The following is a 111,946-nucleotide window of genomic DNA, read 5'->3' as shown; positions in this document are numbered from 1 at the left end:
GGCCAGATCCGGCCCATGGGGTGCTTAGATCTGGCCCGCGGGGGCCAGCCTGGAAACTGTAAAGGACTGGCCCACGGTGCCTCTGCCAGTGAAAATGGAGCTCAAGGGGGGCCGCATGCCAGTGGTGGGTTGCTACCGATTCACCCCGGTTTGGGCAAACTGGTAGCGGCGGCAGTGGGAGGCTCCGCCCACCCACCCGGACATTTCTGCACAGAAACAGTGCATGTATGCCCACGCCCATGAGTGAACCGATAGCGACGGGATTTGCAACCCACTACTGCCATACGTGCCCCCCTCAGCTCCATTTTTGCTGGCAGAGGGCTATCCAAACAAACTAAAAACAAAACAAAAGGAGAAATGTTTTGCATTTGAGCATGCAAAGAGGGACAGGAAAGGAGAAAGGGAAAGAGGAAAGACAAAGAAGGAGAGGGAGGGAGGAAGCAAGGAAGGAAAGAGATTATAATGAGAGTAAGAGAGGGTCTCAGGAAAGTCCTGCCTTAGCACTTGGCCATCATAGGTGCCCCTGACACGAGTGACGTCGAGTTGGCCACGCCCAACATGCCCTCCCAGCCACGCCCCCCCCCAGCTCTCCAAGGTCAAACACAACCCTGATGTGGCCCACAGTGAAATCGAGTTTGACACCTCTGGTCTATTCTGTGCACAGTAATTGTAGCAGGAAAGTTGTCATTTTTTGTTGCTGTCGCCAAATGTGCTTCAATCTGTTTTGTTTTGTTTTGATGTGATGTGCCCTGACATGTCTTTAGTTTGTAGTTAAGCTGTTGTCCCACCTGCTTTTATTATCCTCAGTTCGGGTGCTGAACTGGCTGAGAAAAGAGGATTAGAAGTGATGGTGTCTATCACATGACCCCTTCAGCTTAGCTAAGACTTGTACAATTTCATTAATTTACAACATAGGAAATGTTCCAGGAAACCATTAGGACATGCTTTGTTTACCCGCCACTGGTTATAGTTACACATACCACTAAATTATTATCTATGACTTATTAACAAGAGTTGTTAGGTTCACACAATCCCCAAAGTGGAAAAAGGTGGCATATAATAATCTGAATAAAATCAGTCAATTATCAAATTAAGCTCATCATATTGTGGTTCACACACACTGGATGAATCCAGTGTCCAGACTTATGAGCAAAATTGTTTTGGCTTGTTTGGTCAATTTCTGGTGTGTTTCCTCCATCTCTTTTGCAAGTACATTAGATAATGGTAGTCCTTTATCTGAACTCCTGTTAGCTTGAAGGACACACCCATGTAGTCTTCTTAGAGACAATACAGAAGTGGTTGACCTTTAGGATATTTATCCAACTTCTAGTCTTATCTACAGCCCTGGAATTTCCTGGCAGTCTTGAAGGGCAACTTAAATATCCGAGAATTTCTTTTCCAACCCGGCACAGATTATTAGACTACAGCTCCCATCATCCTCTAGTCAATGTGACCAAAGAGGAACTCTGGCTGAGATGGGAACGGTGAAGGAAATTGGATTAGGAAACAACCTTTTAAGTAATAGAGCTCTGAATCAGTGGTGGGTTTCAAAAATTTTTACTACCGGTTCTGTGGGTGTGGCTTGGTGGGTGTAGCATGGCTTGGTGGGCGTGGCAGGGGAAGGATACTGAAAAATCTCCATTCCCACCCCATTCCAGGGGAAGGATACTGTAAAATCTCCATTCCCTCCCCACTCCAGGGGAAGGTTACTGCAAAATCCCCATTTCCTCCTGATCAGCTGGGACTTGGGAGGCAGAGAATAGATGGGGGCGGGGCCAGTCAGAATTTTTACTACCGGTTCTCTGAACTACTCAAAATTTCCGCTACCAGTTCTCCAGAACTGGTCAGAACTTGCTGAAACCCACCTCTGCTCTGAATGGAGATACGATGAGATATAACATTGGCAGAGAGATTGTCCGTTTAGCAAATCTTAGTATAAATGTTTCCTGTCAATTTTGTTGTTGTTAGTCGCGAAGTCGTGTCCGACCCATCGTGACCCCATGGACAACGTTCCTCCAGGCCTTCTTGTCCTCAACCATCCTCTGGAGTCCATTTAAGCTCATGCCTACTGCTTCAGTGACTCCATCCAGCCACCTCATTCTCTGTCGTCCCGTTCTTCTTTTGCCCTCAATCTTTCCCAGCATTAGGCTCTTCTCCAATGAGTCCTTCCTTCTCATTAGGTGGACAAAGTATTTGAATTTCATCTTCAGGATCTGGCCTTCTAAAGAGCAGCCTGGGTTGATCTCCTCTAGGACTAATCAGTTTGATCGCCTTGCAGTCCAAGGGACTCACACGAGTCTTCTCCAGCACCATAGTTCAAAGGCCTCAATTCTTTGACGCTCAGCCTTCTTTATGGTCCAACTTTCACAGTCATACATTGCAGCTGGGAAAACCATAGCCTTGACTATATGCACTTTTGTTGGCAGGGTGATGTCTCTGCTTTTTAGTATGCTGTCTAGATCAGTGGTAGGTTCCTCCCGGTTCCACCGAGCCGGTAGCAGTGACGATATGACTTCACCGAACCGGTTCTGCTCCCCCATCCCCACCGCCCCCCTGCCCCCCGCCATGTTATTCTTACCTTTTATTTGGCTCCACCTCCAATCTATTGCTGCCTCCTGAGTCCCAGCTGATGGGCTATAAGGAAAAAACCTGTTTAAACTCTTGCCACAGGGCTTCAAAGGGCCGCCCTACAGCTGATCAGTGGTAAAAGGCAGTTTGGTGGTAGACCAGTGCCTGCAAAAATACATGAGTAGACCAGAGCCTGCAAAAATAAATGGGTAGACCGGTATAGCTCTGCAAGTAGTTAAAAGCCTGGTAGACCAGTACCTCTGCTAAAACTTAAAGAATTGTCACATGACCATCAAACCATGCCCACAAAATAAGCCACTCCCACAGAACCTGTAGTAAAAATTTTTAGAACGCACCCCTGGTCTAGATTTGCCATAGCTTTCCTCCCCAGAAGCAAATGTCTTTTAATTTCTTGGCTGTAGTCCCCATCTGCGGTGATCTTGGAGCCCAGGAAAATAAAATCTGTCACTACCTTCATTTCTTCCTCATCTATTTGCAAAGAATTGAGAGGGCTGGTTGCCATGATCTTAGCATCTTGAACATTTTCTTGATGTTGAATTTCAAGCCAACTTTTGCACTCTCCTCCTTCACCCACGTCAAGAAGCTCTTTAGTTCCTGTCAATAGAGGGTAGCAAAGCTCTAATTTACCTCCTTTTGGTTGATTTGCAGACAGAAGAGAAAAGATAGTCAAAAATTACGCTCTAATCTCATTTTAGCTAAAAGAACTATATTTGTGTTTTAATTTGAAGGTAGAGAGTAATAAAACTAATACTATTAATAATAATATCTATGGATAAATTCAGAAAATGTGCTACATTGTTGATCCAACAAACCACAATTAACTAGGTTCACACAAGACAGTAAACCATAAATCACACTTTGCCATCTAGAGTGGCTGGCTTCACATAACATGCTGAGGCAAAACCAAAGAAACCATGTTTTGTCTAGTTGGGGCTGTATGCACCAGATCTAAATGATGATTGCTTATTTTGAGACAAGGCTATATGACAAACTGTGTTTTCCAGTAAAAGCCAGACTGTATTTGAAGTTCCTGAGAGAGGCTTTTCTCCCAACATCACTTTAGTACAAGGGTATACAACCTTGGCAACTTTAAAACTTTAACTTTAAAACTTTAAAACCTTCCAACTATATTCTGCCTGCAATTTCTGCAGGTTCAAATCTTACCAGGCTCAAGGTTGACTCAGCCTTCCATCCTTTCTAAGGTAGGTTAAATGAGGACCCAGTTTGTGGGGGCAATAAGCTGACTTTGTATAAATATACAAAAGTATGAAGGCTATTGCTTAACGCATTGTAAGCCGCCCTGAGTCTCCAGAGAAGGGCGGCATATAAATCAAATTAAAAAAAAAAAAAAACTTGTAGACTTCAAGTCCCAGAATTCCCCAGACTATTTGGGGGATTCTGGGATTTGAAGTCCACAAGTCTTAAAGCTGTTAAGTTTGGACATCCTTGCTTTAGTAGGAATGCAAGAGAAGATCTTCATGGCAGTTTCTCCTAAAATTAAGGCCTTTCTTTATTCGTTAACACATTCTCCACGTGCCCTTGAATCAACCAGAAAACTATAGTGGTTTTAAAATGTTAGTGTGCTCCCTGCCAGTCTTATTCAGATTCCATGTTCTGACTTAGCTGATGGATGTAATGTTCTGGTTTTAGAGGCCAGGGTAGGGTGGGGTCCATTTTAGGTGTTAAAAATTGAAGTGGGGTCACATAACTGTGCAATCAGTCATAATATAATGCATCCAGAATGGTATGGGGTCTCCTCCTTGAGCAGGGGTTAGACTAGAAGACCTCCAAGGTCCCTTCCAACTATATTCTGTATTCTGACAGTCATGACTCCATCTTCATGTTTTTAAAAACTCTATAGTACCCTCTGTGAATGCCATGTGGGCGGTGCATGTTAAACCAAAGCCCTTGTAAAACCCTGGGATTTCACTGCTCTCTCACTTTCTCAATATTACCAGTTAGTGGGAGATTCTCTGCCAATCTTTGACTGGTTTCATAGATAAGCTAGATGGCCCTGCTCCTTCCCCTGCTAGAAACAAAATGGGGCCTGAGAAAAGTGCCTTGAACCAGATCTAAATGACTAACAGATGACATGGTTATCCTGTCCCGATGAGTCATGAGTCTGTGGAGAGGCCATCAGCTGTCATCTTAAGAAAAAAGTGCTACTTTAAAACTTTAACAGAAAAGGACGATTTAAGTCTCTTTCAATCATGGATGGAGCAGAAGATGAAGATCTAGTGCAGTGTTTCTCAACCTTGGAAGCTTGGAGATGGGTGGACTTCAACTCCCAGAATCCCCTAGCCAGCAGCGCTGGCTGGGGGATTCTGGGAGTTGAAGTCCACCCATCTCCAAGCTTCCAAGGTTGAGAAACACTGATCTAGTGGTTAAGGAACTAGGTTAGAAACCAGAAGACTGTGATTAGACATGAAAGTTGACTGGGTGATTTGGGGCCAATCCCCAGGAGTCTGAGCGTTCTAGTCCCGCCTTAGGCATGAAAGCTGATTGGGTGACTTTGGGCCAATCACTCTTTCTTGGTCCAACTCACCTCACAGGGTTGTTGTTGTTGTGGGGAAAATAGGAAGAGGAAGGAGTACAGTATTAGGTATGTTAGCTACATGAAGTTATCTATAAAAATAATAAAGGTAGGGAAACAAACAGAGACATGGAAGAATAGAGAGGTTGCCTGAGTGCATATATACCATGGTTAAATGCAGTGGGGAAAATACACTTAAACTGTGAATTCCCTACCTAGAGAACACCCCCTCCTCCCAACAGCTTTATTCTTGTTTTTACGTTAGCAAGCAAAGGCCGTTTGTTTGTTTATTACATTTAAAGGTTGCACAACTCCAAATTTAATCTGTTTAATTTCAGAGTTTACTTGGAGCAAGCATTTTATTTTTAATTAGTTATGTGATTTAGATCCTTGCTTTCTTGCTCAAGTTTGTGTTGCTTTGTTTTGTAATGGATGGCTTTTTCATTAATTGGCTTTTATGATTAACAAACCATTTACATTTGTGCATTATCCATTTATCTCATGAATAGGATTAGGTTGGCCTCCCTGACTATCATTTGTTTTGGAAAAACAAGATTATGTTGATATATATATATATCAATAAAATAAAATATAAAGTAGCTTTCCCTGAGTTATAAGGCTGTTGTCGGAATAAGTCTCATTCATTCTGATTTAAGTTTCTTCCATTCTGAATAATGATGCTCAATCAGACATGACAGAAGTCTGTTAAGCAATGATCACATTAGAAATTTCTCTCTGCCTTATAACTTTGAAACACATAGCTACGGAATCTCACTTGTAGCCTGTCCAGGGTGTTGACTGAGAATTACGTCTGTCTTTCAATTTAAAAATTAACATAAAGAATTCCTGGCCACAAGAGGTGCCCAAATAATAGGGCAGATGAGAAAAAAAAAAGTACTCCTAAAATAGCTTCAGATGGTTTTGCACTTTAAAGAGAAAAAGGGGTTTGAATAACAGCAAAGAGGAATTTAACAAGCCATGGCTTCCTCTTAATTTTCAACTACAGTGGTCACACACACACACACACCAGCTTTTTCCTGTGCAGTGTGTGTGTGTGTGTGTGTGTGTGTGTGTGTGTGTGTGTGTGTGTGTGTGTTTCAGGCAAACCCAGCCAGGAAATAAGTTTGTAATCATGTGCTTTGAGCCCAGGCAGTTTACACGCAGAGGCGGCTGTCTATCGCGACTCAGAAGCTCTTCCTTGCTGAGTATATAACGCACCCAAAACACTTTAGCAAAACCAAGTATTAGGAAGCCACATCCAAGAACTCGAAAAGAAAAGATGCACCTTGGACAATTCGGGCCCTGAGCTGGGGGACTAACATTGATCTGGATCCATCGTCCTTTCACCGAGCACCATGTTTTCGAGGAAGAAGCGTGAACTGATGAAAACACCCTCCATCTCCAAGAAATGCCGAGCGGGAAGCCCTGTGCCCCCAGCCTCCTTGGTAAGTAGGGGTGAGACCTTTTGGTACCTGGACAGGCGAAAATATGGATGCTCTTGTTTTACACCTGCAGTTTCACCGAAGTAATTTTTGGGGAGCTGAAAGCTGGGTAGGACTGTATTAGTTCAGGCTGCATTTATTCATTTGCCCTGAACTGAATGTCCGAATTGGAGATCAAAAGGGACGGTTGTCTTTTCCTTGAAAGGGCATGCACTTCAATATAGAAAGTCTCAGTTTATACATTGCGCTGAGCTATGGTTCGTTTAACCACAGGTTTATTAAAGAACAGTTGGCTGGATTGTATTGTTTAGACAGCCTGCCAAACTTATAAATCATGATTTCTACATTGCAAATGGCACTTTATAAATCCGAGGTTGTGCAAAACAGTTGGCTGAACTCCAAGCCATAATTTGGTGTTTCAGCACATGTATTTATGTGCATGCGCATTGGAGACAAATAACAAAAACATTGGGAATAAGGTATGGTGAGCCCTGCAGAGTGGCAAACAACTCCAGTCGCGAAAATGTCAGAGATATTTTGCAAAAGCAAAATCAGGGTAGGGATTTACCATAAAATGAAAAAGAGAGAGGGAGAGACTAAAATTAACTATATTTTCTATCTATTTTATTTATTTATTTACTTGCCTTAGCTTGTCCTTACGAACTTCTGCAGCAGCAGGGGGGTTAGGGGTCACAGGGCATATCCAAAAGGAGGAAAAGGTAATAGAGGTAATCCTCGATTTATGACCACAAAGGAGCCCCAGATTTTTGTTGCTAAGTGAAACGTTTGCTAAGTGAATTTTGCCTCATTTTACAACTTTTTGTGCCGCAATTGTTAAGTGAATCACTGCACTTCTTAAACTAGTAACACGGTTGTTAAATAAATCTGGATTCCCCATTGACTTTGCTTGTTCGAAGGTCGCAAAAGGGGATCACATGACCCCAGGACACTGCAACTGTCATAAATGTGAGTCCGTTGCAAAACATCTGAATTTTGATCACGTGACCAAGGGGACGCTGTAACGGTTTTAAGTGTGAAAAATGGTCATAAGTTTCTTTTTTTCAGTGCTGTTCATACTTCGAATAGTCACTAAAGGAACTGTTGTAAGTTGAGGAATACCTATAATTAAGATTACTGAAGTTTGTAAAAGCTGGAAATGAATCTAGTGGTAATTCTGAATGTATTTTTTCCCATTGAACTGAAATTGGTTTCAGAAGAATTTCGTTTCCTGTGGTACATTCAAAATCACTTTGGGGGTTTTTTTTGGCCAAAGATCTAGCAGACTTTTGAGACAATAGCCCAACCTGTTGTACTTGTGTTAGCTGAAGCCACAAAAGAGAAGAAGACATACAGGGCAGACAGTGGGGCCCTGTTCAAGCAACTCTCTGTTTCTAGATGAAGTAACAGCTTCGCTCCATTGACAGCCCTCAACAAATGCAATTAGAATGAATGCACCAAATGTATTTAGCTAGTCCCCAATTTACAACCACAATTGGGACCAGAATTTCTATTGCTAAACAAGGTTAAATGAGTCATGCCTGATTTTACTACCCGTTGTGCCACATTTGTTAAGCAAGTCACTGTAGTCGTTAAGTGAGTCATGCGGTCATTAAGCAAATCTGGCTTCCTCCATTGACTTGAAGCCGGTGGAAAGGTCACAAATGGTGATTGCATGGATACCAAGCTGCTACAACCATTGTAAGTATAGCTGGTTGCCAAGCGCCCAAATTTTTATCACGTGATCCTGGGGATGTTGCAACAGTCATAAGTGCAAGGACTGGTCGTAAGTCACTTTTTTCAGTCTGTTGTAATTTTGAACGGTTACTAAACAAATGAGTGTAAGTCAAGGCCTACCTATAAATTGGATAGGAATATGTGAGTGTGAACGAAAATAAAGGGATGTACCCTGTTTGCCCAAAAATAAGACCTCCCCTGATAATAAGCCCAATCGGGCTTTTGAGCTCATGTGCTAAAATAACCCCCCCAAAAAAATAACCCCTCCCCAAAAAATATTTAACTGGATGCTCAGCCTGTCCCCGCCATTTCCTCTGGTTAGGGTTAGGGAGACAGAGCTGGAAATCTGGTAAGACGGCAAGAGGAGCCCCGTCTTGCTCCACACGCCCCAAAATAATAAGATCTCCCCAAAAATAAGGCCAAGCGCTTATTTTGGGGTTCAAAAGAATATAAGACAAGGTCTTATTTTCGGGAAAATACGGTATTTTGTGTGTACAACTTGGGACCAGCCTGGCTGCCCCATCCATCATAGTTAGCCAAGTATTCTCTTCTGTTTTCATACTCTGTAGCAAAGAGAAACTCGCGGCCCACCAGATTCTTTGCACGTGGTGAAAATCAGGCAGTTTTTAACTACATATCTGAACTCTAAAGTCAAAGTAAAAATGTTAAGACTTGCAATAGATTGGATAAAAGGCCTCTCCAGCATCCTGTTTTCCATAGAGGCCAACCCGATGCTCCAATGGAAAAATTCTTGTCAATGAAGGAAATGGTAGTCAGTGATAGATTTATTGGGTTCTTGATGTTCTCTGAGCTTGTTCCTCTTCCTGCAGATACTTTATTATCAGGCTAGGTAACAACATCCGTGTAGAAGTAAAGCAAATTAAAAGAACACCAAGAACTCAACGATTCCACTCTGAGCCACCTATATTCTCCATTACCGAGAGGTAGAAGTTTGGTGAATAGAGAAATTATATCCGTGATCAATAACAGTTTATATTCTCTCTCTCATAATTTCACTGATTTATCTAATCCTTCCTTCAAAACAATCGTGACAGTCAGCAGCAAACAACTTTAATTACATCCCTTTTTTGGTTTTTCTGCAATCTCGCCCCATTCAGTTTCTCTGGATGACTCCTGAATTCTAATATTGTATTAGCAAGTGAGGAAAACCTATCTTAGATCAATCAATCAATTTGTTTATTGCTTTGACTATTGATCATAACAAATAAGACAAAAAGTACATAAAAGTGATCGAAGACTAATAACGTTCATTAAAATATGCGGAAATCAGTAAGAATATTAAAACATTAATATTGCAGCAGATAAAACAATAGGAAAAGATGAGGAACTGTTGATAAAATCATATCTCTGTTTAGCAGAAGCCCTTGTAAAGCTTGCTAATCTACATAGTGATGTTTCCTTGTCTAAATTCATTAAATATTCAACCTTATGTGAATCAGGGCAAAAGGAAGAAGGGGTCCAAATTTTTTCCACATGCTAAAGTGTAAATAGGGCAGTACAATAAATAACATATAAAATCTTCTATAATTTCCTTGGAAAATGGGCAGATGTGCATACAGATAGTCCTTGATTTACAACCACAATTCAGCCCAAAATTTCTGTTGGTAAGTGAGACATTTGTTAAGCGAATTTTGCCCCATATTAGGACCTTTCTTGCCACAGTTGTTAAGTGAATCACTAAAGTTGTTAAGTTAGTAACACGGTTAAGTGAATCTGATTTCCCCATTGACTTTCCTTGTCAGGAGGTTGCAAAAGGGGCTCATATGAACCCAGTACCTGCAACTGTCATAAATATGAGTCAGTTGCTAAGCAGCTGAATTTTGATTACATGACCACACAGTGAACATAAGTGCGAAAAATGGTCGTAAGTTACTTTTTTTTAGTGCTGTTGTAATTTAGAATAGTCTCTAAATGAACTGTTGTAAATTGAAGACTACCTAAATGTGATATTAAGAAACTGTCCTTCTCTGAAGATGGCATTTGGTTTCATTGTACGAGGTGCAATGACAATAAAGTAAACTACGCTAGTTGCCGATGCCATTTGCTATAAACTTGTGAGTGTTTCTTGGAGAGATGGCACTGTAATACACATCAGATATGGTTCGGCTCACCATAGCCTTTTCTCTAAAGGAATTGTATCAATTTTTAAACTACTGGGTAACCTAACCTATTTGTGTTATTGTGTGTCCTGACTTCATTCATTGTACAACAATGATGACGATGATACCCGTATTGCAGTGGTATTTTTTAAAAAAATCTTGGGCTTTTAAGCTAATATTAATTTTTTTGTGGTGTCTGAGCTAAAGACTCTTTTAATTTCTGGTTTTTTGTTTTTCCTCTGCGGCTTCAAAAAAATATTTGACTTGGGAAAAAAGTAGATGAGATTAAACAAAGTAGAATTGCATAAATCATATTCTTCTCAGAATTGCCCAGATACAAAGAGTGGCACCTTTAATAATTGGAAAGAAGAGGATTTTCCACAGGTTTTAAAAGCTACGTATGCAAAAACGTCATATTTTACTTGCTATTAAAAATGAAGATGGGTTACTGTATTTTCTCTCTGGCCATCTTCAACTGTTAGATTTTAGAGGATCCTATTTAAAAAAAATAAGTTGATACGGTCTGGAAGAAGCAAAGCATCGTAAATATACAGTATACCACAATTTACCATGAAAATTCACTATCCTTGGATCTGAATTCAGTTAATGGGTAATTATTACCTTACAGATATTAATTAGTGTTTTCAGTGCCAGAATGTTTTGTGTTTTATGCTTTGCAATTAGCCACTGTATTTTACATAGGTCTTACTTCTGACTAGGTTGACCCACATTGGTCTTTCTTAAACTGTGCCTTAGGAGCTCTGGTGGCTCAGCAGACTAATTAACATCCACTTACATCTGCTGCCTGCAATTACTGCAAGTTCAAATCTCACCAGGCTCAAGGTTGACTCAGCCTTCCATCCTTCCTAAGGTAGGTAAAATGAGGACCCAAATTATCGGGGCAATAAGCTGACTTTGTATAAATATACAAAAGTATGAAGGCTATTGCTTAACGCATTGTAAGCCGCCCTGAGTCTCCAGAGAAGGGCGGCATATAAATCAACATTTAAAAAAAAATTAAAAAAAAAGTGTTGGATTTCAATTCCCACAATGCCTAGCAATATAGTCATTATCTGTGCTGCCTTAGGATTATGGCAGTTGAAGAACAAAAAAATTCCAGAGGACTCCAAATTGAGCAGAATGTGTCTAAACAAAATGTTAGCAGTCATTGTGGTCTCCTCCCATTCTTTATTTTTCCATTTACAATTCCCCCATGTGTTTGTGAGTGTGTGTGTTTGTGTGTGCATGTAAACTCACTTACGCTTCTGTCAATGCAAGATAACCCTTGGTGTATCTGCTGAATCAGACTGGCATCTATATAGTGACTGGAATTATTGGTTTCCACTGTGCTACAAAACGTATTGTTCGTATTATGTTACTTTGAAAATGGAGTGTCCTATCTTTGGCTGTTGCAAGAGTGGATGGGTGAGTTAAGAGTTGCACATGCTTCCTTTTACGAGAGGGTGTCTCAGTTTGAAAATGTTAATTCTGTCAGTGGTTGGGGTATAGCCACAAAAATGTTGAAATGCACAATACGGAGCAGCTTGGAAATCTACATTCTGAAGTAACTGCTTGAAGATAAACTCAGACAGTGTGGTCTGACTATTTTTCTTATCCTGCAAATATTGTAAAATGTTACCTTTTATATATATAAAACGGAGAAATAAGGCAGGGTAGAGAACACAAAATAAAACACTAGCAGCTTGTAGTCAAGCCGTGTTCTTAAACATACAGTATATAATGTGGACATTGCACCTTTCAGCACAGGGGTGAGCTATACACATATGGAACAGGGAAGACCTCTTCTAAAGGGGTAAATTTCTGAAGGAATGTCTCTTTTGTGACCAGTAAATACATTATCCCAAAGCTTTTTCATTATCTTGAAAGCTTTTTCAAGAGGCAACTGGACTTTCTGGTTTTTCTTTGAAGATATTTCACTTCTCATCCAAGAAGCTTCTTCAGCTCTGACTGGATGGTGGGGAATGGAAGGATTTATACTCCTTGCAGACAGCTGGTCATTTGCATTCTTTTAGCGGGAATAAGAATGCAAATGACTAGCTATCTGCAAGGAGTATAAATCCTTTGATTCCCCACCATCCAGTCAGAGCTGAAGAAGCTTCTTGGATGAGAAACAAAATGTCTTCAAAGAAAAACCAGAAAGTCCAGTTGCTTCTTGAAAAAAAGCACCTTTGGGACAACCATGACTTGGATGACTGAGAATCTCCATAGACAGTAAATAGATTAAAACTTTATTTTTGCTTCGGAACCACCGTTCTGTTGACACACTTAACATTTCATGCAGGAATCTTGGAATCTTGATGGAATATCGAGTAAGTATTAATTCATCAAATGATTATAAGTTTCAACAGGGGAAAACAAATATGGTTTATAAAGAAATATTATTGATGTTTCAATGCATTCAGGAAGATATGACAAGGAATCATGGAGAGATAACAGTAACAGAGTTGGAAGGTACCTTGGAGGTCATCTAGTCCGATCCCCTGCTCATGCAGGAGACCTGTACTAGGGATTCGAACCGCCGAACTGCCGACTTTTCTGATCAATAAGCTCAGTGTCTTAGCCACTGAGTCACCTAGGAATTGATGCAGGATAAAGGTGTGAGACTAGGAAAACCCCAGAAAATGAAAATAAAAGATGAACAAAAAATTCAGAAAATAGGGAAGAAACCAGAAGGAACTGAGGAAAGAATAGAGAACACAAATCCAAAAATGATACAAGTAGACAAAGATATGGTAGAGATAATAATAATTCTTAAAAAGGAACAGACAGATTATCCTCCAAATTAAAAATATAGAAGAAAATCAAAAGAAAATTCTCTTTAAAATGTTGAAAAAACTATGGATGGGTTCTCTAGAGATCCAACAACAAGAGATAGATGTTGTGACAGATGAAACACTTATTTAAATAAATGTAATGTAAGGAGTTACAAGATCCCAAGGGAGAAGCATGAAAGATTTACCAAAAAGTCTATAAGAGTTGAAATTCTAAAAAGGGCAAGAGATGATGGATAGAGATAGAATACTTCTTATTATGGTGGCTATTTCATTAAGAATTAGAAAAAAGAGAGAGAAGTCAGAACATGGGAAAATAGTATTATCTATACTGATATAGAATAGAATATATTATAATTACTATGTATACACAAATGTTAAAAATTGAAAGATTATGATTATGTATATTTAAATAACATTACTATTATTACTGTGTTTAAAATATATTGACCCAGACAATACTCTGTTCACCAAGCACCTATGGTTCTTAAAGAAAAAACCATAAAACTACAGGAATCTACTTATTCAAAACTAGACTGAGTAAACCACAAAGAGAACACTTTGTTCAGACTTTAATGCAGAGTATTTCAAATATGGTAATTTTAAGACGTGTGACTTCAACTCCCAGAATTCCCCAGCCAGCACTGGCCCCGGAATTCTGGGAGTCAAAGTCCACACGTCTTAAAGTTACCAAGGTTGAAAAATATTGCTCTGACTGAGGCCAATATTGGATTATTTGTTTTTTGCACTTTGCAGAAAAGAGGAAGTTGTCAGATCTAACATACTTTGAAACAATTTGTGGTTTCTTTTCTCCGCCTTTTTAGAGCAAGGAAACTGGTAGTAGGCGGGTTTTTTTTTCTTTTCTATTTCTTTTATTATTATTTTTTTAAAAAAACAATCCTCCTGCAGGTTTTTCAGAACTAAGATGGGCAAGAAAAAACTGCAGTTCCCATGTCAGAGATGGAGATATTTTCTTTTAATTTAATACCTTTGTGGAATATACTTCATAGCAGCGTTTTCAAAACCGCTGTGTTGTCTCCTTTGCAAAAGTTGGGTGGGGGTGGGGGGGTTGCCGATTCGGCCCCTCCTGATACTATGCAATCAGAGGAATGCTTGGCAAGCGGATGAATAGTAAGTCCGCATACAGCCCGTATTCTGCTGAACTACGGAAGAAGGGCTCCAAAGCCGGAGGAAACGTTCTAGACTCTGTCTCTTTTCGAGCTAGTGTCTGGCTTAAGGTAGGATGATTTTCAAACAGTCCTGCATGTTTAAGGCAAAGAGGAAGCAAAACTGAGTCCTGTGTGGTGATTCGGCATAGTTCAGCTCCCATGCTGACATTTGGGTGGATGTGATTCTTCACATTTCTGCTCCACAGATCTAGACTGCAAAAATCCAGATGAGTGCTAGAAGTCAGCCAAGGGGCAGTTGTCTGTCTCGTTGCTGCCATCTAGAGGTTGCTTGAGTTGTCACAGTCCATATCTGATAGCCTAACTTCCAATAGGAGTCCAGTCCTAAGGGGTCTCACATGGATTCTTGGTTGCTCTCTTGAAACCAGAGGAACCTAACTAATTTATTTGATTTATATACTGTATGCAATGATGATACATCCTTTATTAACTGTACAGAAAGCTGTCCTTTAAATTTATTTCATTTAATGATTTATTTTTTTGGTTTTACTCTTGAATTTTCCTTTGTAAAGCAAACTTATAAATAATCAATTTATTTTTAATCCCTATGAATCACTTTTAGATTTGCCCCCTTCTCAGGTTTTCCTTTCCCCCCCCAAGAAAATATGAAACTCTGGTGAGCATTTATGGCAACTGACAAAACAGAGTATAAGAAATGAAGTATAGGAATTAATCCTGAATTGTTTTGAAAAAGCCCCTAAAAATCCTCTAACAGTTTAAGATGTGAGGAAAGGGATGTGTCTGTACAGATTTTGTAGATACTGAGAGAGTGGGTGACAAATGAATTTCTTGAGGAGTTAGGAAAAGGGAAATCTTTGGCAGATTAATTGGCTGCCAACATCAGAGGAATATCAAAGGAATAAAGTTATTAATTTATTTACTAAATTTATGTCATCCATCTCGCTGTCAAGCAAATCTATCAGGATCCGTTTTGATAAAATGCATCTTTCTAAGACGGGGGTCTCCAGAGTTGACAATTTTAAGACTTATGGAGTTCAATTCCCAGAATTCCTCAGTTCGCCATGCTATCTGGAGAATTCTGGGAGTTGAAGTCCACAAGTTTGGAGATCTCTATTCTAAGAGATAATGTTCCCCTATGTTGCCAAGTTAAAAAGTTCTATTTTCTTCGACATTAACAATTGCCTTAGGTTTAATTTATGCATTTGATGAAGGAAAGGACCCATCATGACCCCTAAAAAGTGGCGCAGAAATCAAGCAAATAAAATAAAAAGTATCGGAAAGGACATGTTTCAGGCAAAGCATTAATCCTGCAATGAGCTTCCAGGCTGGTCCCTCCAATTCTTATTAAAAAGCTTATAAGCTGCATGAGCTGGAAAACTGTCCCGAAGGCCTTTGCCTCAGTGTTACCAGCTTGTGCGGTTGCAGGGCAGATATCAAAAAAAGTGGACAGTAGGAAAGATGCCCCGGTCACTTAAAATTTATAAAAGTTATTAAATGGTCCTTATATTTGCAACATTAGATATTCACTCCATCGACAGTAATGAATCTGACTTGTGTTCCTCAACCTCAGCAGTTTTAAGATGAATTAGACTTCAACTCCCAGAATTCCCCAGCCAGAGTTGAAGTCCACTCATCTTGAAATTGCTGAATATTTTGCCAAGATTTCTGTTTTTGTTCCAAATGATTCCGGTGCTTAAAAGTGATAAACAACTGAAAGTCTGGCAGTCTGGTGTGAATAAGTTTGTCTGGAACGAGAAAAAGCCGAGAGTGAAATTGAAAATTATGCAAGATGTTCCAGAAAGAGGAGGCCTTAAACTCCCAAACCTACAGTTATATTATGATGCAGCAGCTTTAACTTTAACAAGTGACTGGTTTGGAAATAAAAAGGCTGGAATATTGAATGCAGAAAGTTTTGATCTTGAATTTGGATGGCATGCTTACTTATTCTATGAAAATAAAGTGGATAAAGTATTTAAAAGTCATATACTTAGAGACTCCCTGATGAAAGTTTGGAAGAAGCACCGACTCAAATGGGATTATAAAATACCGCTATGGCTGGATCTTGGTCATACCTTGTGGAATACAAATATAATGTCACTCGGGGGGTTTTTATATAAAGAGGTTCTTTTTACAGATGCGGGCAGATGGCAGCTGAAGAGATTGCAGACACTGTTGGACGAAGGGATTAATTTAACCTGGTTACAATATAATCAATTACAAATGAGATGGAAAGAGGACCAAAAAACTGGTATTATGTTGCATGAGGAAGAATTGGTTAGACATATAAGAGAGAAAGGTCCAATGCATATTAAAAGGCTTTATAATGTTTTGTTAGAAAGAGATTCAGAAACGGAATTAGTTAAAGATTGTATGATTAAGTGGGCACAGAATTTTGAAGAACCAGTGATGCTGGAAACTTGGGAAAAAATTTGGGTTCAGAATGTTAAATTTACACAGTCGCAAAACCTGAGAGAAAATTTTTATAAAATGTTTTATAGATGGCATTTAGATCCTAAAAAGTTGTCATGTATGTACCCTAATGTTCAGCCAAAATGTTGGAGATGCGAATGTTTGGATGCTACGTATTATCATGTATGGTGGACCTGTAGGAAAGTTAAGGCTTTTTGGATAAAAATTTGGTGGGTCATGCAGAATGTTTTGAAGAAAAAAATTCAATTTTCTCCACAATTGTTTTTATTGGGTATAGTTAAGGGTTTTACACGGGGTGAAATAAAACTAATATTGTATATGATAACAGCAGCAAGATTGTTGATAGGTAAATACTGGAAGAATGAAGCTTTGCCTACTATCGAGGAATGGACTTTGAAGATGGCCAGTTTTGCAGAGATGGCGAAGATTTCAGCGTATTTAAAAGATTGTTCACAAGAGACTTATGAATGGGAATGGAAAAGGTGGATAGAATATGTTCAGAACAAATACCAAACTAGAAAGTATCAAATAGCTTTTATTTGAAAATAATGTATTAGAAATATTTTAATGTAAAGAGACAAAGAGGAAAAATTATATAGGGGGAGGGATGGGTTCAGGTTTATTTATTAGTGTTATTAGTTATGAGTATGTAATAGGGAAGTCTGGGGGGGGAGGGTTAGGGAGGGTTAGGGAGGATGGGAAGTTTGGGGAGGGTGGTGGGGGGGGTGAAAAAAGGGGTGAAAATGTAATTGTAAAACTTTTGCAATAAAAAAAAAAAAAAAAAAAAAAAGTGGACAGTAGGAAAGATGCCCCGGTCACTTAAAATTTATAAAAGTTATTAAATGGTCCTTATATTTGCAACATTAGATATTCACTCCATCGACAGTAATGAATCTGACTTGTGTTCCTCAACCTCAGCAGTTTTAAGATGAATTAGACTTCAACTCCCAGAATTCCCCAGCCAGAGTTGAAGTCCACTCATCTTGAAATTGCTGGGTTTGAGAAACACTGTTCTGTACTGTGGCTACGCAGGTAGTTAGTTCATCGACATGACACATAAAGGGGGTGTTTTCCAGGGGTGAAATCCAGCAGGTTCTGACAGGTTCTGGAGAACCGGTAGTGGAAATTTTGAGTAGTTTGGAGAATTGGCAAATACCACCTCTGGCTGGTCTCAGAGTGGGGTGGGAATGGAGATTTTGCAGTATCCTTCCACTGCCACGCCCACCAAGCCACACCGCTCACACCACACCACGCCCACCAAGCCCTCAGAACCAGTAGTAAAAAAAATTGAATTTCACCACTGGTGTTTTCGTTTATATTCATGGTCCCTCATCCTTTGTTTTGCCTTCAGCCCAGGAATTGCTTAGTTTAGGCATCAGCAAAGGAAGGTGAGAGATTAATGAGGATTAAATGTCTAGCTGGTAGCTAAGACAAACGAGGGAAACAATGACCTAACTGAGATTAGAGCCAGAAGCTTATTATCTCACAGCTTGCCAGGATAAATAGGAAGAGCTAGCTTGTTTAAGCAGCCACTCTCTCAGGTGTTAATTGAAAAATGAGGGTCAACCACAGGACATCCAATGTAAGAAGCAAACTGGAATTTGATGGGTTTGGAGGTAAAGGCACTGAGATATTCTGCAGTTGCTCAGAGGCAATCTTGGCCCACAACATGTTCACTACCAAAAGTACTGTTGGACGAAATGTCCATCTGGGTTCAGTTCCAAGTGGGGAGAAAGACACTGGAAACATGGAGACTGTTTGGAAAGATGGTTTAATGGTGGACAGGACCACATGGTTTGAGGTCCTGGGCAATTGAGCACATGGGTGAGAGAGAGAGAGATTTATACCCTCTCTTGGGCTTTGAACTTGCTTCCTGTTCCTGTGAAAGAAATTTTATTTTATTTTATTTTATTTTGAATTTGTATACCGCCCTTCTCCCTGAGGACTCAGGGCGGTGAACAGCCAAGTAAAAACATCAAGTACAAATATTATGTCTGATGACAACCCATCAGAAATGTATTCTGATGGGTTGTCAGACTCCCATGGGGCCATGCAGGTGTAACTTTGTAGGTTGTCTTGAGTCCCAGGCTTGGTTGAATCTTGCTGGGTGATGTAATGAAGGGGCTTTGGGCAATTCCTATTATGGCTCAATGGCTTTGTCCTGGTTTGGATCTTGAGTGAGGGCTAATCCTATCACAGAGGTCTTCAAACTTGGCAGCTTTAAGAGTTGTAGACGTCAACTCCCAGAATTCTCCAGCCAGCTATACCATCTAAAGCCATTAAGCCATAATAGGAATTGCTCAAAGCCCCTTCATTACATCATCCAGATTCAACCAAGTCTTAAAGCTGCCAAGTTTGAAGACCTCTGTCCTATCATGCCCTGAGGTGTGAAGGTCTTTTGTGTTGTGGATAAACTGGCCCAGCCTTTTGTCTTGTAGATAAGCTGGCCCAGCCTTTCTGAGGCTATTAACAAAGGTGGGGACTGCTTTTCAAGAGCATGTTTCTCCTTTTCTCATCCAGGGAAATATAATATTCTGCCTTTTTAATATTTCCTAGAATATTTCATTCTTCTAGGAGAGGGGTGGGTGCTAACTTTGTACAGTACATTGGAGTGTGTCTTAATTAAGCTATTTTGTAGATAAGAGGGAATATCTGAATGCATTTGGTTTTGCAGAAATACCAAGTGTTATTCCCTAAGATTTGCTGTTAAGAGAGACAAAAAAAAACCTCCTCAAAAATATTAGAAAACAGCAATTTTTTTGAGATTTGCTGCCAGTCAATAGTCTGGATTTTTGCAATCCAGACATGGTAGCTTTAGGCAAAGGGGACTGTATGGAAACAAATGTTTGGGGAAGTATGTCTCCCGTGAGATGGGATGGGAGAGCAGAAGATTCACCTCCCCGACATGGTGGCCCCAGTTGGGTTCATACCTTATGCTAAACCCTTACCTTTTCCCAACCTCACAATGTTAAGATGGATGGACTTCAATCCCCAGAATCCACCAACTGATTCCACACATGTTAAAGTAGCTGAGGTTGGGAAACACTGCTTTATATGAAGTGTTTGTTTTTGTCTGTATGTATGTGTCAGCCTACCCAAGTAAATCAGACAGGAAACACAACAAGATGAACTAATTCTATTTTATTGAAAGGCTACATTAAGAGAATCTAAAAATCTAGAGGCAAAAAATCTCACTGTCGCTTTTAAATGTTTGACCTGTTAAGGTGAACCTTAACAGGTCAAACAGTTAAAATTAAACCTTCCTAAGTTTCTTCCTCTGAGCATTAAACTACTGGGAGCTCCTGGCTCTCTCGACTGATTGTTTCAAAGGCAGCATTTTTTTCTCCTCATCCCCCAATGTCATCCCCACATTTCACTGCAGCATGTTGTGAATCTAAGGGGTTGTAATTTGTAAACAATGGTGCAATGATTTATGTGCTGGGTAATAACCACAATAACAAATTAATTAGATTTGTGATTTACTGCACCCAAACTCAACCAACTGTAGTTTATTTTACAAGTTGTGGCTTAGTTATGATCCATAACTGTCATTAATGATTCTCACCACTGTTCATATGTGGTGGCATGCAGAAGTTTCTGAGGATTCTAGCATCTGGTGTGCTTCACATATGTTTGATTATAATTCCCATCATTTTCAACTACTTGCTGACTGGGACTGATAGAAGTTGCAGAGAATAAGGCTCTGAATAAATTCCTTTATACAGTCTCAACCTTGTTAGCGGTAAATAACAAGTGGCAGCCTATTTAGCTTGGTTTCTTTGAAATGCTTTTACCTGAATGTGTATTTTATTTCATTTTATTAGTTACTCCAGTCATTAGCCAGCTGGCTTACAATTCTACTACGTGTAAGCAAGATTAAAGCAGCAAAAAGATAACCAGATAAATAAACAATGCTGTATTACATAATAAAATATCCCTATGCTAATTAATACTAAAATAATAATAATAAATAATAATAAAAATAATAAAAATCCAAGTAATCATAAACTATACAGGAGGAATCTTGCTCAGTTCCTCTCTCTCTCTCTCTCTTAAAAGTATGCTGAAAAAACAGTTTTCAATAGCTTTACCCAAAATGGCAGCACATTATAAATATAAAAACGAAGTATCTATTACACACTGCCGTGAAGACATTGGTTGGTTTTAATGTACTGTAGACTAATCCATAATATAGTTGCAGGAACTGGGTATGTCTAGTTTAATGAAAAGAAGGACTAGAGGAGATACGATAGCAGCGTTCCAATATCTCAGGGGCTGCCACAAAGAAGAGGGAGTCAAACTATTCTCCAAAGCACCTGAAGGCAGGACAAGAAGCAATAGGTGGAATTTAATCAAGGAGAGAAGCAACTTAGAACTAAGGAGAAATTTCCTGACAGCTAGAACAATTAATCAGTGGAACAACTTTCCTCCAGATGTTGTGAATGTTCCAACACTGGAAGTATTTAAGAAGATGTTGGATAACCATTTGTCTGAAGTGGTGTAGGGTTTCCTGCCTAAGCAGGGGGTTGGACTAGAAGACCTCCAAGGTCCATTCCAACTCTGTTATTCTGTTCTAATCTATATGGCTCCGTTTTTAAGTCTCATCGGAGCCCCTTTCTTCAGGGTGTCAATGGGTGGGTTAAAAAAGTCAGGATGGTGGCTAGGATATTGCAACTGGGGTGCACATAAAAAGGGGTGCAGCCATTCTCTTGACTTTTCTGAGTGCCTGCAGATACCCTGTTTTCCATATAAAAGCAACCAGTGAGGCTTGCAGGGTAAACCAGATAAGAATCACATATAGATCAGCTAACTCTACTTTATTGTAAAACTATATAGATAGTCCTTAACTTATGACCACAATTGAGCCCAACATTTCTGTTGTTAAGCAAGACATTTGTTAGGTGATTTTTGCCGCATGTTATGACCTTTCTTGCCACAGTTGTTAAGTGAATCACTGCAGCTGTTCACTTGGTAATACCGTTGTTAAATGAATCTGGCTTCCCCATTGATTTTGTCAGAAGGTTGCAGAAGGGGATCACGTGACCCAGGGACACTGCAACCCTCAGAAATATGAGTCAGTTGCCATGCTTTTGAATTTTGATCACGTGACCACGGGGATGCGGCAACATAAGTGTGAAAAATGGTCATAAATCCCTTTTTCAGGGCTGTTGTAACTTCTTGTTGTGGCCCGTCAGCGGCCTGTGCAGCTAGTAGCTGATTCCGACAGCGGGGAGGCTGGTGTGGTGCTGCGCCAGCAGCCTGTGCAGCTGGCACTCGAGTCAGACAATGAGGAGGCTGGAGAAGATGTGGTGCCAGAGGCAGGGATTCAGCCAGGGCCTTCAGAACCTCCAGAAGCTCCCTTAAGTGAAGAGGATGAAGAGGAGGAGCCTCTTCTCGATGCACGGACGCGCAGAGCTGCCAAAAGGCAGAAGTGGCTCCTCAGGAGGAGGTCTCCTCAAGAGTAAGGCTTGGGGCTAATTGGCCACTCCCTTAGCCTATTTAAGGAGGAACACCAACTGAAGCAATTTGCAGGGAACAACTTCGTTCACATACCTTCGTGTCTTGTCTTGCTTATCTTATCAGCTTCCTGCAAATTGCTTCTGGGCATTCTGCCAACCACAGTAAGCTTTCAGTATTATTCTTTGAATTCTTGGCGGTTGTTAATGCAGTTAATTAACAGCCGTTGTTGTAAAAAACTGGTTTATTTAGTAAACTAAGGTTTGAACGGACTGTGTGTGCTGCGTTCTTTGGGGTCCGTAGCTGAAGCAGAACACTTCTAACAGTCATTAAATGAACAGTCGTAAGTCGAGAACTACCTGTATTGGCAGAATCTTGCGAGTATGAAAGTGCAATCTCTCCCCCGCCCTAATTTCCTATAGCCTGAGAAATTAGGGAGGGTCTCTTCTGAATTTCTTCTCCCATCCGCTATCGGTTGTGGGCTACGCTGTCTTTTATCTGACCATTCCCTTGGCAGTGTCCATTCTCCCAAAGTCTTTTCCACACACATTACACAGCCTGACAAAATTTTGTGGTAATCCCCTGGTTTTGTAAGGTGAATCTAGGCAGGGATTTGGAGGTGCTACTTTTCTGTTATGGCCCTTCTATTTTGAAATTGATGCCCTCTCAAAACCAGACTAGCGCTCTCATTATAGTCATTCCAAATATGAAAAATGTTTCCAAAGGGAGGATTGAAGTATGATTGTCTCATTTATTACTCATTCATGTTTTGTCTATTTTGCTTTTATACCACTATTATTTGCATTTTATATATTTATGAGCGTAAGCTTCCTAGAATCTGTTTATGACAGCATACCTTTACATTAAATCAGGGCAGTGGTGAAATCCAAATTTTTTTACTACCAGTTCTGTGGGCGTGGCTTGGTGGGCATGGTGTGGCTTGGTGGGTGTGGCTTGGTGGGTGTGGCAGGGGAAGGATACTGCAAAATCTTCATTCCCTCCTCACTCATGCAGGAAGGATATTGCAAAATCTCCATTCCCATCCCAGGCTAGGGCCAGCCAGAGGTGGTATTTGCCGGTTCTCCGAACTGCTCAAAATTTCTACTACCGGTTCTCCAGAATCTGTTAGAACCTGCTGGATTTCACCCTAGAATCAGGGGTGTCCAAACTTGGCAACTTTAAGACCTGTGGACTTCAACTCCCAGAATTCTTGAGCCAGCCATCGTGGCTGGGGAATTCTGGGAGTTATAAGTCGTAGGGTTGCCAGGTGTCCACTATTTGAGCGGACAGTCCGCTTTTTTCACATTATGTTCACTATTTTTTTTCACAAAATAGTGGACATTTTTTTTATTCAAAAGCTTTATGATGAAATGGTACGTAAGTTTTGCGAGTCAGAATTCCATGAAGTTTTGCGCCATGTTCCAACACGTTGGTTAAGTTTGTTTAAAGTGGTCGAAAGACTTCTTTTAAACTGGATACCTCTAAAATCGTATTTTATTTCTCTTGGATCTGATGAGTGCCATAAGGTTATCTGGAACCTTATTTCGGATCAGGAAAATGAACTCGCAAAGGACGATGAACCAACAATTTTAGAATTGTATTTATATTTCACGCACTTCTTCATGTCAATAATGCAAGACACCCTACTGAAGCTGGAAAACAAGAAAATTCTTGCATGTGATCTTCACATTATCATGTGTAAGCTGTGTGATTCTTTGCAAAAAAAATACGATGAGCAGTTTTTTGGAATGAAAGTTTTATTTGCCTTATGTAAAAAACATTTGCCTGAGAATGCCGTGCAAAAGTTCAAGAAACAAGCCATCAACGTGTATCAAAGAGCCATTGCGTATGTAGAAAAGTGGTATAATTTTACTGATTCAGTATATGAGACGCTAAGTTGTTTCAATCTAATTGATCGCAATAATCCTCCAACTTTAGAAGAAATGACGAACATCTGGTTATTATCACCATGGTGAGAAGAACTTCCACCCAACACTCTCTTCGATGAAATTTCTGCCTTAGAAGAAGTTTATGTTCATCTGCAGGGCGATTCATCCTTTGATAAGTGGACGTACTTTTTCAAGAAAGAGCCAGCTCCGAGTTTACTGAAACTGTTCCAGTATTGTGCATCAATTCTGGTATCAAATGCAAACGTTGAACGAATTTTCAGCGTCATGGGAAATTTGTGGACTGACGAACGTAACCGACTGCTTGTACCATCAGTTCGAAGTGAACTTTGTATATTTTTTAATATTTCTCAACGTTGTACTGAAATTAAAGAATTATTCCTTAAACACAAAGAATTGATTAAAGCTGCACAGTCAAATAAAAAATACACACGACAGCAAAGTAAAATGTAATTTAATATTTTACATATTATTATAATATATTTGATGCTTTGAATTTTAAGTAAAGTTTTGAAGTGATTATTTTAATACGTGTTAAAATGTTTGTAAGAAAATATATAATTTAATTGTAATTTTTTTTTATTTTCTTACTACTTAAAGCCCCCCCCCCCCCGCCTGTCTGCTATTTTTTGGAAACAGACCTGGCAACCCTATAAGTCCACAAGTCTTAAAATTGCCATGGTTGAACACCCCTGTATTAAATAAATGTTTATGCTCTGGGCTTTAAAGTCTGAAAGGAAAAATGCAAAAATAAGAAGTGGGAAAAGAGAAGAGGAGAAAACAGACCTAACACCAGTTCTTAAAGTTATACTATAATCAAGAGATGGAAAGTTTCAGCAACGTAACCAGGTGGATTTGAGCACATCTTGACACTGCATTTGATAAAATGTTCATTTTCACCCTTATGCAAAGTCACCTAGTGGCTTATTTCCTTTGGCCTTTGATGTTGTGTGAAGTTAGCATCTGTGGGTTGGTGAGCCATGGTTCGTGGTTTGTTTATTAAATGTATACGCTGCCCATCTCACCGTTGAGAGCAACATCAAAGTTTTGCATTTGGGCCAACCCAATTACTAGCAGCTCATTCCGTAAACCTTGCTTAAGCAAATTGTGTCACATGGTCCAAAGTGTGAAGCCCATCAGGCAGTGATTTCATAGCTTTGCAAAAGGAGTGGAGGGGGGAAGGGTGAGTGTGGTTTCTCAGTGGGTGACGAAAACGCCCGTGTCTGCTGTTTACTCACTGCAACACGCTTGAGCAATTGTAGCTGAGGTTCTCCACCCATTTCTGAGTTGCTGAAAACAGTGCAGTACTGGTATGGTATTGTCTCTCCATACTGCTGATTCCCCTCCTGCCCCTGTTCTTTCTGTCCCTAGTCATTATAGACCCCTGATCTTAAAAAAAATATAGAAACATAAAATCATAGTGCTGGAAGGGACCTTGAAGGTCTCCTAGTCCAAACCCCTGCTTAAAGCAGAAGTCCACCCATCTTCACCCAGTTATTTATTTATTTATTTATTTATTTATTTATTTATTATTTGAATTTATATGCCACCCTATCTCCGAAAGGACTCAGGGCGGCTCACAACAATAAAACACACAAAGTTCAATTTATAAAATACCCAATAAAACTATAAAAACCATTAAAATCCCCTCTAAAACCCCTTCAGTCCAAGCCAGCCAGGCGGAATAGCCATGTTTTAAGGCCACGGAGGAAAGAGCGAAGGTCAGGGGCCACCCGGAGGCCCAGGGGGAGCTGATTCCACAGGGTAGGTATGCCCACAGAGAAGGCCCGCTCCCTAGGGGTCGCCAGCCGACATTGTCTGGCCGACGGCACCCCAAGGAGGCCCTCCCTGTGGGAACGCACCAGGCAATGGGGAGCAGTCGCTGGCTGCAGATGGTCCGCCAAATACCCCGGGCCTAAGCCATGTAGGGCTTTATAGGTGATTACCAGCACCTTGAATCTCACCCGGAGGGCAACTGGTAGCCAATGCAGGTCCTGCAGGAGGAGTGTAACATGAGAGTGTCGGGACACTCCCATCATTACCCGCGCGGCCGCATTCTGCACCAGCTGAAGCCTCCGAGTGGTCTTCAGGGGCCAAGGTTGAGAATCACTGACGACATGTTTGCCCATGTGACAATAGCCATAGCATTTAGACTTATATACCACTTCATAGTATTTTATAACCCTCTCTAAGAGATTTTACAGAGCCAGTCTATTGTCCCCAACAATCTGGGTCCTCATTTTACCAACCTCGTAAGGATGGAAGGCTGAGTCAACCTTGAGCCTGGTGAGATTTGATCTGCCAAACTGCTGGCAGCCGGTGATCAGCAGAAGTAGCCTGCAGTATTGCACTCTAACCACTGCGCAGGACTATAAAGTCCTAGGCCCCCTGGCTTTAAAAAAAACAACACAATTTAAAATACAGTAATAATAGTTTGTTCTACGTCTTAAGCCTGTTCATATATACAAAGTCTAGATTTGCACAATGCCCTGAAACACAAATCTGCCAATTACTTTTAGAGAAGGCTGTTGTCCATATTTAGTCCAAGTGATTATTTAATCGTTCTGCATGTCATAAAAACCCACAATTTGCTTAATCGAATGAAGCATTGCTTCATGTTAAAAAGGTGAAAACGCAAACTCACAACCCAAGGTTTTCCAGGAAGGCCAACTAAAAAATTTCTTCCTTATTCTGGTACATCAAAGCAGAAGTCTTGGGTTGAATGCTGGGATTTCAAATGATACAGCATGAGTTCAGGATGAGTTCAGGATGAGTTCGCACAATTAAATAAACACCCTACCTGTATTAACAAGACACAATTGCTGATTGGTTGTACAATGGTTTGCCTTTTGAAAACGCTATGATAGTTTCTGACTAGGGTGACAGTTGGTTTTTTCACAGTATGATGGATCACAATGTAGCTGGACCATTTTCCTGTAAACTAACCTGTTTTGAGAATGTTGACTTAATATTGTTAAAATTCAACTGCACTGTGCTGTTTGTTATATCCATCCGTAGAAGTGGAACAAATATTGGCCAAAAGTGTCTCTCTCTCCATTCACCCTGGAAGCACCATAGAGGAGGGGTGTCAAACTCGATTTCATTGAGGGCCACATCAGGGTTGTGTTTGACCTGGGGGGGGTGAGTGTGGCCAAGGTGGGCATGGCTAACTCAATGTCACTTGTGTCGGGGGCACCTATGGAGACCCGAGTGCTCTGGCAGCGAAAACGGGCTCCCATGCTCCGGTTTTCGGCTATGACAGCCTCCTGCGACCCTCTGTCAGCAAAAATGGAGCTCAGGAGGGCCGCACACAACCCTCCTGAGCTCTGTTTTCATTGGCAGAGGCACTGCCAGCTCTTTGTTTTTTCCAGGGCCTCCCCACAGGCCACATCTAAGCACCCCGTAGGCTGGATCTGGCCCCTGGGCCTTGACTTTGACACCTCTGCCATAGAGTGATCTGCAATAAATCACAGAATTAAGAAGGAAGTTTCTGGGAAATTGATCACCCAACTAAATGGTCTGGCTAGTATCTTCCTCATAGGTTACAACGAATATGATATTCAAAACAATGAAGGACCTCTGTGCTCCCTGCCTACCCAAAATTGGAAAATATGAAAAGTATATTATTATTTTTATGCAGGCCTTGTTCTAGTTCTTTTGCAATGTTTCTTGAAAATAATACTGATTTCATTGCAAGTTCCATTGTCTTTGGGTTTGGTGCTCACTTCCCAGAAAGTCTATCTAGAATAATTTCTAAGATTATCCACAGTATTTATTTAGAAATACAGGGATCCCCAACCCCTGGTCCGTGGATCGGCACCGTTCCACAGCATGCCAGCAACCAGTTCACGCAAATAAGTGAAGCCCCATCCGCGGCAGGATGCAGGCAGCATGTGAAACCACGCCCCCCTCTGGTCCGCGAAAAAACCTGTCTCTACGGAACCAGTCCCTGGTGCCCAAAAGGTTGGGGGCCGCTGATTTAGAGTATGGCAAAAAGAATGTTAAAAAGCACATCACAGTTACATTCTCAGTGAGCAAATATGAGACTATTTATTCTATTTATAAATTCAATGGTAAACTATTTATATAGTCAATACATGATGGAGTTGCCTACGGAAAGTCTCTGGAGTTTCCCTAATATGCGCGCAAAAGGCACAATATGCCACCCTGTCTGCTTTGAAGCACTGCAGCTACATTTTCAAAGAGAAGAGCCTTGGTAGTACAGGGGTTTAAGGCACCCTGTTATTAAGCTTATTAAGACCAGCTGCCTGCAATTACTGCAGGGTTCGAATCTCGCCAAGGCTCAAGGTTGACTCAGCCTTCCATCCTTTCTAAGGTAGGTGAAATGAGGACCCAGTTTGTGGGGGCAATAAGCTGACTTTGTATAAATATACAAAAGGATGAAGGCTATTGCTGAGCACATTGTAAGCCGCCCTGAGTCTTCGGAGAAGGGCGGCATATAAATCAAATTAAGAGCCTTGGTACTACAGTGGTTTAAAGCACCCTGTTATTAACACAGCTGCCTGCAATTTACTGCTGGTTCGAATCTCTCCAAGGCTCAAGGTTGACTCAGCCTTCCATCCTTTCTAAGGTAGGTTAAATGAGGACCCAGTTTGTGGGGGCAATAAGCTGACTTTGTATAAATATACAAAAGTATGAAGGCTATTGCTATTGCACTGTAAGCCGCCCTGAGTCTCCGGAGAAGGGCGGCATATAAATCAAATAAAAAAAAAAAATAAAAAAATAAAAAAAAAATAAAAAAAAAAGAGCTTTCCCCATTGATGGAGGAGGCTAGCGCACCTGCCATATTGAGTACAGGTAGTCCTCGACTTGCAACAGTTCATTTAATGACCGTTCAAACGGCACTGGACTATTTTTCACAGTTACGAACTTTACAGCATCCCTATAATCATGTGATCAAAATTCAGATGCTTGGCCACTGGTTCATATTTATGACCGTTGGCTGTGTCCCAAGGTCATATAGTCACCTTTTGTGACCTTTTGACAAGCAAAGTCAATGGGGAACCCAGATTCACTTAACAACTGGGTTACTGACTTATCAACTGCAGTGATTCACTTAACAACCGTGGCAAGAAAGGTCGTAAAATGGGGCAAAACTAAGAAACTAAAATGACCATTGCAGCATCCCCAGGGTCATGTGATCAGAATTCAGACACTTGGCAGCTGGCATGTATTTATGACAGTTTCCCTGTCCTGGAGTCATGTGATTACCATTTGAGCTGTGGTGGCGCAGTGGTTAGAATGGAGTATTGCAGGCTAATTCTGCTCACTGCCAGCAGTTCAGTTCTCACTGGTTCAAAGTTTTGTTTTTTTTTAATTTGATTTATCTGCCGCCCTTCTCCGGAGACTCAGGGCGGCATACAATGCGTTAAGCAATAGCCTTCATACTTTTGTATATTTATACAAAGTCAGCTTATTGCCCCCACAAACTGGGTCCTCAATTTACCTACCTTATAAAGGATGGAAGGCTGAGTCAACCTTGAGCCTGGGGAGATTCGAACTAGCAGTAATTGCAGGCAGCTGAATGATAATAACAGGCTATTAGTCTGCTGTGCCACCAGGCTCTTTTTACCGACCTCGGAAGGATGGAAGGCTGAGTCAACCAGCTTCTGCCAAGCAAAGTCAATGGTGGAAGCCAGATTCGCTTAAAAGTCTCCATGATTCACTTAAGAACTGCAGTGATTTGCTTAGCTACTGTAGCAAAAAAGTCATAAAACAAGGCGCAACTCACTTAACAATTGCCTTGCTTAGCAACAGAAATTTTGGGCTCATTTGGGGTTGTAAATCAAATACTACCTGTAAATCTTCAGTAAAATAGTCATGATGTAACTCTGGTCTAGTTGCATAATGATTGCCTTTGTTCATTGCTTTATTAAAGTTTATTGTATGTACACATATAGCCTTCCACATCAATAAAATACATATTTGCAATTCCTGCCTGGTTGCATTTTCAAAGAGAACCTTGATGCAATTCCTAATGATATGTCAGGTCCACACATGAAGATCCAATTAAACTGATTTATTGCTTGTCATATTTCAGCACAGACATTTTTTCAACTAACAGTTAGCTCTTGCCTGGAGTTAGAGTCCATGGAATTCAAGAGAGGTTGGATTTGGTCTGCTTGTGGCTACGTAGGGATTCTAGGATGATTCCTCTCTTAACTCCACCCCCAGGTTCTGTCACTCCTTCTCCTACACCATCCTCCGCTTCAACTCTCTCAGTAATCAAAATGGTTTTGATTCTTCTCACAGGAGCTTCCACGGCGAGATGGCCTGGATGTATCAACTTCCAGCCTGGTGGATTTGTCTTCATCGGCCACCACAGCTACACTGAAGCGTCCCACGAGTCTCAGCCGCCATGCCAGTGCAGCAGGATTCCCTCTGTCCCCTGCTATTCCCAGAGGTCTTGCCAAAGTTCACAAGCCCCACAGTACCTATAGTCCCAATGAAATCAGCGAAGGGAGCCTAGCAGAACCAGAGGACATTTCACAACTACTGGCTGACGTGGCTTGTTTTGCAGAGCGCCTGGAGAAGCTGAAGGATGTTGTATTGCAGGAGGGTGAGTAATATTGCACGCGCATGTACAAGAACCATGAGTTAGGGACTGAGCTCATGACTTGACACTCCATGAGGGTCTGAGAGCAGCTGCTATAACTCTCAGTTAATTTGCATTGTACTTCCACCCCCCACCAACATATACATTTTGTTGCCAATGCACCCAACAGCCTTGTCCAAATTGGTGTCTCCAATTTGTTGTTCGAATTCCCCACATTCACAACAGAAAGTCCCTATATTTTCATTTAATTGTATCCAGCCTTTATTATTTTTAGAAATAACTCAAGGCGGTGAACCAGGGGTGAAATGCTCCCGGTTCGGACTGGATCGACCGATCTGGTAGCGATGGCAGTGAGTGGTTCGGAGAACCGGTAGCAAAAATCCCTGCCCCCCCCCCCCATGCCCAACCTCGGCCGAAGAGGTTGTAAAAAAAATGCTTTTAAAAGGTAAAAAAAAGCCTCTGACGATCCCAGCTGAGCCGCACGATCATCAGAGGCTTTTTTTTTTACTTTTAAAAGCAATGCTTTTAAAAGTAAAAAAAAAAGATTGCACGCCACAGCTGATCACCCCCCCTCTCACGCGTTGTTCTACTTACCGCATGCCTCCTTTTGGCGTGCTCGCCGAGCGCACCTTGCATTTGGTGCATGGTACGCACTGCGCATGCTCAGCCAGCGAATCGGTAATAAACCAGTTCAAATTTCACCACTGCGGTGAACATATCTAAATACTCCTTATTTTCCTCACAACAATAACTCTGTGAGGTGAATTGGCTGAGAGAGAGAGTGACTGGCCCAAAGTCTCCTGGTGATTGGCCCAAAATCATTCAGCTGCTTTCATGCCTAGGACTAGAACTTTCAGTCTCCTGGTAATTGGCCCAAAATCACTCAGCTGCTTTCAGGCCCAAGGCAGGACTAGAACTCACATTATCCTGCCTTCTATCTTGGTGCCTTAATCCCTAAGCAATACTGGCTGTCATGAAGGGTGACAGGTTGGAGAAACCTAATCTATAATGAAAAAACACTGTAAAAAGTAACCATAATATAATGGATTGCAGTAGTTAGGGCAGAAACTCCTTGAGGTTCTCAATAATTTTTTGCAACATATAGAGGTCCTGAAACCAAAATGTTTGAGAACCGCTGGAGTAAACCATGATTAAGTTAAGCGTAAGTGCATTGTACAAACATACCTAAAGAAAATTGTGATGCACTAATATGCTTAAGTTGCACAAAGATTGGGGGGCTGTAGTTTTTCTTCAACATGGGATAATTTTGCGCTGGTGGGATTAGAAATTAATAGCAGACCATAGAAACCGAAATTGTGGAAAATTTAATTTATGCCTCATATTCTGTACAAAATGGAGAGTTTAAGCAAGCATGCATAAGGAGATAGTTCTATAGACTTATCTATAGTCATTGCAATAACCTGGGAGGTATTCTGCGAATATCCCCACTTTGCAAGTGGCAGTCAAAGAGGTTTCCCCTTGCCTAAACTATTTCTAAGGCCCTTGTAGCAGAGCGCAAGACTCATTGAGTGCAGAGCATCTACCTTATAAAAATTCTGCCTTTCATATGGGGTAGAAGACCTGGGAATATCACTTCACAGGGAAAAGCCTTTATGATGGATGACATCAGCTGATTTCACAATGGTTTGCTTAGCCATGCTCCCAAACCAGTTGACATGTCAAAGCAGGCAGAAGGATGGGAAAATGCCATTTCCTGCCTTTTCTGCCTTTTCATTTGTCTGCCTTTCCTGTTTACGGGATGCTGTGACAGCTGGCAGCGCCCTGATAAATCTTCCATGGGTGCACCAGTGCACAGGCTTGGGTTATTCTGTCCTTCTCCCCTTAGACAATGTGGAGACGGATTCTAGACTGAAAGGATGGCCAAACCCTGCCAAAGGGAAGAGAATGGCGAGGAGCAGAGCCATGGATTAGGCTAATTAAATTAACCATAGCCAACCGTATTGTGCAAACCAGCCTTAGTCTAATACCCATTTACCCAGTTTGGGGTGCTTCAAACCACTTTCTTTGCATTCAATTCAAACATACACTTCCTCAGAGTTGTACGGATGGGGGAGTGCAAAATGCTTTTGCAAATTTAAAGCAGAAGCAGGATGTGCCGCAAAACCCTCCCCTCCTTACCCTACCATCCCTGGAGTATTTTTTTTTAAATTGCATTTTTAAAAATATGTTTTGTTTCTTACACTGAGGAGGATGGGGAGAGGAGAGGAGGGAGGGGGTAGGGTAGAAAGAAAGAGGAAGGGGAGTGGAGAGAAGAAGAAAAGAGGGAGGGAGGGAAGGGAAGGGAAGGGAAGGGAAGGAAGGAAGGAAGGAAGGAAGGAAGGAAGGAAGGAAGGAAGGAAGGAAGGAAGGAAGGAAGGAAGGAAGGATAACCAGAGGTCTTACAATTCCCACCCACCTCAGCCTAAAAGGCCACCATCAGGATATCGTGGGACGTTCACTCCAAAATATTGGATGGACACGAAAGGTAGTCCTCAGCTTTTGACTGCAATTGGGATCAGAATTTCTGTTACAAAGCAAGGTCATTGTTAAGTGAGTTGTGCCTGATTTTAAGACTTTTTTTTTCGTAAAACGAATCACGGTAGTTGGGAAGTGAAATCTTGTGTGGTTGTTAAATGAATCCAGCTTCCCCCATTTGACTTTGATTGTTGGAAGCCGGCTAGGAATGTTGCAAATGGCGATCACAAGACTCCAGGACATTGCAACCTATGCAGCGGTGGGATTCACTTACCTTCCCTCACCTTTGCAAATGTGAGCACACGCGCATCTGCAAATGTGCACAGCCTTATGCACATGTGCAGTGCTTGCACATTACATCCGGGTGAGTGGGCGGAGCCTCCTGCAGTTGCTGCTACCAGTTCACCCAATCCGGAGAGAACCGGCTGAATCCCACCACTAAAACTATATAAATATGTGCCCAAATTTTGTCATGTGACCTTGGGAATGCTTTGGTAGCCATCAGTGGGAGGACTGGTTGTTAAGTCCCTTTTTTCAGTGCTGTTGTCACTTCAAGCGGTCACTAAATGAATGATTGTAAGTCGAGGACTATCTGTACTTATTTCTTATTCGTAACTGAGATTTCTAAGTCTGCTTAACTCAACGTCTCGCAACTTGGACATGCCCTCCAAATGTATGGAGTTCTACTTCACAGAACCTTCTGGCTACTGTCCTTGCTGAGGGCTGATAAAATTAAAAAGAGAATATTTTTCACCTCTTCTTTTCTATCCCTGTCACTATTAAGGTAAATAGTATTTACCACCTCCTCAAAGAAGAATTCTGGGAAACTTTCATGAACTTTTGTGGCTCTGAGCTGGTCTTGTTACTTCAGTGGACATGTTATCATTTAGTTAACAGGATTACTCGCATTTTTCCTGGCACAAGAATTCATATGTTGCACTAAGCCTGGGCTGAACAAACTTAAGAGTAGGGATGCAATTATCCAAATTCCCTGGTGCCAATTGTCCAAATTCCCATCATATAAGGATGGGAGAAATAAAAAATGAACAGGATACAGTATGCCTAAATCAAGATTAATATAATTTTCAAACATCAGCACCTTCCTTCCTCTAACTTTACCTTCTCTTAAAGAGTCCTTTAAAAGATGAACTGAGATACAGGTAGTCCTCGACTTACAACAGTTCATTTAATAACCTCCATAAGTTGTGGATGCTCCAACACTGGAGGTTTTCAAGAAGATATTTGACTGCCACTTGCCTGGAATGGCATAGGATCTTCTGCTTGAACAGGGGGTTGGACTAGAAGACCTCCAAGGACCCTTCCAACTCTGTTATTCAAAGTTAGAACAATACTAAAAAAAGTGACTTATGACCATTTTTCACACTTACGACCGTTGCAGCATCTCCATGGTTGCAGGATCAAAATTCAGATGCTTGGTAGCTGATTCATATTTATGACGGTTGGAGTGTCCCGGGATCATGTGATCACTTTTTGCAACCTTCTGACAAGCAAAGTCAAGAGGAAGCCAGATTCACTTAACAACTATGTTACTAACTTAACAACTGCAGTGATTCACTTAACAACTGAGGCAAGAAAGGTCATAAAAGGGGGGGGGAATTCACTTAACAAATGTTTTCTGTAGCATCAGAAGTTTTGGGCTCAATTGTGGTCATATGTCAAGGACTACCTGCATTAATAACCAATGTCTCAGAAAGGATGCAAATTTTAATGGATAAACTTTTAGAAGACAATGAGAAAAATTTAGTAAAAATTGTACCTGACATAAGCCTAAGAGAGTTTGAAGGTATGGAAGATAACGAAGATTTGAGATTACTAAAATAGGAATTCAAAAGACAAATTAAGAAAAGCTTTTGAGACAAAAAATCCTAGACAACGTCTCTTCAAGGGATTTACGAAGTAGGCAGTTGAAAGCTTTGAAGCATCTTTTAAATGCCAAAGAATTAAGAAAGATCAAATCCTGCAATGTCATTGGAATGATTTAAACTTCAAGATTGTGTAGTGCAAAAAGAAAGAATATAAAGTTGGACTATTTGACCAAGGAGAAACTATTTGTTTGATATTTCTGGTGACTCCTAATGAATTTTTTTGCCGAACCAGGATAGAATAGTTGACGGGTTCTGGATTGAGTATAGATAAAAGTGACAAATTAAAAAAAAAAAAAATTAATTTGTAAGTTTAAAAGAGGATGAAAAGTTACTACTGTATATTAACATGCTTGGTGTGATGAAGGGCGGAAGCCATTTCTTTATTATTGTATTTGTTCTCTTCTTCTTTTATTTTCCACTTTATTCTTTTTCTTATTTTTCTGCATCTTAAACTTCTTTTTTCTTCTTGTTCATTTTTAAATTAGTTTTTAGAAGTAGTCCCAGTGGTGGGATTCAAATTTTTTTAATACAGGTTCTGTGGGTGTGGCTTGGTGGGCATGGCTTGGTGGGCATGGCAGGGGAAGGATACTGTAAAATCTCCATTCCCACCCCACTCCAGGGGAAGGTTACTGCAAAATCCCCATTTCCTCCCGATCAGCTGGGACTCGGGAGGCAGAGAATAGGTGGGGGCAGGGCCAGCCAGAGGTGGTATTTATTGGTTCTCCGAACTACTCAAAATTTCCGCTACCAGTTCTCCAGAACTGGTCAGAACCTGCTCAATGCGTAGTCCCCTATTTACGATTATAATGGAGTTTACCCGTTAGGGTCATAAACTGTGTTGGTGGCAAAATCACTTGATTTTACAACAATTTTGCAGTGGTCATTAAGTGAATCACCATGGTCATTAAGTGACTCCATAGTTGTTAATTAACATTGTGGCCATTAAGTGAATTCACTTTCTATAATGGGCATTTTATGCTGGATTTTCTAAATACTAATTTCCAGTAAAAAAAACATCTTAACTTGGGGTCACAGGGCCAATGGGACACTGCAAAGAGCTGTAAATGGGGGCCAGTTGCTGAGTGCCCCAAACACGATTATGTGACCACTGGGGGGCGGGGGGTAAGTACCTTTTTGAGGGTGTGTCATAACTTCAAACAATCACTAAGCACCCGGTCATAAGTCGAGGACCACCTGTACAGTACTATGTTTATTAAAAATACTATTTTTAAAAAAAGAATTACATCTAGAAGGCTACCAAGAACCAGTGCAGCTCTCCTTAATAGTATTACAAGGGATTACTAAGATGCATCCATGGCAGGGGTGAAATCCAGCAGGTTCTGACAGGTTCTGGAGAACCGGTAGCGGAAATTTTGAGTAGTTCGGACAACCGGCAAATACCACATCTGGCTAACCCCTGAGTGGGGTGGAAATGGAGATTTTGCAATATCCTTCCCCCAGAAATGGGGAGGGAATGAAGATTTTGCAGTATCCTTCCCCTGGAGTGGCGTGGGAATGGAGATTTTGCAGTATCCTTCCTCTGCCACTCCCACCAAGCCACACCCACAGAACCGGTAGTAAAAAAATTTGGATTTCACCACTGATCCATGGCCATTATTATCTGCACTGCTGCATTCTGGAACAGTTGCAGCTTTCAGAAGGTCTTCAAGGGTAGCCCCATGTACAGTACTTTGTAGAAATCCAGCTGGGAGATAACCAAGGCAGGAGTGACTATTTAGAGCAGGGGTCTCCAACCTTGGCCACTTTAAGCCTGGAGGACTTCAACTCTCAGAATTCCCCAGCCAGCAAAGCTTTTGATTTAGAGGACTCTCGGTTCAGAAACAGGTGCAACCGGCATACAAGATGGAGTTCTGCAAAGGCCCTCCTGGACACAGCTGCCACCTGCTGTTCAAGGAGAGTTATGAGTTCAAATCACAGGCTGACAGTGGGGTAATGCAGCCCCGGTCAGAATCAAAGTTGGAAATTGTCTGGATCCTTAACTTAAGGGGCCCATAAACTCATGCAGTCTTGCTCCGGTTGAGCTGAAATCTATTCTTCCCCATCCAGAACCATCCCAGTTTTCAAACAATGATAGAGCACTGAAACAGCATCCCTGGGCCAGCCAGAGACAGAGATGAACAATTGACTATCATCAGGATATTGATAGTACTTAATCTCATGCTGAAGGATAAATTCATCCGGTGGCCTTCGTATAGTAAGTAGAAAATGGAGCTCTGAGGAACTGTAAAAAGCAGGGGCTGAGGGCTGGATCGCTCTCCCCATAGAAAGAATGCAACAGGCCCTGGAGAAAAGAGAATTTCTATTGTGTTGTCTCCAAGTACTGCAACATCCACTATCTAGTGCTCTTTGTCTTTCTTATCGACAATTGTTTTATTATGGGTTTGTCGCACAGTCAGCTTACATGTTTATATTGAATTTGGCAATTTTGTGCACCTATTGGATCCTTTCCAAGGACCTGGGATAGACACATGTTGTTTGATGGAGTTAAAGGTACTATGGCAGGATGTAAGCTGTTCTAAGTAAAGCTGCCTTTTGCAATTGACTGATGGAGATTTTGTCAATGACGATGGTGTTCAAGGGGCGCTTCAGTTTTTTTGGGATTGCAGCCAAGGCACCTACGATTATTGGTACTATTTTGGCTTTCTTTTGCCATAGTTCTTCTATTATGCTTCTATTTGTAGGTCTTTGTATTTTGTGATTTTTCTCCAGTTCTTTCTCTTTTATTCTGCTCCCCCCAGGTTCTGTAGCATCCATTATCCAGACTTATTTGCCTTTCATATCAGCAGTTGTTTTATTATTACAATTGGTCACGCAGTCAGCCAGATGTTTTATCAAAACCTGGGGCTTCTCTGAGGTTTTTTTTTTTCCTTTTCCTTTTGCAGATGGCCCAGAATCTCGACGGTCATTCGCCCACGAGTGTCTTGGAGAAGCCTTAAGAATTCTTCGGCAAGTCATTAGCAAGTACCCACTGCTCAACACCTTGGAGACCTTGACAGCAGCCGGGACCCTCATCTCCAGGGTCAAAGGTCAGTGAGGGGATACTCTTACCAGGAACTTAGCTTGGTCCTGATTTGATCTCCCGATGAGCCCCTTAGGAATGTGCTCTTTAAAGCATGACTAGTAAGAATGTTCAATGTAGTATTTTTCCAACTTGACAACTTTAAGTTGTATGGAAGGATTCCCCAGCCATCTGAAATCTACATATCTTAAGGTTGCCAAGTTGGAAAAATATTTAACTTCAGTATCCCAGTCTCTTTGCTTTAGGGCACCTAGAGAGGGCAAGTAACATTATTTGTGTCAGGATGTCACCCTGTAAGTGATGTGAATTATACAGTAGTGGCCAAAATTGGGGAAACCTTTTGGGAAAAGTGCATTTTTGAGGTTTGATGGCTAATAACATCACTTTTTTGGGGAGTACTACCATAAAACTATGTATCAATGGAAAGATAATTTAATCAAGAATGTAATGCAACAAAGATTGTTCAATTATCTGTATTCTACGAAAAGTTATAGCCAAATACTGCCTGGTGGCCCAGCAGACTAATAGCCTGTTATTAACATTCAGCTGCCTGCAATTACTGCAAGTTCGAATCTCCCCAGGCTCAAGGTTGACTCAGCCTTCCATCCTTTCTAAGGTAGATAAATTGAGGACCCAGTTTGTGAGGGCAATAAGCTGACTTTGTATAAATATACAAAAGTATGAAGGCTATTGCTTAACGCATTGTAAGCCGCCCTGAGTCTCTGGAGAAGGGTGGCATATAAATCAAATTAAAAAAAATTATAATAATCAGAAAAAGGAAGCACAACTTGCTTAGGTTGATATCAGGTAGCTTTCCTTCATCTGATTGTAGTCAATGTGCATGAGTGTTTAGAGAGCCAATAAGGTGTCATCTTGTTTTGGCAATGAGCCAATCAGATCACAGTAGGATTCAGTTATTGATGTCATGTATTGAAGCTGAGAAGAGGACATTTGTCAGTGTGTTATGTGATCGCTATCAAGTTGGTTGGGGTTTTTTGTGTTCTTTCATTTAGTGAGCTTGTAAAACGTAATAAAATTAAAGTAATGGTGCAAAGAGTTGACTGGTCACCCAGAAGGTGATATAAAATAGTATTATTAAGTGAACAAGGCTACAGTTCAGGGGTGAAATGCTCCTGCTTCGGACCGGATCGCCCGATCCGGTAGCAATGGCGGTGGGTAGTTTGGAGAAACAGTAGCAAAAATCCCTCCCCTCCCCCCCATGTCCAGCTGAGCCGCGCAATCATCAGAGGCTTTTTTAAAAAAAATTTAAAAGTATTTTGCTACAACCTCTTCGGCTGAAAAAAATGCTTTTAAAAGTAAAAAAAAAAGCCTCTGATGATCGCGCGGCTCAGCTGGGATCATCAGAGGCTTTTAAAAGCATTTTTTTACAACCTCTTTGGTCGAAGAGCTTGTAGAAAAAATGCTTTTAAAAGAAAAAAAAAGCCTCTGACGATCAGGCAACTCAGCTGGGATCATCAGAGGCTTTTTAAAGAGCCTTGGTAGTACAAGGGTTTAAGGCACCCTGTTATTAAGCTGCTTAAGACCAGCTGCCTGCAATTACTGCAGGGTTCGAATCTCGCCAAGGCTCAAGGTTGACTCAGCCTTCCATCCTTTCTAAGGTAGGTGAAATGAGGACCCAGTTGTGGGGGCAATAAGCTGACTTTGTATAAATATACAAAAAGGATGAAGGCTATTGCTGAGCACATTGTAAGCCGCCCTGAGTCTTCGGAGAAGGGCGGCATATAAATCAAATTAAAAAAAAAAAAAAATCAGAGGCTTTTTAAAGCATTTTTTTTCAAACTCTTCGGCTGAAAAGGTCCTACTCCTACCACGCCTACTCAGCCACATTACGCCCCCCCCCAAGCCATGCCCACAGAACTGGTAGTAACAAATTTTACATTTCACCACTGCTACTGGTGACTGACTACCACCGCTACACTAAAGAAGTCAGAAGAAAATAGGTGGAAACTTAACCAAAGGTTACATTTCTAAGTTTTTGAAGAGATATAAGGAGACTCAGTCACTTCAAAACCACACTGGTAAAGGCAGGAAAAGGTGCACAACAGCAAGTGATGATAGAAGAATTAAGAGCCTGTGCCGAGGTGACAGAAGAAAATCTCCTGGGTGTATACAATATGAAATGGTGCAATGCAATGTGAAGTTGAGTGCAAGGACTACTCGGCGCAGACTGCAGGAGTTTGGCCTAAGATCTAGAATTCCACAACAAAAGCCACTTTTATCTCTCAAACAAAGGTTGAAAAGCATTACATTCTTGATTAAGTTATCTTTCCATTGATATACATATTTTTATGGTACTACTTCAAAAAAAAAAGTGGTGTTATTAGCCATCAAACCTCAAAAATATACTTTCCCCAAAAAATGGTTTCCACAATTTTGGGCCACTACTGTATAATCTGGACAACATGATTGGTGTAAATTACACTGTTTGTGTCATCTGCCCATGGAGGTCAAGATGCTCAGGGTGTCAACATGGCACACTTCAGATAACCTGCGAGCCCAGCATTATGAATATATGCAGGCTTCACAACTGTCCTGAGATTTATGTGGCTTGCTTGGTTTTGATTTAATATAATGTGTAAATCCAGCTGTTCTTGCTTATAAGCCACAGCTTGTGGCCTAGCGTGCATGCAGATTCAATCAATTATGGCCTATTTAACAAATCATTAAATGTTAGCACATTTTGTGAACCAAATTAATAACTTCTGGAATAAATGTTTCCTTAGTTTTATAGTGTGCGTACCATATACTGTTGAATAGAGATGTTAGCAAATGTTTGTTTGGTCTGCATTTTAATTCACTCTTCCTGGACAGTATGTTTATTTTTATGCAGGTAGTCCAGGGGTGAAATGCTCCCGATTTGGACCGGATCGCCCGATCCAGTAGCGATGGAGGCGGGTGGTTCAGAGAACCAGTAGCAAAAATCCCTTCCCCCCCCGCCATTGCCCAGCGGAGCCGTTCAATCATCAGGGGCTTTTTTTTAATTTTTAAAAGCATTTTTTTCTACAACCTCTTTGGCCGAAAAAATGCTTTTAAAAGTAAAAAAAAAAGCCTCTGATGATCGTGCGGCTCAGCTGGGATCATCAGAGGCTTTTAAACTTTTGCCGCAGGGCTTCAAAGGGCCGCCCTACAGCTGATCAGTGTTAAAAGGAAGTGTGGTGGTAGACCAGTGCGCTCGAAAAACAAATGAGTAGACCGGTGCCTCCAAAAACAAATGGGTAGACCGGAACACTCCAAGAACAAATGGGTAGATCTGTACAGCTCTGCAAGCAGTTAAAAGCCTGGGAGACCAGTACCTCTGCTAAATCCTAAAGAATTGTCACATGACCATCAAACCATGCCCACAAAATAAGCCATGCCCACATAACCGGTAGTAAAAAAATTTAGAACCCACCCCTGAGTAGAACCCACCCCTGTCTGATGCAGTGGTGGGATTCAAATAATTTAACAACCAGTTCTCTGTCCTAATGACCAGATAGGTGGGCATGGCCATGGTGGGCGTGGCCAGGGGGTGTGACAGGCAGCACTCAGCCTCCTGCACCCGCCTGGGAGCCAAAATGGAGCACGTGGGGACTCCTGGAAGGGGCAGAGAGGGGCAGGGCCAGCCAGCAATTTAACAACCGGTTCACCCAGAACGGCCCAGAATGGCTGAATCCCACCACTGGTCTGATACCATCTGACCCACAACCTTGTCCTTACATGGAAGTTGGAGCTCCCAGCAAACTCCTCCCTAAATATTTGGACCAGATGGGAAGAACCATGTTTGATGATAGAGGATAGGTCCCTAATCCTTCCCTTTCTGACTATGTACTTGCCCATGAATAAGCAAACTTTTCTTCAAAATTTGAAGAAAATGGAGAAAAAGTATGCACATTTCAATGTGAATATTCACACTCTTTAAAAAAAGATAGCACAAAATGAATTAAACCAGAGGTGTGGCTGAATCCACTCAGGGTTGATGCAGATTGGAAATTGAAATTTAAAATTTCCGGGGTGGGGGGATCATCCTATTCATCGGAATGAGGTTTACCCATGTTTGTTAGAAGTCTGCTCTGTTCAGAATTGACTCCAGAGGCCATTTTTGACCATCAAACTTCAAATGTATGCTCAACCCCAAATCTCCAAATTATAATTTTACAGTGATAAATTAAAAATGCGATTAAATACATAATGGAAGAATAACTAATCTTATTATAATTAGTATTAATTAAATGAAAGGAAGCCTTTTTTCATCCTGGACCTCATCTTACTTTATAATATCTTGGCTAATTTTAGCTTTTGCAGTCTTCAAATCCAAACCTGGATAAAACTTAAAATTAAAAATGATTTAGGTTGAGGTCTGAAGATTGTAAATATTTATAAACATACCATGTTTCCCCAAAAATAAGACCCTGTCTTACATTTTTTTTGAATCCTGAAATAAGTGCTTGGCCTTATTTTCGGGGAGGACTTATTATTTTGGGGCGTGTGGAGCAAGATGGGACTCCTTGCCATTTTACCTGATTTCCAGCTTTGTCTCCTTAACCCTAACCAGAGGAAATGGTGGGGACCAGCTGTGCATGCATTTAAATATTTTCAGGGAGGGCTTATTTTAGCGCATGCTCTCAAAAGCCCAATTGGGCTTATTATCAGGGGATGTCTTATTTTCTGGGAAACACGGTAGATGTATTCCAACCTAGATAAGAATCAAATGTTGTTCTAGTTTTCTGGAAAGAAATATAAAAGTGATAGGATGTTTGAACCAATTCTTACTTTTCAACAGTAAGAACTAATAATTGTTGGATGCCTTCTTTTACCACAGTGCAGAGTAGTGCAGATTTTTCAGAAATAAAGTCTTTTTAATGTATATATTTTAAAAAGGACCAAATCTGGTCTAACAATTTTGCAATAACCAGAATAATCTGGAAAATTATGAAGTAGATTCTGACTCTAAAGCAGGAGTGTCCAACCTTGGTGCTTTAAGACTTGTGGACTTCAACTCCTAGAATTCTCCAGCCACCTATGCTTGAATTTGGGGAGTTGAAGTCCGGAAGTCTTAAAATGGCCAAGATTGAACACTCCTGCTCTAAACGATTCTGTGAATTGCCAAAATAATTCTTTACAATGGCACTTACGAGTATTTCTAGTGGTGAGACACTTTCTTTTTTCACCTTGAGCCTCATCTTACTTTATAATATCTTGGCATCAAAGGAATTGACTTTTTTGTGCTCTGAATCATATCAGAGAAGCCGAGGAGGAAGTGGTAGGCAGAGAATGGCAGCTTCTGCAGCTCAGCAGAACCAAAATGTTTGTTTTCTGTTGCTGTCTTGGTTTCCTGTATCCTGAACAGTTTAACCACAAAAATGAGAGAAGCTTCATGTTCATGACATCTGCCATAGTGATCTTTGGAGAAAGAAAAACCCTGGGCAAGTGAATGACAGTGTATATCTCCCCAAGCAAAAATTAAACTGAACTTCAGTTTCCCAGGGATTATGAGTGAAGGGTCAGTGTCAAAGAATGACTTGTGCAACGATGGTTCTGCCCTAGGATCCTTTTCTACGACCAAAAGATTGGTTTTGCATAATTAATTCTTCAGTGTGTTGTAGCTGTTGCAACAGATTCCTCCATAAAGCTAATCCTGTTGATTTAACACCCCCCCCCCCAACCGGAACCTGAATTTCTATTTCTAATCAAGATGGTTGTTAAGTGTTGTGTCTGGTTTTACAACTTTATTTGCCACTGATGCTAAGTGATTCACTGCAGTTTTTAACTGAATCTGCAGTCATTAAGCAAATCTGGCTTCCTCCGTTGGCTTTGATGGTTAGAAGCTTGTTGGGAAGTTTGTAAATGACCACAAGATATACTGCAACTGTCATAACTACATCAGGGGTGGGTTCTACTTACCTTTACTACCGGTTCGCAACGGGATCATGCATGCTTCGCTTGTGCGCGCGTGCCAAGCTTTTGCGCATAGACAGATCATCTATGATGACATCCAGGTGGGCGGGCAGAGCTTCCTCCCTGTTTTACTACCAGTTCGCAAGAACTGAACCGAACCGGGGGCAACCCACCACTGAACTACATGCCGGTTGCCAAGCACCCCAATTTTGATCATGTGCCCATGGGGATATTGCGACAGTTGTTAAGTGCAAGTCAATGTTTTCAGTGCTTTGTAACTTCTCATTGTTAACATTTTTTATTGAGTTATAAAATAAAATAAGATACAAAATACCAAAGAAAATAGGAAAACAGTGGGGGAGGAAGGGAAGGGAAGAAGAGCGAGGAAGGATTAGGAAAAAGAAAAAGAAGCATTGGCTTCCGACTCTCTCTGTTGCAGTAACATCAAATCGCAACTTTTTGTTTTTTCATAATCATATAAACTAGCCATTTCTATGTAAGGATCCATCAGTCTAATCAGTAAAACCCAAAATCAAAGTTTCATTCTTTTCCAGTTCAAGCCCCAAAGTTCAGAAGCGGTCTCCATGTGGAAACAAAACTATTTATATTCTTTTCTTTAATCAAAATAGTCAATTTTGCCGTTTCAGCCAATTCCATCAGCTTCTGCAACCATTCGTCCATGGTAGGGATCGAAGGGTCCTTCCATTTTTGTGCGTACAATAGTCTTGCTGCTGTCAACATGTATAGTAACAAAGTTCCAGTGCTTTTGTAACTTCTAATGGCCACTAAATGAATGGTTGTAAATTGAGGAGCACTTATAATTCTGCATCAGTACAGTTCCCATGTTTCCTAGTATGATTTGATTGCTTATTTGTACCCTATGACTATCATTAAGTATTGTACCTTATGATTCTTGATGAATGTATCTTGTCTTTTTATGTACACTGAGAGCATATGCACCAAGACAAATTCCTTGTGTGTCCAATCACACTTAGCCAATAAAGAATTCTATTCTATTTTATAGGTAATTGAATGACAGATTCCAAACCCTCTTAGGGTTGTCGCTTTGCAAAATGAAAGAACAACAAGAGGAAAGCTATCATTATTCTTCTAAATAATTCTCTTTTTTTCCCACCAAAGATTATTTTATTGTATGGCTGTGAAGTGCTTGCCTTGTTCCTTTTCCTTCCCACCCCAGCCCCCACATGAGGAGCATTGGAAAGCGCACAGAAATGTACAGTCTTATTGTGCTACAGTTGCGCTGTGTATCCTGTAGGATGCCTTTTAAGATTGATGAGTTGGGGAGAATGTCATGGTTTCCTTTTCCATCTGCATTTTTTAGGCTTCCACTATGAATCTAACAACGAAGCTGAAAAACGTGAATTTGAAAAGGCCGTGGAGATGATTGCAGTCTCCTTCAGTAGCACGTAAGTGTTCTGACCAGGGCTTCCTGAGGCGCACAAAGCCGAGTCCTCGTCCCGATAAACCCCTTTTATTTAATTTACAGTGAATTCCACTCCAGCAAAGTCTTTCCTCTCCCACAGACAGTTCACAATCAGTGACTTTTATCAGACTGGGAGAGTGGCCAGGCCGATATCTTTCAGACACCGCAATACTTGGCAAGAATGCAGTAATGAACTAATTGTCTCCTGCAAACTCCATTCCCCTTTCGCTCCTCTTTTATTCCCTCTGGGAGGGGCCATTCATCATCCACTGTAGCCTTACTCCCAAGTCGACCCTTGTTCTTTAGCTGTTCCCTGCGTCTGGCATCTCTGCACATGTGCACACTGGGAACAGGCTCCAGCTGTTCGTCTACCTCACTGATGTCTGACTCCAAAGGCTGATAACTAGCATATAGCCCTGGCCCCCTCTCTGCCTCTGACGCAGAGCCCTCATCAAAGCCTTCCCCAGACTCCAGGACTGGCCCATGTTCCTCGCCAACCTCCTCACTGTCCGAATCTGCTGCCAGATCCGCTAGCCACTGGTGGGCCCAACAGTAAGCAAAAGATCAGCTCAAAGGCAATTTTAACAGAATTTAGAAGCACAGCATCATAAAATTAGGGCATCCACGGACCCCACCCACTTCACACTCTTTTTCACTGGCCCTAGTTGGATGTAAGCAATTCAGTGTTAAAATATCTAAGAAATGCCTCTGCTTGAAATTCTCCTTGATAGTAAATCCTCATAACTTCTTCAGAAGAAGCTTAATCCTGTTAAGCTTCTATTTACTGTATAGCGACATCATGATTATAGAAAAGCAGCCCAAGTCAAAGGAGAAAAAACCTCAATATCAGAGATATTTAATTTGGATTTCTGCAGTGAGGAATTTAAATGGCACCTTAGAATAGAATAGAATAACAGAGTTGGAAGGGACCTTGGAGGTCTTCTAGTCCAACCCCCTGCTCAAGCAGGAAACCCTATACCACTTCAAACAAATGGTTATCCAACATCTTCTAAAAAACTTCCAGTGTTGGAGCATTCACAACTTCTGGAGGCAAGTTGTTCCACTGATTAATTGTTCTAACTATCAGGAAATTTTTCCTTAGTTCTAAGTTGCTTCTCTCCTTGATTAGTTTCCACCCATTGCTTCTTGTCCTGCCTTCAGGTGCTTTGGAGAATACCTTCTTACTCTTATGATTCTAAAACAGGTGTCTCCAAACTTGGTAACTTTAATCCAAAGATGCTTTTTTCAAGAGGCAACTGGGCTCTTTTTTCTTAGAAGGCGTTTCGCTTCTCCTCCAGGAAGCTTCTTCAGCTTGAAGCTTCTTGAAGGAGACGCGAAATATCGTCAAAGAAAAACAAGAAAGTCCAGTTGCCTCTTGAAAAATCACCTTTGGGACAACCATGACCTGGATGACTAAAAATCTCCATAGACATTTGGCAACTTTAAGATTTGGGGACTTCACGTCCCAGAATTGAAGTCCATAAATCTTAAAGTTGCCAAGTTTGGAGACCTCTGTTCTAAAAGAAAGAACCCTAAGTATGAGTTTCTTTCTTTCCCTTGAAGAGATAAAACTAATATTTTAAACATTAATGTTCAGTTTCACTACTCTAAATGATGTTTGCATATATTTGTAATAAGGAAAATGCTGTTTGGTGAAAGTTAAAATAGTAATGCCATGGGCCGCAGATGCTGATTTTTGCATTCACTGGTATGGTGCAATTCCAAGTAACGTTTTCTTAATGACTATTTGGGTTATAATCAGTGTTGAAATCCAAAATTTTTTATTACTGGTTTTGTGGGCATGGCTTGGTGGGCGTGGCAGGGGAAGGATACTGCAAAATCTCCATTCCCACCCCACTCGGGGGCCAGCCAGAGGTGATATTTGCCGGTTCTCCAAACGGCTCAAAATTTCCACTGCCAGTTCTCAAGAACCAGCTGGATTTCACCCCTGGTTATAATGCTGAATAGAGAATATGTAGGGTGTTGATATAGAGTCTGATATAGGGTGTTGGACTAGAAGTCCTCTAAGCTCCTGGTAAATGGAACTGCATTTCCTATCACCCCCAATCATTATTCATTTATGATAGGGGTTGAAGGGAGTTGCAGTTTCAAACAGTTAAAGATTAGAGCAAGTGTTGTTTGTGCAATCAATACTGGCAAGCAAAAATGTCACTATTAGCCTCTTTTTGAGAGTCAGTGATGGTTTTGGCTGCTGCTACTAACTTGCTAGTTATTTCCTAGTATATCAACCTTTTTCCTGTTTTGTTTTCTTCCCCATTCCAGTGTCTCTGAATTCCTCCTGGGAGAGGTGGACAGTAGTACCATCCTTTCGATTCCTCTGTCTGATCTGAATCAGGTGAGCCCCTCAGTTCATTGCCCAGAACAGTCCTGTTTTGAATGAGAAAGCAGCGGGTTTAATCTCTGGTGTTTCAAGAGAAAAGGATCCTGTGCTGAGAAAAAAAATATTTTTTTTCTTTGTATCCTAATTCCAAATGGTTCTTAGGGCCTAAGAAACAATAAATTTAATTTAATTTAATTTAATTTAATTTAATTTAATTTAATTTAATTTAATTTAATTTAATAATTTAATTTAATTTAATTTAATTTAATTTAATTTAATTTAATTTAATTTAATTTAATTTAATTTAATTTAATTTAATTTAATTTAATTAATTTAATTTAATTTAATTTAATTTAATAATTTAATTTAATAATTTAATTTAATTTATCGCATTTCTATGCCACCCAACTCCCAAGGGACTCTGGGCAGTTTACAGCAAAAATAATGTGAACAATGAACATAGAAAAATTATTTTAAAACATTATAAAAACATTTTAAAACATTAAAAGCCCATGCACACCATTCATGGCCGGATCTCGCAAGATTGCAACAGCGAGATCAACGGCCCCAGTCCTGCCGGAAAAGCCAGGTCTTCACCACTTTCCGGAAGGCCAATAGGGTGGGGGTAGTCCGGCTCTCAGGAGGTAACTGGTTCCAGAGAGCTGGGGCAGCCACAGAGAAGGCCCTCCCCAGTGGGCCCACCAGCCAGCATTGTTTAGCTGAGGGGAGCCGGAGGAGACCAACTCTGTGGGATCTTACTGGTCGCTGGGAGCTATGCGGTAGAAGGCGGTCTCGAAGATAGCCTGGCCCTGAGCCATGTAGGGCTTTAAAGGGAATAACCAACACCTTGAATTGTGCCTGGAGACCAATAGGGAGCCAGTGCAGCTTGCGGAGAATTGGTGTAATGTGGGTGTACCTAGATGCACCCACAACAGCTCGCGCAGCTGTACCAACTGTAGTCTCCGAACACTCTTCAAGGGTAGCCCCATGTAGAGCATGTTGCAATAATCTAACCGTGAGGTGACAAGGGCATGAGTGACTGTGAGGAGAGCCTCCTGATCCAAGTAGGGTCGCAATTGGTGCACCAGGCGAACCTGTGCAAAGGCCCCCCTAGATACAGCTGCCAAATGTTGCTCTAATCTTAGCTGTGAGTCTAGGAGGACACCCAAATTGCGAGCCCGTTCTGAGGGGGACAATTTCTCCCCCCCACGAACCAAGGATGGACAGTCGACATAGTCTTTAGGAGGCAATACCCACAGCCACTCGGTCTTGTCTGGGTTAAGTCTGAGCCTGTTGACTCCCATCCAGACCCTCACAGCCTCCAGGCACTGGCACATCACATCCACCGCTTCACTGAACTGACGCGGGGTGGAGAGATACAGCTGAGTATCATCAGCATATTGCTGATACCCCATCCCGTATCGTCGGATGATCTCACCCAGCGGTTTCATGTAGATGTTAAATAGGAGGGGAGAGAGGACCGAGGCCTGAGGCACCCCGCATACAAGGGGTCTAGGGGTCGACCTCTGTCCTCCTGCCAACACCAACTGTGACCGACCAGAGAGATAGGAGGAGAACCACCGTAACACGGTGCCTCCCACTCCCAACTCTCTTAGTCGTCCTAGAAGGATACCATGGTCAATGGTATCGAAAGCTGCTGAGAGGTCAAGTAGCACCAAGATACAAGAATGACCCCCATCTCGGGCTCGCCAGAGATCATCCATCAGCGTGACCAAAGCAATTTCCGTGCTGTAAATATTTTGATTCTAAATCATGAAGGGGCAGCTGGGCTCTCTCTAGGCATCTGTTGTGCAACCACCTCCAGAAGTTGTAGAAGCTCCAACACTGGAAGATTTTAAAGAAGAGATTGGACAACCATTTGTCTGAAAATGGTATAAGGTTTCCTGCTTGAGCAGAGGGTTGGACTAGAAGATCTCCAAGGTCCCTTCCAACCTGTTATTCTGTTTTTTTTCACCTTTCTTAAAGCACCATCAGTGACCTTCAGCTCAGGGAATAGAACTTGCTGGTTGAGGTACAACCAAAAGTCCCATTTTTGATGCTGTAGCTCCTGCAAATAAAAAAGGCTAGAAGATAGAAGATCCACCCACTCAGTTTTTTAGAAGAAAGGTCTCCAAAGTAGTGTAGGCCTCCTCTTTAATCATCTTCAACCGTCTTGCCCTACAAGAATGTTTTGCTCTGTAATTGGCAATACCACCATGGCAACCGCTTGGAATTTGAAGGACTGGTTCTGGGACTTAAGGAACTAAAAGCTGTAGAACACAGTAGCATGTGTCACTATACACTAATTAAAAATAAAACGAATGTATGATTTCTAATGTACTCATCCTGCTAATGGATTTTAGGATCCCTTATATCTTATAAATAAATTATTATAAAGTATAAATTATTTCAGAAGGATAGGGCGAACAAGGAAATCATGTCCTTTTATTTCATCCACTTTTTTTAGCTATGTCATTTTCTAGTGGAGGCAGAGTGGTGCGGTGGCCTAGAGATGGAGCTCTCGCCTCACAATCAGGAGGCTGTGAGTTTGATCCTAGGTAGAGGCAAATATTTCTCTCTCTCTGGGTGCAATGAGAATATATCTGCTGAACAAAACTCCGCATTGGCGACAGGAAGGGCATCTGACCATTAAACGCTCTGCTAGCTCCATTCAGTTGCCCATACCCTGCAAGGGATTATGGGGTTGTTAAATGATGATGATGATTTTCTAATGGAGTAAGAGAACTAAGGCAATTTGTCTCCATAAAAAGGGAAAACTTTGGCAAGGACAAAATAAGAAAGCTGACATCATAGAGGTGTCCTTAAAGGCTCTGAGGGTAACCTTTTTTCCCCCTTACTTGTAGTCAGTGGAAAATCTATATGGGGGCATTACAAGTTTGGGACCGGAAGATGTGCTGCATGGTAAGGAAGATTTCAGTTCAGGTAAGAACCATCTTTTACTATGATTTTTGTTCCCTTACTAGCTTCTCATGAATTGTGCAGAGTTCTGCATTTATGCCACATAGACAAATAATGTTGATATCATTCTGAATCTGATGCTTTCTCTTTTTTAAAAATATATATATATGTGATTAAATTTCTATAAAGAATAAAATATATTTAAGAAAGGAAAAATAGAAAAAGGGGAAAAAAGAGGAAAAAGGAAAATAAAAATAGAATAACTTCCGGCTTTTTTCAATAATTACAAACATAAAATAAATTAACCTTTTGATCTGAAATTGAGTAACACCCAATATTTCTATAATGCTAAACAAGTCTAATCGTCAAATCCCAAAATTAATATAGCATTTCTTTGTGTCTCAAGCAAAGTGTCAGGATTCCGACGGTTGCCCTAATTAAATCATGAGTCTTGAGCCAAAGAAATCCAGTCATTTATTAGAAGCTTCATGTCGGCACGTTCCAATTGAAGCCAACTCTGATCCTATGTAATTTGCGACCCAATCTTGACCCTGTTTCCCCCCTCCCCCCAGGGTGTGTCATCAGTCACATTCGCCAACGGAGCAATTTCATGGGTTATAGAGATCATTTCCCTCCGGCCGCTGTAGGTAACCCTGGGAGACAGTCTTGAGAGAGATATTTCTGGAATGTGCTTTTGTTTTTGGCGGCCCTGCTGCTTCCGGTTTTCCCATCCCCCTTGCCTATGGCAACTCGAGAGCAGGCCAGGGAGGCTTTGCGAGTTGACACATAGAATCCAAAAATGGGTTTCCAGATAGAAACAAAGCGAGACAGTCTTTTCTTTAATTAAAATAGTTAGTTTCACCATCTCAGCCAATCTCCATTGTGAGGATCTGCAGATCTTTCCATTTCTGTACATGCAGAAAGTTTTCTTGCTGTTATCATATATAAAAGAAAGTCCCATGTTTTTTTCTCCAACTGCTTACCCATCATACCTAGAAGAAAAAGAATTCAAATTCTTTCTCATGCTCCTAATTATTGCGCAGTTTGTCCTGGCAACCTCTTTAATTCTGGTCTGTTTCCATAACATCAGTTTCATCCCATTTTTAGCTCATGAGTGAAACATGAGCTTGAATTATCTTTGGCTATATCAGTGTGGAAGTAAACTTTTCATCCTTACTCTGATGCTACCCAAAGGCAATTAAAATGTGTTAAGATACATTAAACATTACCTTGGAAGGCAGCAAATTTCATGGTGCAATAGTTTGGGGCTGGCTCAAGGCTGGTAGGAAATGCTACAACTCAGCTGTGCAGAAAGTTCTCTATGATATTTTGCATTTTGGAGCTCAGTTTTTTTTTTGCATTCTTCTTCTTCCTTGCTCTGCATCAGTGCTCACACCATTAAACATTACAAAAGCAACTGTTGCATTACGATGCTGTTTGTGGTATTTGGAAACCGCTGCATGACAAGAGAATGTTGATGTAATCAGCCTTTTATCAATTTCAGAAAGGTTTGCTTTTGACATTGGCTGAAGAGTATATGAAATTAGCCTATTTTTAGGGCTGCGCAAAATTAGATTCTGGCAACCAAAAGGATAAGATGAAGATCACTCATTTGCTACTTTTCATGCGATGCAGCACGCCTGTCAGTTGAAGAGGTGAACGTGCTCCTTCAGAAGTGTGATGGAGGGGTAGACTTTGCCCTCAAGTATGCCAAGAGCATCTCCAAGTACATGAAGGATCTTATCTACTATATGGAGAAGAGGACGGTTCTGGGTGAGCTGACAGTGAAGGGGAATAGCTAAGTTGATTCTGTGCCTTGGGGGGGGGAGAATAAGTGGCTGTTTAAATCGCCCAGCCTGGACTGATGGGGTTTGTATTTTAATGAGTTTTAACGTACGTTTAATTTGTATTTTAATATGTTTTTATCTGGTTTGATTTTAATTGTTGTGAGCCGCCCTGAGTCCTATGAAGATAGGGCGGCATACAAATCAAATTAATAAAATAATAAAATAAAGTATCTGTGCTGCCAAAGTCTGCAGTCAATCAGGGGTGTCAAACTCAAGGCCTGTGGGCTGGATCCGGCCCACGGGGTGCTTCGATCTGGCCCGCAGGGCCCACCTGGAAACAGTGAAGGACCAGCCCACGGTGCCTCTGCCAGCGAAAACAGCGCTCAGTTTTTGCTGGCAGCAGGTTGCAGGAGGTTGTCGCAGCCAAAAACTGAGCTCGGGAGCCTGTTTTCGCTAGCAGAGCACTCAAGCGACCACAGGCACTCCTGACACGAGTGATGTTGAGCTGGCCACGCCCACCTGGCCACGCCCCCCCTCCCCAAGGTCAAACACAACCCTGATGCGGCCCTCAATGAAATCGAGTTTGACACCCCTGGTCTACCTTATTCTATGTTGTTTTATAAAACTAATGATCAAAGAAACCCTAATAATTACCAGTATAGGTAGTTCTCGACTTACAACCATTCATTCATTCATTTAGTGGCCATCCAAAGATACGATGGCACTGAAAAAAGGCACTTATGACCATTTTCCACACTTACGACTTCTTTGCAACATCCCCCTATGGCCATGTGATCAAAATTCATAGGCTTGGCAACTGGCATGTATTTATGATGGTTGCAAAGTCCTGGCATGTATTTATGAAGGTCACAAAGTCCTTTTGTGATCTTCTGACAGAAAAAGTCTGTGGGGAAGCCAGATTCACTTAATAACTGTGTCAGTAACTAAATAATTGCAGTGATTCACTTAACAACGGTGGGGAAAAAGTCCCTAAAATGGAGCCACATTCACTTAACAACTGTCTTGCCTTGGACTCACTTGTGGTCAGAAGTCAAGGATTACCTGCATTCCAAAATTAAAATACAGGTAGTCCTTGAGTTATGATTGTAACTGAGCCCTGCAATTATTAGAGTCATAAGTTGTGACGGTCGTAAAGTGGGTCACCATTTGACTGGACTCGATTTTACAATCTTCTTTGTGTTGATTATTAAGCAAACGCTGCAATGCTAAAGAAATCACTGCAGTCGTTAAATGAACCCATTATTTGCTGTGGGGCCATTGATGCTGGAAACTGGAAGTAAACTCTGCTTTCCCAGCAAAATCCAACACTGGTCATTAAGGTCACCAACACTGAACTTTGAAACCAGGTTATAAGTCCCTTTTCCAGGGTCCATCATGATTTTGAACAACCACAAGTCAAGGACGACCTGTAGAAATAAAGGAATATAATATTCGTTTCTAATCTTCTCCCATCAGCTACTCTTTCACTTCAGCCTTGAAACTTTCCCTTATAGGTCCTGGCCCCACTTGCTTTTGGCCCTCAATCCTTAAGAGACGGTGGCCTTCAAGCTAACCAACATTGTACCTTTTCGATCTAATCCAGTATTGTCTACAGGCAGTGGTGGGATTCAAATAATTTAACAACCGGTTCTCTGTCCTAATGATTTCTTCCAACAACCAGTTCACCAAACTGCTCAGAAAGTTAACAACCGGTTCTCCCAAAGTGGTGCGAACTGGCTGAATCCCACCACTGACTACAGGTACTCCTTGACTTACAACCACAATTCAGCCCAACATTTCTGTTGTTAAGCAAGACAGATGTTAAATGTCCTTTGCCCCATTTCACAACCTTTCTTCCTGCAGTTGTTAAGTGAACCACTGCGGTTGTTAAGCTAGTAACATGGTTTGTTAAGTGAATCTGGCTTCCCCATTGACTTCGCTTGTCAGAAGGTCACAAAAGGGATTACATCAGCGGTGAAATCCACTTACCTTTGGTACCGGTTCACCTCTTCTGCGCATGTGCAGAATCTTCTGTGCATGCACAGATGGTAAAAAAACGGGCCGTAATGATGTCCCGGAAGATGGGCGGAGCCTCCCGCTGCCAGCGCTACCAGTTCGGCGAACCGGATAGAACCAGGGGGATTTCACCACTAGATTACATGAACCCAGGACCTCATGGTCACATGCAACCATCATAAATACATGCCAGTTGCCAAGCATTCAAATTTTGACCATGTGAATGCTGCAACAGTTGTATGAAAAATAGTGATGTTACTTTTTTCAGTGCCGTTGTTAACTTCATACGGTCACAAAACGAATGGTTGTAAATCAAGGACACCCATACCTAATCTTTTAAGCTATACATTCCAGCAGCTATACTGCAACTTCCTGTGTACAAAAAGCTGATTTTTATCATCTGCCTTTTGCCAAGCTATAGTTTACCTTCACAAGTACCCTGTTTCCCTGAAAATAAGACATCCCCTGATAATAAGACCAATCGGGCTTTTGAGCGCATGTGCTAAAATAAGCCTCCCCCCAAAATAAGCCCTTCCTGAAAATATTTTAAACAGAGAGTTGGAAATCAGGTAAGATGGCAAGAGGAGCCCCATCTTGCTCCACACACCCCAAAATAATAAGATCTCCCCGAAAATAAGGCCAAGCGCTTATTTTGGGGTTCAAAAAATATAAGACAGGGTCTTATTTTCAGGGAAACATGGTAATGATTTGTTAGCATTTTGGAGCCTGAATCTTTCCCTGCCCTACCTTGAAATACCCAAGAATAAATGTGGAACTTTCTGCATACAGATCAGGCTCTCCATGCCCTAGCCTAGTGGTCAAAGCACCTGTACACTCAGAAATGTTCTGCTTCTAGCTCCATCTTGCTCTTCAGAGATCTGGAGAGAAAAATTACGATTCTTCAATTCTCAATGCCATGGCAGAAATCTCTGAACGCTTGCTTTTTAAACCTAACATGGATTACATCAGTATTTTTTTGTCCTTCATTTTTTTCTCCTCAGAAATCGAGTTTTCCAAAGGACTTCAGAAGATAGTGAACACCTGCAAGCAAACCGTCACTCAAGAGGTAAACTCAGAGTGACATGAGTATGATGTATACCAGGGGTGGGCAAATATGGCCCCTTTATGACCTGTGGACTTCAACTCCCAGAATTCCTGAGCCAGCTTGGCTGTCTCAGGAATTCTGGGAGTTGAAGTCCACAGGTTATAAAATGGCCACAGTTGCCTACCCCTGATGTATACAATTTATTCATTCTATTTGGATTTCCTGAGTAGTAGATGGGAATAGAAGTCTGGAATTTGCCTTCTGGCTCCCTGGTTATTTTATTGCATATTTTATTTTATTTTTTTCAATGTGTATGGCTGCCCATTTCAATCAAGTGACTCTGGATGGTGGGCAATCATAAAATCAATTAGAAAATGAATTGCAATCACAATACTGAAAATTAAATGCATACATCAGCCAATAAAAATATGATCCATAGATGTTAAGATAACCAAGAAACAGATAACCTTTCACATACTCGAGACCCCAAGCCTGGGCACATAACCAGACCTCCAAGATTGTTCCAAAGATGCTTTTCCAAAATTCTTGAGGTTTTTTTCCTTGAAAATATTTCGCTTCTCATCCTAGTAGCTTCTTCAATTCTAACTGAATGGTGGGGAAAGGAAGGATTAATATTCTTTGTAGTCCTCTGATCATTAGCACTCTTTCTGAGAGTCATTGTGGACAGCTGGGGAGGGGGGATTATCTATAGAGTCACCTGAATCAGAGTGCAAATGATTGTGCAACTGCAAAGAATATAGATATAAATTCCCCAGCATTCTGTTAGAACTGAAAAAGTTTCATGGATGAGAAGTGAAATGGTTTCAAGGGGAAAAAACTAAGAAAGTTGAGCTACCTTTTGAAAAGCTTGCTGAGGAACTCTGGGAGTTGAAGTCCACAAGTCTTAAAGTTGCCAAGGTTGGAGACCCCTGATTCAGAGTGCTTGAGCTGCTCTTCCTTTGGATATGAATGAATTCCTATGATTTTCTCCTCAGCCCTCCATGCCGTTCCTCTCCATCTACTCTCTGTCCCTGGAGCAAGACATGGAACACAGTCTCAACTGCCTGCAAGCGGCCACCACTTTGCGAACCGAAACCTATATGCAGGTAAAAAGAAGACCATGGCAAAATTGGGGTTGGCGTTGGGGGGTCCTTCTTTTGTAAGCCCCCAGAGCGTGCCATAAAGGAGGTCCTTGACTTGTGACCAGAAATGAGCCCGACATTTCTGTTCGTGAGTGAGACAATTGTTACATAAAACTCCATTTTACAACAATTCTTGCTGCAGCTGTTAGATGAATCACTGCAATTGTTAAATTTGTAACACGGTTGTTAAGTGAATCTGGCTTCCCCGCTGTAAATTGGGGACCACCTGCAGTTGTAGCTGTAGATATGGTGACCGCAACTGGGAAGCCTCAGCTTCTGATCTCCCCTGCTGCAGAAGCTCCCTGGGGGAAGTTGAACCAATGACGTTGGATCATCCTACCTCACAGGATTGTTGTGAGGGAAAGCATAGAATCATAGAAAGATTCTAAATAGAATGATGTAGTGCAAAACTCTGTCCCCTTGGACACCTGAGGAAATGGCAGGGTATACATTCAACCAGTAAATAATAAGCAGTATCTGAGTCAATCACTTCTGCAGAAAACTGCTGTACAAATTTGTCTCTACAGGGATCTCCAAACTTGGCAACTTTAGGTCTTTTGGACTTCAGAATAGCTGGCTAAGATATTCTGAGAGTTGAAGTCCACAAGTCTTAAAGTTACCAAGTCTGGAGACCCCACTCTACAATATTAAGTGTAATACCAATACTAATAGTAATATCTCCAGAGGAGGAGCAAAAAGGCCTTCTTTCTGAGGGGTGAAGAATATGCAGCTCCTTTTCTCTTTCTTTTTTTTTTTAAATCAAGAAGTGGAAAACATCATATCACTGAAAGCTGCTGAATTTTCCTGCTAAATTTTTGTGCTTTGGGATCCTTGGTGCTCTCTGAGTTTGGTCGTTTTCTTGTAGACGTTTCATTAGCAAACTAAGTAATATCATCAGGGCTAGTAGGGAATGGGGTTTGTTCCCATTTTATATACTAATGACTTGCCCTGTCAGCGCTGGTAGGAGTGCTTTTAGTGGTTCCTTGGTTGGACTGTTGTTCATTGTTAGCTTACTTGACAGTTTCCTTGACTGGGGTATTGTTTGCTTCTTGATTGTTAGTCTAATGTTAATCTTGGTGTTAATCACAAATATTTGTGCAATTGGTGATTCCCAGAACCTCTTGTAAGCAACACAGATAGGGCAGTCAGCTCTAAGTCTTGGCCCATGGCTATTCTTTGTCCAAACAAATGGATGGAAACTGATCAAGGAGAGATTCAACCTAGAAATAAGGAGAAATTTTCTGACAGTGAGAACAATCAACCAATGGAACAGAAGTTGCCTTCAGAAGTTGTGGGAGCTTCATCACTGGAAGCTTTCAAGAAGGGACTGGACTGCCATCTGTCAGAAATGGCATAGAGTCTCTTGCTTGGGTGGGTGGGTGTTGACTAAATGACCTACAAGATCCCTTCCAACTCTGCTATTCTAATCAAGGAAATATTATTCTGACCCAGGGGTGTCAAACTGGATTTCTTCAAGGGCCAGATCAGCATTATAGTTTTCCTCCGTGGGCCAGCTGGAGGGGTGAGTGGGAGATGGGACGGCCAACCTCCTGCAGCACTTTGCTGGCCAAAATGGGGTACGGGGGGTGGTTTGCGTGGCCCCCACCCGCCATTTTGGCTGGCAGAGTGCTGCAGGAGGTTGTCCAGGCTGAAAATGGGGCATGGGGACCCCGTGTGCAGTCACCTTATGCCCCATTTTGGCTGGCAGAGTTTTGCAGGAGGCCATCCAGGCTGAAAATCAGGTGTGAGGGGGGCGCATGGTCCCCCCTCCTCTGCATCCCGTTTTGGCTGCCAGAGCAGGGGTGAAATCTAGCAGGTTCTGACAGGTTCTGGAGAACCGGTAACGGAAATTTTGAGCAGTTTGGAGAACCGGCAAATACCACCTCTGGCTGGCCCCAGAATGGGGTGGGAATGGGGATTTTGCAATATCATTCCCCTGGAGTGCGGTGGGAATGAAGATTTTGCAGTATCCTTCCCCTCCCATGCCCACCAAGCCACGCCCACCAAGCCATGCCCACAGAATCGGTAGTAAAAAAATTTGGATTTCCCCACTGTGCCAGAGGCACTGCGGGCCAGTCCTTTGCTATTTCCATACTGGCCAGATTTAAGGGCCTTGAGTTTGACACCCCAGTTCTAATCAAACAGGAGTATGTTGGCCTTAGGTTAAAGTTAGGGCTTAGCCCTTAGTTCCTGGACTATCCAGGTCTTCTGTATGTAACCATTTTCTTTCCTCTAGCAATCAGGCTGACCCAGTTTTCTTCTTTTTCTTCCTCAGCCTCTGTCCCTGAGGCGCCTCGAGCATGAAAAGCGGCGGAAGGAGATTAAGGAACAGTGGCACCGAGCCCAGAGGAAGCTGGTGAGATGCTCTTGGGGAGCACTGTAGGGTTATGGGTTTGCTCAGCCCAGAGGTTATAGCAGTTTCATAAACCTCAGTTATGTTTGCAGGGGTGTCCCCAGGTTCTGGTCAAAGAAGTCACGATGCTCATGTCCATCCTCGTGGCTTCTTTTTTTACCACATCCCTCGGACACTCCTGCTCATAGAATTTTGGCCGTTTAAGAAGCACACGCACACAAATTTTAAAAATTAAAAAACAAACAGCAGAGGTGAGGAAACCGCAGCCAGTATTACTGTTGGTGTCACAGTGCCACACATTTTCCACATTAGAAAATTTTTAAAAAACCAGCTTTGTGACCAATCTTTGCCAGCTAAATCATCATTAGCAAGCTTCACAACTGGCTGGTAACAAGCAGAGTTGATGGAAAACCTGGCAGTAAATTCGTAAGCTGTGATCCCGTGATGTTTTGCTGAACGACCATGGTGATTTGCTTAATGACCAAATGGGAAGTGACATCACAAGCTTGTTGATTTTCCACTTATTGACCACAGTGCTTAGCAATGGAGTTGCCAGTCCCAGTTGTGAAGCCTGCCTGTATACTGACCTGCCAAAACGGAATAAAACCCAATGTAGACATTCAAGATTCAACTGCGATATTGGACTGGAACAGCATAAAAACCCCAGTAAATAAACAAATAAAGAATCGCTGTAGTGGGAGGAATTGGGAAGGGTTAACCTGCCCAGGTAAAGCAGACAAGAGATATGACTACTGGTAGTCCTCGACTTATAACCATTAATTTAGTGACTGTTTGAAGTTACAACGGCTTTGAAATAAGTGATTTATGACTGTTTTCCACACTTACGACTATTGCAGTATCCCCATGATCACCGGATCAAAATTCGGACAATCGGCATGCATTTATGACGGTTTCAGTGTCTCCGAGACACGTGGCCACCTTTTGTGACCTTCTTGACAGGCAAAGTCTGTCAGGTTCGCTTAACAACCGTGTTATTAACTTAACAGTGGCAGTGATTCACTTAACTGTGGCAAGAAAGGTCATTAAATGGGGCAAAACTCACAACAACTGTCTTGCTTAGCAACAGAAATTTTCCCTTCAATTGTGGTCATAAGTCGAGGACTACCTATAGATGAGCTAACTCTACTTTATTGTAAGGCTACATTGACAGAGTCAAGTCTGAAAGGAATAAACTTTTCACCACTTATAATTGCACGATCCATTAAGTTTCCTTCTCTGGCCCTTAAGCCAATGGTAGCTCCTGTCTCTCTTATCCGATGGTTTCTTAGGCAGCACCTCTTCCCCTCTTTCCCCATGGCCATCCACAAATTTCATTAAGTTTTCTTCAAAGACCAACACTTGCTCATGTAGGCACTGATGCCTTTGCTTAGTCTGGCGACGAAATGTTTGCAAGGAGAAAACCAAGAGGGATGATGCTTTGCGTTTCCCGCTTTAGCAAGAAGCCGAGAACAACTTGCGCAAGGCCAAGCAGATGTACATGCAACGCTCAGAGGACTGTGAAAAGGCCCGGCATGTGATGGCCAAAGCAGAAGAGGATCAGCTGGTGTCTAGCAACAGCACGGCCACGTTGAAGAACTTGGACAAGAAGAGACGGCTGGAAGAAGATGCCCGGAACAAGGTGGATAGATAAAGTTCAACAGAATCTGGAATGTGGGAGCAATTTATTTATTTATTGTTTATTTATTGGTTCAATTTATATGCCGCCCTTTTCCGGAGACTCAGGGCGGCTTACAATGTGTTAAGCAATAGTCTTCATACTTTTGTATATACCTGCTTAGTAGGGCTTTCCCCCCCCCCCCAAGCAGTGTTCTTTTTTATACAAGTCAGTTTATTGCCCCCACAAACCGGGTCCTCATTTTACCTACCTCGAAAGGATGGAAGGCTGAGTCAACCTTGAGGTTGGGGTGGATTTGTTGTGAACTTTGTGTGGCGCTGATCTTGCACTTGGAATCATGTTTTCTTGATCTCTCTTGATCTGTTGATGGTGATGTTATCCATTCAGTTGAGTTTGACTCTTGACAATTCTATAGGCCAGGTCTCTTCACCTCTTCCGATCTTGCACTATTTCTTTGAGTTTCTCTATGCTCTGGAATGGTGTCAGGAAAAGTGTGATAGTATCCAGAGTGTGATAGCAGCCAGAGAGTCAGCTAGTGTGATAGTATCCAGCCACCGTTGCTTTCTCCAGTGAATGGCCCTGCATAGCATGGACAAAGTAAGTGAAACACAGTGTCATGATTTTGCCTTCTAGTGACATGTTTAAGTACTGCAGGCTACTTCAGCTGACTGTCAGTTGCCAGCAGTCCGGCAGTTCGATTCTCACTGGCTCACGGTTCACTCAGCCTTTCATCCTTCCGAGGTCGGTAAAATGAGGATCTAGATCAGTGATGGCTCACCTTTTTGCCATCGCGTGCCAGGAAGGGGGGGACAGGGGAGGTTCACGTGCGTGCATGCCCACACCCATAATTCTATAAGCCCTGCCCCATGCATGCGTGCGCAATCCCCTCCCCCCCCCGCTTCTGGCATGCAATGGCCCGGTAGGCCCATTTTTCTTTCTCACCTGGCTCCAGATCCTCTCTATGCATCTGGGGAGGGTGAAAACAGCCTTCCCCACCCCTCCGGAGGCCCTCCGGAGGCCTGAAACAGCCCATTTCCCAACTTCCGGTTGGACAGGAAGTGACGTTTTTTGTTGCCCCAGCCTCCAGAGACTCCTAGAGAGGCTGAGCTGGCGTGCCAGGTGACATGGCTCTGTGTGCCACCTGTGGCACACGTGCCATAGATTCGCCATCACGGATCTAAATTGTTGGGCGCAATATATTGCCTCTGTACACTGCTTAGAGAGGGCTGTAAATAGGTCTACATGCTGTTGCTATTAAGAGTCTTCAAAGCAGGGGCATCCAAAGGGTGTGGCAGTCATGATGGTGTGGTTTTAATGCACATCACCACACATAAAGCAGGCTCGTGTTTGATCACACCATCCTGGCAACCATCTTGACATTTTATCATCGCACTCTGGGATTATCCCTGCTTCAAAGGCTGGGGCTTTCAAAGTCCAAACAGCAACTACAAAAGGAAAGATGGCACTCAGTTCCCAGAATGGATCAGAATTCTCTATTTCTCCCTGGCTTCTGCACAAGTTGGAAATAACCAAGCAGCTTAAAATTGTTTGTCTTAATATATGGCCCAGTTTTCTGCGACAAGTGGATGGCTATAGACCAGGGGTGCCTGGCTGGGAAATTCTGGGAGTTGAAGTCAACAGGTCTTAAAGTTGCCAAGTTTGGACACTCCTGTTATAGGTACTTCCTCCCCAGTGTAATCTGTTGATAAACTCTATGGTATCAATATGAAAACTTATTTTTAAAGGACTGGCATCTTGCTGTTCAGCAGACATCATACTTCCTCTTATTTTAAGTATATATATATATATATATATATATATACCAAAGCAAGCTTCAATCTATCTTGATGCACACCAGACACACTTCCTCTTATATCTATTTGTCTGTCAATCTTGACACCAACTTCCTCTTACTTTAATAATTTAATATACTTTAATATAATAAGTATATTAAAGCAAGCTTTGGTCTTAAAGCTAATCCTTATTTCCAATAATACATTTGGACCAAGATGGTTTCTTAGAAATTAAAAAGTATAAGGGGATGTCTGCCCCCTATAATTATTTGGAAGTATATCAGTCTGCCACCTCCCAAGAGATAAACTAAGAAACTATCCTGAGGAGGCGTAGAATCAGCTTCACCAACTAGCCTTCCAAGTGTTTTGTAACTATTTGTATCTGCAAAATAGAAGCCGTTTAGTAAAAATAACCTTCATCTTAGTCTCAGATTCCAGACATGTTTACAAGAATCCCAAAATAGAAGATTTGGGGACTGGAAATCTTGGACATTGAAAGGGAGAAACTAATTAAAACAGAGATTCTTGGGTGAAATGCCATCTCATTCCACCGTTTTGAGCAACGTTCTTCCTGAGGCACAGAAATTATGTCCTTGTGAGGGAGTTTAATGCTGAATCCATCTATCCTTGTTAGCCGTTTTCCGTGTCCTTTGCTGATTCTGCCTCTCTGCCAATTCAGGCCGAAGAAGCTATGGCAACATACCGGACCTGCATCGCAGATGCCAACACCCAGAAGCAGGAGTTGGAGGACACCAAAGTAACAGCGCTTCGGCAACTCCATGAGGTGGTCAAGCAGAGCGACCAAATCATAAAGTCGGTGAGTTTGGCTGGGCCATCCCACCGACATGGTTCAGTCCTTTGGTCCTTAAGAAGAAGCTGCAAGCAAGCTCACTCTGAGCCGTGTTCTTTGAAGGACACTGTCAACTCTGAAGTGAACCTGGCTGGGGCCATTTTGGAGGCTCAGGGTTGCCAGAATGCAAAGAACGGGTAGAGAGGGGGAACATAGTTGGTGGTGGGGGGTGGGGGTTGTAGCCAAAACAAAATAGTTTCCTATGGGAACCTAGGACATTCCAACAGGTGGCTGGAGGAAGGAGGGGTGAAGTAACCAAGCAACCGTCCAGCACCTTGATTGGACAATGTGACTGATGGTTTGGAGAAAGGGGAAACTTTCACTTTTTAATTAGGTGAAAACCGCGGGAACTTTCAGAGTCGGTTTTCACCAGTTTGTGCCAATATGATATCTCCAATAAAACTGGTCTTTGAGGAATCTGCCTGCCTCGGAGTTCTGCTTTCTATGGGTCTATGACTTGGTGGCAGACACATTTGTTGCCATCAGAACTAGAAACTTAGTTTGTGTCCAAGTGGGAGCTAAGATTGTCACAAAAGTTTTTGTGCAGAATTCTGGTAGTGGGTTTTTTGTGGGTTTTGGTCTTGTGATGCCCACACTGGAGATGTTTTACTCCTATTGATGACTGATAATATATAAGTTGGGGTTGACTTTTAGCAACTACACAGATAGGTTTTCCCCATGACTTCATTCATATATTTCATCCTTTTCTCTAACATGTTTCTCCTGTTTTCTTTGACTTCCGGATTCCAGGCTACCATTTCCTTCTATCAAATCATGCACATGCAGACAGCCCCACTGCCTGTCTATTTTCAGACGTTGTGCGAGAGCAGCAAACTCTATGATCCCGGGCAACAGTATGCCTCTCACGTCAAGCGGTTGCAGCGGGGAGACGAACCTGAGACACAGTATGATTTTGAGCCCTACGTGTCAACCAACAATTGGTAGGGTTTGGCACTAATGCAAATGGTCATGACAAATCCTAATACGTCCTGGTGGCCACTGTTTTGAACAGCCTTTCAACACCCAGAGGTGTTGGAAGCACAACTTCCAGAATTCCAAACGGCATCCCCAAAGGGTTATGGGAATTGGAGTTATCCCTTCAAACTGTTTGCCATCCAACCTCTCTGAAATCAGGACTGCTTCCTACCCCCCCCCCCCAAATTATTCCTGTATAGCATATAGACATGGACCAGGGGATGGTATAGCTCCCAGGGCCTTTACAAAAATTGCTGAGGTATTAATAATATTTAATATGGTAGAAATTGTAAATGATTGCTTCATATGGGCTATAATTACAGTGCTCATATTTTTGGGGGGAAAAAAATAAAGGACCAATTTGAGAAAGGGGCAAATCTGAAAGAGGTTCATAGGGATTTATAAAATGTCATTATTTATAACTTTGCTTAACAAAGGAAAATTCAACAGCTTTACCGAGATGCATATTCTAATAAAAATATCTACAATCAATCAGGATATGTAAATAGAACGATAATTCAGTTTTCGTATTTTTTCACATGAATGTGAAAGACTGCCATTTCTACAGTAAAAAGTTGAATGACCAAAACAAAGGGCAAAAGTGAATTTTTGAAAAATTAAATTAATCTAAAGGGCCGTTTTCTGAAATAAGGGATTGTTCCTTGTAATAAAGGACATACGGTCCCTATAGATATATTAACTGTGTTTCTAGAGTTTTAACTTGAACTGACTCAAAGGTTTTGTCCTGGCCACATGCAATTTATTGTTCTGATCTCAAAGGGGGAGTCATTCACTGAGAATGGTTGCTAATAGATGGGTTTGCTAAAGCTGGATTGATGGGATGTCTTATCAAGGGATTATCTTTACTTCCGTTCAGCTCTTTTGCAATACAGATACTCTCGATTTATGACAGTAACGACACGTAGAATTTCCATTGTATGTCATGACTGTCATTAGCTGAGGCACCCATGTGATCAACCCAATTTTACAGCATTTTTTGATGCGGCCATTAAGCAAACACAGTGGTCATAAAGCAAATGCAGTAGTCCTTAAATTAACACTGGTTGTTAAGCATACAGGCAGTCCTCGATTTATGATCAGAGTTGAGCATAAAATTTCTGTTGCTAAGCGAGGCAGTTACTGAGTATTGCCCCATTTTGCAGCCTTTATCTCACGATTAAGTGAATCGTTGCAGTTGTTAAATGAATTGTGCGGTTGTTAAGCGAATCTGGCTTTCCCCATTGACGTTGCTTGTCGGAAACCCACTGGGAAAGTTACGAATGGTGATCACATGACTTCAGGACAATGCAACTGTCCTAAATACATACATGCCAGTTGCCAAGTGCCCAAATTTTGATCCTGTGACCATGAGGATGCTGGTCATAAGTCACATTTTTCTGTTCCATTGGAATTTTGAATGGTGACAAAACTAATGGTTATAAGTCAAGGATTACCTGTATCTACAATGGGTGGGGTTTTTTTTTGTTGGAAACAGGAAGTAAACCCAGCTTCCAGCACAAACTATTGAAATTGGTGGTCATGTGACCATAAGGCACTGCAAACAAGCCATGAATGCAGACCAATCACCGCTTATCAAAGATGCGGCCACATGAACCTGGGGCAGGCAGCCATCAGAACTTTAAATCTGAGTTCTAGGTTCCCTTTTGGGGGGGGAGCGTGTCCAGTGTAACTTTGAACGGTTGTTAAGTGACCGGTCATAAGTTGAGGACTACCTGTATTCCCTCTTCTTTTCTTTTTTTAAAATAATTTTTATTAAACAATTTTTTAAAACAATTTTTTTTTTTTTACAATTTTCTTCTTTACAACATTTCCACATCAGTATTCATATCTTATATATCCATTTTGCTCCCTTACTTCAATTTACCCTTATTTATACATATAGTTCTATTATTTATTTATTTATACATATTAATATATCAGGGTACTAAATTACAATCATGCATCATGTGTCATTTCCATTTCTACAAGTTTGTTATGACAAAAAAAATACAATATTTAATTATACATATCACGACAGCAGCGAGAATAACATATGCACAAAATTGGAAAAATAACGATATACCCTCAGAGCAAAACGTGATAAGAAAAGTTTTAGAGTGCGCAGAGATGGATAAACTCACAAAAGAAATACAAGATGAGAGAGAAACAGAGTACTACATGGTATGGAATAAATGGTATGAATGGTTAGAAGAGAGGTACAAAGGGTAAGGAAAGATTAAATGAGGAAGATACAGGAGTTTGAACGTAGTGACAAACTTGTAGAAATATTCCCTCTTCAACAGCTCTCCGATGACTCGGGCAAGAAAAGGCAGCTGCAGTATTAGTGAATTCACAGGAACGAGTAGCTCTGACACCTCCAGTAAAGATGGAGCAGCCTCCGAGGGTGACACAGCCGCAGGTCGAGATCCTCAGAACCGGCCCACCCAGCTTGAAAAACGAGGTGAGGAGACAGCCTAACTTTTCTGCGGAAGCGGGATTTCTGTGCCCTTCCCACCCGTATACTGTATGACCCCTTGATTTTGTAGCATGGATAACATCTCCAGCAGGACTTGGCTTCCAGGTAGACCATTCTGATTCCTCCCTTGCAGAATTTTCAGTAAATTTGGTATGAATTTGCTCCCAAATGCAAAACATGTATGTATGTATGTATGTGTGTGCGTGGGATTCATTGCCTAGTTTTGAAATAAACAATCACCACCAGCCAAAACTCCCAAGAGAAAACAATGGTACTTTTATTTACTATTTTGCAAAGAGGGTGCACCATGCCCACGCAGGTACATTGGACACACCTTAAATCAGGGGTCTCCAACCTTGGCAACTTTAAGCCTGGTGGACTTCAACTCCCAGAATTCCCCAGCCAGCTGGCTGGGGAATTCTGGGAGTTGAAGTCCACCAGGCTTAAAGTTGCCAAGGTTGGAGACTTCTGCCTTAAATCATCACTATGTTTTCTTTATATTCCCTATTGAAGTTGCAAATTTACCCCTACCTTTTCCAAATTGGTTTAGTACTCATGCCATTACAACCTATCCAAAGCACCTAACAGTGAATACATTATCTCCGCCACTGATTACATCTCCCATTACTCTACTTCTATCGCCCCCCCCCCCACAAATTATCTTTTATGGTCCTAATTCCTAGGGGTTGTTTCTAGAGTAACTAACCTATCAATAAATTCTGGTTAAGACCGGTTTCTAGTATAGCAGAGGCCTTCCTACATATAATTCTCAAACTTCATCCTAGCTCATGAGATTAGAAATATATACAATGTAGTTTCTTCATAGGCTAGCATATCTTCTAGAGTTTCTGTAAAAACAATAGGTTCTGGTTATGTATGTATGTATGTATGTATGTATGTATGTATGTATGTGCTTTATTTATTTGCTGCATTTATTTATTTGCTGCATTTATTTATTTGCTGCATTTATTCATTTACTTAAATGCTGCTTGATTCAAACTACTTTGGGATGGGGGGTCACAATTCATTTGTGGGAAAGGCTTTCAAAAGACATATGTCTCAGATAGTTTTAAAAATCAGATGGTAGGCAGAGATACTAGGAAGAAACACTGGGTTCCTTCATGCCCTGTGAGAGGTATTTGTAAATTTGGTCCTAAACATCGGAGGCTGCATTAGACAGACCACTGCAGCGTTCCCATGTCTTAGAACTGTAGGCTCAGAAGGGATCTTGAAGATCTTCTAATGATAATAGAATAGAATAGAATTCTTTATTGGCCGAGTGTGATTGGACACACAAGGAATTTGTCTTTGGTGCATATGCTCTCAGTGTACATAAAAAGACAAGATACATTCGTCAAGAATCATACGGTACAACACTTAATGATAGTCATAGGGTACAAATAAGCAATCAGGAAACAATATCAATATAAATAATCCAATCTTCTGTCCACATTTCCCCAGACACATGGCTGCAAACCTTTTTTTAAGTCTTGAGGCCCATTCCTCATTTCATCCTGCAAATTTAAAAGAAAGAAAGAAAAGAACTCGGTTCCTATACGTATGCATTTATTTATTTAATGTACGTGCTCCGTGCTTTTAAAAATATATGTCTTCAAAATGTTGCCCCAAAGGTGCTTTTTCAAAAGGCAACTGGACTTTCTTGGTTTTTGTTGTTGTTCTGGGTCAAAAACAAAGAAAGTACAGTTGTTTTGAAAAAGGACCTGTGGGACAACCATGACTTGGATGACTGAGAATCTCCATAGACATCTTCAAAGGGTTGTAACTGGCCTTCCTGTGTCTCTGCATAAGTTGCTTGGAAGGAGATAGACACAGGTAGCTAAACCTCTTCTCAAAGCAGCTCCTGCTGTTATGTGGCCAGGCTCCCTTTTAGGATCTAACCACAGCACAAATGTGATCTGGCAGCATCTTTTTTTCAGCCAGGTCCCCATGAGATCACTGTCAACTTGTCCCCAGCTCATGGGGTGACATGATAGCAGTGTTCTGATATCTCAGGGGCAGCCACAAAGAAGAGGGAGTCACACTATTCTCCAAAGCACCTGAGGGTAGAATAAGAAGCAATGGGTGGAAACTAATCAAGGAGAGAAGCAATTTAGAACTAAGGAGAAATTTCCTGACAGTTAGAACAATTAATCAGTGGAACAACTTGCCTGCAAAAGTTGTGAATGCTCCAACACTGGAATTTTTTAAGAAGATGTTGGATAACCATTTGTCTAAAGTGGTGTAGGGTTTCCTGCCTAAGCAGGGGGTTGGACTAGAAGACCTCCAAGGTCCCTTCCAACTCTGTTATTCTATTCATGACTGAGCCTGGTTTAGATTATCTTTAACTGTTCCAGGATTCGAATAGTATTCCTCCCATATCTTATTCTGCCAGCATTACCCTCCAGCTCCAGGCAAGGAACATCTGTTACTTTTGGTCACCTGGAAGAAACTCAGAGACCAGCAGTGACTAGAAACGGAGACTGTGGAGACAGAAACGGGATCTGCAACAAGAACAAGTAATTTCACGCTGGGGGTTTCCCTCTGACTCAAAGATTCATTATCACTCATTACTGGAGAAAGCTCTTGCCTGATCTCAGAAGTAGTCAGAAGCAATAGGAGCTGCTTGAAAGGAAGGCTCAAGTAGTCCTCAACCTACGACCACAGTTGCAACCAGAATTTCCATGACTATAAACAAGCTGGTTGTTAGGTGAGAAGCCAGATTCGCTTAACGACTGCAAATTCTCTTAACAACCGCAGCGATTTGCTTAACAACTGTGGCAAATAGGGCAAAACTCACTTAAGAATTGCCTTGCTTAGCGATGAAAATTTTGGGCTCAATTGTGGTCATAAGCCGAGGACGATCTGTAGTGCGGGTCAGAATAATGCAACCCCTTCATGAGATTCTCTAGCTGCACTAACCGAGACCCAGCTATATTGGCAAAGTGCCTGACTGGGAGATGCTTTTCCTGTTTCAAAGAGCCGGTCAGCATTGCAAAGGCCCAACCTCTTGTCTGACTCTCCGCATGCAGGAATGAAATCTGCCTTGTCATTGGCTCCTTAGGTGGGCGAGGTCACCAGGCACACAAATCATGGCCAACAGCCATCACAGAGACCAAGGACAGTCTGGAATCCCCTACCACAAGCCCAGGTATCTTCCCCTCTTCTGACCTATGGATTATGCAAGTTCCATTAGGATCTGAGCTGAAAAGAATCTAATAAGATGCCCTTATGTACCTGCATCAATATATTCGTTCCTTCTTATTCATTCATTCATTCAATTTATATTTGATCAATGCACCCGCTCCCACGTTGGCCGCTATGGAAAGAGTCATTAAATTCAGGGAGCTTTAGTAAAACAACTTGTTTCTACCAGGGGTGGGTTCTACTTACCTTTATCAGCAGTTCGCAGCGGGGCCACGCGTGCGCTCTTCTGCGTATGCGCAGAAGCATTTGGATGACATCGGGGTTGATGGGCGGAGCCTCCCGCCAGTTTTACTACCGGTTCCATAGAACCGGTGCGAACCGGGGGCAACCCACCACTGGTTTCTACCAGGGGTGGGTTCTAAATTTTTTTACTACCGGTTCTGTGGGCGTGGCTTATTTTGTGGGTGTGGCTTGGAGGTCATGTGACTAGGTAGGCATGGCTAGCTGGTCAGAGTCATTTCTGGAAGGTCCTCGCACTTACGACCAGTCCTCGCACTTACGACCCGACTCATTTGTTTGCTTTTAACACTGATCAGCTGTAGGACGGCCCTTTGAAGCCCCACGGCAAGAGTTTAAACAGTTTTTTTCTCTCTAGTCATCAGCTGGGACTCAGGAGGCAGCAATAGATTGGGAGTGGGACCAAATAAAAAGTAAGAATAACGTGGGGGGGGTGGGGAGTGGGAGGGCGGGGGGGAGAACCGGTTCGGTGACGTCATATCGTCACCGCTACCAGCTCGGATGAACCGGACCGAACCAGGAGGAACCCACCACTGGTTTCTACCCTTCAATCACTCAAGAAGACATTTTGAGTTGAAGGTAGGCTACACTCAAGAGGGCATTTGACCTAAAACCACCAATAACTTTTGTGGTTGAGACAAAATCTGGAAATTCAGCCGGATTCTACATATTTCAACTTTCTGGGTCTTCCAAAACTGCCAAGATTCTTCCAGACTATGGAGTTTTCCTTATGGCAAATCTCAAAAGCCCAAGCTTGAATATTTGGGGTGGGGATGGGGGGTGTGGAATTCTTGCAAGGTGTGATCCAGAAACCACACACTGTGGTGTGATGGTCAAGCTCTCCCTTTTTCCCCCCTGTGCCACATGTTGACCCCTAGATAGGACTGTTTTTGACATCTTTATGGTTTCCTTATTCTGCTGTCTGGGATCTAATTTGATAATATCTAAAACTGAGGCTTTCTCTTGGTTAGGTGAGTTTCCTCAGATGCCTTCAAATGGATCGCTGTCCCCTAAAGATGATCCTGATGAGAATTCACCTTCCTTTGAACAGAGTATGTATTAGTGGAACAGTGGTGGGAGTCAATTTTTTTTACTACCGGTTCTGTGGGCATGGCTTGGTGGGCATGGCTGGGGAAGGATACTGCAAAATCCCCATTTCCTCCCGATCAGCTGGGACTCGGGAGGCAGAGAATAGATGGGGGCGGGGCCAGTCAGAGGTGGTATTTACTGGTTCTCCGAACTATTCAAAATTTCCACTACCGGTTCTCCAGAACTGGTCAGAACCTGCTGAATAGCACCTCTGTAATGGAACAATACAAACTAGTGGTAAAATTCCTCCCTGTAGAGCAGGGATCTCCAACCTTGGCAACTTTACGACTTATGGACTTCAACTCCCAGAATTCTTCAGCCAGCGCACAAGTCATAAAGTTGTCAAGGTTGGAGACCCCTGCTGGTGGAGGAGGGACTTAAGGGGAAAATCAGTAAAATGGGCATAAGATCCACAACTAGAAGCTGGAGCAGTGTTTCTCAATCTTAGCAACTTTTAAGATTGGTGGACTTCAACTCCCAGTTCACCCAACTTACAAAGTTGCTAAGATTGAGAAACACTGGGATGGAGCGGGCAGGTCCTCTAAGGGTCAGGGGGGGAAAAAGCCTAAATTCTACATTTCCTTTTGTTTTTCTGGTTCTACATTTTGTCCTGGAATGTTGTGCATTGTATACAACTGTAACTTTTAGTTCATTTGGCCCGTCCCCCTCCAGATTCGTGTAATCAGATAAAAAGAAAGGAAACAGAACACAAAGCAACTCTGATCCCGTGTTACCGTACGCATAGAGTCATAGAGTGGGAAAGGACCTTCTCCATGGGTGGCTGGGGAATTCTGGGAGAAGAGGTTCACCTGTTTTCAAGTTGCCACGACTGAGAGATGCAACTGAGCCAGTTTGGTGTAGTGCTTAAGGTGTTTACCTAGAAACCAGGCAACTGTGAGTTCTAGTCCCACCTTACAGATGAAAGCCAACTGGGTTGGGTGATTTGGGGCCAGTCACTCTCTTTCAGCCTGATCCACCTCAAAGGGTTGTTGCTATTGTAGGGAAAATAGGACGAGAAAGGAGCATTGGGTATGTTTGCCGACTTAAGCTACTTATGAAAAAAATAATAATAAAGGCAGGATAAAAATATTTAACAATAAATCTAATAATAAACTGCAGATTTGGTTGGTGTTTCAGTCTTTGCCTTTTTTTTTTTTAATTTCTGGTTACCAGGTATTAATGAAATGACTCCAGGAATCTCTACGCCCACCGGCCCTTTCCGGCATATCAGCTTGTCCAGAGCTGCCCAAACCCACCGGCTGAGGAAGCTGCGGACACCCTCGAAATGCCGGGAGTGCAACAGCTACGTTTACTTCCAGGGAGCTGAATGTGAAGAGGTAGGACGGGCAAAGGGAAGGCAGTACAAAAAGTAGTACAGGCACTCCTCGGAAATACAGGTAGTCCTCGACTTATAACAGTTCGTTTAGTGACCGTTTGAAGTTACAACGGCACTGAAAAAAGTGACTTATGACCATTTTTCACACTTATGATCATTTATTTATTGGATATTTATATGCCGCCGTTCTCCCGCAGGACTCAGGGAGTCCTTATGACCGTTGTAGCATCTCCATGGTCACGTGATCAAAATTCAGTCACTTGGCAGCTGACTCACATTTATGACAGTGGTCATGTGATCACCTTTTGTGACCTTCTGGCAAGCAAAGTTAATGGGGGGATAGCCAGATTCACATAACAACCATGTTCCTAATTTAAAAACTGCAGCAATTCACTTTAACAATTGTGGCAAGAAAGAGTAAAATGGGGGGAAATTCATTTAACAACTGTCTCACTTGGCAGTAGAAATTTTGTGCTCAATTGTGAACGTAAGTCAAGGACTATCTGTATTACAAATTTGATTCCAGACCATTGCCCTAAAGCAAATATTGCAATAAAGCGAGTTACATAATTTTTTTGATTCCTCAGTGCATATAAAACTTTACACTATACTGTAGCATAGTGAGCAAAATTTCTGTTGCTGAGCAAGGCACTTGTTAAGTGAACATTGTCCCATTTTACAACCTTCTTTTGCCACATTTGTTAAGTGAATCACTGCGGTTGTTAAGTTAGTAACACCGTTGTAAACTTAATCTGGCTTTCACAAAAGGTGATCATATGACCCTGGGACACTGCAACCGTCATAAATTCATGCCAGTTGCCAAGTGTCCAAATTTTGATCATGGGATGCTGCAAGAGTTGTAAGTGTTACTTTTTTCAGTGCCATTCAGTGGTGGGATTTAATTTTTTTTACTACTGGTTCTGTGGGCGTGGCTTGGCTTGGCTTAGTGGGTGTGGCAGGGGAAGGATACTGTAAAATCTCCATTTCCTCCCGATCAGCTGGGACTCGGGAGGCAGAGAATAGATGGGGGCAGGGCCACTCAGAGGTGGTAGTTCTCCGAACTACTCAAAATTTCTGCTCCCGGTTCTCCAGAACTGGTCAGAACCTGCTGAATACCACCTCTGGTGCCATTGTAACTTTGAACGATCACTAGACGAATGGTTGAAACCAGGGGTGAAATGCTCCCGGTTCGGACCGGATCGCCCAATCTGGTAGCAATGGCAGCGGGTGGTTCGGAGAACCGGGTAGCAAAAATCCCTGCCCCCCCCCCCCACACACACCATGCCCAGCTGAGTCGCATGATCATCAGAGGCTTTTTTTTTTTTTTACTTTTAAAAGCATTTTTTCTACAACCTCTTCCGATGAAAAAATGATTTTAAAAGTAAAAAAAAAAAGCCTCTGATGATCGCACGGCTCAGCTGGGATCATCAGAGGCTTTTCAAAGCATTTTTTCTGCAACCTCTTGGCTGAAGAGGTGGTAAAAAAATGCTTTGAAAAGTCTCTGACGATCCCAGCTGAGTTCCCTGATTGGCAGAGAGGCCGATCAGGAACTCAGCTGGGATCGTCAGAGCGGCTTTTCAAAGCATTAGAAAAAATGCTTTGAAAAGTTTTTTTTAAAAAAAGTTGGCCACACCCACCCAGTCACATTACCCCCCCAAGCCACACCCACAGAACCAGTAGTAACAGATTTTACATTTCACCCCTGGTTGAAAGTCAAGGATTACCTGTATTACAGTGTTTCTCAATCTCAGCTGGGTGGACTTCCAACTTCCACAATTCCCCAACCTGCCTTGAGAAATGCTACCTAAAAAAAGCAACCCCTCTTGTTAATGACATATTACCACCCAGTGGCTCTTTCTGGAACTGCACAAACTCCCTAACTGTACAGCTGTTTCACTTCCACCCTCCTTTTCTCCAGTGTTACTTAGCCTGCCACAAGAAATGCCTGGAGACCTTGGCCATTCAGTGCGGACACAAGAAGCTTCAAGGCAAACTGCAGCTCTTTGGGCGAGACTTTGCTCAGGCTTCCCACACCGGCTCTGATGGCGTCCCCTTCATCGTCAAGAAGTGCATCAACGAGATCGAAAGGCGGGCCATGAAAACAAAAGTAAGAGGTGGAGCACCTGTAATGAAAGAAATTTATTTACAGAGGGGGAGACATTCCTCTGCCCCAGAGCCTGGGAATTGTGCCATCAAGCTAGCAATCCTAATCAGTGGTGGGATTCAGCCGGTTCGCACCACTTTGGGAGAACCGGTTGTTAACTTTCTGAGCAGTTTGGCAAACTGGTTGTTGGTAGAAATCATTAGGGCAGAGAACCAGTTGTTAAATTACTTGAATCCCACCACTGATCCTAATGCAGTGATGAAATCTGGCCGGATCTATCTGGCTTGTGCGAACCGGTAGGGCTGGAGGCGGGAGGTTCCACCTACCCGCCGGGACGTCATTACGTCCATTTTTGACCAGAAGGCCCTGCACATGCGCAGAAGAGGCTCGCACACTCACATTTCCGAACCGGTAGCGAAGGTAAGTGCATTTCAGCGCTGTCCTAATGGTTAAGTTGCTGAGCCCTGATCTTCGAAGACTGGGGTAGTCAAAAACCAACCAAAATTTCACAGCAAAAATCACTGTAATGGTTGTGCTTTGTTTTGCTATAAACTGGGGTTTTCCCAACTTGGTCACTTTAAGAGGCATGGACTTCAACTCCCAGAATTCCCCAGCCAGCCATAGGTTTTGGGAGTTGAAGGCCACATCTCTTAAAGTGGCCAAGATTAGGAAACCCTGCTGTGAGGCCTCCAATAGATGTGCTAAAGAGAGTGAAAACAAGCTGTGTTTAACTGTGATTTGTCAAGTGATAGAAAGGAAGACTGCCTGGGAAATAATTCTATGAGCTATTTAATTAAAGGGAAGCAAAGTTACTTTTTGCTCTGTTCCTGTCCACTTTTGGCATGCAACTCCTGTAAAATGATTGCACATTTCTGTTGTAAAGCTTGGTGTGGTTGCAATATTTTCTTTCAAGGTGGCAGAGGGATCTCTTTTTATGTGGGGCCCACATAAAAAATAGGCAGAGCTTCAATCACACCATTATAATTACTGTGCTTCACTTTGTCTATCTATTTCCTGGGCATCCCTGAAACTGTTCTGCCCCAGCTCCGGATTCCCGAGGATATTGACACACACCAACGGTCCTTATCAAATTTATTAAGTAGCAAGAATAAACCAAAGTCCGGCAAAGGTTGGCAACCAGCCCAGAAAACAAGATACGATAAGACTTTTCCAAAAATGCTCTGATGGTAATTACAAGTTGTTTCCAGCAAGAAACTTACTAACGGTGTGTGACTTAAATAGGCTAAGGGAGTGGCCAATTATCCTCAAGCCTTACTCTCGAGGAGACCTCCTCCTTCTGAGTAGCCACTCCTGCCTTTTGGCAGCCCTGCGTGCTTGAGCATTGAGGAGAGGCTCCTCCACTTCGCTCTCTCCACTGGAAGGAGCCTCTGGAGGTTCTGAAGGCCCTGGCTGAGTCTCTGCCTCTGGCATCACATCCTCTTTGGCCTCCTTGCTGTCCGATGTGAGCGCCGGCTGCGCAGGCTGCTGGCACAACACCACACCAGCCTCCTCCTTGTCGGGATCAGCCACGATCCGTGCAGGCCGCTGGTGGGTCACAACAGAAACAAGAATATCGGGAAGAGGGATTAGGTAAAAAAAAAATCAAGATGGCAACATTTTGTCCAATCGATACTCCTTTCTGTCTTCCTTAGGGCATCTACCGTGTTAATGGAGTGAAATCCCGCGTGGAGAAGCTCTGTCAGGCTTTTGAGAATGGGAAAGAGCTGGTTGAGCTGTCTCAGGCCTCACCCCATGACATCAGCAACGTGCTGAAGCTCTACCTTCGTCAGGTGAGGCTGCCTGCAGAGTGATTGCGATCTTTGGGCCAAAAGGTGGAGCACCTGCCCTACCATTGAAAGACCAGAAGCTTTTTAGCCCAAAGAGAAGAAAGAGAGTACCCTGTTCACATAGAAATATAGTTATGTTCTACTGATTAATTGTTCAAACTGTCCGGAAATTTATCCAACTTAGAACTAAGGAGAAATTTCCTGACAGTTGGAATAATTAATCAATGGAAAGTCTTGCCTCCAGAAGTTGTGAATGCTCCAACACTGGAAGTTTTAAAGAAGAGATTGGGCACAATTTGTCTGAAATAGTATAGGGTTTCCCAAGCAGGTTTACGGTACATTGATTTATTTCCTCCACGACAGATTAGAAGACCTCCAAGGCCCCTTCCAACTCTTTTATTCTGTTCTGTTATTCTGTAAAGTTACATTAATAATGTGGAAAATACGGATGGAATTTTTTCCTCTGCCTTTCCTTTGGTTAACCAAGATTAATCCATGAAATGGATTCACAGCAATGTGGTAACAGCCTCCAACTGTCTAAATATATTTTTCCTCCACTTTTTCCCTTAATCCAAGTTAAATTGTAAATTAAATAAGCTGCCCAGACTGTCTCAAACTGTGAGATGGGGGAGCATATAAATGTAATACATAATACATTCTGCATCAGATTATACACTCGGGACATTTGATATATTGCATAGAGCTGCTGCTCCTAGAAGCTGCAATTACTTTTAATAAAATACCTTAGTTGGAAAAGGTGTTTCCCGATTCCTTCTGAAATATATTTTATTTATGGAATTCACTGTCATTAGAGGCCACCATAGCACCCTTTAAAAGAGAGGGAAATAATTTGCAGAATAATAATAATAATAATTATTATTATTATTTTATTTCTATACCGCCCTTCTCCCGAAGGACTCAGGGCAGTGTACAGCCTATTTAAAAACAGAATAGACATCAATTTAAAATAATTTAAAAATATTAAATAAATTTGGCTTAATTTAAAACCCCAAAAATTTAAAACATCCAATTTAAAATTATGTTGCTAACCCAGCCTGGCGGAACAATAGGGTCTTGAGTGCGCAGCGAAATACCCGGAGGTCAGAAATCTTACGAATTTCCGGGGGCAGTTCAGAAGAGTTCTGTGTTTATTACTGTGTTTCCCCGAAAATAAGACATGTCCGGATAATAAACCCAATTGGGCTTTCGAGCGCAAGCGCTATAATAAGCCCCCCCAAAAAATAAGCCTCCCCCAAATACTTATACGCATGTGCAGCTGCCGTGCAAACAGCATGAGGTGGGGAGGCAAAGCGGGGGGGCCAAATGGTGGGGGAACATGCCTCACGCGCACTAAGAGAAGGGGTACGCAAGCTACGGTTTGCAGGAGCGGCCTCCGGGAGGCCATTTTGGGTGGATGGCAGGTGCGCGTGGGGCATGTTCCCCCACCGTTCCCCCCCCCTGCCTTGTCTCCTTACTTCGTGCTGTTTGCACGGGAAGCAAATTAAAAGCTGCCACGATTGCTGGAGGCAGCGGCCTGAGCAGCAACCGGCAAACCAGCTGGTCGACGCTCCAGGACCGGTCCCCCTGCAGTGGGCCGATGTTTAGGGGCCTCCTGCACCTGAAAAATAATAAACACCCCCCCCCCCCCGATAATAAGGCCAAGGCCATATTTCGGGGGTCAAAAGAAAGTAAGACCCTGTCTTATTTTCGGGGAAACACGGTAGCTTCGGTGGATCTTCCAAGTTCAAAGTAGCATCCAAAACTGTTGCTTTCAAATTCAGCTAATGGGCTTCCTAAATCCATCTGGGAAATGTGCTGTGTTTTGATCCAGGATCCAGGTTCTTGTTTTGTAAGCAAGCTGGCACATGCCGTATGATTTACTTTCCTGTGACTCTCCCTCCTTTCAGCTCCCAGAACCAATCATGCCCTTCCGGATGTACAACAGCCTTATGGGGCTGGCCAAGGAGACCTTGCAGAGTCGGTCCGACAGCAGGGCAGGGAGAAGCACTGGGGAGCCAGTGGACACAAGCAGCGAGTCAGAGAAAGCCATGGTAACAAAGCTGAAGGAGCTGCTCAAGGAACTTCCAGGCAAGAACTTTGCCACCCTGAAGTGTATCACGGAGCACCTGAAGAGGTTAGTTGCTTTACCTGGCAAAATTGGGTCAGGAAAACGATTACAAGTAGTCCTCAATTTGCAACCTTTCATTTAGTGACCAAAGTTACAAAGGCACTGATAAAAAGTGGCTTACAACTGCTATCATGTCATCCCTAGTCCTTTTCTCTAGACTAGCTATACCCAGTTCCTGGAATTGTTCTTCATATGTTTTAGTCTCCAGGCCTTAAGAGCAACCTTAGTTGCTCTTCTCTGCATTTCTCCCCCCACCCACAAAGTCTCAACATCTTTTTTGTAATGTGGTGATATTTATGCGTCTCTTTGTCCAATTCTGTTCTAGGATTATAGAACTTGAAGATGACAATAAAATGTCTTCTAGCAACCTGGGAATCGTCTTTGGTCCCACGTTAATGCGTCCTCGACCCACCCAAGCTACCATCTCCCTCTCTTCCTTGGTGGATTACCCCCACCAGGCATGCATCGTTGAGGCACTCATAAATTTCTATGCTACTATCTTTGAATCCAATGGAATATCTCCAGATGGCACAGAAGAAACGATCAGGGAAGATGAGGAGCTGGTCAGGAACCAGGTGAGTAGAACCTGCTGGAGACACTGAGATTTCCAGTGGCAATCTTTTGATCAGCATCCTCTCATTTTAGAGTTAATCTCACTAATGCCTTGAATTCCATGTATCCAGGAGGATGAAGGAACACAACCCCACAGTGAAGTCCAGTATCTTGAAGCAACCTCTGAGCAGGCAGAAGCCGCTCTTGATGAAGATTCTTTCAGAGGTGAGGTGGAATCTCACATTTTAATGTTTGACATGTTATTCTTGGAAAGGTGATGTTATTACAAGATGAGCCATGGTGGCGCAGTGGTTAGAATGCCGTACTGCAGGCTACTTTTGCTGACTTCCAGCTGTCAGCAATTTGGCAGTTCGAATCTCACCAGCTCAAGGTTGACTCAGCTTTCCATCTTTCCAAGGTCGGCAAAATGAAGACCCAGATTATTGGGGGTAATAGGCTGACTCTGTAAACCGCTTAGAGGGGTTTACACTGTGAAAGCGGTATATAAGTCTAAGTGCTATTGCTATGTTTGGCACTAGTGTAAAGAAGCAGAAATTGCAGGTCTCAAAAGAGATGCATGTCAGGTGCAAGCAACCAGAACAGTTCCAAAAATGGGTCAAGTAGGTTTCTTTATTGTTGATCGCCAAAGATAACACTCTCGCCAGACTGTCTTCCTTCCCTTAGGAACAGGGGTGGTAATTACTTACCTTCCTTACCGGTTTGCAAATGTGAGTGCGCGTGCCTTCCGCATGCACCTGGCCTCAAAATTGTGCCTAAATAGAATGGTATAGAGCTGGGGCAGGTGGGCTGGCTCACCCGCGATTTCCGCTACTGATTGGTCTGAACCAGCTAAATAACACCTCTGCTTAGGATATGGCAGATATAAACCTAGGGGTTAAACCACGGATTTTCTCCCCCAAAAGGACTCTTAAGCTGGAATGCTTCTAAATTGGAATATTTCTAAAATGGAGGCCATCGGGGCCTCCTCTCCTCTCCTCAGCTGGTGGAATTTTGGCATCACAAGCCAAGAACGCACCACATTTGTGTCACAAGGAACATCCCACTCTTGGCTCAATTGGGTTCATTTTCTTTTCTTCTTAGAACCGGACACTCCCTTTATCGATTCGGATTCTGATCCAGAAGATGGCACAGATGCAGCCGTTGAAGGAATCCCACGGGCCAACTCAGGTCCAGGAGGCAGTGAGACCAGTGGTGAGGATGAGAGCCCCTCCGGTGAGGACGCCAGTGAGGAAGCGGTCCTGAGGGAGAGACCCAGTATGGAACAATCAGACCCTGAGGATACCTCACCCCTACATCACCTAGGCCCAGCAGAAGGTTGCTGGGAGGCAGAAGGAGATGCTGTCTTCAGAAGCGGAGGTGATGAGGAGAACAGCGACAGGAAGGTTGAAAGTCTTCTGGTGGACCTCAACACCAACCAGTCTAACAACTCACTTTTCTCACACTTGCTGATCAACTAAGAACATGTTTTCGACTTCCTGGCATAAAAGTGAAAACTATGTCAGTTGAAGGAAGCAGTGAGTCCTTTTAAGTGTAGAGACTGACAGTGAAGAGATGGATGACCTTCAACTGCCTTCCGAAAGTCATCCTCTGGAGGCCTTCTGGTTTACCAGGCTCCTTATTTGTAACAGCCTGCTTTTCATTCTTTGTAATACCAACGTGACATCTGGGGACTCCGTGTGAAAAGGCAGGGAGGAAACTATATGAGGCCCAGAGACATTGGAAAGGCTCTGCAACATCCAAACTTTCTTAAGACACTTTTCTCTAACCTAAATGCCCTTCTGAAATTTTGGATCTCACTTCCATCTTTCTTCCTGTATAGTCCTAACCAACCAAGATGGGGGGGGGGAGCAGTAGCTTGAGAAATGCTCTTTCAAAAGAAGAGCCACAGACAGAGACACTCCCTCCCATCTTTGAGGTTCCATCCCTTTCAGGAAACAATACCCCCATTGTGATCCTAGATCTTCAGATATGTTTGTTTAAACATTAGCAGATTATATTTGTTTCTAAGTAAAACCACTTCAGGGATACTATGGTATTTTTAAAATCAGGGTACAGACAAAACGCTGGATGAGCTTGACTGGATGAGTTTGGCTGGATTACTTGAAGGCTGAAATCCACTTGTGCAAATCCTACTGCGGTCTAAGGACCAGCATTGGGTTGTGGATGTGGATCGATCCTATCAGGGAATGAGGGGGGGGGAGGGGGACATATGCTTATTGCACAGCTGTATGAAAAGTGCCAGTAGAGCCAGCTGAAGGGGCTTTATGTGAGACCTTGCTTACCCACCACCTCATTTAGCGCTCAAAATTACAGTGTCACTGAAAAAAAAATACCTTTATGACCAGTCCTCACATTTACAACATCCACACACTCATGTCATTCAGGCACTTGGCAACTGGGGGGATGTTTTCAACCATGACAGTATCCCGCAGTCCTGTGGCTAACATTTGTGTGCTTCGCAACTTGACTTGCGACAAGCAGTCAATGCAGAAGAAGGCAATAAAATCAGAAGTCACAGTCACACGAGGTTTCAATTAATGACTGCAATGATTTGCTTAACAGCCATCGTGGAAGCCAGACCATCACGATCACATGATGTTTCATTTAGTGACAAGATGTTTAATGACAAGAGTTGCTGGTCCCAGTTGTGATCGCTAAGCAAAGGCTACGTGTACTCTCAAGTGGGATCTGCTGGAGAAATCCACCACACTGTTTAGTGCACCAGTATTCAGATTCTGAGAAGCCACTTGAGATCTATAGCAGAGACGCAAAGTATTTGTGAGGTAAATGTGCTTAAGACACCTAAACAGCTTTTAGAACCACTGTGGATGATTTGAGGGCATTTCACAATAAAGGCCTAGTGGAACTGCTACATTACCTTTAAAGGTCTGTTGTACATAACTGAATTATAGCATTCATTTAAAACAGTGTTTCCCAGTTTTGGCTATTGTAAGACCTGTGGACTTCAATTCCCAGAATTCCCCAGCCAGTAATGTGGAGGGATTCTGGTTGTCAATGGTGGCTGGGGAATTCTGGGAGTTGAAGTCCACAGGTCTTAAAATGGCTTAGGTGGCAACTTGATCTAAAGCAAAGGCATATCATATTTATCTGTGAAAAAGGAAACCATAGCAAGAAATCTTTTGCCTTCTGGAGAAGGCTGGAACGGTAGCACACAGCGAAGGAAGGCTTTTGGGTGTTTTCTTGAGATGTGGATGAGAAAAATGAGTGAATAAAGTTGAAGTGCAAGTCTTCACTGCTTGTATTTATATATAGGTATGTGTGAGTAAGCCTATTTTAATGAGATGCTTGTTTCCTTTTAAACTGCTCTATACACTTTTGTTTTTATAAGACTTGTATCAAAAAATAAACTATATTTGGGGAAGTGATATTTGCACCCAATAACTGTGTTTAGTGTTTCCTAGGTAACTCTTTGCATAAAAAAAAACTCAGAATAACAAGAGTTGGGGAAGGGACCTTGGAGGTCTTCTAGTCCAACCCTGCTCAGACAGGAGACCCTATACCACTTCAAACAAATGGTTGTCTGGTTTCTTCTTAACAGCCTCCAGTGATGGAACACTCACAAGTCATTCCACTGATTAATTGTTCTGTCAGGAAATTTCTCCTTAATTCTAGGTTGCTTCTCTCCTTGATTAGTTTTCATCCATTGCTTCTTGTTCTGCCTTCAGGTGCTTTGGAGAATAGGTTGACACCCTCTTCTTTGTGGCAGCCCCTGAGATATTGGAAGACACCTATCATGTCGCCTCTAATCCTTATTTTCACTAGACTGGACATACCCAATTATATATATATATAGTATATATATAAGGCATATGTGGGATCTTTCCTTATAATCCACAGTTTTTCAAACTAGGCAACTTTTAAGATGTCTTAAAGTGCCACATCTTAAAGTGCCAAGTTTGAAAAATGCTGTTTTAATCCTTTAGACTGCTGCTTTTCTAAACAGCGAGACTCGGCTCTTATGTCATGTTGAATCATGTTCTAAATCATGGTTGACAGCTGACTGAATTCACACAATGTAACAATATTGTAGTTTGACAAAGATCCAGAATCACTCCACAATCTATTTAAATGATAGTCTAAGCTACCACTTAATCGTGAATAAGAAACCAGACCCACAAATACAAACAAACCACAAGCCAGTCACATTTGACTAACACTATATATGAAGGATGAATCCTTCACCAATTTGATTATATATATATGAATGAATGAATCTGGGTTAGCGAATACTTCCTGGATTTTTTTTCGATACTTCTCATTAGAAAGAATTAAGAATCCAATGGCCTGATCAGGATTAAAGTCAGCGGACAAAAAGCCTCACCCAACTGCTTTCTTTTTATACTTTCAGAGGAAGAGAAATGGAGTGGCCATGATTGCCACAACTCTGTTTCAAGGCCACACCTTCCCTCACCCTCTACATTCAGAGGTTTAGCCAAGCTTAAAAGCCATCCATGATCCATCCCTTTAATCCATCCTCAGATGATATGCAAACTAGCACCGTGGTAACTAAGCCTAATATAAACCACAGATGCAATCCGGTTAAGGGATTCTGTAACTGGTTAAACCTATGGTCTAGCATAGATTCACTCATCACCCTATGTCTAACCATGCCCTGGCTTAGCATCTCCTCTGAATCAGATCAGTAGATAGGAAAATGAATTGGAGGTTGCTTCAGAGCTGCTCCCATCATAACTCACCTTGGCTCTCACTGCCTGAGACCAGACGCTCAACATTTGAGCAGCTTTTCAGACAGACTTAGTATACCTGGTTGTATCAATCTGGATTTTGACGATACAGATCATCTCAATTCCCATCCATAATTGGGACTGGCTACTTGGTCATTAAGTAAGGCAGTAGCTAAGAGACACCACTGTAAATCTGAATTACTATTCAGATTTACAGACCTGCAAAGATTCTAAATGCAAGGATGGATTGCAAAGTAATTTTTTCATCAGTTGTTAACTGTGAACAGTTGCTAAATGAAGCAATCGCTAAATGACGGCTATTTTTATCAGTAATTTATACTTAACCTCTTTTCTAGTCATGATTGCCTTACTATAGAAATATTAATATATCTAATAATTTAGCTGTTGCGCAACTGTCTACGCTCAAATCAGAGCTCATTTTTCAATTAAAACACTGCTGCTTTCAGACCTCTTACTGATGTGGTTGCCTAGCTACCCATCTTCTCCGACCACAAAACTGCACTGAAGAATTTTCCGTATTTTATTCAAGTTGAGCGCGCCTTTCTTTTTACGTACTTTTCAGAAAGCAATGGATCTCCTCCTTCAAAGCCACCTGATTTAAATAGAGATCACTCGGGGTTCCATACCCCTCCCCTCCCTGCTTTTGTCAGAGAAAAGAAGTCCTAGAGTGTTGTGGCCCACCAGCAGCCGGTGCAGCTAGTAGCTGATTCCGACAGCGAGGAGGCTGGTGTGGTGCTGCGCCAGCAGCCTGTGCAGCTGGCACTCCAGTCAGACAATGAGGAAGCTGGAGAAGATGTGGTGCCAGAGGCAGGGATTCAGCCAGGGCCTTCAGAACCTCCAGAAGCTCCCTTAAGTGAAGAGGATGAAGAGGAGCCTCTTCTTGATGCACGGGCGCGCAGAGCTGCCAAAAGGCAGGAGTGGCTCCTCAGGAGGAGGTCTCCTCGAGAGTAAGGCTTGGGGCTAATTGGCCACTCCCTTAGCCTATTTAAGGAGGAACGCCACTGAAGCAATTTGCAGGGGACAACTCGTCTTGCTTATCTTATCAGCTTCCTGCAAATTGCTTCTGGGCATTCTGCCAACCACAGTAAGCTTTCAGTATTATTCTTTGAATTCTTGGCGGCTGTTAATGCAGTTAATTAACAGCCGTTGTTGTAAAAAACTGGTTTATTTAGTAAACTAAAGTTTGAACGGACTTTGTGTGTGTTGCGTTCTTTGGGATCCGTAGCTGGGGCAGAATATAGAGAGGATCAATTCTTACAGACAGGCAAGCTGCAACCCTCTAAAATTAATGTTTGGTTGGGTTCATTACTCGGCACCTTAACAATAACATTGGTTGTTGCTGAACTCCAATATCACAGCCACAGGTAGGAGGACCATACTAGATAGATTGAGGGGAACTACACCCCAACAAATATGAATAAGCAGAGATTTCCATTTTGGTCATGTGATGCGACACCCAGAAAAATACGGCATCCTTCACTTAATTCTCCAAGGAAAGATTGAAGGCAAACAAGGTCAAGGCAGAAGAAGAACATCATGGCTTCAAAACCTTAGGGACTGGTTGGACAAAACTCAGCAGCACTTTTTCATATGGCTGTTGACAAAAATAGGATTGCCAACATAATCGCCAACATCCGATGACAGATATGGCACAAGAAGAAGAAGAGATTTCCAATTCATTTTAAGGCAACAAGAAAAAAAAGAGAGAGAGAGAAATAAAACACACTCTGTTTTATTGAAATAAAAAATTCTGGGTCACTGAGCAAACTCTGAACCTTAGCAATAACTCAGCGATAGTTAACAGAACAGGGAAGGCAGCAGCAGGGACCTTCTGAAGAATCCAGATTATTTTTCCAGGGTTTATACAAGTCCATTTTTCAAGACAAAAGTGACTGGTTCATAATTACAGGTGACTCCCAGAACCTTCTTTTGCATTCCCAGGAGATTAGCGGCCTATGCTCCCATTTTAATCCTTAGAACCTCTACTCTCCCCCCCACAAAAGGCCACCGAAAGGCACATCCAATGGAGCCCCTCTGTCCTCCAAACCCCTCCTTACCCTGTTATCTACAGAAGGAATAAGGAAGCCCTCACATTTGAAGCTTTCTAAAGCATCCTTCTTCCGGACTTGGCAAATAAAAACTGTTGCTGCCTTAAATATTTACCCCAAACTAACTCAAATTCCAGAAAAGTGGTATAAACAAATAATACATCCAGTTTATACAAGCAAGATGAAGTCCAGTTTGGAAAATCAATGCAGCATTTCCTGTGCTGCTGATGACTCCTTTCTTCTTCATGACCGATTGGTTGGATGGAAAGGACTAGAAGCTTGAAGTTCAAAGTCTCAAGTTGGTACGTTTCTTCACATTCTTGTAAACTCTCGTATTTCCTTATGCTCAAGACGGTTAAGCAAGCAGATCGGCATCTGCAGAGTAAAGTAAAAAGAGCTTCAGACATTGCTATAGGATAAGAGAAGCAGCGTTAGTGTCTAATTTGAATTCTGTACGTCAGATTCCAAGTAATGCATCCATCACAAATTGAACTCCGAGGCATTCCTTTCTCTCAAAGAACAAATTTATTTAGATACACCATCTTGGCGCTAACTGGTGAAAAGCCAGTATTGAAATTCCCGGGCTTTTCACCCCAATATAAGTTTCAGTTTCTCAAGTTCCCAAAAACAAACTGTCACACTGTCCAACCAAGATGGGAGCTGGTTGCTTGGCGACTTCTCTCCTTCTCCTCCTCCTCCGGTCAACCAGGCGTTGGAATGTGGTTGACTCATCTGCTAGGAATGATGTTTTGACTGAAGGCTCCACCCGCCTTCAGCTTCAAACTGTGTCAAACTGAATTCATGGCAGAATATCCAATGATACAAACAATCCCACACCCCAATCAAATTCAGGCTTGACACTGTATTCATGTCACAATTACCGTATTTTTTGGAGTATAAGATGCACTTATACAGAGGGTGAAAATTTGGGTGCGTCTTATACACGAATGTAGCCCCGCCCACCCGCTGGCCCCCACCCTTCAGTCTCCGCGCGTCCTCTCAAATGGAGCTTTTGGAGGCTGCAAATGCAGTCTCTCAAACAGCCTCCAAAAGGTCCGTTTGAGAGGCTGCCTTTGCAAAGAAGCTCCTTTGCAAACGGAGCTTTTGGAGCTTGCAAACTCATCCTCTCAAACAAGCAGATTCCCCCCCACCTTATTTTCCTCCCCAAAAAATAAGGTGCGCCTTATACTCCGGAGCGTCTTATACTCCAAAAAATACGGTAGCTGATTAACTGCAATACCAATTAAGACATCACAGATATGCTTGCCCTTTCTACACCAGCATTCCTCAAGCTGATATCCTCCAAGTTAAATAAAATTTCCATTGTTCGTGCCTGGAGTGGCTGCTGGATAATGGAGTTATAGCTCAACGCATCTAGACTCAGCAGACTGGGGAACTCCGATTCACACAACAGTCTGTTACATTTCTAGTCTGGCTTTGGGTACAAATATTATTGGTCAGCAAATAATAAAAACTATATAGATTCTTCTGCCAATTCTGTATACTCACTTCATCCCATCCCATGTTCTTCAAAACTTAGCTACAGTTCTTATCACATCCATAGGCAGGATGGTTATAGCACAGGGAGCCCCTGATTTACAACGGTTCATTTAATGAACATTTGAAGATATAAACACACTGAAAAAAGTGACTTGTGACTGGATTTCACACTTACAATCATCGCAGCATCCCCATGGTGACCAAGATTCAGACGCCTGACAAATGGCATGTATTTATGACAGTTGCACTGTCCCGGGGTCATGTGATCACCATTGGCAACCTTCCCAGCCAGCTTTCCACAAGGAGAGAAGCTGGATTCAATTAACAACTGCATGATTCATTTAACTGAAGTGGTTCACTTAACAACGGTGGCAAAACGGTCGTAAAATGGGGTGCAACTCCCTTAACAACCGTCTCGCTTAGCCAGACAGAAATTTTGGGCTCCGCCGTTATCCTAATTTGAGGACTGCCTATATTCGGTTGTGAGATTCTGCGAGTGATTTTCCTTTTTTTTTTAAGCCAACTTTTAATCCTAACGAAGAGACAGAAAACCCAATGAGAACATTAAGAATGTAAGTAGTGTCCTACTGCAGGGGTCTCCAACCTTGGCAATTTTAAGGCTGTCGGACTTCAACTAAGCGCTCCATGGCTTAGGGCCGGGGTACTTACAAGACCGCCTTCTGCCACCAATAGCCTCCCACCGGCCAGTACGCTCGCACAGAGTGGGCCTCCTCAGGGTGCCGTCCGCCAGACAATGTCGGCTGACGACCCCCAGGGGGAGAGCCTTCTCTGTGGCGGCGCCCACCCTCTGGAACAACCTCCCCCCAGAGATACGTACAATAACAGACCTCCGGATTTTTTGTCGAGCCCTGAAAACCCATTTATTTCAACTAGCGGGGCTGGCCTGAGTTAATTTTAAATTGATTTCAAATTGGGTTATTTTAATTTTCGGCCAATAATATTTAATTATTTTAAATTGTTTTTAAATTTTGTATGTATTGTTTTTTTTACTCTGGCTGTTCACCGCCCTGAGTCCTATTCTGGAGAAGGGCGGTATAGAAATTTAAATAATAATAATAATAATAATAATAATAATAATAATAATAATAATAATAATAATAATAATAACTACTGCAAAGCTGGCTGGGGAATTCTGGGAGTTGAAGTCCGCCAGGCTTAAAGTTGCCAAGGTTGGAGACCCCTGTCCTACTGGATCAGACTCTGGCCCATCTAATCTGGTGGTTTGTTTTCACAGTGGCCCACTGATGCCCAAAGAAGCCTCCCAGTAGATGGCCTTTAGAGGAGTTTCACTGCCATCAGTAGTTACTGATCCCCAGGACTACTGTGAATTGGTCCCACCCTTTATTGAAGCCAACCAATCTAGTAGCCAGCTTCGTATTTCATGGCAAGGAATTTCAAAGTTAAATGAGGTGTTGTGTAAAAAAAAAACACCAAAAATCCTTTTATCTATCCTGATTCGTTCAGATTCTTTCTTCTGGCTTTAGTATTGGGAAAGAGAGAATTCTTTCTTTTTGTTCATTTTATCCATGCCATATCATGAGTTTTGTACCCTTCAATCATGGCACAGGTTAAGCATCTTATGGTTGAGAAGAATCTAGACTCCTCTAGTCTTTTTCCTCTGATTATCGGCTATGTTGATGAGGATTTGATGGGAGTTTTAATCCCGCAACAGCTGATCTCTTGATTTGCACATTTCTTCTCCTCTCCCCACCTAGGCCCTGCTCCAGAGTGAAAAAATCAACCACCATGGACTGTCTTTATCAGCACTGCCCATCAGAATAAATAACAAAGATACATAAAATCTCAACCTTCCAATTCCTGCTCCTGTTATAACCTTTGCATTCTTTGGTCCACACAAATCTGACAAAGCAGAAGGAAGCATGAAAGAGGAAGGAATGTCCATTTGAACAACCTTTAAGATAATGAAACACTTCATAGTACCTTTATATGACACTTCTTGGCTACTGTACCAGCCTGTAAGTGATATAACGCCCGGCTGTTTCACTAGGCCGAATGATCTTCACCACCTGAAGAAACCATGCGGACAATAGAGAAAGAAAATTATTCAGATTATTTTTCAGAAACGGTTATACAATGAATCCCTGTAAAATGGCTGATGGACAGCCAACGTTTCAGGGTTTCATCATGCAATCTGCTATACAGATCAAACCAAGTTCACCCTTCACCCAACCTGATCCTTCCGAATATCCTGGATTTGGCAACTTTGGGCCTGCCACTCTCTACCCAACGTACCTCACAGGGTTGTTGTTGTGGTGGGGAAAATAGGAAGAGGAAGGAGTATGTAAGCAGGGTGGATTTGATTTAAATCGAGGTGATTTAAATCACAATTTAAATCACGATTTAAATCACTAGTAAAAAGGCTTGATTTAAATCAACTCGATTTAAATCATAATTTTTAAAGAGCAACTGTCATCTCTGCTACTCCTTTGACCCACTGTTGACTCACCGATCGTCCCAGTGTTGCAGAATATACAGCCTCGTGCTACATAACTAAGCTCCATTTCATGCTGAAGAAACTAAATTATCTATGTATCTTAAATAGAAAACTATCTTACGATAGATTTTTATCCCAAAAGTTTTTTATTAAAATAAATTCAATAAAAATAAAAAAAATCCGATTTAAATTAAAAAAATCCGATTTAAATCAAAAAAATCTTATTTTTTTTATTTTTTTTAAAAAAAATCATTGATTTTTATCCACCCTGTATGTAAGTAATGTTTGCCAGCTATGGATTTAGAGGAGCATTCAGAAAAAAACCCCTGATCTAACAAAAGCCCAAGTGAACTGTGCTAAAGTCCATTTAATCTTAAGTAGATCCCGCTGAACAATACAAAAGCCAAAAAAAACCTCCTTTTTTTTTACTCTTTCACCATCAGGCTTCCTGAGCTTCTATTTAGATATCAGAACTTATTGCTACTTATAACCTCCATTTATTTATCACATATTTATCAAATCTATTGGGAAATGACATATTCTCCACCTCCCTTTCTCCTGCTCCTTACCTGGCCTCTTTTAATTCCAAAATAGCGAGCTACAGGATCTCCAGCTTGTATTCTTGGAAGCTGATTCTCCCGTAGTTTACTGACAGCAGCAGTTAAAGGAAAATTTTCAAAACATATAAAAAAATAAACATATTTTATTTTTTAAAATAAAAATTTAAAAAGGACCTTTTTAAATTTACTATACCGGGATCACAGTATATTTTGGTTACTTTCACACAACTTGCTTAGTTTAAGCTAAATAAAGTTTGTAATTTGTGGTTTGGGGGAACGTGGAAATCCAGGGCCTGTCTTAGCATCATGAGTGAAGCAAAGCTTCACTTTAAGCAATGTGACTAATTTGCCCTTGATATATTGTGTGAAATGCATTTTGTAAACCCAGATTTACAATCTGAACCATGAAAAGTAATGCACATCAATGGAGCTGTTTTCAGACAATAGAATGCATGCTTACTCATACATTGGGTTTACTCGTCAATCTGTTATGCTTCTAGTTTCTAGTTTTATAGGCCCTATCCAAACCCAAAGTCAAGAAGATAAGATTATCATTTTAACCCCATATTCATGTTAAAAATCCTAGACATATTTTCCTCTTAACACAGGATAATGCTAGAAAGTTCAACCCCTGAACTGATATCTGAAAGACAACAGCAACCTAACTCAGAACAAGCAGAAAACTGAGGAAGATACTCAAAAACAGTAAGTTACAAAGGCAAAAAGATACTATCTGGCCAGTAATTCTGTCACCTCTTCTTTGGTCATTACAACATGTTCTGGAACCAGCTGTAGTGGCAAAAGGGAAGAAAAGGATGAAAACACAATATAGAAATAGCTAGATTTCTGCTATGCACAGAAAAACTCTTCCACAGAAACAGCTTCTGTCAAGTGAATGATAACGGAGCTTATATTGTTCCTCTCAATGCACTCCTCATAGGCCCAACCAATGTCCCCCACACAACACCCCCCTCCCCTTTTCCTTCCTCACCTCATGCTCAGTGATGTTGATCAGCAGCTCCTGTTGAAGGAATTGCTCAAGGATGTACTTGGGAGCCATGTCTACTAGAGACTAAAACAGAGAAAGAGAAAAGAGACATTGAGGCAGCAGATAGGGTTGTAAATTAAGAAAGGGACTTCAATATTTAGGAAGAGACTTGGTGGGAAAAGGGGAGAGAGAGAAAGAGACTGCAATCCCTCTTACTGGTATCTTAAAGCCCAAACTCAAACTTTAATTTTAGGTTGCTTCTCTTCTTAGTTAGTTTCCATTCATTGTTTCTTTTCGTGCCTTCTGGTGCTTTGGAAAATAGGCTGACTCCTTCTTCCTTGTGGCAGCCCTTCAAGTATTAGACTGAGATCATGTCACCTCTGGTCCTTCTTTCCACTAGATTAGGTATACCCAGTTCCTGCAATCGTTCTTTGTATGGTTTAGCTTCTAGGCCCCTAATCATCTTTGTTGCTCTTCTCTGCACTCTTTCCAGAGTCTCAACATCTTTTATTATATTGTGATGATCAAATACAGGTGTTAGGAATAAGACTATTACCTAACTTGTTGGGTTGGCAATATATAACCATCAATGTATGTTTGCAGTGTATTGCAATTGTATTGTATAGCTTTAAGACTGCTGTATTGCATCATACTGTGTCCTGATTGGTTAGCTGTGTTGCCAATGTCCTTAAGAGGGAGCTAGAAACATGGCTTGTTCTCTCTGCTGTTCTTGCTCTCTGATATCTCTGTATGCTACTGTTTGCAAATCCAGAAGAACTGTTTATTGTGAATGACTACGACGACTGGTAAGAAGACTTTGTTATTGGATTATCCCTGGACTGTCGTTTTGCTATCTCCTGCTTTATATGTGTATGACCTGGACTATTCATTGGACTGTGCCTTACTATTTCCTTAAAGTAAACACAACTCAGTGTATCTGTGTGTTGACTGTGCTTATTCGTATCTACTCTCAATCGCTTTCATGTGCACACCCATGCTATTCAAGGGTTACTCTGCGAATTCCTTAACCACAGGTAGTCCTCAATTTACGACCACAACTGAGCCCAAAATGTATGCTGCTAAGTGAGAAATTTTTAAAGTGAGTTTTGCCCCGTTATACGACGTTTCTTGCCACTCTTGTTAAGCGAATCACTGCAGTTGTTAAATTAGTAACACAGTTGTTAAGTGAACCTGGTTTCCCCATGGATTTTGCTTGTCAGAAGGTTAGAAAAGGGGATCACATGACCAGGGACACTGCACCCATCATGAGAGTCAGTTCTCAAGCATTTGAATTTTGATCACGTGACCACAGAGATGCTGCAAACAGTTGTAAATGTGAAAAACAGTCATAAGTCACTTTTTTCATTGCTGTTGTAACTTTGAATTGTCACCAAGCGAACTGTTTTAAGTCGGGGATCACTTGTACTGGATGCAGTATTCCAAGTGTGGTCTTACTAAGGCTTTTTAAAGCAGTATTAATACTTTATGTGATCTTGAGTCTATTCCTCTATTCATGCAGCCTAGAATTGTATTGGGTTTTTTGGCTGCTGCCACACATTGTTGGCTCATATTTAAGTGACTGTCCACTAGGATAATCCTAAACTACTTCGGATGAGCTGTTCAGTGATATGGTGGCATCCATAAAGCTGAGAAATGCATGCAAATATTAACATTAAGATGGTGGGGAAAGAGACTTCTATGACCAATACTCTTGAGAACTTTCTAATTTGAATGACGTTCTCTATTAAAGACAATGCCTTGGGATATAGCCCTCCCCCAAGAAGAGATCATTGTTCCCTGAAAATTACAGGTCAGGATCCCTTACCCAGCAATGAGATGATATCAACATTCCTTCTGCCCATTTAAACTCAAGGTACCTGTTTGGCAGATGGGGTCATGCCTTGCTGCACCACAATCAGGGCCCTGGTAATATTTTCCTCTTGCATTCGCTGGCAGTACATCTTGATGGTCTTAATCCCAACTTTTGGTTCCTCTGAAAAGAGATTTTTGTTTGTTTGTAAGTGGAGAATCTCATGAAATAGAATACTTTGTTCATTAGGCCTGACATCTGCTTCAGGATTAGAATTCAAGCTCCCCTTTAATAATAAATGAATTGAAAGGTTTAATAGTAAAGCAGGAAGCTTGCAACTCCCATTGTTTCAAACAAACATAATTTCAGCGGCTGGAATTTCCACCAAATAAAATTTCCAATAGCACGATAGTTGTTTCATTGCGAATTAAGTATTCGTTAAATTGTCTAATGAAATACCATTTATTTTTATGTTCTTCAAAAGCTGATTTAGTTGAGAAAGTAGTACAGCTGCGGAAGATGAAAGTTATAAGTATCAAACCTCATATCATTCTTATAAATATGCGAACATTTATCCATTATATAGTTTTCTTTAGAAAAGGAAATTTTCTAAAAAAATTCTAACTACTCTTAATAGTATAAAATTTTTGCTTGATCATTAATTTTTTAAAAAGATATGCCATCAGCTTCAGGAATAAATGTACTCCATTTATAAAACAGTTGTTACCATCAAAATAATTTTACTACACACTAAAAAGTGTAGGTTTTTTTGCTATAAGTGTACTGGTCAAACTGTTATTTGTGTCTTGCTAACAAATGACATTACAATAAATAAAAAGTTAATGTGCCAATTTCACTGTTTCATCCACTCTGTATTTAAAAACAGGGAAAACAACAGATGTCACATTTACTCCACTCAACTGACATAATATAACTAAAAATACAACAATAAAAAGCCAGATATATTTCCTTAAGATACACAGATGGTAAAAGTCAGCTAGCAGAAAGAACTGATGAAGAGGGATGGGAAAATTCATTCCAGATCTTCAAAGAGAAGATTGGCTTTTAGGAATTTAAAACTGCAAGACATGAAAGAAGAAACAAACAAAAACTGAATAAAAATGTCACTGAATTAATTCAAGAAAAGAAAGCAGAATGAATGAAGATGCAATCAAATTCCAGGTTCCTGGAAGTAATAACCAAATCTATTTTAGTAAAATCACCTGGGAAAAAGACAAACATCTGATCCGTAGGATCATCGTTGTGGGCCACCAACACCGTGAGATCAGTACGCCGAGGTCGCCCTTCACTCGGCTTATCACCAAACTGGGCTTTGAACTCTTCCAGAGTCTGATCCAATTCATCCTGTGTTACCAAGTAGCCTCGATCGTGGCACAGCTGATTTAAGGACCAAAAAAAAGTGCATTTAAATATTAATATAATACTATGCTGAAGAATGCAAGTAACTATAGTAGCAAAATACAGGTAGTCCTCGACTTACAACCATAATTGAGCCCAAAATTTCTGTTGTTAATTAAAACATTTATTAAGTGAGCTTTGCACCATTTTACAACCTTTCTTGCCTCAGTTGTTAAGTGAATCACTGCAGTTGATAAGTTAGTGAATCACCCAGTGAAGTGAATCGACTTCCCCATTGACCTTGCTTGTCAGAAGGTCTCAAAAGGCGATCACATGACCTTGGGACACAGCAACGGTCATAAATATGAACCAGTTGCCAAACATCTGAATTTTGATCACATGATCATGGGGGATGCTGCAAGGGTCATAACTGTGAAAAATGGTCATAAGTCACTTTTTTCAGTGCCGTTGTAACTTTGAACGGTCACTAAATGAACAGTTGTAAGTCAAGAACTACCTGTAGTGAACCATTCATTTAAGAATCTATACAAAGATGTTCTAAGGCAACTGTTGACAATAAAGCCACCTCAAATAGTGGACTGACTTTGCCAGCAATCTAAATATGTCAGCTATGAGCCCCACTCCTCACTATTTCTTCTATGCTCCCCTTTTTATACATTCTCATTCAAACAAGGTAATATATAGTCTCTCTGGAGTCATAAATCCTGGTAAATACTATATAAAGGTAAAGGTTCCCCTCGCACATATGTGCTAGTCATTCCCGAATCTAGGGGGCGGTGCTCATCTCTGTTTCAAAGTCAAAGAGCCAGCGCAGTCCGAAGACGTCTCCGTGATCATGTGGCCAGCATGACTAAATGCCAAATGCGCATGGAACACTGTTACCTTCCCACCAAAAGTGGTCCCTATTTTTCTACTTGCATTTTTTACGTGCTTTCGAACTGCTAGGTTGGCAGAAGCTGGGACAAGGAACAGGAGCTCACCCCCTTACGCGGCACTAGGGATACGAACCGCTGAACTGCCGACCTTTCGATCGACAAGCTCAGCGTCTTAGCCACTGAGCCACTGCGTCCCTAAATACTATATATGGAATACTAAATATTAAATACTATACATGGAAGCATTAACGTCGTTTTCTTGGCAACAGTATGGAAATGGTTTGCTTTCATCTAGATTGCTTTTCATTCTTCTAATCTAGCCTACAACTCTAGGATTATTTAATAGTCTTTGATCTGATTTTAGTTCTCCGAGATCTTCCAAAGTGGGTGCTACTGCTAGGTCACTCACTTTTCCAATAGCCAGACAGATTTGTGACCTGTCCCATCCCAAACTTTATCATTTTATTATAAAGTTACCATCCTTTCTTTTTTTTAACTAATACGGTAATTCTGTAGCTTTGGTGAAAGCGCAATATATTTTTAATTGCAAACAAGCCGGAACAATGACCTATTTTAAAATAATCCAAATAAAACAAATGATCTAAATATTTTGTATATGATTTGGAAACACCGAACCCAACTAAGAGAAAGAACGGACATTTTCTCCCTCCATAATAAAGGTCTCCAACCTTGGCAACTTTAAGCCTGGCGGACTGCAACTCCCAGAATTCCCCAGCCAGCAAAGCTGGCTGGGGAATTCTGGGAGTTGAAGTCCGCCAGGCTTAAAGTTGCCAAGGTTGGAGACCTCTGCTCCATAACGTTCAGGTCAGAATGGCAAACCCTGTCCTACCCCCATTCCAGGGCCCGTCCTTTTTCCTCCTTCTCCTGACCTGCATGATTGTTTTCCGGATTTTCCATAATCGATAAGTCTCTTCTTCGTCGTCCATGACGCTCCCTGAAAAAACACCCGCCGCGCGGATATGCAAAGAAAACCCACCGGATGGCTCCGGGAGATGACGTATTAGGCACGCGTCTTGTGGGCAGTACTACGCATGCGCGAAGAGAGCGAGGCGTTGGAAGGAGATTGCGCACGGGTAGGGAGACGAGAAGCGGGAGAAGAATCTTAAAGGCACGAGGTCATAAAAAAAATTGCCTTCCTCCGGCTCTTTCACCGTGATACTGCGCACGCGCAAGAGCTAAAGTAGGGCGGAAAAAGGGACGTTTAGGACCTCGGTTTGCGCGAAGCGCAAGCGCAGTATATGACTACATGGCGCTGAGTCTGCCTTTCTCTTTCTGACTTTGTTATCACAACAGAGTTGATGGAAGGAAGTTAGGCTGACCAAAAAGTAACAAACCTGCGGAGTAACGAAACTCTTAATCAGGATCGACTTCATTTGCATCATGTTTAGGTTCTAGCTTTGCTGAATTGCAATGAAAAAGATTGCCAGAAAGTTAAATGTGTTAAGTTTTTTTCTTATCCCCCCATTGGAAAAGTTTACCAAATTGTTTATTTATTTATTTATTTATTTATTTATTTATATATATATATATATATATATATATATATATATATATATATATATATATATATATATATATATATATATATATATATATATATATTTGTATACCGCCCTACTCCCGAAGGACTCAGGGCGGTGAACAGCCATAATAAATACAAATACATAAAGAAGTTAAAAACTATTAAAAAACAGATTAAGTAATTTGGCTCAAAGATTAAAACATCCAGATTTATCTAAAAAGGTATAGGTCACGGGGTGGAGCAATACCTAAATGTGGGCGGAAGGGGAGACGGCCAAATGTGGTTCTGTGCTGATGTCCCAGACAGCAGAATTTCTGCCTGGGTATTGTGGAAATTGGCCCAGGAGATTTGGGTTGGCAGCCATGCACCTGAGAAGGATTTAGGACAGGTGGAGGGTGAGGTATGACATCATCAGCCTCATAATATTGCTATGTCCGCCATGGCCTTTTTTCAACATACAATGTTGCTCCATGCCCCGAAGAGTAAAGTTTGCAAGATGACAGCATAATGCTACTTTCATCATTCTGACTAAAGCAATCAGCTCCTGCGGACGCCACTGATTTAGGAGAACAGCGACCATCAACCACAAGGGGTGTGATGCAGCAGCTAAACAGGCCATGGTTAGGGTTAGGGTTAGGGTTAGGGTTAGTCAGCTGTGTTTACAAACATACGTGCCATAGATCACAGGAGATAATAATAGCCCTAAGCATGGGTGAGACTCTACAATATTTGGTTATTATTGTCAAAGCTATGGTTTTCCCAGTAGTTATGTATGGCTGTGAGAGTTGGACCATAAGGAAGGGTGAGCACCAAAGAACTGATGCTTTCAAATTGTGCTGGAGAAGACACTTGAGAGTCCCTTGAATTGCAAGGAGATAAAGTCGGTCCATCCTAAAGGAATCCTGACATCTTTGGAAGGACAGATATGAAGCTGAAGCTCAAATACCAAATGAGAAGAGAGGACTAATTGAAAAAGACCCTGATGCTGGAAAAGATTGAAGGCAAAAGGAGAAGGGGATGGCAGCGGATGAGATGGTTAGATAGTGTCATCAAAATGAACATGAATTTGGGCAAAATCTGGGAGACGGAGGAGAACAGGAGAGCTTGGTATGCTGTGATCCATTGGATTGCAAAGAGTCAGACATAATTTAGTGACTCAGCAATAACAACATGTTCACCCCACTTTAAAAGAAGGGTATGGAGAAGCTGGAGTAGGTTTCTAAGATTGCTGCTAGGATAAGAGGTCTGAAAATTAAACCATTCAAAGTTGCTGGAGATGTTTAGCTTGCAACAGACAAAAAGGGGAGATATGACCGCTACCTGCAAAAGATAAGAGAAGGTGATGCTGTTTTCTGTTAAAATCAAGAGCAGGAAATCAAGAGATTGAAATTAAAAGAAAAGCTCAGTTGAACAACATGAGGGATTTCCTGGCCTGACAAACAGTTAAGCCAGTCTTTCTCAAATTCGGCAGCTTTATGTCGGCTGACGACACCCAGGGGGAGGGCCTTCTCTGTGGGAGCCCCAGCCCTGTGGAATGAACTGCCCCCGGAAATACGTAAGATCTCCGACCTCCGGGTGTTTCGCTGCGCACTGAAGACCCTGTTGTTCCGCCAGGCTGGGCTATCATAATAATTTTAAATTGGGGTATTTTAAATTTCTGGGGTTTTAAATTGAGCCAAATCTATTTAATCATTTTAATTTTTTAACTGCTGTTTTGTCTTGTGTTTTTAAATAGGCTGTACACCGCCCTGAGTCCTTCGGGAGAGAAGGTATAGAAATATACCGGTATAGAAATAAAATAATAATAATAATAATAATAATTATTATTATTATTATTATTATTATTATTATTATTATTATTATTATTATTATTATTATTATTTAAGATGGATGGACTTCAACTCCCAGAATCTCCTAGCCAGCGACTGTTAAGAAGTGGCAGCCTTGGGACAGTGCTGGATTCAGGGCCGGATTTAGATGAAAAGAGGTCCTAGGCTATTCCACTTATGAGACCCTTTCACCTATAGTGAAAGTGTAATTTTAATTTTGCTAACAATTTGAATGTGGGCCCCTCTTGATCTTGAGGCCCTAGGCTGAAGCCTAGTTAGCCTATAGGAAAATCCGGCCCTAGCTGGATTCCCCCTCATTGAGGGCTAAATGGTTTCTTAAACTTGCTTCTCTCACAATCTCCTCAGACTTTAAAAAGTTACGAAGGACCCCCCAAATAACTTTTGCTTGTATGAGTCACATTTGTCATTATTTACTGTATTAGAAATGAAAATTGATGAATTTGAAGATACAACACTTTCTCACAATTGATGGAGTTTTAATATTGTATTATTTTTCAACATAGGCTGCCCAATAATTTTCATTTTGTAGGCCCCTAAGAGAGTCTTGAGGGGCCCCAGGGGTCCTAGGTCCACAAGTTAAAAAGCACTTGGTTTAGTGGATTCCTGAACTGAGAAGGAGGTTGGACTAGATCAGGGGTCTCCAACCTTGGCAACTTTAAGACTTGTGGACTTCAACTCCCAGAGTTCCTCAGCCAGCAAAGCTGGGAGTTGAAGTCCACAAGTCTTAAAATTGCCAAGGTTGGAGACCCCTGGACTAGATGACTTAAAAGATTTCTTCTAACTTAGATTCTGTAGTGGAATACATGGCTTCTGGGTTTTAGGACATAAAGATAGTCTTCGACTTGAACAGTTCATTTAATGACCGTTCAAAGTTACAACAGGATTGAAAAAAGGGACTTATGACTGTTTTTCACACTTATGACCGTTGTAACATCCCCATGGTCACGTGATCAAAATTCAGATTCTTGGGAACGGATTCATATTCATGATGGCTGCAGTGTCCAAGGATCATGTGATCACCTTCTGTGGGATCTTCTGACAAGTAAAATCAATGGGGAAGCCAGATTCACTTTAACAACTGTTTTACTAACTTAACAATTTGAGTGATTCACTTACCAACTGTGGCAAGTAAAGTCATAAAATGGGGCAAAACTCACTTAAGAAATATTTCACTTAACAATGGAAATGTTGGGCTCAATTGTGGTTGTAAATTGAGGACTACCTGTACGAAGACCTCAAGTTTAAATAGGGTCTGTTTTTGAGTGGATTCATACAGCTAGTCCTCGACCTACGACCACAACTGAGGCCAGCATATCTGTTGTTAAGTGAGAGAATTAAGTGAGTTTAGCTCCATTTTACAACCTTCCCTACCATAGTTGTTAAGTGAATCGTGACCGTTGTTAAGTTGGTAACATAGTCGTTAAGTGGATCTGGCTTCCCCATTGACTTTGCTTGCCGAAAGGTCACATATGACCCTGCAACCGTCATAAATATGAGTCAGTTGCTAAGTGTCTGAATTCTGATCATGTGACCGTGGGGCTGCTGCAACGGTTGTAAGTGTGGAAAAACGGTCATAAGTCACACAGTCAACTGCTGTTGTAACTTTGAACGGTCATTATAATGAACTGTCGTAAGTCAAGGACTATCTATATACTGCACTAAGTTTCTCAATCTTGGGAACTTTAAGATGTGGGGCCTTCGGCTCCCAAAATTCCCAGCCAGTGCTAAGCTATAGGATGTTTCGATCACAAATTTCAAAGGAAATCACAACTGGCTGGTAATTGTACAGTTGCCCAACCCAACTCAAAAGCATCCCATTAAGTAGTAAGACATGAGTCCCTAAAGGCTTCCAGCAGGTTGATTATGGCATATATTTTTGTGAGCCAGAGTTCTTAACACCCAATACATTATGCTGTGTTGGCAGGTTTATCTATACAGTACACAACTCAAATATAAGCAATGAAGTCAGGCAAAAATGGAATGCACAAACCACTGCCAATTATAATTAAAAGTTAAATGCATGTAGAATAGATGCAGTGATCTGACACAACAAGAGTAATTGGGGATCATCCCTACTAAACTTGTGCCTTTGGAACTCCCTGCTTAGTTAGGTCAGATTAACCAGCCCAGATAAAAATCACTATTCTCTTGTGGTTAACTTTCTGCTGGTAGGAGATATACACACATATATAAATATGCAAAAACATACGCATGCATTCACTGCTCATTAGTGTCTAAAATAATTTGATTGATAGGTGTCATTTTAATTATGATTGTCTTTTAAATTGTGTCTTTTAACCTTTTATTTAACCTGCTTTGGTTGTGTGTTGGAAGGAAAGTAAGGTTAAAAAAAATGAAAAAATCCTAACTTCTCTGAGATTATTAATCTCTACTCATCCACCTCTACTATTTTCTCAATCCAGGCTCAGTTAACAAATCCTAAAGTTGGATGGGCTATTGAAATCAACCCCCTGCTCATTTTAAGAATCTATAAGCAGTCCTCAATTTGCAACTAAATTTTGGATTGGAATGTCCAACATAAATCATTGCGGCTGTAAATTGAACGAGATCAGATTTTACGACAATTTTTACAGTGGTTATTAAGTGAATCACATGTTTGTTAATTGAATCCAGCTTCCTGAATGGGCTTTTTTTGGTGGAAATTAGCAAAAATAGTTGCAAATCACAGTCACATGACCATAGGATGCTTCAACCAGTCATAAATATGAGCCAGTTGCCAAGTGCCCAAATTGCAATCATGTGGCCACAGGGGTGGGCCGACAGGCATAAGTGTGAGTACAGGTCGCAAGTCACTTTTTCCAACACCATCTTAACTTGAACCATTGTTATATGAACCGTCGTAAATCAAGGACTGCCTCTAATTTAAAGCAACAAGGCAACTTGTCCAGTCGTCTTGAACACATCCAGCACAGGCTCTTTTTGATGTTCAGTATCGCTATGAAACTGCTCTGAAATGTTGAACATTTAATTGGAATCATGATTTAAATCCATTCTGTTTCCAACGTCGTAGCTTTCTTTGAATTTCTCCTGAGAGATCATAGAGCTTTCATATTTTTGACGATGACAGTGGTGTGCTATTAAGATTTTTTTAACTTATAGGGAGATCTTTTCCCACGGTGATCCAGTCCTCAAACATTAATCCTTCTAATCTACTATTTAGCAGAATATTTTATCTATATTTTATAGTGGCCCAGAGTTGTTTTATAGGGGAGATGGCTGGCATATAACTAACTAACTAACTAACTAACTAACTAACTAACTAACTAACTAACCAGGCAGACAGACAGACAGACAGACAGACAAAATTTAATCTCTCCCCTGTTATTTCAGATTGCCCCTTTAGATCTGATAAAGAGAGCATGCTTGTGGATACCATAAGTTAAGGACCTAGATTTGATGGGTCCCAAGAGATGTGTATTCTCTGCTGTGGCACCCACCTTAATATGGAACATCCTTCCCTCTAAAATTAGATTGGCCCCCTCCCTCTTGATTTTTTGAAAAAAAAAAACCCTCTCCCAACCGAGTTATGCCATCTGGCCTAGGCTCTCAGGAAACCGGAGATTTGTCTTCATGGCCATATTGCTGGGGGGGTCGTGGTCATTTTTATCTTCCCTTCGCCTATTATTAATATTTTTGCTTTTATAATACTTATTACTGCAGCTTTTTAGATTTTTAGTTTTACAGTGGTTGCTTTTATCTATTGTTTTTTGCGGTACCCAGAGTTGCCTTTGGCGAGATGGGTGGCTATGTAATTTTGGCATAAATAAGTTTAGCCTTGAGAAGAATTAATAAGAACTTGGAAACATAACTATTCCCTTCAGTCTTTCTTGATACATTCGAGTTTCTAACTTGCTGATCCCTCTGTTATTCTCTAAACGTATCCAGTTTCTCTGATTTGTGGTGCCCAAAATTGGGTAGAATTTTAAGTGGGCACTGATTTAGGCAAACTAGAATGGGATAAATCCTCTCTCTCTCCTGTTTGTTGTTTATTCTACAACACACTTTAGTTCCTTCACTTCCCTGTGCTGTTTACTCCACATCGGGCATTAATTTCTTGGCTTACCAGGATGTTTGTATCATCACCAATGACTCTTGTTTTGAAGAGTTACTGTCATTATTATGCTTGTGTTTAAATCAGCCTTCTCCAGCCCCTCCCTCCCTCCCTCCGTTAACTTATTATTTATTATTTGAAGATTTATAGCTCGTCTTTCCTTCAGGAGTTCAAAACAGCTATAATAAGTGTTTCCTTATCTCATTTCTCCCACAAAAACAACCCTGCAAGGTAGGTTAGGCTGAGGGACGACGGGTGATCCAAAGTCACCCAGGAAGCAATAGCTACAATCTGAGGAAATTTTGGCAGAAGTAGTGTGTGACTTGAACTGCAACCAGATGTAGCTACTATTAGCTACATCTATTAGGAGAATTAACCAATGGAACAGCTTGCCTTCAGATGTTGTGGGTGCTTCACCACTGGAGATTTTTAAGAAGAGACTGGACAATCACCTGCCTGAAATGGTAAAGGATCTCCTGCTTGAGCAGGGGGTTGGACTAGAAGACCTCCAAGGCCCCTTCCAGTCTGATTCTGATACTAACCAATGTTAATAGTGGCCTACACTGCAGGGGTGTTATCCATTCTCAGTCTCAGTTTGTAATAGGAGAAAGATAATAGTGATGGTGATAACAATACCAATCCCAAAGAGTTTTGAAAGCTCGGCTACCCACTCCAAATACCCAGCCAGCAAGGGCATTCAGATAGTCCTCAACCATTTGTTTAGCCACCGAAATTACAACAGTACTGAAGGAAGCTGCAACTGATACACTTGCAACCATCACAGCATCTTTATGGTCACATGATTGGAATTCCAGCTTAGCAGCTTAGCATGTATTTACGATGGTTACAGCATCCTGGGGGGGTGTCATGTGATCACAATTTGCAACCTCCCCAAGCAGTTTCCAACAAGCAAAGCCAATGGGGGAAGCCGGATTTGCGTAACAACCCTGTGATTCGCTTAACACGTGATTTGCTTAACAGCCGCGGCAAAAGAGATCATAAAAGTCAAGCACGGCTCACTGAACAACCGCTTTGCTTAAGAACGAAAATTCTGGCCCCAAAGGTGATTGTAAGGTGAGGATTACTTATATTTTTATTAAATAGGATTCTGTGTAATTGCTTGGCTGTAGAGCAGGGGTGTCAAACTCGATTTGATTGAAGGCCGCATCCGGATTGTGTTTGACCTCGAGGTGGGGCGTGGCCAGAGGGGGCGTGGCCAGCTTGACGTCACTCATTTCAGGGGCGCCTGTGGTGGCCCAAGCGCTCTGCCAGCAAAAATGGGCTCCCAAGCTCCGTTTGTGGCTGCGACGGGCTCTTGCAACCCTCTCCCGGTGAAAACAGCTTCATTTTCGCTGAAAGCATCACCGTGATCCGGTCCAGTGGTGGGTTGCCCCTGGTTCAGACCGGTTCACAAGAACCGGTAGTAAAACCAGCGGGAGGCCCCACCCTCCGCCCTGGATGTCGTCATCAGCGATCTGCATGTGCGCAGAAGCGTGATCCGGTTGCGAACCGGTAGTAAAGGTAAGTAGAACCCAACCCTGGTCCGGTCCTTCGCTGTTTCCAGAGCGGCCCCGTGGGCCAGATCTAAGCACCCTGCAGGCCGAATCTGGCCTGTGGGCCTTGACTTTGACACCACTACTGTAGAGAGTGATAGACCAAGTAACCCATGTGCCAAATGCACCAAAAGCTGAGTTACGAAGAACAGGGGACTATCATTTGCAATGCATTCATCTGCATTAAAGGGTAGTCTTTGACTTACAACCATTCATTTAGCAGCCGTACAAAGTTACAACAGCACTGAAAAAAGTGACTTAACAACCACTCCTCGCAGTTATGACCATTGTAGCATCTCCACCGTCATGGGATCAACATTTGGGCGCTTGACAATTGGCATGTATTTATGATGGTTGCAGCGTGCCAGGGTCACAGGATTGCCACGAGCAACCTTCCCCAGCCAACTTCCAACAAGCAAAGCCCATGTGGGGGAAACCAGGTTCACTCAATGGCCACGTGATTCACTTAACAACTGTGCCAAAAAAAAAGTTCTAAAATAGAGCACCATTTACTTAACAATGGCCGTGTTAGCCATGGAGATTGTGGTCCTGATTGTGGTCATAAGCGGAAGATTCCCTGTACTATTTAAGCAGAAAAGAACCATGTTTGTGACCAATATTCCATTTTAATCAGAAGTCAAATTCAAAATACAGGCTTCTCATAGAAACACCCTGGAAGCTTGTTGGGTAATAGTGACCATACTGAATGAATGAGAGAGATTTCCACAGGAATAATTTATAGCAGGGGCCTCCAACCTTGGCAACTTTAAGCCTGGTGGACTTCAACTCCCAGAATTCCCACAGAGTTGAAGTCCACCAGGCTTAAAGTTGCCAAGGTTGGAGACCCCTGATTTATAGCATCTTAAAAACCTTCCTGCCATTGTTGGGATAATACACAAGGCCTGTTTTTCTTAGGACAGTAATTTGTTTCCTCAGGAATACCTGGATGATGCTAGATTCTCAAACATTTTGGTCTCGGGACCTTTTTTACATTCTGAAAAATGATTGAGGAATCCAAAGAATTTGGGTTTTGTGAGTCACTTCTATCAATACTTAACTGTATTCAAAATTAAAGATAAGAAATTTTAAAATATTTATTTATTTGACTTCTTAGACCAGGGGTCTCCAACCTTGGCAACTTTAAGGGAACTCTGGGAGTTGAAGTCCACAAGTCTTAAAGTTGCCAAGGTTGGAGACCACAGACTTACACCCCAAAAGAGTCTTGGAAACCTTGAGTAGGTCTCCAGACCACACTTGGGGGAACCAGTGAGCTTAAGGAAGTTATCAATGACAACAACCCTGATGATAGAGATAGTCCTCGACTTACGACCACAATTGAGCCCAACATTTCTGCTGTTAAGTGAAACATTTCTTAAGTTGAATTTTGCCTCATTTTATAACCTTTCTTGCCAGTTGTTAAGTAATCGCTGCCATTGTTAAGTTAGTAACCTGGTTGTTAAGTGAATCTGGCTTCCCCATTGACTCTGCTTATCAGAAGGTCGCAAAAGGTAATCACGTGACCCCGGGACACTGCAGCCGTCATAAATATGAGTCAGTTGTCAAGTGTCTGGATTTTGATCACATGGCCATGGGGATGCCGCAACAGTCATAAGTGTGAAAAACAGATGTAAGTCACTTTTTTCAGTGCTGCTGTCATTTTGAACAGTCACTAAATGGAACTGTTGTAAGTCGAGGACTGCCTGCAGCGGGTAAATATTTTTGCAAATCTCCACATCAACATGGGAAAGGCGTCTCAGGTGGAAAGAGTCCAGGGGATCCGTGGAGGGTGGGACATTTTGCCTTTTTTTTTCATATACCCTGTCCACCCTCTTTTGAAGGAGCTTCAGTGAGATGTGAGAAACATCCAAAGGGAAAGAGAAATCTTGATTCTTAGGGCCACCAAATACGGTTTCGAAAGGAGTAATTGAAGGACAGCTAAAATGAGTCCTTCCTGTTTGTAAAAACTCAACTTTTGCTGAGCCAGCTGAGGATGAGCTGGCAAAAATATGCAAAGCCCTGTTTGTCTCTTAAGTTGGTTCCTCACCCTCCTAGGAAATGTTAGGAATGATTCAGGAAACGAATTGAAAATTTTAAAAGCAGGCATGCACAAATCTTTGTGACGCACAGCCACCGGAAGAAATACATTGTGGAATTGTGGAAATCGGCTGACGAATCATCGGAGAACCTCTTTCTTTCGGACTCAAATGTTGACACCAAGGACCCGCAACTCGGGTTGGTGGGTTTATTTGAAATGCAGAGGCATCGGGCAGGCCGGGCAGCTGACTGCTGAGAGGGCCTCGGTGTTTAATAAAAGACCTGCGGTGATGGCTGCCCTGACAGTTAAACATGTCTTTAACACGAGGAATCCTGTGTTGGACCTTTTAGCTTAGCTTGGCGTGTGTGTGTGCGTGTGTGCGTACGTGCTCGCACACACATGCAGACTGGCAGATCTCCTAACAAAGCCCTAGACAGTAGTTACGAATATGTCTGGATTCCACATAATCTGTAATAATCCCAAAGCATAACTAGAAATAAAAATCTTTTGTCTTTACATGCCAGTTTCCTCCTCTTCCTCCTCCTTCTCCCCGTTTAAAAAAAATAATAATAAAATAGTCTTTTTCAAAGGTCTAAAATGCGGATCTGATTTAAACAAGGTGCTAAAAGACCTGGTAGTTGCATTTATGTTGCATCAACATACCAAGCTTGATTAGAGGTGGGAGATTTCTTTGGGGGGGGGAGGACTTAGCATATTATACTAACTGAGCCCATTTGTATACTCAGTAAATACAGGTAGTCCTCGTTTCACCACCACTCTTTTAGTGATTGTTCAAAGTTACAATGGCACTGAAAAAAGTGGCTTATGACTGTTTTTCCCATTTATAACCATTACAGCATCCCCATGGTCATGTCATCAAAATTTGGATGCTTGGCAACTGGTTCATATTTATTTTTTATTTATTTTTATTTTTAATTTGATTTATATGCTGCCCTTCTCCGGAGACTCAGGGCGGCTTACAATGCGTTAAGCAATAGCCTTCATACTTTTGTATATTTTTTATACAAAGTCAGCTTATTGCCCCCACAATCTGGGTCCTCATATTTATGACGGCTGCAGTGTCTTGGGGTCACGTACTCACCTTTTCTCACCTTCTGACAAGCAAAATCAATGGGAAAGCCATATTTAGTTAACAACCATGTTATTAACTTAACAACGGCAGGGATTCACCTATCCGTGTTTTCCTGAAAATAAGACCAGGTCTTATTTTCGGGGGTGTCTTATTTCCCCCCCCCATGTTCGGCAGGCCCACTTCTGCTTACTCATGGCGGGGCAGGAGGCCTCACATTGTGCCAGTGCTGCCGCCATGAGGCAGGGGGGTGGAGCTGCCCCATGTGCCCCACACCGGCTTACCTCAGGGCCCCCCCACAGCCAGGCCTTCCACGCCCCGATACCTGGCTCATTCGCGGCTGCGGTACCAGCACACCACTCAGCCTCTTGCTCTGTTGTGCCTGCGAGCAAGCAGAAGTGGGACAGTGGCCACGCAGGCTCCTGCTGCTGGTGCTGCCGTCGTGAGGCAGGTGTCAGGGCATGGATGGCCTGGCTGCGAGGGCCCTGAGGTAAGCCCATGTGGGGCAGCTCTACACACACACCCGGCCTCATGGCCACGACACCACGAGCAACCAGACAGAATGGGTTGTTGGACGGCTACACAGGCTCTTAAGTAGGGCTTATTTTTGGGAGTAGGGCTTATTTTAGATGCATGTGTAAAACATGCTAGGGCTTATTTTTGGGAAAACCGTAATTATTCTGGCAAGAAAGGTTGTAATATGGGGCAAAACCAGGGGTGAAATCCAGCAGGTTCTGGAGAACCAGTAGCGGAAATTTTGAGCAGTTTGGAGAACTGGCAAATACCACCTCTGGATGGCCCCAGAGTGGGGAGGGAATGGGGATTTTGCAGTATCCTTCCCCTGGAGTGGAATGGGAATGGGGATTTTGCAGTATCCTTCCCTGGGAGGAGGGTGGGAATGGGGATTTTGCAGTGTCCTTCCCCTGGAGTGGGTTGGGAATGGGGATTTTGCAGTATCCTTCACCTGGAGTGCGGTGGGAATGGGGATTTTGCAGTATCCTTCACCTGGAGTGGGGTAGGAATAGAAATTTTGCAGTATCCTTCCCCTGCCGTGCCCAAGCCACGCCCACCAAGTGACATCATGCCCACCAAGCCACACCCACAGAACCGGTAGTAAAAAAATTTGGATTTCACCACTGGGCAAAACTCATTTAACTATCTTGCTTAGTGATGGAAATTTGGGCTCAATTGTGGTCGTAAATTGAGGCCTACCTTAAGGTTTGTTCAAAAAAACAGGTAATGAGGCTGGGGGACCCCCAAAGAAAATGCCTCTGATATTTAATGTCTGTAGCAGTGTTTTTCAACCGCTACAACTTTAAACTGTATGAACTTCAAGTCCCAGAATTCCCCAGCCAGCATGAAAATTACCAGAATCTCCTAGTCAGTATCCCAAGTTTTCTGGGAGTTGAAGTCCACACACCTTAAAAAAGATGCAGAGCTAGGGAAACATTACCTCTCTGCCTCCTTAGCTTAGAATATGTTTTAGTTTGAAGCTGGGAGTTGGTGGGGTGGAACTAGATGGAAAATAAAAACTCCAGAAAAATATCTCTGGTGAAAAACAGCCTCCAGTTTTGCAACACTTGTGGGATGCCAACGAGTTAAGCAGGAGTGAGGCTGTGGTGACACAGTTCTAGACAGATGAAATGCAACAAGGAAGCCCAAAATAGAATATGAAATCACTGCTCAGAATTGTTGCCAAATTGTTTGTAATTTTAAAGTAATGTTGTAGACCTGTTGGAATGTAGATAATTCTGAATTAAGCTCCATCATTCTGCAATCTAGGAGTTGATTCCCAAAACTACGTCAAGAATTTTTTTGCTTTGATTCTAAACCCTGAGGGTAAAAAGTTGTATGTATTTCTATAGCTGGGGGTGGGGGGTGGCAGTTCACACATCCCCAGGAGAATGACAAGCACTATAGAGTCAACGAAGTGTTCAAAGTGTTTATATCAGTAAATCCAAGAGACGTTGGCATGGATTAAAAGTAGCAGGAAGTTAAAAAGAGTTTCTGCTTCTCCTAAAATTCATGCCCAGTTTCTCTTCTGTGATAGGTTGTTTGCGAGCACTGAAATATCAAAGAAGAAAAAAAAACAAATATATTTTTCCCTTTCGAAACTCTGAAAGTGGGTCAAGTTTTAGTTTATTTGCCGAACCAGTTTGATTGATGGACTGAAAACATGGCTAACACCTTTCTTTACCGTCTTCAAAAGCTGGTCATTCATATCCAATTCTTATTCCCCGCTTAGAAGATCTTAAGATTGGATGTATTGTGTCTGTTTAAGATATAAGTTTAAGAAGTGCGGATTCCAATCCCCGGAATTCCCTGGCCAGGGAATTTTGAGAGTTGAAGTTCGCACATCTTAAAATTGCCAAGTTTGAGAGACGTTGACTTACACACTATATGCGGATGATCCATCCGTACCATAAGTACCAAATTGCCATTTTCAACATTTGGCTGTTGTTTCTCGGGACAGTGTAAATTCCATTTAGGCTTCTCTTTAAAAAATTCCTCTGCCAGGCTGATGCTGGAGGCTAACTCCAGCTTCTAAACCAATCCAGGTTGCGTCAAAGCCCTGTAGCCTGTTTCTTCTCCTCCCAGAAATGATTGCAAGCACAGCACGGGAGATATTTTTCCCGGGTGGTGCTCTCAACTCTTCTAGGAGCAAACAGGGTCAGTGTGACCTTAAAACAATGCAGCAGACTGGATTGGTCACATTCCATAAATATCGGGGTTCCTCTGCTTTTTTTTTTGTTTTGTTTGTTTGTTTCCCTCTCCTTTTAAAGTGGCTCAGGAGAGAGAAATTGGGGATTTGGGTCATGGCAGTGCTTTAAGGTGTGAAGCTGAGGGCTGCGATCCAGGATCATGTTGTAAAGTTGTCCTAAATGACTCCATCTCAACTCCAACTTAAAAGGTAGAGATGCTAGCAAAACTGCCGAAGTCTTGTTAGTTTCTCTTATTTTGTCTTAGTCACAGCCTGAAATAAAAGAGAGCACCTGGCTCTAAATGCAGAATTTGTCAAGCTAACCCCCACTATGCAGATAACAAAATAATTAAGCCGTTTATTAATGGATGCCTTGATGTCCTTTTTTCCCTCCCTCCTTCCCCCCAGGCACTTAAAGCAGTATAAATATCTCTACAACAATCCTGTGAGGAAGGTTAGGCTGAGTGAAAAAATTGATTGAGCTCATTTGCATGTGAAACCTAATTCACTCATTGCATTAAGTCAGGTTTTGGTTATTATTATTGAATAATCCACAATTGCCTAAGATGACACAACACATTAAGCCATAGTTCGTAATTATGGGTAGTCCTCAATTTACTATCGTAATGGAGCCTGCCCATCGTGGTCATAAGCTGTGAGTCATCACTCATGTGACCGACCTTTTTTTAATGATGGTCACTAACTCTTATTTGAAAAGAAAATGTTGGTCCAAAGAAAACCATTATAGTCAGTTCCAGGAGGCTCTTCGGACATTCAGATCATCCATAATCTGTTCTTGGTATTTTTAAACCAATTCTCTTGCAAGAATTCCTTAGCCTGTTTTTTTTTTAGGGAATCCCTCCATCAGAAAGCAGAGGGACAGACTTTGACGGAGTTAAAATTTCAGAATTTCACTTAGCTGAAATTCTACAGCAGTGTTTCTCAACACATGTTGGCCAGGGAATTCTGGGAGTTGAAGTCCATCCGTGTTAACATTGGCAAGGTTGAGATACTCTGTTCTACAGTAATTGCATCTGTTCCATTCACATCCATTCTTGCCTATAAGCTATGATTCCGAAAGAGTCATATGAATGGAAGAGACTCATGCTTGGCTCCGCCTTTGGGATTTAGCTATTGGTTGGAGGCAGATTCAGTCACTCCCCCTTTCTGGGGAGCAGGAGGAAACAAACATAGGTATGCATTTTTCTTCTTGTGTCAGTATTAAAACTGGCTAGCATTAGGTAGCACCTCCACGCCTCTCTCTGCGGTACAGCTGGTTCAGCTGTCAGGATCCTCTTAGCCCTTTCCTGGAGCCCTTAGACTGATCTTGGCTGAAAAGCCGGGCTAAAATCACAACTCGAGTATCGGAGGTGACTGCACAACTCCCTGAATATTTGATGCTCTTCTTGTTTGCACCTGCTGAGAACTTTGACCAGATGACTGACGAGCCATCCCATCCAGTCTCCTGCCTATTTTGT

At 41.9% G+C, this 111,946-nt stretch overlaps 2 protein-coding genes across 2 annotated transcripts; one reads left to right on the top strand and one right to left on the bottom strand.

Moving 5' to 3' along the window:
- The first annotated feature begins 6,477 nt into the window (after positions 1 to 6,477).
- On the top strand, positions 6,478 to 82,646 carry ARHGAP45 (Rho GTPase activating protein 45). Its single transcript, XM_070943648.1, has 25 exons — positions 6,478 to 6,567; positions 30,426 to 30,732; positions 37,994 to 38,137; positions 45,368 to 45,452; positions 47,753 to 47,854; positions 48,488 to 48,502; positions 52,333 to 52,502; positions 55,534 to 55,598; positions 56,573 to 56,683; positions 58,995 to 59,075; positions 60,529 to 60,711; positions 63,181 to 63,318; positions 64,102 to 64,292; positions 66,630 to 66,745; positions 67,983 to 67,991; positions 69,864 to 69,950; positions 70,144 to 70,152; positions 71,215 to 71,295; positions 72,506 to 72,669; positions 74,587 to 74,775; positions 76,425 to 76,562; positions 78,467 to 78,693; positions 79,013 to 79,262; positions 79,371 to 79,464; positions 80,341 to 82,646. Exons 1-25 carry the CDS (start codon positions 6,478 to 6,480, stop codon positions 80,715 to 80,717), a joined length of 3,423 nt encoding a protein of 1,140 aa, XP_070799749.1. The 3' UTR covers positions 80,718 to 82,646.
- Positions 82,647 to 85,703: 3,057 nt separating this feature from the next.
- On the bottom strand, positions 85,704 to 96,631 carry POLR2E (RNA polymerase II, I and III subunit E). The gene is made up of 8 exons (XM_070931775.1): positions 96,515 to 96,631; positions 94,593 to 94,767; positions 93,437 to 93,552; positions 91,563 to 91,643; positions 91,302 to 91,360; positions 90,581 to 90,659; positions 89,498 to 89,583; positions 85,704 to 86,410 (listed from the first exon to the last, which is right to left on the bottom strand). The coding sequence occupies exons 1-7, from the start codon at positions 96,569 to 96,571 to the stop codon at positions 89,518 to 89,520; spliced, it is 633 nt and encodes a 210-aa protein (XP_070787876.1). The 5' UTR covers positions 96,572 to 96,631; the 3' UTR covers positions 85,704 to 86,410; positions 89,498 to 89,517.
- Between the last annotated feature and the right edge of the window lie 15,315 nt (positions 96,632 to 111,946).

This window comes from Pituophis catenifer, unplaced genomic scaffold (assembly GCF_029215685.1).
Source record: "Pituophis catenifer annectens isolate HBS135680 unplaced genomic scaffold, rPitCat1.0.hap2 SCAF_1, whole genome shotgun sequence".
NCBI lineage: Eukaryota > Metazoa > Chordata > Lepidosauria > Squamata > Colubridae > Pituophis > Pituophis catenifer.
The sequence above is the reverse complement of the archived record's forward strand: the minus strand, read 5'-3'. Positions and strand labels throughout refer to the sequence as shown.

Coding starts and splice junctions, on each gene's coding strand:
- ARHGAP45 (XM_070943648.1), top strand. CDS start 6,478: ATGTTTTCGAGGAAGAAGCGTGAACTGATGAAAACACCCTCCATCTCC. Junction 71,296..72,505: donor TTCACCTTCCTTTGAACAGA/GTATGTATTAGT, acceptor TCTGGTTACCAG/GTATTAATGAAATGACTCCA. Junction 76,563..78,466: donor TGAAGCTCTACCTTCGTCAG/GTGAGGCTGCCT, acceptor CCCTCCTTTCAG/CTCCCAGAACCAATCATGCC.
- POLR2E (XM_070931775.1), bottom strand. CDS start 96,571: ATGGACGACGAAGAAGAGACTTATCGATTATGGAAAATCCGGAAAACA. Junction 91,644..93,436: donor TGACCCCATCTGCCAAACAG/GTACCTTGAGTT, acceptor TCTCTGTTTTAG/TCTCTAGTAGACATGGCTCC. Junction 91,361..91,562: donor TCAACATCACTGAGCATGAG/GTGAGGAAGGAA, acceptor TTGCCACTACAG/CTGGTTCCAGAACATGTTGT.